Here is a 106,091-nt window from a genome sequence, read left to right on the forward strand (position 1 = left end):
TGTTAAAACATTTCTTCATCTTGAGAGTGTAGGTGTTGGAATTTTTAGAAGAAAAGGGGAAAACGTGATTTACTCAAGAATAAGTACTGGTTGAGTGATCGTGCATTTCTTGTTGACATAACCAATTAACTTAATATTTTAAATCTCAAATTACAAGACAAAGATTGTTTACTTCCGACTATGTGTAGCCAACGAAAATATTGATCTGTTTCCCATACTCAAAGATTTGAAAGAGAAGCTCAATATTGCCACTATAAACTGTACTAAGTACGAAGCTAAAATTAGATGCTTAATTACAGTTGTTTGAAAGCAGATTCCAGGACTTTGAAAGTACAAAACAAAATTTACATTTTTTTCTAAATCCTTTCACAATCAGTGAAATAATTAGTTATACTGCCAATATCAAATTAGAACTCACTGAAATGTAAAATCATTCTGCACTGAAAAACCTTTTTGCAGAAAAAATATTTTCAAGAATTTGGAGATTTCTGGAAATTGGTGCCAAAGGAAGACTGGCGTTTCAATTTTGAAGTAGTTTTGGATCTATGTATGTTTGTGAAAAGTTTTTTCTAATCTTAATTTAGTAAAAAATAAATACCGCACATCTCTAATTGAGCAACATATGACTGATTTGTTGCTACTGTCAACATCTGATCTGACTCCTAACATAGGAGAATTATTAAAACAAAAACAATGTCAGAAATCACATTGGTTGTACCAATTACTTGGATTTAAATTTTTGTTTCATAAAATGTTGTTTCGTTATTTGGCAGTAGATGCTATTTATTTTATTATTTCAATAAACGACAATAAAATTTCAATATGTCTATTTGTTTGTTGCATAAAACAAGACATTAAAAAGCTTAGGTAAGAAAAATAGGAACCTTCAGTAGTCAGTGGCCCGCCACACAGTGGGATGAAAATCGGCTTTCATAGACATAGAGACTTGAATTTTCAAGAGTCTTTTTTTTGGCTAGAAATGGATTCTGCTGATCATTACTATGCTATAAAATTTCGTATGAAGCAATTGCGTGAACAAATGAAGGAGTTATAATTTTTTTAAGAAAAATATGTATGGCACTGACATTAAAAATGAGGCTATCTCTGGAATCATAAGGTTGGCCATTCTATCCTTACACACAGATATACTACTATTTATTTGTATTTTTTTGACGTACTTCGTATTGTGGCGCAACTTGTGATTTTTTTTTTAAATCGTCAAAGTTGAAAAAAAACACTTTTTAATGTTGATGATTCATTTTAATGCTTAAATGCTTTACATATGAGTATGCTTTGTCTAGTTACAATATTTTATTTACACTGCAACCCTAAAAGGTCCTGTCCGGTCGGTGGCCGAGTTGACATCGCGCTTGGGTCCTACTCAGGCGTAGTGTGTTCAATTCCTCGGCTGGCTAAGTCCTCCATCACAACACAAGCAATATTTTCAGCTTACTGTGGTGGTAGTATGAGATTTTCAAATATTGTCAGGTTATTCGTAACCCTTTGTCTTTCTTTAAAAAAAAAAATAATAAATAAATAAATAAAAAATTAACTGTTGATATTTTATGTGTGCTTTTTTAGTGTTTTTTAAAATACTGTTCATATTTCAAAACTTTATGGTTTAAAAAAGAACAAAAAATGTTTAGTTATAAAATTTTACAACTTCTACAATAATTCTATTACCTACATACTAATATTTGGACTTCACAACATTTAGACATAACGGACGAAAATCTGCAAGACGTTTATCTTCCTTAACATTGTTCATTGTTCACTGTTCATTGAACATTTTAAAACCTTTATAATTAATATTGTTTTGTGTTGCCCATGAATTTATCATGGGAGGCCTAAAATTGTTGCAGCTTCTCGTAATGCTACGTATACATACGCGAGCCGAACTGCCGAACTGAACCTAAAGTTATGGGAAAGGAACGAAGCAACCGCAAATGGTGCCTAACACCGCTTGCAGTTGTTTCAGTCATTTCCCGTAATTCGTGGCTCGGTTCGCGTTTTGTTTCATAAATGTATACGTACGATAAGATAGCCATGGACTGTACTATTAATTTAACACCCTTTGACGTATAATCTTGTAACATTTTATATTTTAACTTATTGGGTATTATAGACTAAAGGTTGCCACACATTTAGACGATAATATTTTTTTTTTTGCTTGATATAAATAACATAACATGTTATCCTAGTCACCGTGTACCCACGTCATATTACAGAATTAAGTTCATAATACATAATTAAGTTCTAACGGAATTTATGCATTACCGTACCAACTTTAATTCCCAATGGCCAATTCAAACTGTAAGTTAAGTAGGGTAAAGTTCTGACTTCCTAAGTGCATGATTTGTTAGTTTGGTAGGTATTTAATATCAAGAAACGTGCGCAAGTTTTTTTAACAATATTTATTTCTGCTGAAATTTTCAACCGGAAAGCGGAACGCTGTTATGCATTTTGCTTAAAACAAAGCGTTCTTTTCCTATTGTATTTGTTATTTTTTATACAAAAAAACATAATTACATGCAATGGCGGACATTTTTTGTTAAATAAGTATTGCGATAACTTTTAATTTTTGTTTTCAACGGATGATGCCTCTAAGCTAATAAGACCTGCTCATAAATGAACAAAATTAATCCCGTGGCGTAGAATTGACGTAGTATTAATGAATGCGCCCCAAGGCCGGCCCTGAGAAAAACGGCGACTGGCGCGAGTAAAGTTTTGGCGCCCTTTGTCAAAACCAGTAGACGTCTGGGTCACTGAAATCAATAATATTCTTACTATGATCTTACTATTTTAACAACCTCACCAAATGCCCATCGGGTAGGACTGACATTTATTCCATATATTAACTGCTGTAATGTCGTACGATTTAATAAAGCATAAAGCCGGCCCAAAATGTGACGTGGATGCGTATGCGTATGCCCTATACGTATGTGACTATACCTAACGTATAAACAAGATATAGCCGTCTTTGAGCTAAAATAGTTTTGTTTATATATCTTTTATTATTACATCTTGAGAGCAATGTATAGAGCAGGAAACCACAGTGACTGTAGACCTCATAAACTGCGATGGGCCGACTAATTGGCAATAATGTCAAATGACAAATCACCGAAAATCAATCAATCAATCGATCAACCAACCAACCAACCAACCAACCAACCAACCAATCAATCAATCAATCAATCAATCAATCAATCAATCAATCAATCAATCAATCAATCAATCAATCAATCAATCAATCAATCAATCAATCAATCAATCAATCAATCAATCAATCAATCAATCAATCAATCAATCAATCAATCAATCAATCAATCAATCAATCAATCAATCAATCAATCAATCAATCAATCAATCAATCAATCAATCAATCAATCAATCAATCAATCAATCAACCAATCAATCAATCAATCAATCAATCAATCAATCAAACAAACAATAAATCAATTTCATAAATCAGTGGGGATGCTGTGTGGAGGGTCTTTTTTTGGAAAGGAAGGAAAGAAAGTTCTGTGAAGGAAAAACGTTTGGGGGATCCAAAGATATTAAAAGAACGAGATGTGCTATGAGCAGTTCATACTGTGTGGAATTGTTTTGCCCAGTGTCGCCGGTTTTGTTCACCAATACTACTGCACACCTTCGCTTACGCTAAGGTATCCGCACTAATACATAGAACAGATTTCTGTGCGTACACGTCCCGATAGTATTCAAAGTACCCTAATTAGGTAGTACTCCGCCTACGGTCCGGCGGCCAACATAGCATATCTCGTTCTTCTAATATCTTTGGGGGGATCTAAGGATCAGTATGTCCAGGAATGACCGATGAGGGATTTTTTTTTCTTAAGCCTATTATAAAAGTAAGTAGAAGTAAGTAGAAGTAGGAGTAAGTAGAAGATGCAAAAGAACAGGAAACCATGGGACTGTTAATAAAAAAAAGAAATATTTAAAAATAATAATATTATTGATAAACTAAGTATAAAAAAATAATTCTGCTCGTTATTTTTGGGTTTTATTACTCATACCAGAATGATATTTTAATTATACGGTCGCTTATTGACAGGAATACAATAACGGATGTAAATAATCGTAGGCAATACGTTTTTCACGAGTTTTCTCTTTGACGAGTGGTGGCAAGGACATCGAATGTTCACAGTACAAAGGAAATAACTTGCAAATCATGCTAAATAAACAATACTTGACGAATACACGGAAATTAATTTCACTTCTAGGAAATTAAACTTTAGGGCTTTTCAAGCAGAATTGATTATTTGAAGAGTTTTCGTACATATTATAATAATACTAATAGTTCTGTGAACAGTAGACCTCGTGTCCAAAAAATTATGTTTCTATTTTATATTATTTAATAAATCAAAACCAAAATTTCTCCTGAAGTCATAAGATATGTAAGTATGTACTTAAACCATAAGTTTTATGCAACATTTTTTAAAATTTCAAATAAAGAATTATACAAGTTGTCCAAAGAAAGGTAACGTATATCAATGACAATTCTTTTTTCAAATTTTCTTAAGGCAGGTAGATAGTCACGAAGGTTCGTAGAAAATGTATAATGTTACATTCTACGAATCTTGGGTAGGTACCATCATATTGGAAAAATGCGAATAAGAAAGTCCGAATAATCATAACGATTTCAAAAAAGAATTTTTACTGAACCATAAACCGGAAATGAAACGTACAAACATATTTTAGGTCAGATGAAGTGCTAAACGGTCGAGTTAAATAAAGACTTCTATGCTCATTCAATAATAATATTTTGATGATTTGTAGAGTGCCGTTTTTGTGAAAAATCACATAAGAGGAAGCTAAAACCCAAAAATGTGAATATTCTTGGTATTCCATATACTGTAGGTAATGGGCATTAAAATCGCTTGACAAACGAAGTCTAGAAACGTTCGTTTTCAAGCACAAAACTGGTTTTTATTTATTTTGTAAATAATTTTATAAGAAAGCAAAAAAGTTTATCATCTGAAATTGTCACAGATAATCTTAGCTATCATACAGTATTTTTTTTAATTGTTTCCTTTACGCGTTCATACATTTCTATTGAAAAAAAAATTGTAGTTTTTTTATTGAGTAATTTTTATTTGTATTCTATTCAAGCGAAACGATAGAAAAAATTTCAATTTATCTTAATCATATTTTTGGTATTCATTCAAAGATTAATCAAAATAGTGATTTAACTTTAAGCTTCGCCTTAAAGGGCGCTGTGGTACGCTTCACCGCGGATAGCGATTATGCAATACTACACTTTTCCCAAGTGCTTCATTCATAGTCATACATTTTCTTGGTTGATTCACTTATGCTTAACTGAAAAATAAAGTCCCTTCCATTAATTTGTAAAACTTAACCCCTCAGGCCTCTGGCACATTCGGTCAGAAGGTCAGAGTATTTCCGCTTTGCGGTAAATCTAAATAAATGGAATATTTCTGAACACATTTTTTATAAGAAATAAACGTATAATTTTAGAAATATTAAATTTTGAATGCAAACGTAAAAAAGTTTTAAAAATGACAAACATTACGATTTTTCTAATTAAAATTGCTGGTAACGAAAAAATCATGGTTTCATATAGGTGCAAACTTTTAATTCTTCTGCGTGGATAACTTCTAGATTTAAATATGAAGCGTTGCATTTTCTCTTTCTAACACCACCACAGATAATATAATTTACCATGACAGTAAAGGAGACACGACGATTTCTATAATACCTATGAGAGCTGTTCCCAAAAGCGAACAAATTCGCCTAAGGGGTTGAATATGATCTTTTGAATCCATCCCTTCGTTAATTCGTTTAAGCAGTTAAACTATCTAAAGTTTCATTCGTATTTAGTAATTTTGTTGATACATAACGTGGGTACATACGCGTAGTGCGGTGCATACATTGCGTACCCATAGATAAAAATACGGTGTTTATTTTATACTCGAAAGATATGTAGATCTTACACTTGGGTAAGTGTTGACACTTACACATTTTCTTTAACTACATATCTGCCCTGATGATGGAAACGTTGGATAAATAAGGAGGTAGTGCAACACGTCGTAAATCCCTAAAAATAAATCAGGATATTATCTATAAGTAGGTACCCATGTAGCTTTAAAAAAATTGTTGATTTATGGAAATTTTTGAGAGCGGAGATTTTAGGAAATGTTTTAAAAAGTTTTCGAAATATTATTTCTTATTTTAGGGCAATTAATTAATCTTACTTACAATTAAGTACCTACATATAATGTTCATAAAAAATTTCATCTCCCTCTCCCCCACTCCACTCATTTTTGGGGATGTAATAGTATTCCCTTGTATAGATTCAAACAAAACTAAACACGTACTAAATTTCATCATAATAATAAGACATACGAGTAATATTGAGGTTATGTTTACCTTCTATATTGTATCTTCGGGTTCACAAGTAAACAATACTTGATATCACAAAACAAACAAACGTTGGCGTAAATTCACTTCCACATAAATATAATTGTTCACATTTTGCATAGCCAACAGTACTGTAAAATGCAGAATGAATTTTAACGATAGGTTTTAATATTCCAGAGCGTTCAACGGCTTCAAATTCAATTGAAAACTGATTCTAACGCCAGGAAAATGTTGGAAAAACTAAAGTTTATATCGTCGCTAGGAAAACTTGTCCCCTAATTCAGCTGCCTTAGTCAGTTTACGTCTAACCTCAAGCTTTTAAATGAAACGAAAAGCAACATGGTTCTTTATAAAAGTGGATCGACCAATTATAAAATACATAAAAAGGGCTTTAGACGTAGGATATCTTCTGTAACATATTGTCCTTGTTTTATTTGTATCAATGTGGGTTGATAGAAGCATGGGGACCAAACATTATAGGCTTACTAATTTCAATAGGTCGTAAAATTATCTGTTTGTAATAAAATATCATAAAATATAAAGCAACAAAACACGAACGATAGGGGTGGAAAATTACAACTGGAATGATATGGCAACTTTTAGGAATACACGAAAAACATAACAAATCTACAATTTAGTATTTCTTTGTTTATCTGTTTATCAATGGTGTGGATGTTTTATTTTCAATTTTCCTTACGACAGCCATAAAGCTATTTTTGTAAGATCAATCACACTTAATAATCGACACCAGCACGCAGACTGGCAGCGCCTATACCTAAATAAATAACGAGAAAGTACCTATCTACGAGTCAATGCATTTTTACATGCATAGGGTCTCCCGCGCATATTTTTTTAAAACGAAAACACATTTTTACCCAAAAAATCAAATCGTCTTATATTCACGCTTTCCCCTTTTCAATAACAATTCTTAAATGTGCAACATTTAAAAAAAAATCGAACTGTTAAGATGTATTTCTCGCGAGTATAAGCCAACGATACAATTATTTTAAATAGTCTCAGGTTCCTATTATATTTTTATATTTATATTTTTGTAATTACTTGCTTTTACTAGCTCTGTACCGTTTAGGTTAAGTATGTTAGGTTATGTTTATTTATCTTACGTTATGTTATGTTTAATCTGTATATTTATATTCTGTAATTTGCTGTATTTGTTTATAAGAAAAATGTTAATTGTGCATGGCCAAGATCACCCTTGTTGGATGAAAGCCAAAATAAACAATAATATATTAAATAGTGTATCTACAGAGAAAAATAATAATATACATAATATTTTCCAAAAACTATATTTAAAATATACATTCTCAGCATATATTTCAATGCATTATTCCCACACATTCACCATAGAATGTCTAATGAGAATATATCTTAAAGAAATTGAAAACCATATGAAATACAACTTTTTCTTCTACAACGTGCATTGATACACTGCTTGGAATTTTCACTTTTTTTTTCTTTCATTTCTTAAGGTTTATCTAATCACGTTTTAAACATAACTGTATGTCTAAAACATTAACTTTTTCCACATACATTTTTACTTTAAATCTTATTTTTTCTTCTTCACAAACTAAAATAAAACATTATCTAATTATAATCTGTCAACAGCATTGCACGGAAATGTTTAGTAAACATTTCTGTCACCTACCTAAGAACAGATTACACATAGTTAGGTAGGTAATGTAAAACATACGATTAAATTATGTAGCATGGTACTTAACCTGTGTTAAAACTGAAAATGTAGAATTGCTACATTTCAAAAAGAAACGGCCTCAAAAGCCGAAACAGCTGTCACATTAAAAAACTGTAAAAATAACAGAAATACTTGCAGAACTTAATAATTATAATAACATTATTAAATTTGATTTATTTTAAATTTATTTTTAAAAAAATCAAAAAGAAGTTAAATAGACGAAAATAATTTCGGTAAGTGTTGAAATAAAAGTTTTTACTTTAATGTGTTCAATTCGTTGAATTCCTTTTAAAAACATGATTTTTAATTTTTTTAATGGGAAATACGGCTTTTTTTTAAAATGATCTTGTACCTACTTAAATTGTCAGAGATAAGAATTTTCACCGAATTGGTATTTCTACATAATTTTAATGCTGCATTTGATAGTCAAGAATCGCTTGCATTGACAAGCTTTCAGATTCGATTCGTAGAATCGGGATTTATTTCAGTGAAAAATTCTGGCAGTAACTACCATATAATGTACTCTTCTTTACCCTGAATACTAATGGAGGGTAATAATTTTATTAAATTATAGCACATTGTCAAATTTATTAGTAAATAAATACAAAATATTGTTGCTGTGGCAGTTCAGTTACCAGTACGTATAGAAAGAAAGAAAAAAAAACTGTATAATTTTTACTATTCCTTAGTAAAAACCCCTTAAAAGCGAGTTAGTTATTAAATAAATCGATAAATATTTTCCTCATAATTTTCAACATAAAGTATGTGATTGAAGTGAAGTTGAGTGAAATATTTAAAATTTGTCTAGTTTGACGCGGAGAAAAGTGTGACTTGGTTAGTAGCAGTAATTTACAACATTGCAATTCACAATTTGTAACCTTCCAAAAACATTTGTTTATTACTCACATTATCGTCAGTCTTTATTTTAGTCGACAATTCTCCTAAATTGGTTGTATGACAAAATTAAAATAAAAATCCCAGATCTTTATGTAAGCGCACATAAAATCCTTTTACGAATTTACTACAACGAATTTTCTTTTTGAGACTAGTTCATAGATGCACACAGTAAGAAAGTAAAACGTTAAAAGTTATTTATTGATTACACGTTTCTTTATCCTCAGATAAATTCATATTTCGCTGTCTTTAGATAGTGCATTCCCATGAAATTTGAACTTTTGTTGGTATTAATTATTATTAATGAGTATATATCAATCCACAACATGAAAACGTTTGAGTAACACTGATTTAAAATGCACTGTTTCAGTTGTTTAAGTAATTTGGCTTAATATAAAACTTAAGTGGGGAAACTTTACAGGGTTATAACCATTAGTAATATCCGACAATTTACTCGGAAAATAACTAGGGCATTGGTAATAAAAATAATAGCAATTTTTGAAAAGATTTTCATTAAAGCACTTGTGTAGAAATAATATAAATATATCGTTTGCAAGTGGCTTCACCACAAATTAATAATACATGGAGAAAACTTACTGATAATTTATTAAATATCTGGTGAAATCACTATTTTTCCTGTTAAAAACGGGACTGCAGGCCTTTAACGAAAAAATTGATAGAGTTCCTAACGATGTATCAGTTAAAAGCGAATATTTTATGAGAACGGTGGAATACGTTCATACAAATACTGATATTGTAGCATTCCGTCATGGTATTTATTAGGAAAAGACGATATATTCTGAATAATTAATATTTTATCAGGAAATTGGCATGCAGTCTCTTTTTCAAAGTGATCGTTTTTGTTTGTGTACCTGGGGAAGGCAAAACACCTAGCTGCTACGTAAAAAATAATTCCACAGCAGAACTTGTTCGTTAAAAACCGTTTTTATAAATTGAATGATAATAATTTTACTATACAGGGTGTTTAGGGAAGTACTTCCCTTGCTTTAACCAGTGATTCCTGAACATATTTGGAGTAAAAAAAGCAAAAGAAATTTTGTTTTCCGGTGAATTTTTAGATACATGTTTTTTTCAAAAGATTAAAAAATGACATCACTGGTCACTCAGATTAATAACCGCCCAATCCCTCCCATAGACCCTAGTTTTCCAATATTTACTCTTCTTCTATGTGTTTAGTTGAAGGAAAAAAACATCAAAAATCAAATATGTCAAGTATGTTCCTTAACCCCCTGTATAATTTTTAAAAATTAAAATGGAATTCTACAAATCAACAAATAATTTGGCTCAGTTGATGTCTTCAATTGGGATACGTACAATGGTGTATTTAGGTATGACAAAAACATGTGAAGTACTTACCTATATCAGATCTAATAAAACAGTTGTGACATTTAAGTTGGCAGCCATCATTTAAAATAACAGTCATGTCATGTTAACAAGATTATTCTTTCATAATATTTTTTCAAATTAAATAACTTTTATGTAGGTACAACGTAAAGCCAGACTTACTTGCATGAAGCAGCGAATACCATTGCATGCGGTTATGCCGTAATAACTCATATTTCCAATTCTTCGTATCGTCGGATCATTTTTTAGCCGCAAATCGAGTAAAATTTCACTGAAGGCAAATGATTTTATGCAGGTAAAAGTTACTCGTACGAAGTTTTATCTAAGTATGCATTTATGAGAAGATATCCGACCGCAGTGGAAAATTATATCACGGACGTAATATTTTCAGGAACAACTTTTTCTTTTTAACTTATTTTTAGGTTATACCCATCAATGCAATTTACCGAATTTGACGAAGAAGATAATACTAAAAATCTAAATGAAACATGAAACAGAACAAGACACAGACAAATAAAAAGACCACAATAGGAATTGTACCCAGTATCTCATGTTTTAAACCAGGCGTTTTAAACCACTCCACCATTGTGACCTATTTATTAAATGTCATATTTGTTGATATCACATTTCAAATTCAGAATTAAAAATATCATCTTGGAACTGATTTTTCCCATATTTTAGTCATCTACCTTTTTAAATGGAAACAAGTTTCTATTTTTATTTTTTTTTTATTTGAGACAGAAGCAGGACATTTAAAGTACATTCTTGAACAGTATAAAATAAACTTACATACAAATATAAATGTCCCTAGACTAATGTGTCTGCAGCAATCATATTTGCACATTCACTATCACAACAATATCAGTATTTTTTTATATACAAAGCTTAAAATTACAAAAATTACAAGACATGATAATTTTAAAAATATTTTTAAATTAGGTAAATAATAGAAAATATCAAACCATCAAAAATCAACAAACAATTTTTATTTTATTATTTTTTTTTTTTTAGGCACAGAAATCGTGGAGATATCTCTTGAAACAAGTTATATTATTTACGAAAATATCTATGCAAGCATGTGTTTTAGCAATATCGTTGTACGATCAAGACATTCTAGACATAGGATTAAAATAACCAGTGTTATTTATTTTATTTTATTTATTTATTAATCTTAAGTTAGCTCACATCTTCGTGTGTGCTAATAGTTTTATAAACATATAAACATGTACATTGTTTGGCAAACATAATCTTTCTTTAAATATTTCACTAAAGTCACAAAAAAAAGAAACATTAATAATTGAGATAGACATATTTTCTTAATTCATTTTTGAACTTATTAATATTTTCTATCACAGCAATTTCCTTCGGGATTTTGTTATAGAGTTGAACGGCCTGGTACATCAGAGATTTTTGGGTGCTTGTTTTTTTTCTTGTTGGCAATCTAATTTGCTTAGAATTTCTCGTCCCGTGTCCGTGTATCTCGTTATTGTAATTTATTTTTCTTTTCAGTTCCTTAGACATCATCCCTAAGTGAATTTTATGTATAAAAATAAGTACATTCAAATACACAGTTTGCTTCACCGTCAAAATATTCAGCTCCTTTAACATGTCTCTTATCCGTGTGTATATGTTGCGCTTAAGCATTATTCGCATTGCTTTATTTTGCAGTATTTGCATTTTTTTCATTTTCTCTTTATTGCAGAGAAAAAGAATACTTGAACGGTAATTAAAGTGTGGTGATATAATTATTGGTAAAATTTTCGGTCAAAAATACCTATGTTTCTAGTGAATTTGGGCCTGGCGTTTAACTTGATTTGATGGACTATGTTAATATCTACTTGATTAATCACAATTTCGTAAAGCATTAAGAGGTCATTTAATGAAATTGGTTTGTAACTTAATCGTTCAATTTTCAATTAGCAAGTTCCGTTTCTGGTTTCGAAAATCTGCTGCATTCACTTCTTTGTTCAAGCAAGCCTTACTTTGACTAGATGGCTAACTTTATACAAGGTTTTCAAAATAGGTACCTACCTACCTGCTCGACGAAAGTTTGAAAAAGAATTGTCATTGAGTTAATGACAGTCCTTTGGAGAAATTGTATAAATACCTTATATACAATTTCAGAGGAAATTTTAGTGTTGCTTTTTTTTAATAAGACTAATTTTGAAACATACGTTTTTGAACACGAGGTCTACGGTTCACAGAACTACTATTAATTATTAAGACGATGCACTACGTCGTACAATATTTTAAATTGAGCCGCTATCAATAATAACCCTTACGTAGATGGCGATAAGGTTTAAATTCCCACTTAACACCATCCGCCTGTTTTGATTTATGCAAGAAAAAAACATGGCCAAAAAGTGCCTTTTATTTTATTTTGTGGATGTTCAGGCATAAATATTTAATTTTTTTTCGATCATTTTATAAATAACTTAATTTGCCACATTATACAACAAAATCATAACCGAAAATGGTTTCGTAAGTAGGGAATTTTGAACTTTAAAGCAGTTTTCATAGGCCTTATACATTATTTATTTCTGGACTTATAAAAAGACTTATCTAAAAAATACTCGATTTTTTCAAAGGCCAAGATGTATTCTACTCGCAGTATTTAATTAGAGCATCTGAAACATTTCTAGGCGACCAAATTTTCAAACCAAAAACACATGATTTTGCATTACTACGTATGGCATCGCCTTAATTAGAAAATTTCTCATTCTTCATCTAGACAAGATATAAGATTCATCTATAGATATTGTGATTTTTCACGAGTGACTAACCGTAATTAGAGATTTAAAAAAATATATGCATACTAGTTGAATGCAAACATTATTGATAAAACGAATTCTTCAATATTTTTACTGAGGGGTGAGAGATGAGTCATGAACTTCCCCCATTTTCCAACAATCAACGTATATTTGATTCACCCCAAACGAATACATTTGTATACAAGGATTTATATACCTGTCCTTACTGCCAACTTGGGTTGCTAGGTAATCATGTTACATCATTTAATGTTAGTACACACTGAAAACGAAACCTGCATTATCAATTGGGAACTGATTTGAAGATTCGAATTTGACTCCCTCTTTATTTCCGGTGATTCAGTTTCGTGTTTTGATTAAAGACGCGGAAGTAACTTGTTCTCGTGAAAAAATGTTGTGTACCATAGAACTCAAGAAGGGATTGTATTAAAAATATATCCTTTCGATATGATTATTTATTTTTATAATAACTTATGACATCTTCAATTACCTCCAGAAAAAACTCAAAAAATATATGCATTTCATACTTATCATAAGCGATTTTTTGTTTTACATTTATTTTAAAAGTTTCATAAATTTTTAAAGTTACAAGGCGGAAACCCATAACTGGTATTCTTTTTGTTATGTATATCACATGAACCAAATGATTAACTATAGTCTGTCGATTTTCCAAAAATGAATAATTAAATATTATTTAGGAACAACTTTTTCATTTTAACTCATTTTGAAGATTATACTCATCCATTAAATATTTCATTGAAGAAGAAGATAATACTAACAAATCTAAACGAAACATGAAACAGAACAAGACACAGAAAATAAAGATAACGGTCACAACTAGGAATCGAACTTAAAATTTCTTGTTTATTTTTCGGAATAACTTTATTGAGTAAAACCTCAAATTGTAATATTTAAATATTGTCTTCAATATTTAAATATTACAATTTGAGGTTTTACTCAATAAAGTTATTCCGAAAAATAAATATTCATTCTAGACTTGCAGAAAAGTCAACAGATGTCGCACATTAAAAATAAAAAAAATAAGATAGGTTTATCTAAAAAGACGCTGTCTGGATTGCATTTAGTTCGGGTTGAATCTTGCGATCATACATAAAGATAGTTGCCAATAAAAATGTGCGGTGAAAAAATGAAGACAATGTTAGTGGTTCTTATTCGAAGTATGATACAGTTAAAAGTGACCGAGGGGAATAGGGTCCCATTAGCTCAGTCGGTAGAGCACTGTCCCGGAAAGACAAGGGTCCTGGGTTCGAGTCCCAGATGTGACCGTTTCCTTTTCTGATTTTTCTGTTTCAGATTTTCGTTTAGAAATCACTAATATTGTCTTCAATATTTAAAATTTCTTGTGTTGTAAAGAAAAGAAAAATGAAAATTCTCTTGTGGCGTCATTTAATTTAAATAAAATAAATCAATGTGTATAGGCCACTATTTAATCAAAATTTTCGAAACCGACGGTTTTCTCAATTAAAATCTCGACAAAGAAACAATTGCTTTCGGAACAGGATGATTATTTTGATTAAATAGTGGTGTAAACAAAGAGTTTTTTTTAAAATTATCACGACAAAAATACTAATAATTTTTATTACAATTATTTAATGTATTGCGTCTAATTCCATGCTTAGGAAGTAAGTCAAGTAAGCTTAAATTAAGCAATACCTTGGATAAAGAAGAACATTCCGTTCGTCTGAAAATGCACAACAAGTTGAAGACTTTGAATTCTGAATAAATGATATTTTAATTAAATTTGGGCATAATTTAATTAAAATATCTATGGTCAATTTCCGCAAAGAGCCTTGAAATTTTCATTTAACTGTTAAAAAATATAAGCTACAAATATAAAACTTTATTATAATAATATTTTATAATACTATAAATAAGAGATTTAATTTAAATTTAATAAAAATAATATAATCGCAAGCATAATTTTATCAGCGCTTTTCAGTAACATATTAGCTTTCCATGTAAACTAATAGAAAAGTAGCATTGTAAACAAATTGATTAAAAGATTGAAGATGTCTCTAAAAGGTTGGAAAGTCCGGAACGAAATAATTTACCGCGATGATCAACGTTTTAGTTTACGCCGCGCACGGCATTTGGTTACATCACGCGATGTCTCCAACTTGCCCTGGCTCTGTTCGTCTCGTACTTTAATTCCCTATTTACCCTTTTAATTTATTGAGAATTGATCCATGCGAAATACAATGGTCCAATCTAACCCCAAACTGGCTTTTTCCAGCAATATTAGGCACGAGGCTTTGTTGTGAATCCTTAGACAAAGCGGAACTATATCCTATCACCCAATTAACACGCACAGATATCATTTTTGCTCCAATTAATTTATAGTTAAAGCTTAAATCTAATTGTATTGTAGAAACTTTCCGTATTTGTAGAAACTTTTCGTATATGGCACGAGAGATTCTGAAAAATATATAACTTTCAATCTTCAATGTATCTACTTACATTTGTCATTCGTACAATTTACAAATATGTAGAATTAGAAAAATGATTAAATAACCAATGTGGACAATACATATTAAAACGGCCCGGCACACAGTGGGCTGAAAATCACCTTTCATAGAAAGAGACTTGAATTTTCAAGGTATTTTCTTGGCTAGAAATGGATTCTGCGTGTAAGGATATAATGGCCAACCTTATGATTCCAGAGATAGCCTCATTTTTAATGTCAGTGCCATACATTTTCTTAAAAAAATTATAACTCCTTCATTTGTACACGCAATAAGGAAGTTGAGTGAAAAATATTTTGACTTATAAAAAATATGTTCATGTAGATAAAAAAATATCGATTCTAAAAATATAAATATATTTCTATATTATTATTCTTAGAATTAGTTAAACGTTCTTGAAAAAGCATTCAATAGCAATAGACTGTATACGCTCCACGATTGGTCGAAAGAATTCTGACGTCACATGTGTCGTGACTTGTACGTTCAACGGATCACCTATGGTGCATCTCTTTCTATTACATGAGAGATGGTCGGTTTAGATGAGAGAGGTGTATAGGCCAAAGGTTTATTTGGGTTTGTCAAATATATGTACGTATTTGTTGTTATTATTATATGAAATGGATTTCTAAAGATACATATTCGTATAGTGCTTTATAATAATATGTTGTTTATTGCATAACTTAGAAGTTTTTATTATTATACATGTCACATAGCATGTGATACACTTCAGGCCGCCGGCCGCCCAGAAAGGTCTCACAGTGAACTGGGCTGTAAACCGTTATTTTACTTTTGGTCTTTACTTTTCTGCGCGGTGGTCCTGAATGAGCGCGTGGAACGTCAACAAGTAGCGACGGCAATACCGTACAAGTACCGTACCGGGCGGGAAAAGCAAATATTCTAACTTAAAATATTAATTTAACTATGAAATCTTAATCAATTTTCTTTTTTTTTTAATAACATCAATTCTAATAGACGGTTAACATTGGTAAAAAAATTACTGGAATTCCTTGTTGAAGAATTAATTTTTTTTCCATACAAAATGCTTGAGCGTCGTGGTTTTCACAGTTCTAATGACGTCACACCACACCCCGCCTCTTACCGCTCGGATTCCGCTCGTTTTGGCGGACTTAATAAAATTTAAACTTTGAGAATTAATTTAATTATGAAAACAAACTTTAAAAAAAAAAAAAAATACCAGTATTTAAGTTTGAATGCGAACATTGATAAAAAAAATTAAAAAAATGGACTCAACTTCCTTATTGCTTCATACGAAATTTTATAGCATAGTATAATGATCAGCAGAATCCATTTCTTGCCAAAAAATACCCTTGAAAATTCAAGTCTCTATGTCTATGAAAGGCGATTTTCAGCCCACTGTGCGGCAGGTCATCGGACAAGGAGATTGAGGTAATGTAACGCTAAAAGACACTCACGAATTCAAATTGGGCGGTATTGGGTTTAAAATTGACGCAACTCCTAATTGCACTGTCTTTTTCATAGATTTTTGTATGATAAATTTTTTTTTATAATCTGTTGTCTTTACTTTCAGATCTTTTAAAAATATTAGTCAACATACGTTGTACAGTGGCGTGCCAAAACTTGCTTACGATTTGCGACATTTTCCGGAGAAAACAAGTTTCCGCTTAGAGTTTTATTGCAAAAAAGGTAACAAACTTCACATTTTTTGTGAGCAAAAAGCTATGTGCAAATATTCGTTGTATATTTCATTGGCTATAAAATACCAACAGACAAATGTTTTTACTACGACAAACTCGTAAAAAAGTCACGGTAAAAATGATTGACGTTTTGTCAGTTTGACGTATTGATTTAATTTGACACTTCTGTGGGATAGAATTTTCGTTTCCAACTTGATGAGATATTTTTTGCAAGAATATAGATTCTTTTTAAATTTTTCCATATCTAATAGCTATGTTTTCTATGGCTAAGGTGGAATTCGTAAACTCTCATTGTTTGTTCTTTGTGCATAACATTAACCATGTTATTTGTTACATTTGTTTTAATGTGTAGATGCATAAGTTATTACCTTGTTCCCGGTGAAACAAAGAACTTGGCGACCTTGATCAATATTGACTAATGAAACCAGAAATATTGTTAAGTGAACACGCATTTTTGTCACTACCATAAATTCTTTGATGCAAATAAACTTTGTTATTATTACAAAACTTTGATAACTCAACTCTTCGCCAGTCATAAATTTTAAAGAACAACAGTCTAAAGTCAAATCATTAGAATGTTTTCGCTTATGACATGCCACTTCTGCATTTTAATACTGTTTTTAAACAATAACAGGAAGGACTTCATTCTCCTGGAACAACAAGGTTCCATTTGATATTTGCTTGAAATTTAAATATTGAGGTTCAACGTTAATATTAATATTAAAACTTGACATTAATGAAAAGGTGAATATGAAGAACGAATTGTGATTGAAGTTTTTTTGAGTTTAAAAATATAAAATTAAAAAACAAATGGAATTTAAAAAAAAACTAACTTAAAAAAGCAGATAGAACTTTGTTGATCTTCAAATCGGCTAAACTCAGAGCAACAGGGTTCTATCTTATTGTTTTAACTTTTTTTTTTGCTAAATTCCATGTTTTCGCAAATGTTTTTAAGCATATAATTCAATTACGACACGTTCAGCATATTCAGCTTTCCGTAAATGTTCTGCTGCCTCAAGGGAATGAGCTCGTAAGTACAAAGCAAACGAGAACATGTTGCTACAAAAATATTTTATATACGGCACTTAGAACTAAGTAGCCAATTCATTTTCAAATGAAACCCCCTCTTTTGTAGAATAACCATCATACTAATTAGATTCTTACACGCCCGTTTAATGTTGGTATGGTAAAGCTGGCCTTGAGCCTGGTTAATCAAACAAACGCCATGGTAATAAGTCAAGTGTTTCACTGTTCTGACCTTATTATTTACACCACGTTTTTCAGTAAGGGTGTAAATATAATTTTTTTTAAAATAGAAACAAGTTGTTTATAAATTGCCACTGAATCCTTGTTGTTTTAAAAAAGTTATTTAGTGGCTAACTATTTTTTTTTTCTATTGGTGCCCTTTTTAACTCATTTAAAGTACGCTCTAGCGTGTTTAAATCGCACTTTATGGAACGCGCGTTTTTTAAAGTTACCATGGCAACATCAACAAATCAACAAAATGTGAAGTCTAAGGACGGGTTGTTTCGGAGAATTTGAACAATTCATCAAATTTCAACTTTCATTTTTGGTTTCTGTGAAAGACTTATTCAAGTTCTGTTATTATATCATTGTAGGCTAGTTGCTTGACAAAACTGAAATAAAAACAGAACTTGAAAAAATCATTCACAGAACTTGAAAATGAACGTTGAAATTTGATGAATTGTTCAAATTCTCCGAAACAACCCGTCCTAAATGTCAACTTTTAACTATAAATCTGACAGGAATAATTCTGACAGATTGCAAATTAATGTTTGTGTTTTTCATTTCCATGACAACAAGATATTGTGATGTCACATCACGAATTCATTAATATTTATATTTCCACATTTTTAATAATAATATCAATATTTATGTTTTCAAAGTGTAACAATAAAAAAAAATAGCGTAAAGTATTCGTGGATAACTGGTCTTTAAAATACTTGCTTTATTTCGAGCACTCGGCTACGCCGTCGTGCTCGAAAAATCGCGCGTGTTTTAAAGGCCTGTTTATCCACTTATAATTTAATATACTATTATTCCATATTGAGTTTTTATTAATCAAATTTTTTTCATGTAAATGACACTTAATATTAAATTTTTCATTTTGCCATTTTTTTCACGGCCGATGAAATATAAGGGTTTGAAATAGAACTTTTAATGTTGCATAATTATTTGTGAACTTATATATAAGTATAGTTAAGATAGGCATTTTACGAGACAAAATCTTGATGCAAAATGTCAGATGGAACCTTGTTGTTCCAAAGGAACGATTTATAGTCTATGATTCCATCAATGGCGTGTAGAGAATGGCGTCTCTGAGAAATTGATCAGCTTTTGCATCATGAAATCTTATTGCATTCAAAGGGAACAAAGCCGATACAGTGCTTTGTGGTTTAACATTTACTTGTAGTGAAAATATCTAATATAATCCACAAATTACAATTCCAAACCACATAAAGGTCTACACAGGAAAATATTTTTAAGAGGGTTGTTTTCTTATTTAGTTTTTGGTTTGTATGTTTACATTAAATGATTTTAGGTGTTTTTTTTCTTTTTTTAAATACATCTATTGAAATTCTGATTTTGTTTTGTTGATTGAATTAATTAGTGAATGAGTGAATGAAAAGGAATCGTGGAACTGGAAATTAACCCACTTCCCGACATCGAAATTGGATTATATTGTAAAAATTCACAACAGAAAATATACGAAATAAACCTCGGTACCATCCAATTAGGATTTAGCTTTGATAGCTTGATTTACTCATTTTAATCCATCCATGAGAGGAAAGTACAATCCTCAGTTAAACCATTATTATTTTTTGTAAGTTTTAAAAAAGACATTTTAAAATATCAAAACAGTTAAGAGCCAGTTCCTGTGAATGAAGGTTCAATCCTCAGTCAACCAAAAAAATATGTGTACACCTATAAAAATAAATGTAATATAGCGAAAAACTTTTTTTACAGGTTGATTTTTACTATTTTAGATGTACCTTATTAACCTAGGTTCAATGTTAACCTTATCTACAGCAACTGACCACATTTAGAATCTTGAGTCACCACTTTTTACTAACTTTACTTTTTTTATTAACACTTCACCTAACCTAATATTGTTTTATCGAAAAACTCTTGTCATATCTGAAATTGCATTTTTTTCAATTTGACTTTCAAAACAACTTCGGTTTCTTACAATGTTTACTGTATCGGACATCAGGTGGATGTACCTAAATAATTAACTAAATTATTATTTATCTTTTTTCACACATTTTAAGACCCCGAATCCTTTATGAAGTTTATCACCGAACACATATCATGTGTCAAATGGGATTGAATCGTAGGAATTAAAGTTCGGTTATTTTTCTTGGTTCCTTAATGCTCTCATTATTCCTGTTTAGAGATAAGAATAATTTCTGCACATTAACACGTGTAGAAACTGTTGAATTTGAACTCAATAAATATGCAAACAACTAACTGGCCCAATCAGTCAGTTGTCCGACGGCTTTCGTGAAGTTGTGTTTCAATTGCAAATTCTTCCTTAAGGTTCCCCCGAGAGGAAACCGGCATTTTACGGTCGATGTCACTGGCGTAGGTGTCTAGTACACTTACTATCCCGGGATCATGTACATTCGTACACTACCACATCTTATGGTCATTTTATGGTCTTACCATTGGGAAAACGCTCAAGGGCAGCTTATGTATTTGTGGGATTAAAATATAGTAGGTAGGTTAATATCAAAATAATTTATCTTATAGGCATGGGTAAAAGTGGACTTCAGATATGGGAAGGTAGCAGAGATGTGCAAAATGGGTACCCAAAACCATTTGAAATGCAAAATGGAAATGGGTCAAAACTTTTCCATTTGAAAATGCAAAATGCAAAATGGTTTTTAGAAAAGCATTTCAAATGCAAAATACCTATTTTCAAAATGCATTGAAAATGCAAAATGGTTTCTCAGGTCAAACAATTAAAATAATTATAGAATTTTTAAACAATTTTGTCATTTAATAATGGACATCAATGTAGAACAAACATATTACATGATGGTAAATCCAAAAACACCACGACCATAAATATACCACTCTCACCACGACTACAGATTATGAAACCACAAAAAATTTGCGCGGGACTAATGTTGCCGACGTAAAAACATAGAAACTGCTATCTAACATTTAATATTACAGCGTCATGGCCCCATGTTCAGTATTTAAATCACTATTTTTTGTAATGGTATCACTCAATTGCCAGGGCTCCTACCAGAGAACAACTTCACAAATGTAAATTATCTCTCATAGCGAGGTTGAGGACCGACTGACATTTGGGGCGTATGAAAAAAAGATGAGTTGAGATAGTAGGAAGAATATTGCAAAAAAGCATTTAAAATGGAATATGCATTGAGAAAAGCATTTAAAATGCAAAATGGTTTTTAGAAAAGCATTTAAAATGCAAAATGGAAAATACCCATTTTGCATTTTGCATTTCCATTTGAAATGGATTTATTTGAAATAAAGCACATCTCTGGAAGGTAGGTAGTTGAAGCAATTTATCGCACTTGAGAAACTTACATACCCGTTATTGCTGAGATTAATGTAAATTTTATAATAAATACCGTCTTCTATTAAACATAAGATCTGCAAAATAAAACAGAAAGGTTTTTGTGTCACGTAGGAATGAAGAAAACATAAGTTATTTTTTGTATAATTTTAGCAATACAACGAGTTATTAGCCGAAATCTATCGAATCAACACAATATTCAAATTTATACAAAACTAGCTGACGTGAACCCGGCATTGCTCGACTTTTCTTTACTTTAAGTAAATATAATATACATGTATTATATATCTAAACCTTCCCAAAAAAGTTTTCTAAATTATAATGAAAACCCTATCGAATTCCGTTTCATAGTTTAGAAGAAATAAGCACACAAACAGACAGACGCGAATAGTGACTTTGTTTTATACTATGTAGAGACTAGCTGACGTGCACCCATTATTGCTAGGGGTCATGAAAGTTTTGAAGTAAAGTTTTTAGGAGTAAAATTGTAAAATGAGGGCCTAAGGATGAAAATACATAATATTATTTTATCCATGACAAAAAAGAAGCAAAGCGTTCTCTTTTAATCAGCACAATATTTGCAAGATTTTGATGTATTTAACAATTGATGGTCACAAATACATTACTTGAAGATGTACAAATACATATTAGAAAAAATAAAAATGGAAAAAACGGAATTTTCTTAATAACTCCTTGAATACAGAATGGACTGACCCAATTTTTACTATACTATAAGCACGTGTAATCCTTGTTAACGATATGCTTCCTTAGAGGGTTTTTTTTAATTAAAAATTAACGTAATACCTTAAAGGCCTCTGTGGTCGAGCGATGAGGTTCTCGAATTCTAAATCGGAGGTCGCGGGTTCAAATCCGGCGTGCGCAAGTAAATTTTATTTGATTGATTTATGTTATTTCAGTATTTAATCACTTAAAATAATGTATACAGTATTTGCGGTGCGTTCCAGTGTGGAAAATACTTTCAGTATCGCCCTGGTAAAAGACCACCATTCAGAATTTAAACATTGCTTGAAATGGCTTTTCGAGAAGCTAAAAAACATTGGTATTAATGGAGTAGAATTTGAATTAATGAAAAGTTTCATGTCTGACAGAACACAACAAGTTAAAATTGACAACAAGATAAGTGAACCACTTTTAATCACGTACGGAGTCCCACAGGGGTGTGTATTTGGCCCACTAATATTCCTCATATACATACACGACATTATGTGACATTGAAATTGATGGTAAAATCGTGACCTTCGCTGATGATACAGTTCTTCTGTGTCAAGCATCCACATGAAAAGATTTATTCATAACAGCTGAAAAAAGTTTGTTAATATTCATAAAATGGCTAAACAGAAATACTCTTACCGTTAACACAGTCAAAACAAAATACATCACACATAGTATTACACAAAGAGGTCAACTTCCTTCTAACTTGAACTTGTTTTTGCATGACTGTAAACAAACATCATCCTATTGCCAATGCGAACACATTGAAAGGGTAAAACAAATAAAATACCTAGGAGTTATTATTGATACACACTTAAAATGGACTGAACACATTAATTTAATCACTAATAAACTAAAACGAGTCTTGCACCTAATAAAATCCATTAAAAACATTTTTCCACTAACAATATTCAGATCAATATATTTTGCACTGTGTCAATCCATTGCCACTTATGGAATATTAGCTTGGGGAAGCGCTACAAACACAAAAATTGACCCAATTCAAAAAGTTCAAAAGGCAATAATAAAACTCATACTGCAACTACCATTCTACACAGACTCAAACAAAATCTTCAAAACACTAGACGCCATGTCAATAAGACTACTTTATGCCAAAACTGCTCTCCTACATCTCATCCATAATAATCTTCATATTACAAATCAACCAAAAGCCATAATGAAAACCAGGTCATCAACAAATAAAACAATGAACATTCCGATAGCACACACCACACACGTACAAAGACACTTTCAATACTACGCAACCAAACTTTTTAACAGTATGCCCATTACTTTGAAACAATTAATGACTATAAATACATCTACAAACTTTCTCAAAAAACATATCGTAGCATGGATAAAAAATCAAAATATTCACTTTATTCAAAAGATTATAATTCCAAACCAAAAATAACCAAAATATAATAAGTAACATTAAACATTATACACGTTCTTCATAAATTATTCTAAAATTCATACACTCACATATAAATGTGTGTTTTCATGTTTCAATATATGTCTGTGAAAAAAAAAAAAACTTTCTACTACAACACATAAATACCTGTCACACTTAATCACGAACACGTTAACACCTCAGCACAGGTTCTCCTAGTGAGGTGTTCACGTAACATACAATATCACCCACACACAGTTTTACCTATATCAACCTATGTTCTTTATTTTTTATACTTTTTTCTCTGTACTACAATATAAACCACTGTAATCATTTGTAAAATGTGTATTCAAGAATAGACATAAATAAATAAATAAAAAATGGCTTTAGCCGTTTTTGGTGACCAGATCTCAATAGCCAGGTACTTCTCCATATCATTCCCCTCCCCACTACCTTCACCCTCACAATCCGATTGGGGATGCCATAGTCTCACTGGCTTCAGACGGTTAGAAATAGTTGGGACTCTTGCACGGTATTCACAAAAAATATATAAAAAAATAGAATTCTGTGTTATTTATTTATTTATTTATTTAATATCAACGGTATAAATATACCATAAACAATGATAACATGTCACAGTTAAAATATTTAAAAAAAAGAATTACAAATATATGTGGCATTTGATTGTGAAATGACATTAGAGAGTAAGTAGGTAAGTAAGTAAACAAGAGATACAAGTACATAAGTTTGTATAGTGCAAATAAGGTAGAATTAGATTAAATTAATATTGATTGAAAAGATTTGATAGCATAGCCCTCTTGTACCTACCTTGCGTGCAGTTAAATAGATCTGCCACATCTGCGTATCTATTACTAACTTCATGCAACCTAGGTACAAGCGAGTGTTTGGAATACTCAGTCCTGATATTGTTGCATTTAAACAAAATTTTAGAACGAGTAGCTCTCGTGGGTATATGAAATTCAATGAGGTTAATTAAATCAGGACTGTCTATACTACCATTTACAATTTTGAACATAAATATTAAGTCGGATATAATTCTTCGATCTGAGAGTTTTAATAAATTTAGATTTTTCATCAAGTAATTATAATTTATATTTTCAATGGGAAAACCGAGTTTAAAATTAATGTGTCTTAGGAATTTATGTTGAATTTTTTCGATTGAATCTGAATGTAATTTGTAGTGGGGGGACCAGATCGAGGAGTTATATTCGACTTGACTACGAACCAGGGATCTATACAAAATTTTTAATGTTGAAATATTCTTGAAACCTCTGGAATTTCGAAGAATGAAGCCTAGCATTTTCATTCCTTTATTATTAATATTATTTATATGCGATATGAAGTTTAATTTAGAGTCGAAAGTTATCCCCAGGTCATTAATTTCTTCGACAGAGGTAAGGATTGAGTTATTGAGTTTATATGAATGAATAATTGGTTGATTTATTCTGTAAAATTTAATTGAATAACACTTATTTATGTTCAGATGAAGTTTGTTAAGAGGACACCAATTAATTAACCTGTTCAAATTATTTTGTAGACAGATACAATCTTCAGCACTTTTGATTATTTTAAATATTTTTAAAATGCCCTTTGAACCATCTTCATGCTTTGACTTATTATTATCTCCCATTCTTACTTTTATATTATTATTGTCATTGTTATTGTCTTCGCTCCTCATTTATATATGCTCTCCTTTCACTGTCATCTCTGTTTATAAAACTTATTCGTGTAATTAATATGTTGTTAATGGACTATTTGTCCGTAAATAAATAAAAATAAAATAAAATAAAATAAAATAAAATCATCTGCGAAAAGTAACGTATTAATATCTTCATCAAATATATTTACAATATCATTTATGAACAGTAAAATTGAGTGTTATCTGAATATTTGCGATTTTGGAAATAGTCAGTTTTGTCATAGAACCCCACAATTAGTATTTTGATGATTAAATAGGAGAGACTCATTTTTCGGGTGTTCCTATACAAAACCACTGTAATTGTTGTAACATCTGAAAATACTTTTGTTATTAAAAATTATCACAATAGTCATATAAATGGCGAGCTAGTTGGTTTGAAAACATCAAATTTTCCAAAAATATGCGTCGAAAAACATAAAATAATGGATCAAAAGTATTATTTTGTTATCAATAAAAAATCTTTTTACCCATAACACATCGCTTCCCCTGAAGAATTTACTCAAGCAGAGGTCAATTAATTAATTTACTCGAACGTTTTAAGCCGGTAAATAAGGGATATCATAAATAAATAATGATCATCTCGGACCAGCTTATGTGATACTTACCCAGGCTAGCCAGTGGCGGGCGGGCGCCGCTTTGGGCTGGTAGTGAACTCTCAAGGAAGACGAGGTATGCATCTAGATCCGAAGCGTATCAAGGCCCAGCGCGCGGTATGGCATTCTTGCGACACAAGCATGCCGACTAAAACCATTGGTTAATGAAACTGATAAAAAACTTAATTAATATGATTACATGCAACAACAACAACAAAAGTCATGGAATTTTTCATTTTATTATTAATATTTTTTTTATTATTAAGACAAAGATTCTCGGGTTACGAATAACCTGACAATACTAAGTCGCCTACTACCACCACAGTAACTAAACGGAAAATTTTGCTTTTGTATACAATTAGCCAGCCGAGGACTTGAACTCACGACGCCTGGGAGGAAAATAAACGCGATGCCGACTTAGCTACTGACCGGTTAATAAAACACAGTTTTGTATAAGAAATTTAAGTCTCAATTGGCCAGACTTTTGGATCACAAAACGCGCCCATATCACATTTATTGTGGTCTTCTTTATTCTGTGTGGAGCCATTACAAAGATAAACCGATATAAGTGTGTTGAAGTAAGCTCATTTTGTCCTTAAACATTTTGAAACATTTAAAATCTTTCCTAAACAGATTATCCACATTGCCCTGTCTTGGAATCGAATGATCTTATCATATAATGATTACAATTGACGACAACCATTGTCTTTCAAGTCGGTGCAGATCTCAGTCAGGATTACCTATTCAATAAGTGCAGCACATTGTTTCTAAATCACACGTAAGAAATCTTATAATTTTTAAGTGATTAAAACTTTATTAACCTGATTACTTGGCATACGCAATGTTGCTCGCCCCTAACCAATCTGCAGCAGATCCTTCGCGAATGCATCACGCAAGTTGATGATAGCGGTGCGGAGAGGTGCAGTAAGTAACCTGTTTGCTGTTTTATTCGTATAAAAGTAGACCAGGAAGGCAACAATACACAGCGCAGTCACCACTCTACAAACACGTAGCACCATGAATAAAATTGTAAGTCTCGCATCGCATCTTCTTGTACTAGCTAGTTTTTTAGCTTTTCAATAGCTTTTTGTTCGGCATGGAAAAAAGTATAGTAATCGTTATTTTAAACTCGTTGAATATATCAGTATTTTCTGTGTTTTTTCGCGTTCCAATAAATTCCGTGACGTTTTTAAAAATATGTTGTGTTGTGTGGAAACAAATAGATTTTTGAGATAAAATCATGGTTTCCTGCAGAGGAATTGTTGAGTGTTATAGATATTTTTCGTAAAAACTATCTTTAATATTTTTAATTCGCTCTTAACTTCTTTAAAAATAGATTATCAAGGCATACCAAAGTTTGAATATCATTCTGTACTTGCTTTTCAGGTAGCCATTCATTAAATAAGTTGTATTTTCGAAGGTTAAGTTAGGGTAGGTTATTCAACCGGGCGGTTTTTATGTACTGGCGCTTCATTTTCAATCAATTTAAACTAGAAAATAATTGAGGTTCATAACGTTTATCATTTCTAATTTCAGAAGCATTTAAGAGTTTCGGAGTTAGATGGATGGTATTACAATCGCCAGTTGTTTACTGTTGAGGAAGCTACAAGCCAAAAAGGTGTAAATTCTTGGTATACCTTATATTGAAGGTAATAGGCATTAAAATCGCTTGACAAACAGAGTCTAGAAACGTTCGATTTCAAGCCAAAAACTGTTTTTTATTTATTTTGGTAATAATTTTATAAGAAAGCAAAAAAGTTAATCAAGTGAAACTGTAACAAATAATCTTATCTATAATACTGTATTTTTTTTAATTGTTTCCTTCACGCGTTCATACATTTCTATTTATTTTTTTTATTTTACGCCTATTAAGGCTTTTACATACATATATAATAATATTTAAGAAATTATACTCGTAAATAGTGCAGGAAATGACTGTTTAAAACACATACATAAAAAATATTGTTGAATTTGATCCACACAGTATGTAGGTACAAAATATAAATATAAAATACCCAAAATAATTTTTTTGTTTCAGCCGACAAAATACTGTTAACGGGCAAAATACTTTTTGAAAAAATGAATATACTATTGAAAAAATGTTTTTTTTGTAGTTTACATTTGTACTTTTTATTGAGTAATTTATTTTATTATTTGTATTCTACTCAAGCGAAGCGATAGTATAACCCTCAATTTATCTAAAGAATATTTTTTGGTATTCGTAATGTACACCAATTCCTTATAAAGATTAATCAAAATAATGATTTAGCATTAAGCTTCGCCTTAATGGTGTCCTCTAACTTCTCTAACAGCGGGATTCCAACAAACAAAAACCCTTCAAACATACCTACTGTAGTTACAAAACAATATAATATTATCAAAGCAGCAGATGCCATATTACACATCACCGACAATATGTACAATATAATAAATGAAAAAAAAACATATTTTTTTACTATTTTTAATAAAACACATCAACATGTATCAAGAGCAAAGGTTCCGGAAACCTGTTTAAAACACTTTCCTATTCCAGGTGCTTTTGCTGGTCGCTTCCCTGTCCCTGGCGACGTGCTTGCCGCTGGACCAGGAGCGCGAAGAAGTGCTCCGACGACAGAGACAGGAGCGCGAAGAGGCGGCTGCAGCGCAATATCACTTCGCATCCAACGTACAGGACGGGATCAGCGACCTGACACAGGTGCGGGAGGAAATCCGTGATGGCCTTAACGTGAAGGGTTATTACTCCTACAGCGATGGACACTACAAGAGGAAAGTGTCTTACGAGGCTGATGAGAAAGGATACAGGATTGTTGGGTGAGTCCAATCATCTTTTTTCTTCTCCTTTTGGTGATCTCTTATGTCTTGTGGAGGTTGAATATCAAAAGGGCAAGCTGCAAAGGAGCTTGGAGTAAATCAGTGGTACTGAAAACTTTTTAAGAATCGTTATTTTTCTCTTTGGTTTTCTTGACCGATGTCAAATGTTCAACATCAATATTTTCAATGGTCGAAAGTGTTAACACAGTCTTTGAATGCAAACAATATTATTTTATCTTAGAATAAATACCGATTTGATAAGTTTAAGAGAAATTTCTCTTTAATCACTGGAAATATAATATTACGGAGTATCTTTTTTCCAGCAAATATTGCGGTACATAGATTTAATTTAGATTTTCCTGCGCATTATATAATTTAATTAGCACTGTTTTTCGGGTATAACAAATGAAATTTCCGCTTCCCTCTGATGTACCTACGGTATGTATATGACATTTGATATTTATTGAAACAATCATGTACTTTTGAATTTCGGAATCGTGAATTATTTATATGAGGAAAAAAAAAAACTACAAAAAACGAAATATTCGTTATTATTTTGGAGACCATACACATAAAGAAGTAGATAGATATCAATTAAATCATAATATAGGCAGGTTACTAGGTACCTATATATAATTTTCAGAAAAGCCCGGGAGTCATACGCTTTTTAAATAATTACCTTTATTCATAAAATCGGTGCAAGCAAATACCCAATAATATTGATAATACCTCCAACTTCTGACATATCCCATACATTCCGATGGCAACATGAGACACTAGCGCCTCCTAGCGGCAATATTTGTGCGCCTTTGTTTTCTTTCATACATTTTAATGGATTTTATTCGAAACATATTATTTATAATATATAAATAAATTATAGAAACGGAAAAAAATAGATAACTCACACACGACCTTATTGTTTTTTTTGCTCATACATAAAAAAATATACTTTTAAGTAATCAATAAATTTTTATTTGCTAGGATTTAACCAACTCATTTTATATTTCACCTAATCTGTCACGTTTTTTCTGTTCCTGAAAAATGACTGATGTATTTTTGCTGTTCAATTACATCCGCAAACTGCATACACAGAACCAACTTTTTGGAACATGTTTACATATATATTTTTTAGCAATATTGATCAAAATAAATTTATCATCACCAAATACTAAATAATATCAATTTGCCGTCATTGAAAGGAATTTCAAAGTCAATTTACTACACTAGCGCCTCTTGCGGCCAGAGTTGTTTATATTGCCACAATTTCAGTTCTGTTAGACTTACTAATATAGTAATATTACAGGGTATTTGGGGTATTAGAGTCATATCTGACATACGTTCGTATAACAATGACGAGACCTAGTTACTCGTTTTTGCATAACTTGCTTTAAATTATACTCTTTGGTCGTAAACAAGAATTTTAATGGTGGGCTGATGACTGTAAAGGTTGACTGGCACTAATTATTCCAGTAGAGCAACTTTATTGGCAGTTTGACCACAAAATCAGAGCATAATTAATAATAATAATTAGCATAATAATCAGATTGTCTATTACAAATATTATTAAATGGAAAATTTTGTAGGATAGCGGGAAAATTAGACACTAAAACAAGGAAATTGGTCTACAGAACATCATCTAAATAGAATCCCAACTGAATTACTGCACAAATGTAATTTTTCTGAGCAATATAAAACAATTTAAAAGAATGGAAAAAATAGAACAGAGGCTTGAGGTCTATATTATGCTATAGCCATTGTTGTAGCAGATACACTAGGATAAAACTATGTAAAGCCAACTCAAGATTGTCTTTTAAGTGTGTGGCAATGTTTAGCCTATAATACCCTAGTATTTATGTACAAGTTAAAAGTAAAATGATACCGGATTATATGTTAAAAAGTGTTAGTATTAATAGTACAGTCCATGGTTATCCTACGAGAAGCTGATTCGATTTTAGGCTTCCTAAGACACATTTATCGGTAACACAAAACAATATTTATTATAAAGGTTTTAAAATGTTCAATGAACTCTCTGTAAATGTGAAGACGACATACGACATAACAGGGGTTTGCTCGACGCTCACATTTTAATTATTTCTAATGAACGAATTACTAAAATCTCAAATGTTTCTGTAGGGATCCTGACGAAGAAGCCATTGGCTTTGAAATATGTAGATTATAATTGATTAAAAAGCGGTGTGAACAAAGTATTTAATTTAGTAAGTCCGCTGTTTCCGCTGACCTCCGTACCTTTAAGGTTGTTAAATGAAAATAATTTAGAATAACCCAATCATCATATAAAAAATCTCAATATGTTTAAAACTTTAACGAAGACTGGTTGAGTCTGCCATTGAGAAATCGCCTGAAGGTTTATTAATTTCTATTTACATAAGTAACGGTGCCCTTCTTGTCATGTCCATATTATAATATGGTGACATTATATCAATAGTAATGATGATAAACAACCTACATAGCCAATTTAAACTAGTTTTATAATTGCACTCCATAACATTAACGCGGATTGAATGATACTATGAAACATACAATAATTTAGTACAGACCTTAATCGCGACATCATTTAAAATAATTTAAATATTTTTATTTGCTTTGATCACCTGAATATATGGCATTTTTGTTAGCACTACAACCGTTTTAGCCGTTAAAATCTAGTTTTAAAAGTTCACTCCAAATGAATGACGTGAATTGAATAATGTATAAATAATGAATTTACCTACATATTGCATATTAATGTCTTTCATTGCGGCATCATTTAACGGCATCTTCTTTTATTTTAAAAATAACTTAAATCTTTACGTTTGCTTTTATCACGCTGAAGTTTACGGCATTGTTTGTGCTAGTTTTACAAATATTTACATATAATTTATTTAAATTTCATATTTTTCTTCGTTCATCCTGAAATAGTTAAATATGTGGCATTTGCTGTACATCCATGGTTTATGGACATATTTCTCGTGGACAATTATTAAATCAATTGATTTATTTACTGTTTATTGTGAAAACCAGTGATTCTAATAACATTTCACAACACGTCCGAGTAAATTAATCACATACATGTATTATTTCAGTTGCGATGCACTCTCATGTTAAAAACATACTTATTCTCATCTTGAATTCACTGAGGTTTGACTGAAAAATATCTCTCAGAAGAAAAGTGGTTTGATAGCGTAGTCATTCTCCCCACAGGCATGATCATTGGTAGGTTGGTCCTTCCTCCTGAAAAAAATAAAAATTCCTGTGCTGTCTAGCTTTGCTTAAGTTATCAGGGATATAAAAAGTAATATGTTCCAGAACATCGGGATTGCAAATGTGTCCTTTGGGCAGGTTATGCGCTACTAACTCCAATGCAATTAATCTATTGGTATTTATGATAATTAATTGTTGAGAAATTAAAAGCGAAGCTAGCAGTCCACAATGGAGTGCTGGTACCTACCCTGATGTACGTAATTGAGGCATGCAACTGTCAGAGAAAGGACGAAAGTAGACTGAATGCTGAAGAAATGAGATCCCTGAGGCGTATGTGTGGTAAAACCATCTATGATCGTGTGAGAAATGTGGAGATTCGCAAAGAGTGCAAAGCTAATGTAAGCTTAATGAGTAAGATCAAGAAAGGGCGCTTAGATGGTTTGGGCATGTAGAGCGAATGAGCGAAGAAAATATATTTATGTTGTTATATACTATTTGTAATTTCCCTTGTTTCAGTGAGGAGGTCCAGCCCCTGAAGGGTCCCCAGGTGAACCCTGAGGGCAAGGCCTCTGTTCACACGATGGCCCATGGTAACGAGGTGGTGTACTCTGTGGTAGGAGACGATAACACGAGACACAGGCGGCTGCACGAAAAGCAGGAGGAGCAACGAGCCCTGCAGCCTCTAAGGAATTAACACATACTAAACCAATGATCCCACTCCGAGGATTAAATATCAATCCACCTTATCTACAAAAAACATGCAAAAAATTCTCGTGCTTAAAATCAAACAATGTTATCTACACAAACGTACCAATAATAATGATATATTTTTGTAGATAATGTTGTTTGACTGTAAGCCTTAGAATTATTAATTTGTATGTTTTTTGTAGATAACGTTGTTTGACATTAAGCCCTCGACTCGTAGTATTACTAATCAAAAAGACCAAAAATAAATCACTTTTAAATAACGCTATTCCATAGTTTTTTTATTCACCAACAAATATTATGCAACGACAAATATTACATAAATACAGGTTGTATCAGCATGAACTCGAAAGATTTTAACCAGAGCATATTTGAAGTAAAAAATGTATATGTCGTCATGTTGTCAGATAACTTGTATTTCATCAAATTAAAAATATATTTTTCCATCACATGTCGCCACTGGGTACAGTCTAACGTATCACGTGATATGCACGCCGTTTCGTTCCAGCAGCACCGTGTAGACGAGACAGAACACATGTCACGTGATCCATTGCAATGTATCAGTGTTTTTGTTTTTAATTGAAAAAAATATCACCGAACAGGAAATTGACTTCTACATTTTTAACATTTAAAGAATGTAAGCAATGTAAGTCTATGAATAAGGTTAAATATATGATGAAAAATTGGCTATCGGAAAAAAAAATTACTTTAATATGTATGAAAAAATGTTGATTCTGTAGATATAAGATGTAAATTATAACTCATAAAAATGTATATGTATCTAAACTTTAAGCACCTGTTGACAAGCCAATTCAATTGGCTTAGCAGGACTTGTTTGTTGATATGTATTAACTATTTTTTTCAATAAAAAAACTCTAAATACGCTCAGGGAACGATGGTTTCGGTTACGTGCTGATATATTTTGTACAAATGATTCCATTACTCCGACGATTCACCAAAAGTCTCAGGTTCGTCAGGTATAGCATTATCAATACTGACTCGAAAATTCCACTCCTAAAACATATAAGTAATAGATTTGCACACAACTTTTTACTCCAAATTAGAATCAAACCCCAATCCTTCTATATACTATCTCGGCTTTTTCTTCTGAGCCAATAGCCCAGTCAATGAAGGTTTTGTGTCGGAACTAATTCCCCGGAAGCTGAATTTTTCACAGATGTTAGAAGACCTTTAGACATGTATTTTTACAAAAGTCCCCGACTTTCCCCCTTGTGCTTCCTTCCCCACCCCCTCTTGAATATATTTTTCAAAGCCTTTCGGAATACGCTAATATCTCCTTAATGGTTTTATAAAATCATATTATTTTTTTTTTTTTTAGTTTCTAATTAGTTATTTTAAAAAATTGTACTCCTTCATTTTTGCGAGAAAAGTTATACAATCTCTACAATTTATTAGTAAAAGAAAAATATCAGTTTTTAAAATAGTATTTCAGAATATATTTGCACATAACTTTTTTCTGAGCCTCTTAACGAAAAAAAATAAATCAACAAAACTTGTAGACAATATTTTTAGCTATAAAATAATGTATATAATGATGGGTTTTAATTTATAATAAGGCACGTAGGCTGTTAATAAGGAGCACGGCGCGCGGCGGCTCGAATACGCAGCGGTTCGCGGCGCAGCGAGAAATTACAAAAACCTAAGGAAAGTAATGACTAATTCATGGGTTTGCTTTTTTTATAACAAATTCATTTAACGTTGAAGAGTTTTATTGTTATTTACCAGTTTTAGTTCGGAGGGGAGGGGGGTAATATAAATATTTTCCCCTGCCCAATGAAGCGCTTTCATTATCCACCAACCGCCGTGCCCCGGTCTGGCTAAACAGTCTTATTATTTTGTATGATTGTTTGTTACTTATTATTTAAATAAAGGTTTGTGGGAAATTTATGGGAATCAGTTAACGCGTCCTCAACTGTAACCCACATGCTCCAGGGACATGAATATTCTCGGGCAAACAGAGTGTAACGGACGTACTGCTCCAATATCAGCCGACGCCCCATATTATTAATTTGCTATTTGCCCTGTTATTATTGTCGCCCCATATTATTAATTTGCTATTTGCCCTGTTATTAAAGTAAAATATACTGCCGAAAAATGTAAAATTGTTATGTAAAATGTAAAATTGTTACAATAAACGAAACGTCGGAGCTTGGCTAGAGGTATACGGGCAGAGAAGTATTGTGAGAGCTGGTAAAATCATATTCATATTTTAATTCGGGCACGATTGTTAGAACCGTGCCAAAACGTAGTGGGAAGCCGTGCCGTGCGCCATGCGCCGTCATAGCGTCACAAATGACCGGTGGTACGCCGTCATTACGTCCCACGGGCACGGTTCTGAGGATCGTGCGAAACTACCGGCCGAGCGGCGGTAGACGTCCCGGCGGGGCGCCGCGATAGCGTTGCAAATACAGCTCACGGATTCCAGGAATCAAAGAGAAAGTGGGCCCGTGTGCGCGTCGCGCGCCCGCTGGCGGCTATAAAACGGGCAACAGGCCCTCAAAACGTGAGATAGCCAGCAACCACCACCAGCTCAACACCTCTCTCTCTGCTCTGCCTTCTACCTCGCTCCGACTTCTGCTTCTACTCGCCTTCTTTCACTCTGACCCCCGCTTCACCCTGGACCACGGACTTGCCTACCCCTTCGGACCAGACCCGGACTCAGCATCAAGGACGCGAAAACAGCATTCGGACCAGCTACAACGGCATCAGAGACGGCCCCGTTCTACCCCTCCACGCCACTGAAGGAAGACATCTTACGCCTCCACAGATTGGGATCACCGGCCCTATCTACAGTCTTGTGTGTCACGATTACGTCTGATACACAGAGCCTACACTTTAACAGCAGCGTCTCTTGTCCACGTAATGAGATAAGAATACCAAGATATTGATGGTAAATTAAGACAAATAGAAAAAATGTATCAAGATTTAGTTACGTGGAAAAAAGATATGGAGGAGGTTAATAATAATGACAATCTAAAAGAGACGATTTCATATACTGAAGCAAGTGAAGACAGGATTAAGGAATCATCGAGTAGGACTGCCAAGTTATGGCTTTACCTTCTACATTGCATCGACCTCATGCTTAGATTTATATTTGCAGAGAAGTCCGGGAATCGGAAAATGCACCTAAATACTATTGTTGATATGCTTCCATTTTTCCACCCGGTAGGACATTTACCATACGGAAAATCAGCACATATGTACGTTCAAAGTATGTTGCAACTCGAATCAAGAATAACTAAAGAAGAATATTTACTATTCACTGAAAATGGGTACTTTACAATAAGAAGAAGCGACAGATATTGGTCCGGTACGTGGACGGACATGATCATCGAGCAGTGTCTCATGCGACCAATGAAATCAGTAGGAGGTTTGACACTTTGGCGCGGAATCACTGACAGCGCTTTGTCAAAGTGGAAACTTGGAATCACTTACTGCGTGAAAGTGCAAGAGAGCATTGAAGAATTCATCGGTATAGAATTTAATTTTACTGAACAGCATGTTGAGCTGCGCGAATCACGGAAGAAAAGGGATGAGCTAGATATAGAAAAATATACATCATGGCTAAGACAGCACAGCCCGTTCACCAAGCTCTCGGGGGAGCTGGTGTATTTATCTTCAGGGTTTATTTCAGATAATAGTGTCAATTGTGATAACGCTTATGAGGTGAGCCTGGCAGCTATGCAAAAAATGAAAGGATGTAATTTTGGAGATATACGACTGAAAAGGAAAGACATGGTGACTACCCAGCAAGATTCAAATCCGCAACTGTTAGGACGAGACAATCTTCAGTAAACTCCCAGCAGCTATTTAACAGAATACTGTGCATTAGTGATAGTCCTAGCAAGCTTTAGACCTACTTAGGATATGAATTGGCTTCATGAACCCTTCTATTTTTGATGAAGTCTCCCTTTGTAAAGGAACAAAATCATGTATGGCGAAAGTATTTAGCGAAAGTATTCATGACGAAGTTGATTTGGAAAATGCTGCAATAGTCATCGATGGGGGATACCTACTACACTCCGTTGTTTGGCAAACTGAAACTGCTTACGGAGACATCATTAAATCATACTCACGTTTCGTCCATACAAAATTTGGCAAACATTCTATTGTCGTTTTCGATGGATACCCTGAAGAACCAACTGTAAAATATGAAGAGCAAAAACGAAGGTCGGCTAACAACTCATCGTGCGATATTCAATTAAACTTCACTACACGTTGTTTGACTAAGAAGGAAGCTTTCTTATCTAATAAGAAAAACAACAAAAATAATGATTGAAGCACTGTGTCATGAATTTAGTGAGTCTGGTTTGAAAACAGTCACGGCCGCAGGTGATGCCGATATTGACATTGTACTAACCGGCATTGAACAATTCAACATCTTCTCAAAAGTGATTGTTGTTGGCACGGATAGTAACCTTTTGGTATTACTTGTAAGTCTTGCTCCTGAAGGAAAATCTATTTTTTTCTGTATAGATGTTGGTGGAAAGGCCTATTCAAGAACTTTCTACATCATAGAGAAACCTATAATGTTACATAAAGAGATTCTAAAACACGTGCTATTTACCCATGCCATTACGGGCTGTGATACTACCCCATCTTTATATGGGTTAGGAAAGATAAAAGCTGTTGACATGATGAAAAACAATCCCGAAGCAAAACGCGCAGCTGAGGCATTTCTGGAAAAAGATGCAACTGAAGAGAACTTGTTGCAAAATGGAGGAAAATTCGCTCTCGCCATGTATGGTCTTACTAATGTAGTAAGACTGGTAGCTACTCTAATTGAAACGAAGCTCGATACTATAAGTTTACCAGACTAACGACAAAATCAGCTTTTAAATCTAAATTTGACTTAGCAAAACTACCACCGACTTCAGAATCGTGTCATCAACATTTGTTGAGAGTTTATTTGCAAGTACAGTTTTGGTTAGGAAACAAACTAAACCCTATAAACTGGGGATGGAGGTATTAAAATGGTGGAAAGAAGAAATTTTTAAAATCATTTGCTCCTGATGACCTTACTGTGGCTGCAGAAAATCTGGATTTACCTGATCTGCCATGTGCTACAACCGTAACGGATTATCATGTCTGAACACACCCCAGTATGATGAATAAATGGAAGACTCTCTTGACTAGAAAATTATTTGAATATTTGCCTAATTTTGTCATAGATAATATTGATAAGTATATAATATAATTTACAAACCGTTTTGTCATTATAATTTTTTTTAGGTGTATTTTAAGAAGCTTTTTTGAAAGTAAACCATTTTAGATCTATGCACTATTTTTAGTGATTTGTTGTGTCGGTATTTTATTGTTGATAGGTGCACATAATAAAACAAGTGAGAATTTCCACAAAAGATTTTTTAGAACTTCGCCATAACATAAGGTCTGCAATATTTTAATGTTGTTAAAGGGTAGTCCCACGCTGTTGTAGGTATTTTTGGCTTATTTCACATAACTTTATTTAAATAATAAGTAACAAACAATCATACAACATAATATGACTGTTTAGCCAGACCGGGGCACGGCGGTTGGTGGATAATGAAAGCGCTTCATTGGGCAGGGGGAAATATTTATATTACCCCCCTCCCCTCCGAACTAAAACTGATAAATAACAATAAAACTCTTCAACGTTAAATGAATTTGTTATAAAAAAAGCAAACCCATGAATTAGTCATTACTTTCCTTAGGTTTTTGTAATTTGTCGCTGCGCCGCGAACCGCTGCGTATTCGAGCCGCCGCGCGCCGTGCTCCTTATTAACAGCCTACGTGCCTTATTATAAATTAAAACCCATCATTATATACATTATTTTATAGCTAAAAATATTGTCTACAAGTTTTGTTGATTTATTTTTTTTCGTTAAGAGGCTCAGAAAAAAGTTATGTGCAAATATATTCTGAAATACTATTTTAAAAACTGATATTTTTCCTTTACTAATAAATTGTAGAGATTGTATAACTTTTCTCGCAAAAATAAAAAAATACAATTTTTTAGAATAACTAATCAGAAACTAAACAAAAAATAAATAATATGATTTTATAAAACCATTAAGGAGATATTAGCGTATTCCGAAAGGCTTTGGAAAATATATTCAAGAGGGGGTGGGGAAGGAAGCACAAGGGGGAAAGTCGGGGACTTTTGTAAAAATACATGTCTAAAGGTCTTCTAATATCTGTGAAAAATTCAGCTTCCGGGGAATTAGTTCCGACATTGGGTCTTTTTTTCCCTTCATTGACTGGGCTACAAAGGGAAGTAAATCGTTCTGCAGATTGAGGTGATGTTACAAAATGAAGATATTATAATAAACATGAATACATAACGAAATAATATTATTTTTTCTTGTTCCAAATAAAAATATGCACAGTTGAATTTTTTTTTCATGCCAAAACTTGGAATATAGACATAGCGTGGTTAATTCTGGAACAGATTCCGTACAAAACCAAATAGTCGTATAAGTCATAACCATAGAATAAACAAGAAAAGTCCTTCAGATAAATTTGAATGGAAACTAATTTATTTATTTATTATATATAATTTGTACATTTATTTATAACAATTACAGGTAATATAGCCTAAGACGTTATAATTGTACCATTTATGCAGTGTATATGCAATGCCAAAATCTCGCAAATACGCAATAGGACACAAAAAATAAATCTATTTTTTATCTACCGCATTCAAAAAGCACGTAGCTCTCTCCACAGGTGAGTTCATAAAGAAATTAGTGCGACTTGCTCTACTATATAGAAGATTGTGATGACGTCCTCGAGAGTGAGACTCTGGTACAAAAAAAAATAATTGGGCCAGTATCTCATTATTAGATAAGTGACCATGTATTAGTTGAAAAAAATATTTAAGCAAAGCAATACCTCTTCGTGTTTCTAGGGAGTGGTAATTGGTCATGCCTAATATATAAATCGATGGGTAAAGCCAAGGGTAACGTCCATAGAGCCGCGAGAATAAAAACCTTAAAAAAAATTATGGACTCTTTCAATGCGTAAAGTGTATGTTAATTAATGTGGAGCCCAGATGATCGAGTTTGATTCAAGTACACTTAGGACTAGTGTGTTATATAATAACTTCAGTGTTTTTGTGTTGCGAAACGGATATGAGTTTCTAATTACGAAGCCGAGAAGCCTGTATGCTCTGCTTATTAAATCATCGATGTGTTGGTGAAAAGTTAGTTTGCCGTCGTAAATAACTCCTAGATCTTTGATTTGGTTTAGGTGTTGGAGAATAATTTCATTGGTAGTATATTCAAATACATGCGGTTTCTTTGATCTTGTATACGAGACGATATTGCACTTGAGTGTACTGAAGTTTAAGCCATTTATTTTGGCCCAGTTTGAGACGCAGTCAATGTCACGTTGAAGGAGAATACAGTAAAGATGATTTTTTATTGAGCCATATAGTTTTAAGTCATCTGCAAATAGTAAATACAGCGAATGTGTGATGACTGTACAAATATATAATACATTTCTACAATGATCTATGCTATTACTAACTATATATGGAGATAGTATACGGTACCATACTTACCCGGTATGTCACTTAAGATTAACACTTAATTAACATTAACTAATTGTTTATTAGCGAAATTTAGATACCAGATTTAGGACATAATTGGAAAATTGGATATAATTTGACTTTCTCTCAGGAATGGTATATTTAATTTAAGGGTATGATAGCTTAAAAAGGTAAGTTTTTAGTTAAACCTGAATTCTGTTGGACTTGTTATGGATCTTAGTTTCTGAGGAAGTTTATTCCAAGCCTTCGGCCCAGATGCTCCAAAAGCGCGATCACAAAACTTAGTTATTTTTTTAATGATAAACTAATGTTCATAAGACAAGGTTTTATGCATAGCATAAAGGATAAAAAGTAATTATAAGCAATAATTAGTCGCCTGGTCACATTTGGCGGGTTGGAAATAAGCCGACATAGCTCAGTGGTTTCAGAGCACCTGACCGGACATCAGAAGGCACGGGTTCAATTCCCGTTGGCGGCATTTATTTTTACTCCGGAGATATTTTCAATTTGTACTGATATTTCAGGCGACTAATTATTGCTTATAATTATTTGTTGCCAAACTTAATATTTGGTTTGCGCTTAGGTTCCATCAGTCTGCCTACAGCTGCTGATGTTGCTGATCTAAGAACTCAAATCGACAAAAAAAGAAATTAATTGTATTATTTTAAACTTTTGCCTATTTTGAATTGAAATATAGTTTTTATACCGCTTGAAGATCTTATCCCAGAGATTGAGAAAATGAAATAAACTGAAATGTCATTTTTTTTACTTATCCTCCTACCTAGCATGATTGGAAAAAAATGGAAAACCTTGACACGTTTTCTTTAGTTATAGAATTATTTCAAGTTATTCGGGAGCCTCTATGGTAGACTTTTAAGCAAAAGGAGAAAGCCTGGTATTCACTCTTCGTATTATATGTGTGACTTATAGAAATGAAGATATAACGAGTTTTATGAGGACGTGTCATTCGGTGACAGATATAGCACTATGTGACCCGAATGGATTTTTATGACAGAAAAAAGGATGATTTCACTCGATTGACAATATTAGCTTACCAACTAAGGGATAGAAGTGGCGTAGGGTTAGGCCACTCGTGGCATATCTAACATTTCTTTTAATGATAGTTAAAATTTGAGTCAATAAACTGGGATCAATCGTTGGGAATAATTATTAATGTCTTCGACTTCCACCTAGCGAATACCTTTGAAGACATGAACAATTAATTTGGCAGTTTCAATTAAAATTACCAAACGATGCCCATTTTGCAATCATTTTCAGCTATAATATTTTAATTAATAATAATTCATGGCCAAGGTGCGAACAAAATTACCTAACGAGTTGAAGAACAATCAATAATAATTAGTTAAATCAAAACCTGTTACAAATACAGGTATTTTCCAAATAAATCAGCCAGCCCATATAAGGTGCATCAATCGTTGATCAATCGTCAGTTTCGATTGTTTAGCTAATCAATAACTTAATATGAAGTTTATAGCGTGTTTCGTGGCCTGCATAGTAGTGTGCAGTGCCATCCCTCCACCCCTTGTCTACAAGGCAGCCCCTACTCTTCCTGAATACCACATCGGGAATGTAAAGCTCGTTGAGCATGTCGGGAAGAAAACCAACTCTGAGGTAAGATCATTTTTGAATAAGGTTTATTTCAGAGGTCTTGTGTTCGTACCTTGAGGTATTCCATTGATTGTTGGAAAGTATTTTCATAAGTCTTCGAACATAACCTCACTCTTCTCTTGGTTGATTTGTGAACACTTTAAATTAAAATTGACAAATTTGTATTGTTTTTAGATCGAAGAAGCCTCCCTGTTCAAGAAGCAGGCCGAGGGCGCGCACTACGCCTTCGAGAGCTCCGTGGACGATGGGATCATGGACCACGCGCACTACCGCTCAGAGAAGCGCGATGGGCTCAATGTGGAGGGCTCCTACTCGTACAGCGACGGCTTCTTCCGTCGCACCGTACACTACCTGGCTGACGATAAGGGCTTCCGAATTGTCAAGTGAGTCAAACTACTTATCGTATTAATTTTCTTTTCAATTGTCTTCTCCATTTTCTTCATACACTTATTTTCCTTACGCTTCTTTTTCATGAACCTTCTACTTCTTCATAAACTTATTTTTCATATTCATCTACTTCACAAGATCCTAATTGATAAATATATTCTTCATACACTTCTTCTACACATTCTTCTTCTTCGTATTCTTTTTCTTCATAAACATATTCTACTCTTTCACATAATTCTTCTTCAAATTATTCTTCCCACTCGATCGATTTTAGTTATTTAATTATTTTTGTTTATTATGGCAAGTTTGCAAACACGTTTTGAGCGATCGCTTATCATAATGTGCCAAATTTATAGAAATATTGGATAGTCGGCCAAATCCAGGTGGATTCATTGACTTTAAAGTTCATACGTGTCAATATTAATATTTTGAGGAATTATATGAACTAAATAATATGGTATTGGTTGTTTATACATATATAATCGCTCGAGTGACACATTCTTCTTTTTCATATTATTTTTCTCCATAAACTTATTCTAGATATTATTCTTCTCTGTACACTTATTCATCGTATACTTCTTTATCACATTACTTATAATCTTTCAACAGCTCTCTGTACATAATCCTACTTTATACATAAGCCCGTTTCAAATGTCTTGCCGATTCTTGTCTCCATACGTCAGTTTTCCAAAGGTGCTGTAGTGACAAGACTGAATTTGGTTTAAAAAACATTCAAAACGGTTTTGTTTTGCCACTGATAAATATATACTCCGTCTTCTAATCTTCTCATTCCATACTTTACTTCCTAAATAAATCCCTAAATATTATCATCACAATCCAACTGACTTCTGGTAGTAGAATATCCACATAAAATAAAAGATAATTTGGTGATGTATATTCTAGGGAAGAACAAGAGCCCATTGGTGATGGTCCAGTGGTAGATGTCAATGGAAAGGCTGTCGTGAAGTCGTCTCTCGGCTCCGAGTACACCATCACCGCCGAGGACTACAAGCAGCAGACGGTGGACAGCTTGCACAATAACAAAAAGAACTAGAATAATTAAAATTTAAGCAGTCACTATCAATTATGCCAATACCAAATGTTGCAATAAATTACAAACAGCTTCAACAACGTTTTCTCTTTTTATGGTGTTATCATCCCCTAGTATATTATTTGATGTAACACAGTTTTCTGTGGCGTGTACCACAATTATAATAAATCTTGTGATCCCACATTTCTCACAATCTATGCTTCCGCTATAAGCTTAGTGAGATGGCCTTTTCATTTCTAAAGAAATTACTAAGTGCAGTTTTTTCTTCAGACATAGTATTTTCTTTCTGAACATTGTAATGTGAAGATTGAGCATTGTGAAAATATCGTTATTGTTAAAATTTAAATAAAAAATATTTGTAAACTGGTTAGTTAAAAGCACAACGATATTTTATTTTGTAATCTAAATGTTTTCAAACTAAATAGTAAGGTTGAATTATCAATTTAACCAAATTAAAAACTACATTAAATCAACATCCATAAAATTATTTAAAACCTTTTTTTACATTAGCTCCACGCAGGAGACCCTGGGGAAATTCCCTCAGGGTCTTTGTCATCTTTGGGGATGCTATGTGGAGGGTCATTTTAGGAAGAGAAGGGGAGGATATTTTGGGAAGAAAAAGGGTGTGAAGGGAGGGTAGGAATCTGGAGGTCATTGTGTCTAGGAGTGACGGACAGACAGAAGTGACGAATCCATTCTCCTACTGCGGTGCAAGACGATGTTCCGAGAGAGTCCTGCTCCAGAGGTCAAAAGATCTCCCTCAACCAGTCTCTTCCGATCCGGGCTGCCACGCAGCTGGTGGGCAGACGCATTTGTCGCCAAGACCTGAACAAACGTCACCCTGTAAACCCGGGCATCCCTGCTAAGTCACCAAACGTAACGAACCACCTGCGGTGACCTGTGGCAGAGGTGTTGGTTATCCAATAAATGGTTTCCAGGGCGGAGGTACCCACACACACCTCCCAAAATTAAAAACATCTAATGGGTGCATTTAACCCTTAAGAACGCATCAAGGTTTTTTTAAATAATACGAATGATTATTCACATTAATCTTTATTAAACATTCAAAAATGTAGGTATATATGTATATAGGTTATAACGCTACATCGATATAATATTCAAGTACATAAGTATGTTTTCAGTACATTTATAATTTAACATTTATCATCAAATCCTACAGACAGACAGACAGACAGACAGAATAACAAGTACACGTAAATGAAACAATTCAATTTTGAAAACTGATTGAAATATTTTTACAAAAAATATTAGTTTTAATATTTATATAAGATACATTCATCACAGTTTACAGTTTGAATTTTACCGTCAAATTGACATAAATATGTGTATACCTATTCCAGTCTTTCACTTGCTACATTCGAAAACAAATTGTAACTTCATGAATTATTCATGTTGATATTTTTGGAAAACAAACAGTCGGTGAAATTACCAAGCGTGGAAATGCCTTATTTTTCTGTCCAAAAGTTAGTACCTCCATCGTAATGTATACAGTGGTCAGCATAATCGAATAAATGTTTGTTTCCCGTTAGCAAATTCTCGAATCTTTATAGTTTGACTGATTTGTAGTAAAATTTATGCGTGCAGTTTATATCAAGGTTATTTAAAAAAATCCCTACAAATTAGTCGGATGTATAACTGTTTTCTATTTATTATGGCAAATTTCGTTCATTTCATTAAAAGTTATATAGTACAAATATCTCAATATTTCAATAATTCGTCCATACCATATCTGTCAATCCGTATAAATTACATTTATTTTTAAAATCATGTGACAATGACTACCAGATTGATAAAACTGCGTGTTAATCACTATATACATGCTGAATAGTTAATTACCAAATTAATATAGTGATTAAGTAATTTGAACCATTACGAAAATTGAAGAAATCGCCCAATGAATTGTATTTGTGGTGTCTCCTTTTCGGCACAGAGACCAATAGATCAACTTCAAAACAATCAAAACCCGATCTTTCAAAATATTTCAACACTTTTGTAATCGTTAATTTCACCTTGAACACGTTCATCGCCAATACAAAATATATGAAATCAACAATTAAGCCCTTGTCCGGAATAACATTATTTCCAAAAAGATTATTATTTTGGAAAGTTGGAAAAAACTAAACCACGCATTTTTCATTAAATTTAATATTTAAATTACAATAAACATACCATTCTCAAAAGTTTTAAGTAAAAGTTGAGAAGAAAGGTTTTTAAATTAGATTTCCATCACTTACTCAACATTGATAGTTTTGTCAAATACAACATTATTCCAGGCAAGTGCTTAAGTCATAAAACAATTTTTAGAAGTGTGTTTACTTTAAAAAACTACGGTGTATACTGGAATAAGAGTAACATATTAAAATATTTAACAAACTACGATGTTTTCGTGGAAGAAAGACCCAGCTTTCGAACGACAAACTTATCAACCCACAAAATCCTATTCTTACAAAACTTTTTTCAAATTTTCCATGAAAACCCTGGCTATCCATCATATTTTGAAGAATTGGAAATTGGCATACATCTATAAAATATGCGATTTAACTGTCAGAATGTCCTTACATGGAAAGTATTAAAAAATGAGAAGGATGTTTATAAGAAAAAACAATCAGTTGAAAAATTCAGCAATACATAATAACATTATTTTACAACATAGAAGAATAATTTTAGGCGACAGTTTGATACAAGCCCATTACATAGAGAAAGCTATTTAGCATTGTTATTACAATATTTGACTATACTAATATAATTAACCATCTATTGAATAACTTCATCGACATTTTTAACAACGATTTGGTCCTGCCAAAGTTTCCTTACAAAACGTTTTACATTATTTAACATTTTCTATTCAGTACAGGCTTCCTCAGTATGAAGATTTAACATATTCAGTAAAACACACATCAAAGTCATCAAAAATCCATCACACAATATTTTGTGACTAACTACCCCATCTCAGACTCATAATTTAAAATGAACAAGTACGTTCACCTCTCACCTATTCATATGGAATGTTTTTGCTTCTTCCAAATCGTCGATTTTTTTTTACACCTACCAAATCGCTACTTTTGTTTGTGGTCAATTTTAAAAACACCTATTTGAATAATAAATACGGATAAACGACATTGATATGCTGATAAAGTTTTGTTAGTTAGTTGGTAGAACATTTAATACTGTATTTAATACATTTTTTCATAAAATATAATAGATAGTAATGGATTATTTTTCAATCATGCAAATATGATTCTTGCATTCATAATGTGAAATAGCATCTTATAAATTTTATTAGTTAATTAAAATGTACTTTATTTAGTCAATTTACCACCAATAAGCATGCATTTATTGTACAATTGTAATTTATTTTTATTGTAAGTAGATATAACTGAGACGTTATTCATTAATATATTAAGTACGTATGTAATTTTATCATTATTGGCCAGTTGTTTCACAAAACTGAAATAATAAAAGAACTTGAATAGAACCTTCATAAAACCTGAAAATCAACTGTGATATTTGATGAATTGTTTAAGTTCTGTGAAACAACCCGTCCTAAGGGTACAAATATATTATTTATATTGAAAAAGTATATTAGTGTACACACAGAGGTTAGATTATGCTTGTATATTTATACATTAGGATACTTTTGAAGGTAGACAAATTGTATAGTTGATTGAAATTATTTTAGCTTGTGACTATTATTTATTATTAATACTCTTATGTATGAGATCTCTTAGCTTGCTACATAAAATATTGTAATTCTGCTTAACGCGAGAGTTTAAATGTCTACGTTATCATAAAAAAAACAACTTGAGACACCGAACTAAAATAACATTGGTAAGTACTTTTAATGTTAGGACAGCAAGGTGTGAGTTGAATCTGTAATGGTATGGAAGTCCTCTCTTTAAACATCTTCAGCTTTATTTATTCCTCTTTTTTTGTGCAACAATTGGAGTTCCTCTGAAGACTCGGTTCCGAGGCGCTGTTCCTCATTTTGTAGATATTGGTGCAGGTCCCGGAGAAGGCGTCGCAGCCGGGTGCCTTCTTCCCGCGGCGGCCCTTGGGCAGGGTCTTGCGGCGCTGCTGGTCTTCGCACGTGCAGCCCTCCTGGGGCTTTGGGGGCGCTGGCCGGGGCACGGAGGGTTGCTGTTGCTTTTGTTGCTTCATTGAATTCTTCTTGTTGCAGCGCTTGGAGCCAAGACGCAGCAGCTGGCCAGCGCCGGATTCTTCGGGCAGGGCCTAAAATAAATAAGATTATAAAAATGTTAATTTTTCTACTGAAACTCGGTGTATGCAAACAGAAGGAGATGGTACAATGTCGAATGAAGAAAAAAAGTCATAACAAAACAGTTCAAAGAATTTACTTGGTTTATAATTGATGTTATAAATGTTATAATTAAATTCATTTACATTTGAATTATTTTTATTGTTAGTTTATTTATTTCACTGTCTTGACGTTCTTGGAGTATTATTATGATACCGTGTGTTATTTAGGTGTATAGAACTTGTATCCAGAACAAATCAACATATTATTAACTAGATTACTAATCATTTTGAAAACCATGATCAAATCAATTAATTAATAATCTTCTATTGTGTAGGTTTTCAAATTCAAAACATTCTTTGCTGATAACCACTGTAAAAAAGAATAAAAAAAATAAAATTAAAAAATAAATCAAATGTAGACGGAGAACTCCCGATCGATATAACATGATTCGTAAACATTTCTTCTGAACCGATTCTATTATATTTATATGTGTCGTGTAATCTTATTTCAGATAACGAAGCTTCTTAAAGGCAGTGTCAATTTTGATTAATTTTATATTTAATATTTAACAAAAATTGCCGACGAACGTTCACTTATCTTGTACATTTTATATTTAATAAGATTCCACCAATTCCAGCGATTCCAACGTTCACTTATCTTGTACATTTTATATTTAATAAGATTCCAATGGATGTAAAAAGCGAATCAACCTGCATCAGTGAACTAAAAAAGCTTAAAAAATGGTTAATTCTTCAAGATTTTTTATATCGATATCGTTTATAAATACATCAGTTTCCATTGATTCAGGGTCGGCCTTGAGTCAAACGGCGCCTGGGGCAAGTAAAACTTTGGCGCCACTTGTCAAAACCAGTAGACGCCTAGACCCCAGGTAGTTAGGTAGTTACGTAATTAGGTAATTAGGTAGTTACGTAATTAGGTAGTTAGGTAATGAGTTAGTTAGGTAGAGTTAGGTGGTTATGTAGTTAGGTAGTTAGGTAGCTGTAATCAATAATATTTGGATGATTTGTGTTTTCTTGTAGCGCTGTTTTGTGAAAAAAAATCTCAAGGGGCGATGTGTTAGGTGAGGTATTAGATTTGGCGCCCGGAGGGGTCTGCTTCAATTGCGCCCGAATAGGGCCGGCCCGGCATTGATTGTGTGCATGTAATTGTATAAATATGCATATAAGTGTGTTTAAGTATGTTACTGCCTTTGAGTGTGTTAATGCCTAAGAGTATGTTAAGGCGATGCCATACGTAGTAATGCAAAATCATGTGTTTTTGGTTTGAAAATTTGGTCGCCTAGAAATGTTTCAGAGCCTTAATTAAATACTGCGAGTAGAATACATCTTGGCCTTTGAAATAATCGAGTATTTTTTAGATAAGTCTTTTTATAAGCCCAGAAAAATATAATGTATAAGGCCTATGAAAACTGCTTTAAAGTTCAAAATCTCCTACTTACGAACCAATTTTCGGTTATGACTTTATTGTATAATGTGGCAAATTAAGTTCTTTATAAAATAAATAATCCACAAAATAAAATAAAAGGCACTTTTTGGCCATGTTTTTTTCTTGCATAAATCAAAACAGGCGGATGGTGTTAAGCGGGAATTTAAACCTTATCGCCATCTACGTAAGGCTTGTTATTGATAGCGGCTCAATTTAAAATATTACACGACGTAGTGCATCGCCTTAACTATGTTCTATCTTATATTTATGCTATATTCTATATATTTTATGTCTATGTAGTCACTTGACATGTTATTCTTATACCTATATCTATTTTCTATATTGTGGCTTCTAGTTATATGAGTGCTTTTGTGTTATAGTTAAATTAATATTGTGAAATTGACCTGCTGACAAACTATCTGCTTTGGCAGATTAGTTTTAAAGCAAATGTTTTAGTTTTAATGAAAAATACTTAAATAAATATACATGGTGACTAAAATAATGTTGACCTCCAGTACAGCTTGCAATAGCCTCGGTTCCTTGACCGGAGTCCTTGGGTTGCCTATGATGATATCTGGTTCTGGCGACCTCTTCCTGGTGGCGTTCTTTTTCATCAGATTATTGGCCTTTTTCCGCAGAATCTCCTGAGCTTCGGGATGGTAGACCAGGGCAGAATTCAAATCCGCCTTGTTTAGCACGAAAAGATTGGAATATCCATTAGACCTGGAAAAAAATCATTCAAACCAACATTACAACCATTGAATACTTTATTTTGGTTAGTAGTCAAACAAATTTTCAAAGAGCTCACCTGACATCCGCCGTCCTACGGTTTGCGCCATTGATGGCAAGCAAACTGATCTCTCCAAAAACAGAACCTTCAGATAAAGTGGCAAGTACTTCGGTGTCCTTTTCACCTCCCATGACCTGAACATCAATTGAAAATACCATTAACCTCACAGAATTAACATAATCAGAGAATTTATGCACAAAATAACTAGAATATACTTATGCTTCTGTCGCGTATCATCAAAAATACTAATTTCGGTTGTCGGTGCGTGAAGTGAAATATTACTGCGTGAAATTATTCACGTTCAATGAACTTAAATTTGCTTTGAATTGTTCAAAATTGGAACTAATTGTGTGAATTAGGACAAGCGATAAAGTAGGTACTACCTACCTACCTAAAATAAAAAAAATCATTAGTCATAATCCTGTATTTGAAGTGTGTGTTTAATTTTTTGACAGATCTCCAAATCACCAAATTTTTCAGGTTTACTAACGTCATTTGAAAGGCAAATTTTTCAAAATTTACAAAAAAGTATATTGTGAAGAAAATCTACTATTTTTATCAAGGTTGTTTATGTTTAAATGCAAATGAACTAACGTGAACTTGTCCCATCCTCACAATGTACATTTCTTTTCCAACTTCGCCCTTGCGGCAAATGATATCTCCGGGTAGAAAGATGACAGGGCGTAGCTTCAGAACCAAATCTCTCAAGAGGGCCTCATCGCAATCCGTGAACAGTTGAACCTTACTGAGCGTCTGGATGTGCACGTTGATGGCCACGTCTGTCTTCATGTTGATGGGCAGTGAGTTGATTATATGGGATTCGTCTGAAATCATACGATGGAGATTACAATGAAGCTAGAAGCTGTGAAGATAGAATTAGTTTATCGTCTAAAATGAGCGTTGTGGATTTAAGGTTAGCGTGTGGATAAAATTACTGTACCTACACATATGTTTCTTAAACACCTTACTGAATAGGTTTGGAGAGTTATACTATAACTTTTGAGCCGATCTGTATGTAGTTGTTACATATGTTTGATGTGGTATTATTGTATTTTTGATCATTTTTACATCTTGTTTCGTGATATTGTTGATATGTTTATATGTAGAGTAGATGTATTCTCTGTAAGGTGTTTTTGGAGATTCATAAAGATTAAGAAAGAGACATTTAGATGGTTTGGACATATAGAACTAATTAACGAAGAAAGGAGTGCTAGGAGAATATATGATGCGAATGTGAATGGTACAAGAAGTCGTGGAAGACATGGTGAACCGAATGAACCAAATGCTTGAGTAGAGCCATGTCAAAAGTCAGGATAACAGAAGGGTGTGTAAGAGACGATGTATAAATATAAATGATGTGATGGTTAATTAGTGTTTTTAGTATTTTGAGCATGAAGTTACATTTTCTTGCCGCCTAGATCGTAAAATTTGTAAAATATGTTCCTACCCAAAGTATTCTGCTGGTCGTAGGTAAACTTGAACCAAGAACATACACGACGTTGAATATCATTTGGCAGGTTTTGGCGCCTCATGTATTCCATAGTTTCATCAACAAGCCTTTTGTACTCGGTCTGAAATGATAATTATATAATAGTTGTTAGAAATGACCCTGATAGGAAATAAGAGTAATTGGATTTAAAGTTTCAGCTTTTGTTACCTGAGATCTAGTGGCCGTGGCTATGATATCTCTGATCTGACTGATCAGCAACGCGAATACGAAGACTCCCATCAGCCAAGCGAAGGTCATAAAAATATACTCCATTTCGTTTTCCGGTTTTGGATTCTTCCCAATGGAGGTGGCTGTTTTGGTCGCGAAGTAGAAGCATCTGATGTACGCGTTACCTATTCCACTGAACACCCAGCCATTGGACCCGATCCCTTCCCAGGTGCTGACTTTGTAGTAGGCACAAGCGTTCAGGTGGATTAGATAGAAGATGTAAGCTAAAGTACGTCCAACGCGAACCTAAAACATATCAACATTTTTATATCGGAATCATCAATTTGTATTATTATTGCTTTCTTCTTATTCTTTCCATTAACCCCTCGAGCTAGTTTATTTGCATTTGAGAACAGCTAATAGAAATCTTTGTGTCTCACTATCATGGTGAGAAATATGATCTAAACGGTGTTAGAAAGAGACAAAACCACGCTTTATATTCAAATCTAGATGTTAACCACATAAGAATTAATATATACGCGTCTATAAAGCCAAAGGTTCTACCGCAATTTGAAAAATATTTATGGAATTTGTGTGAATTTTTTATTAATTATTTTTATATGAAACGAAAAAAAAGTGAGGCAACGGTTACGTTTTTTAATACATTTATCTAACAATTTTTTACAAAGCAAAACACGTAAGGTGAGCCATTATTATAATTTTTGCTCAAAATTTTAATATTTATTTATAATATTAAAAAAAAGTGGGTGTGTTAAGCCTACGCAAGACAGAAGTGAAACTTCTAGTATTCCTCTCTCTCTATTTTCATTTCATCATCTCTATTTTCTCTCTTAGGTTAGTTTGAAAATTAGAGGTTAAATAATTCAACGACGAAGCATGGATTTGCTTTTTCTAATATTTTCTTATAGATGAATGACGTTCGATTAATGTATAGTTCCAAAAATTTTCAATTTATTCACAAGTATACAATATTACATAAATAACAATATTACAATTAAAAATTACAAAGAAATTACAATGACAATTTACCAATCATGTGCCATTTTCATTGTCAATTTCATGAATATCATTTCCTAATGTCGTGATAATTGGGTTATGGTAACTAAAGTGCGAGATATATACATGAGCACTTAAATCCTTAATGAATCGTGCAAAAACTGCATCGATTGTTGTCCCGTGTCGGGAGAGAACGTTCGTGAGCGGCTCCCCCACCTCAACAAGCGCATATGGTGAGAGAGGGACAGTGAACGGTGAGCGGTGGTGGGGGTACCCGCATTTTCGTGTCGATCCTGACTCGGTTTTACTCCGTCCCCGAAAATTCATTACGCGCCTAAAGAAGTTTCACTTCAATATAAAAGCTTATTTCATCACCTTTCAAAAAGAGTTTTTAGTTTTCGGATACGTTCAGAAATATTCCATTTATCTGAATTTTATTGAAATGCGGAAATACTCTTAAATTAACAGAATATGCCAAAGGCCTGAAGAGTTAGTTAGAAAATTTAGTTAAACATTTTTAAGTACTCGACGATCACGGAACGAGACGCGCCCATGTCGTCTTGGTTAAATTAAATTATTTATTCTTAAAATCACAAAGTTTTACAATTTTAGTATTTTTTTAAGTAGTGCAAAAATCTAGTTTTATAGACAAGATTGAGAAAAATAAGTAAAAATAAAATAGACATAAAATGCAGGTTTTGTACAAGCAGCAACATGATGCTAAGTCAATATCCGAAGTGATTCTCTTTAACAACATAGCAGCTCTCTCCATTGGCATGACCAGTGACAAGTTAGTCTAATAAATTTTTCATTAAACATTCTTAACTTGATAAACCTAAATATGTTTTTTTTCCGCTGGTTCAGAAGAAGTATGTGTAACTAATGTAATACTCTTATTTATATTTTCAACACTCATTACAAAATTAATGTTAAATTTCTGTACTATTTTAGTTGTATCATCTTCAACTCAATCGGGAAAGCGAACTTCCTTAATGTTTTCTTTCTGTTAACCGCTTAAAATTTCTTTAAGTATAGTCCAAACTTTTCTTGAATCACTTTCGAATCGACCGGTCGGTGGCCGAGTTGACATCGCGCTTGGGTCCCACTCAGGCGTAGTGTGTTCAATTCCTCGGCTGGCTAAGTCCTCCATCACAACTCAAGCAACATTTTCAGCTTACTGTGGTGGTAGTAGGAGATATTCAAATATTGTCAGGTTATTCGTAACCTGAGAATGTTTGTCTTTCTTTTAAAAGAAAAAAAAAAAGTTTTTGCCTAATATAATATTTTTAGGAATATGTCATTTCTGTACTATGCATGTTTCTAAGTTTCTTATAGGTTTCTCTAAATAGTATTTCACAGGCGGTACCTCTTTGTTTATTTAGTAGATTTACGGATTTCGTATACCATTTATTTGTTTCTTTTAATGTAGTATTAGTTATTGGAATTAGTTCATTTACTACTGTTTTCAGATGTCCTACTAGTTCATCGGTTTTTCCGTCTAAATTTCCTTGGTTATCACAGATCAAATTTTTGTTTTGTAATTCCTTTCACAATATATCCTTATAATAGTTATTTTATTCCTGTATATTATTTTTCATATTTTATGGAGCTTCGTATTAGTATATCTAATTTTTAACGATGTTTCAATATTTTTAACTCACCTGCTTACCGAAGGTAAGCTATCGTAATATATATACTCTCTCTTCGTAAATAAAAAAATATATAGTGATTCAGTGCTACGTACATTGAGATTATTATTCAAACTATTTTTCACAAGCATCACGACGTTGAGTGAGAGCACTTGAAAACGAGTTTGAGTGAGGAACCCTCTCTAACGCCACTTTCAGGAAAAACTAAAGAGGCACTTGCTGTTTTCACCAGTTTAAAAATTAGGACACACTGGGCTTACGTACATAAAATATGCATTACTACGTGCCAGGCCGACGTGCACACTTGTCCCACACACTCAACAAAATTTGAACCGGAATATCGAGAAATTCAATGGTTTTTACGTTTTACAAAATCACTTCATAACATTTTACGAAATCTATTAGTTTTTTATCTCCCATTTTAACAACTGAAACTTGAAAATCCCAAAACAAACGTAAAATCAACTCGTTTGAAGACCTTGCACTACCGCCATGTTTTTTCTAGCTTGAGGAGCGTAGGCTTGTGATGCGCTACGTATGACAAGTGTGTTTCAGAAGCATCTGTTTTCAAAGAAAATGTAAGGTTGTAAGTTGTCCAGATATCTTTCTGCAATGCGTATATTGCGTACGTGGACCCATTGAGTCTTTACCATGCTTCGCTTCCACTACATTAATAAACATCCCCACTAACATATATATTTTCACATACAAATCCAAAAATAATAATTTAACGGACAAATTATGATTACTGAAGATGGTGAAAAATTTAAGACATCGAACATGATTTAGGTACTTACGATGAATGGAGAAGCTAGAAGTCTGTCCAAAGAAATATAGAACTCCGAAAATGTTTGCACCTTGAACAAACGAGGGATACGAAGGAGAACGACGTCAGACCCAAACTGCGTGTAAAGGATTTCCAGAGGCAACAAGGAAACCAAGTCCATCTGAAAATATATCATTTCTAAATTATCAACTGATGACGTTAAGGGCTGATCAATGTATTTGATGGTTTCGTTGAGCGGGAAACAAATCCTAAATGCACCGACACAATGTCAAATGCGTCGATCATTACGTTAGGCACACTACAAACGACGTTAAAAATGTGTAAGTGTGTTGGCCATGTCCCAATGTCTCAATGTTTCAGCAAACACGAAACATTTGCTTTCATTTTCTTCACGCCCCAATGTTTCATGTTTGCTCAGACATTCCAGCTTAATGTTACCTTGAACTGTGTCTTCCTCGTATAGTTGGTGCGCGTTTCGAGAGGATCACTGACCCAGAAGCCTTCACTGAGATAGCGCACGCGCGGCTTGATGACCGCCACGTCGATCAGGTAGATGAGGTCACAGAAGGCGTCGATCAACAGCCACACCGGCGTGTTGTCCGGCGTCTGGTAGGGGAAGGACCAGCGCATGGGGATCACCCAGCTGTTGTAGCAGTAGGACAGGGTCACGGTCAGAAGCCATATTAAGTAGAACACCCCTAAAATAACAGATACATGTTTAATAGGTTCTCTGCCAGCCTTGGACAGTGTTGGCTTGGAAACCTCCTACTAGCAAACTTAGAAAACTCTATCTTTAACTTAAAAACTAGAGTAGGTAATCAAAAACCGCGTTAGATCAATTTTTATGCACTGGGCCAGTATAAAAACAGCACGTCGCGATTGTTGCCAGATTTAAACTGAGCACTGAAAGTTGTACCGAAACACATGCCAATTGGCGGGTGCTTAGTTCCTCCGCCTAATGGCGGAGTTGGCAGTGAACGTGTTAACAGGCAGAAATTACAAACAAAAAGGTCTAATAAAAATGTTTTAAATGTTGCATAATTGAAAACAACCATTAATGTAGGCTAAATGGTCGTTTATCAGTTGTGTAAAATATTTTTATTAGTGGGGGGGTATATGTTTAAAGTCTACAGCAACATCGATAAAGATTAAAACTTTCGAAGCAACATTAAAGGCCACACCACGTCGTGTAACATTAGGAATCGGGCCACCAACAATAACACTTCTTATGGAGATGACAATAAGGTTGAAAATCGTGCTTAACATCAGACGCCTGTTTTGATTCATGCAAAAACAACAACGCCAAAAAGTGTCTTTTATTTTACTTTGTGAAGTTCAAGCAGAAATATAAAAAAAAATTTCGATCATTTTCCACAGAAATTAATTTTTAAACACTATACAATAAAACAATAACTGAAAAGAGGTTCGTAAGTAGGAGATTTTGCACTTTTTTTTACTTTTTATAGGTCTAATTCTTTATATTTTCTGAGCTCATAAAAATACTCGATTAATTCAAAGGGGAATATTAGTTCTACTCGCAGTATTTAATTAAAGCATGTACGATTATATTACTTAATTCAAAGCGATCAAATTTTCATTAAAATTACATGATTATGGGTTAATTAGCAGTGCTTCCCTAAAACCCGACTTGATTAGAATTACCTGTTACTGACATGCCGGGCAATAATCATAACATGATATTTTAAATGTAAATATGTTTGTTAGTTGTAAGTGTAAGTCACATGGCAGAGTAGTCTGTATTAATTCCCTTTAGTTCATTAGTATGAATGTACTAGTTTAAGTCACTGAGGTTTAAGTCTTAGTTGTAAGTTACTAGCTATAAGCCTTAGACGTAAGTCACTAGTTAATCTAAGTCTCAGTACTTACTTGTTAACTACAAGTCTTAGTTATAAGTCGCTAGTTAAAAAGTATATTCCACCAACCTATAACTAAAACGACTTTTGGACAAAGAAATATTTTATATTTCTCTATAAAATTATTTCAATTCCTCCCTTTTGCAATAAAAAAAAATTCAAAAGAAGTATTAAGATATGAATTATGGACTCGGGAAGGAAGAATATAGATAAAATGTTGCAACATAACAAAGATTAATTATTTTCCTCTTGTAATATTTTAACGTACTCACAAAAACTTACTTTAAAAAGAGAACATACTTACAAAAAAAACTTGTCCTAATTTTTTACGACATTTGAAAAAAACATTAAAAAAATATATGCATATTATATATAAATTTTAAAAATTAAGTAAAGCGCCTTTGAGGTGATTTTTCCAATTCATAAATAATCATATTCATTTTTCTTCTGAATTTTAGTTAAAACGGTGAAAACTAACCATGTTGTAAATCAATAAAGTAGTAATGTTGACCTGTCTTTGATTGAGTAGGTACCCATTGCCGTTTATTGGAAATCAAATGAATTTTTACTAGAGCAAAAGAAATGATTCTATTAAATTCTTACCATGGGGATCGAAGGTAATCTTGCACTTTTCGTAGTCCCAAAACTTGAGACAAGGAAATCGTCTGCGGCGCGGAGGCGGAGTGTGGATACGCACGTTCACCGGCTTCACAACCTCCTCGCGATCACTAAATAAACCAAATTAATAAATGTATCATTGAAGAAGAAGATAATGCTAATAAATCTAAAGGAAACATGAAACCGAACAAGACACAGGAAAATAAAACGGCAACGGTCTCAACTGGGAATCGAACCCAGGATCTAATGACGATATAATTGTTGGATATAACCTTCAAAATTATTAAAATAAAATTGAAAAAAAAGTTTATTCATTTTATCCTGTAATACACAAACTAATCACCAATATAATCATTATCATTCCTTATGATTGACTCCCGACCTTCGGACAACTTTCCATTGACATCAGAAGCAATTTCTTGATTGGGCAACTCAAGAATCCGGTGGTTTGGACTAGTCTTTTGTTAGTCTGGCAATCACAATGGCATGGTACCAAAATCGTGAATTAAACCATTAGTAAAATTAATTCTCGATGAAAGACAATTATACATAAGAAGGATTATATTAAACACACAAAACCAACGCCTGGAGGAGGGCGTGAGAGGCATTTCCTTGCGGGCTTGAGTCCCCTACAATCATCACATCACCAGCCACTTGTAAGTAATGTGAAATGTGTACCGTCGTCTCATCATGGTGGGAGAGGGGCTGCTCTCGGAGGAGGGCGTAAGAGGCATCTCCATGCGGGCTTGAGAGGCCGCGGCGCGCTCGGCAAATCTCCGCAGCAGCTCGCTCATGCGGTCCCTAGCCGCGGGATCCCTACAGTCATCACATCGTCAGTCATTTATATTCATTTGCACTTGTTTCAGTACAAAATTATATTAAAAAAGCCAAAAACCACCAATAAAAAAATAAGATTTTTGGCGTTATGCCATTTTCGGTCAACAATTGTCGGTCATGATGAAATCAAATAGGCGTGAATTTTCCGCCTCTACCAATAGTGATTAATGATTCACGATTCAAAATATATTATAAGGGGGATGAGAACAGGTTAGTAGAAAACTATTAATATAAATTATTATTACTACGACAGCATTAGTGGTCGACAGATGTTTAAACCGCCCGACCGTACAGAAACGTATTACAATCGTAGTAATACGGAGATCGCGGATTTGAAGATTCACGATCGGTCGCGCAATGAAAATGTAAAAAAGCAGTAATATCCATTTGCAGCACTATCTGAGGAATATTTTTAATCGAAATATCGATTAACGAAAGGATTTTTTTAAACTTTAGTACTTACTGGTTTTGTCTGTCCAACTAGGAGAAAATTCCGTTTTAGGACAGGCAAAATTTAAATAAACCGACATTCATAATATATTTCGCACAACTAAAGATAAAAAAGAGAAGATTTATTTCAAACTCTATTAAAAATCTAATTTTTTACGGGTATGGTTTCAGTTCGTGTAATTTAAGAAGGTGTTATTATCTATATGTGTGCTTCCGTGCAAGTGTAATTCAGTCCGTATGTAATTAGGTATTTCTGGCCGTGTAATATTTTAACGTGAAATTTATATTTGTGTAATTTCGTTCCGTCCCCGCCATTTTCCTCACCCTAAATTTTAATGGAATATAACAGGAGTTTAAAAATGTTAAAAAAACTCTGGAGGTGTAAAGTTGTGGTAAAATTAGCCAGTACTGAGCGTGTAGCTATTTCCAGGTTAAAAATTGACTATACACAATTATTATACTTAACCATATATTAAAGAAGAAAATATCATATAATAATATTATGAACTAGTCCCAGCTAGAGTTCGTACTGACGTCATCGACGTTCTTCCTCTTCCGCCTCACGCGTCTCAGTTGAAAACTAAAAAGACAGAAGATACAAGAACGATGACGTCACGTACAATCTCTCGCTGTGACTAGTATACAGACAAATCCCATAAATTTCTAAAAGCTACGTAATAATATTTCATTCCAGAAGGTATGCGGGATAGTGCAATGCAACACCTTCTACAAATTTATACCAACATCGTGCAAAGCGTTCGAGCTTCATAGAATTTTGGATCAGGTTGACAACCCTAAATACTACTGATTTTTCGATTCTCGTTTTGAAAAAAATCAGGTTTCTTTAATCAAATTTTGATTAGACATATATTTAAAATGTTATTCTATTTTTTTCTCACTGAAACAACCGAACCTAATGCGAAATAACTTAATTAACACGTAATTCTACAATCTTGATTTGAAATACTGTATTATGTATAGAATTCTACAAAACACACACGAAATCAATAATAATTCATGTCATTAAAAACAATAACATTGTAGATATACCTGTAAGGAAACATTTATAAATAATTTGATAGCCAGATAATAATTTTATGATTACGCAGCTGTTCACAATGAAATGTGGATTAATAAAAATAATAAGTAGCCAAAAAAAATATAAAATGCAAATAAAATACATAAAAATCAATATCTATGGGGAACAAAAGAGAATGCAGGATTCAACTCAGTCGACAACGAAATCATTACAAACAATGGTTACTTAAACAACTTACTCGTACGTTAGAAGCAGTCAAAATAAACACATAGCTAATGGACATTTTCGACAAAGTTTGTACACTTGCTTTTATGCATTCCGTTCCGTTACGTTTAAGTTTGCACCAACAGGTACCAGATTACTAAATGTGGGGATTTTTTTAGAGCAGAAATTCAGTGACTAACTGGGTCTGCACTTAATAAAATCAGACTCCAGCTGTTTTGCAGATGATACAAAATTCTTTGCCAACCCACATGTACATCACGACCAACTGGAAAACGACTTAAATGAAATACATCAATGGATAAAGGATTTATGTTCTAAAACTCAATGTTGATGGATGCACAAGAATACCTATTGCAAAAACTAACACTAAGCTTGCATACAAACTTAGTGGATCACCTCTAAAAGCAGTGGCGTTACAAGAAGATTTGGGAGTTAGAAATGGGAACCGCAAATAGCTGGGATTGTCAAAAAACACTGGACAGTTGTTAAGAATTTAAAAAAAAAACATATTTGCGTACTCTCCTGAAATATATTTTGCAATTATAGTGTCCATATTTTGTGAAAGATGTATAGATCTAATAGAGATAGTACAGAGTACTGACTTTCAAAATAAGAGGAAGGTCACGCTGGTAATCTTACATTTTGAAAAACAAATAAACAGTAAAAACACACAACCTTTTGATCTAAATAATTGATTAAATATATATGCATGTATACTGTCTAAATAAAGTAAATTTACTTACAAATATTTTATAATTCCTAAGTCACTATGAAAACCAATCAAAATCGTGAGACATGACAAAAACGCAATGTACAAACTTTGGCGAAAATGCCCTAATGATAGTATGATATTGAACAGGCTAGGGAAGAGATCGGAAGAGATAGAACGCTGCACTATAGAGGGAGAGTTACCTTGACGACCTGAACAAGGGGGACCTGCTACCGCCGCAGTTGCAACCAGTACAAATGCTCAGTAACCTGAAACCCCGTAGATATTACATTATCTCCCATTCTTTACGTGAGAAAATAATGCAAATATTTGAGTAATTATTTCTTTGTGAGACAAAAATGGGTTCTACACCTCACGCAATTCAACTATCGAGCTTTTGGTCTTAGGTCTTCTTGGAATGATGGGTAAATCGTCTCGCAAATAAGGTAATCCGAAATGTGGGTTTACATCCATAAGTGTTTTTTTAATATCTCTCTCCTGAATGTTTGCCGAAGAAAGTAATTAGAAATTATTGTGAAGACCGTATGAATGAAAAAGACGTCATGCGATTTCCAGTCTTATCTCGATCGGTATACCCATCTTGCATAACATGCCCAACGACGTGTAATATTTACATCGTCTTTATTAATTAAGGGGTATTTTTTTTAACTAATGGTTAATTAACAGAGATAGCTCTGTTACGATTTCTGACTCTCAGTTTCTTCTTCCACAGGGATATGCAAGTATGCGAAACTCATGTCGCAAACAACTTTTCGTGTACAGTACGCATAGTAGACATCACTACTGAAAAAACGTCAGAACTTGAATGCTTTCATAACTTCACTTACAACCAAACAGTTTCTGAAGCTTTCATTTTTAAATCATGACATTATTTATTGACTGTTTTGTTAACAGCACACGCATTGGTATAAAATTCCTGACACCAAGTAACGCTATGTTTAAAGCATCGACGGCGTGAATGGCGACAACTTCGTCCGAAAGGTCGCGGGAGACTGGCATCGCTGACGAGTGCACAAAGTGTCAAAAATGTGTGCCCGTGTGGCGTGTATGAAGGTCCGCGCAGATGTACGGTGGTAGTCGCCAAGATACTTGAATCGTCAAGTATCGGATACTTGCGTATCACCGTGGAAGAAAGATCTAACCCAAATCGCATGCTATCTCCACCATTTATACAGTCGCAGTCATCACATAAATGTACATATTTACAATAACATTAGTATTTTCTCTTCCAATATTGGTGTGACCATCATTGATTAGAAGGTTCTACTTACAGGTGAGGCTCTTGTCCAGCATCCCTGGATGTAGCTCCAGCTTCAGTCAGCTGAGGAATCTCCGTAGCCGGACTACCGGTTTGACGAAACATCGTCAGCCTGGCCTGATTATTCTTCCGAAAACTGGCTGCCATCTGCATCCTAAATGGCGATCAAAATAAGATCATTATTCCCGATAACAGGAAAATAATACTTAATTTGTGGTCTCTCGGCAGACATAATCTGAAAGTGTCTCTTCACATACAACGAATTGCTATGATATATATAATATAAAGTACTGGATAACTGGTTGGGGGTCTGCCTTGAGCACTCACACAGACTGGCTCAACTTAGCCCAAAAAGTAGAACTAAAGACAATTTTAAAAGTTCCGGTTAGAACTCCGACAGAAGAGATATTTAAAAACTTCCAAGTCTACAACAATGCACAAAAACTTTGTACTAAATAATTTATTTAAAAAAAAAACAAAATATCTGAAATGAATATATTTTAAACAAAAGTAAAAACATGGGTGAAAGAACAAAATAATATTCAACTTACAGACATTATGAACACGATGTAAAGACAACTTAAACCTTAATACAAAAGTTTTTTAAGAAATTATTATAAGCAATAATTAGTCGTCTGAAGTATCCATACAAATTGAAAATATCTCCCGAGTAAAAATAAATGCCACCGACGGGAATTGAACGGAATTGAGGTGCTCTGGACCACTGAGCTACGTCGGCTTATTTCCAACATGCCAAATAATTAAAAATGTACTAGTAGTTCAATCAACAATTACTGATTATTATATTTTTTCCACCTGTATACAAACAACTTTATTTTGTAGTAAAGGCTTTGTTAGTGCTAAATTTCTCACTAGATGTCGTCGAAACATATTATATCTACATTTGTTATTTTTTATTTATTTATTTATAGAATACATGATAATACAATAATACATTTTCTTACATGTGATACATTAAATCACCACACTAGGCGACTGCCTGTCTCGTGGCGACCAATGGTATATAGTTAGTATGTGAGGTCTAGTGTTAACATATGAATTAAATATTTATACATGTTTAAAGTATGAAAGATTATATTAGAATGAATTATAATGGAAATAGAAAATATAAAAATGTTAAAGTAGAAAGCAGAAGACAAAAAAAAAGAAAAATAAAAAGAATAAAGAAGAAATAAAAATAAAAGAAAAACAAAAAAAATAAAATTTAGAAGTCTAAGACATGCTATTATACAGGAAAAGATCAAATACATAACTCTCTTTTCTGGTTGTGTAAGTGTACATGCATGTACGAGCGCGTAAATACGCGTGTACACGCATACATCCACACACACACTTATTCATATTTATAGATGCATACATATTCATACAAAGATATACAAATATATATGTATACATACATACATACACATATATACATGTATGCATACATACATACACACATATACACATGCCTACTTGTATATAGTTGTTTATCCACTATCTGAGAATGAGAAACAAGTGATTAACACTGTCACAATCATTAATCAAAAAGTCATCAAGCGCCTTTTTGAAAGTGAGATATTTGGTTATTGACTTTATTTCAATTGATAAATTGTTAAATATTTTAGGGGCAAGAAAGTTAAACTGGGACTGTGCCATTGAAGTTTTTGTTGCCGGAATAATATAGTTGTATTGGTTCGAGTATCTTGTGTTATAATTTGAATCGGATATATATTTTTTTGTAAATTTGAATTTAAAATAAGAGGTAACATTTTTTACATATAAGGATTTTAAATTAAGAACTTTAAAGTCTTTAAATAAGTCCTTCGTGGGTTGTATATAATGTGCTTTGTAGATAGTCCGTATTATCAATTTTTGGGCTTTTATTAGTGGATCTAGTACAGTTTTAGAGCATCCTCCCCAGACAATTATACCGTACGATAAAATTGATTGACACGGGGAAAAGTATACTGTTTTTAGTGTGTTTTTGTTTAGTATATTTCGTAATGCTCTGAAAATATATGCCAGTTTCCTTATACGGCTCGTGGCATTAATTACATGATCCTCCCATCGAAGTTTATTGTCGATTATTACGCCCAAGTATCTAATTGAATCTACTCGTTCCAGTGCGTTGCATAGACAGCTAGATATATCCCTACAGGAATGTATTTTTAGTACATGATTAATTGAGGGTTGATTTGGATTATTTGTGCTAAATGTTAAATATTTTGTTTTACTTATATTTAATGTGAGTAAATTATTATCCAGCCATTGTTTAATAATTTTCATGATTAGTTCTGCTCTATGAAAAATTTCTTCCCATGTTTTACTTTTTATTACTAAGGCAGTATCATCGGCAAAAGTGATTATATTGCCATCAATTTGGTGAAATATTTTGACTTTTTAAATATTATTATTTTTTAATGAACACTTTGGCATATATTAGTTTTTTTTCTGTATTTTTTCCAGCATATTTATGTATTAAGTTTGGTACGGGGTCTATACACCACTCAACCCCTATTATTGTGCCAATAAATCCACCGTGGATTTGCTAGTAGCTCGCCGCGCTTGTCTCGATTTTATGGTATATCAAACCTTAAAAAGTGCTCCTAGCATACTAACATATGTTTTATTCGCTTGACAAAGAAATATTTTATCTTAATATTGTCTAGCTTTTCGTTTTGTCATTTACAAATATGTTTATTTTATCTGTGAAAAAGCGCATCGCGAAATTCCGTGTAAAATGTCATAATTCCAAATATCAATCAGTAATTTATTTTTTTACAGGAAATCTTCATCTTCATCGAAATCATTTATGTATTTGGAAAATATAATAAAAACTAAAAATATTTTCAAGTTTTCATTATTATATTAGATCGATAAAAACATTTCTCTGAATGTAAGTAGTTATTCCGGAGTTACTACAAAGGAAAGATGTATGTATATAATCTGTATAAACATATAAACACATTATCTGGTTAGATGGTACAATTTATAAAAATATTAATTTGCAAAGAACAAGTAAGTTATTACGAAAATAATGTCATTTTTCCGCGGGCATTCCAGGATGAACCCTTACCAGGTGCTACTCTTGGGGGTGACGATATCGGGGTCGTCCCAGGCAGAGCGGGGCGCGTGGCCCCAGGAATCCTCCGTGTTGGTGGGGCGCCAGGATCCCTCGCCCCCAGCAGCTCGGGGGCCCCGCATCATGGCGGCCAGCTCCAGACGCTCGGGGTGCACCAGATTCTAAAGAAAAAGTAATTACTTTAAAATATTTTTTAATTACTCGAAAATCGTAGCAATAACCACGACATACTTTTGTCCAAAACCTTTTTTATGTGAATACACCAACTGCTCCCAACCTTCTCGAGTCTGTGAGAATATGGCATCCCCAATTGGGGCAAGTTGTGAGGCTGGAATTAGTAGAGGAAAAGGAAATAGGGGAAGTGGGAGGTAGGGAAATACCTGGCTTTTCAGATCTAGCAACCAAACATGGTCACATACACCTACATTTAGATCAGATCACTTTACTTCTTATCCCACCCGTAGGTAAACTTACAAAAGTACCTATGTAGGTACATCTATAGTTTGGTCACCAACGTGTTATTTATGAACCCTTCGAATTACACTCTTGGATACTGTCTAGAGGACAACACAAATTATTTGTGTTTAAAACCATTATAACATTGTTAAACGTATTTTCGGCATGCGCACACTTTGTTCCCCTTGATTACTTATTTATAGCACAGTTATATAAGCAGAACAAAGTTATTTTAATCAAGTAATTTTACTCAAGTGTAATTCTACCACTGATCGAGTTTGAAAAGATATTATGTATATTATGAAGGAATTAAATAATTCATCCTAAAAGACATCAAAGCCAAGAAGCTGAAGGAAGCAGAAAGAAGTTCAGAAAAAATATTATTAAGCGTGCGGGTAATAAACCCGTCGAAACACGTTTGTGGAATAATGTTGGAAGTTTATCAAATGACAATATCTCGAATGTAAATCGTTTGACTTATTCATAAGTCAAGACTGCGCAAATTGTGCTATATATTTCTCTCTCTCAGATCAATCCTGAACCTTCAAACAATGAGATGCATATATTTTGCACTTTTCCAATCAATAGCTACATACGGTATCGTGGGATGGGGAGGCTGTGCAGCTTCAATTATTAATCCCATGATCTTAATTCAAAAACTGCTACTATGGGTGACATTTTAAAATTAAAATGTCACCCATCTCACCCTTCAGACCCACTTTTTAAAAAATTCGCAATCCTAGACATTAGACAATTATACTTTAAGACAATTCTTATACACATAAGGAAAAATGATTTAACCCTCAAAACTCAACACAATATTTGCACCCGCTACTCATCACACCAAAAATGTAAAATTCCTCCAACAAAAACAGCCTTCGCCCAGCGACAGTTCTCTTATTAGCGCCAAAAATGTTCAACTTACTGAGTATGAAAACTGATGATCTTTATGCCATTAGTGTACAAAACTGGTTATTTGCTCAAGGAAGGAAATATTATAAAGAATGCCTTACAACTTAATAGTGTTCTTTTTTTTCGAGCAAAAATTTTATCTCTAAATTAACTTTCAACAAAAACTTTATATTACGCTGATGCGATTATTTTTATTTTTATTTCTATTATCCCTAGCATTATCTATTATTTTTATTTGTATCCTACCTTATTTTTATTTATCTTTATGTTTACAAGATTCACCTACTCCAATTCCTTTCCTGTATGTGATCATGTACATAATATTATATATTCAGTATTGGTTATTTATGAAGGGAAAGAACTATTTTAAAGAATACCTGACATCATTAAATAAGTTCATTTGCTTTATTATTCTTTTTTTTCATTTCAATTCTGTTTAAAATTTCTTTTTAAAATATATATTTAATTTATCTTTATTTTCATCGCTTTCTTATTTTCAGTTAAACCTATTTAACCTATACCTATTTAACAACTGAATGAATCATGTATTACATTTATATAATTATACACAAATTTCGACTACAATAATACGGACATGTGTCTAGTGTGGTAGTCGAATAGCATGTAAAAAACCTGTATCCAAATATATTTTTATGAATAAAGAAAAAAAAAAAAAATATATATATATAACCAATACTGAATATATATATATTGTTATTTTCTGCTAAGCTCAAATACCTCAATGATATTTGTGAATATTTATGTTAGTTGAACAGATGTTGCTTTCTATAAGGCACTATTGAGTGACTGATTGAAAAAAAAGTTTAATTGAATAATGGTTGTGCGCCAAATATTCAAATACTCTCAATATTTATTCAACTATTTCATCATAAATTCTTGTATCAAATTCCACTTAAATTACTTTTCTTCGCCACTTTTAATTTAAAACTTAATTGGATGTTATTTTTTTATATAAAATGTAATGAAACACAACTGGTTTCGTGTTTTTTAAATATAAAATGTAATGAAACACAACTGGTTTCGTGTTTATTTAAATATAAAATGTAACGAAGCATTACTGGTTTCGTGTTTTTTAAATATAAAATGTAATGAAACATAACTGGTTTCGTGTTTTTTTAAATATCAAAAGTAATGAAACATAACTGGTTTCGTGTTTTTTAAATATAAAATGTAACGAAACACAACTGGTTTCGTGTTTATTTAAATATAAAATGTAACGAAGAATTACTGGTTTCGTGTTTTTTTAAATATAAAATGTAATGAAACATAACTGGTTTAGTGTTTTTTTTTTAATATCAAAAGTAATGAAACATAACTGGTTTCGTGTTTTTTAAATATAAAATGTAACGAAACACAACTGGTTTCGTGTTTTTTTAAAATATAAATTGCAATGAAACATTTTTCACACTTTTCTCAAAACAAGAATTGTTAGACACAATGCTATACCGGGCAAGGGCTCAATTATTATTGAAAAAACATTTTAGTACAACACATTGAAACAAGGCTTAATATAGCCCAGCTTGATAAAATTGGAATACAAAAATGATGTCTTTGCTTATTCAGATTATGAAATTTACTCAAAATGGAAAATTTCCGTGCATTCTTCTAAGAAAAACAAAATTATGTATTCCAGGAAATTATTAATTCTGCATAATTCCACCAACCAGTTAGATCACCGGTTCACAAACGGCATGTATAAGAAACGACGAAAGGTGAACCAAAGTTCACCTTTTCACACTTATTTATTTTTATTATATTATATTATTTATTATATATTTTATTTTAGGCCCCGAGTAAAATAATTTCCCTCGGAAATATAATCGTCCGTGCTTACAGGCCACCTCTTTTTATCACGTATTTTTTTTTAAATATCGGGAAAGACCGCTATAAATTAAAAGGGAAAGACCGCTATAATTTCAAAACAGCCCAGTACCATTTTTAGCCCAGTGACACTACTTAAGTGTGATTTTTCCGACCGATGAAATAGATTCTAAAATGGAAATAATGTACGTGCATTATTTGTCTCGGGCAAAAAAAAAATTATGTATTCGAGGAAAATTATTTTCCAGTGTTTTTATTCCAGCACAACAGTATTATAAAAATAGAACTTCCACTACGTGATAATTCGATCACGCACATCATGAGAAGTCTTTGGAAAACTCAATGGATTCGATTATAAAGCAGATTTTTTAAAAACTTACTAATGTTTAATTTAATGTACGTACTTAGATTTAATACCTGTGTTTTATGATTGAAACATCATAAACATTACAAATTATATATATTTTCATTTTTTTAGATTATATACATGTGCCTCGACATTAACAATACCACGGAATCTGACCTGCAAATTTGTCTTGAACTATGTTATAATATTTGATTATCACGAATACACATGTGAAATAATTAATTTAATATAGGTTCGTAGGTACGGAGATTTTTCAGAAAGGAATCTTAAACGCTAACTTACCTGGTATCAAAAACTACGAGCCATCTCAGTGAATTAACTTTGGTTGTGTACACACAATCGATTATCACAAAGATTATTTTCAGAAATTATTCTTTTTAATTCACGCAGAGTATTTATCAAGTGTTTTATGAATTACACATCTTCAGAAAACTATATTTATCTCAAGATATTAGCCAACAATAAGGAAACTGAACTGATCTCTGGTATGTTGTATCTGTGGTACATGAACTTAATGAATTCGATCGATTAAAAACAACAATAACACAATGACAAGAGGCTGGAACCGCTTTCGTGTCTGGTATCACAATCTATGAGCCTTACCGTCTTGGCAGGACACTGGACACTGGTTACATAAGCACCTGTTCAATTAGGGTCTTGGCCAGGTAGGTACGTAACGAGGTACTGGGCTAATCAAGATGCTCCTCACGGCACCTGTCTGTTGTTGCCTGATGGCATCGTTGGTATTCGGGCGCATGCGCCACAAACCAATTAAACTTTGCCATCAGCAGACAATAATTACATTAATTTTCCTGGGAGACTATTTAACCCTAAGATCCTATAGGATGGTTCACATTTACCAAGTACCTAGGTTTTTATTTAAATCGTTGAAGAAGAAAAATCGAAACGAAACAAGAAACAGAGAAGTCACAGAAAACAAAGTAACGGTCACAATGGGGGATCGAACCTAGGACATACTAATAGCATATTAGTTCAGTGGTTAGATTGTTGTCCCGGTAAGAGAGAGGTCCCGGGTTCAATTCCCACTTGCGACCATTATCTTTTTACCCTTTGTATCTTGTTTTGTTTCATGTTTCGTTAAGATATATTAATATTATCTTCTTTTTCACTGATTGAATATTTTATTAATGTGAACCTACTATATAAACTTCAAAAGTTATTCCAATGCATTTAAAAGTGTTTTAAATCTAGAAAAACAGTCAATTATTAATTATGAATAACAATTCATAATTATTATAAGCAATAATTCTTCATGTAAGTTTTTAGATTTTCACGGCCAAAAGCATTTTTGTTGTTTGTTTTTGGGGTGTTATGCCGTGTTGCGCTAACTCCTTCTTTAGCCGACGTTTCGGACAGCGTTGCAGTGTCCATCATCAGGGCAGATCCGGTCCATCACACATCTTCGGATCTACCGGATCTGCCCTGATGATGGACACTGCAACGCTGTCCGAAACGTCGGCTAAAGAAGGAGTTAGCGCAACACGGCATAACACCCCAAAAACAAACAACAAAAATAATTCTTCATTATTATTTTTTTGGTAGACTAATGTTTTAAGACAAGATTTTTTATGCATAGCACAAAGGGTAACAATTATTTTAAAAGCAATAATTATTAGCTTGAAACACTCATCCACATTGAAAAATCTCCTGATAAAAGATAAATGACGCCAACGGGACTTGAATCCGTGTCCTTTCAAGGACACGGGTGTAAAATATGCATAAAAAATCTTGTCTTAAAACATTAGTTTACCAAAAAAATAATAATTTATATTTGACAAGTTCTAGTATCTTCACCAAAAAATGTAGACAATTTGTCTCGACGCCATCTAGTGAGAGAGTTAGCACTTACAATGCCTTTCTCATATAAAATAAAGTTGGTTGTTTTCAGGTGAAAAAATGTAACAAGCAGTAATTGTTGAATGAAACACTAGTATATATTGAATTATTTCGCGGATAAGAGATAAGCCGCCATAGCTCGAAAGGACACGGGTTCAAGTCCCGTTGGCATCATGTATCTTTTATCAGGAGATTTTTCAATGTGGATGAGTGTTTCAGGCTAATAATTATTGCTTATAAAATAAATAATTCTTCACCTTAAATACCCATACAAGTAAATACCGCTTGCATAATTTAATATGTACTAGTATTTTTCGTTCAGCAATTACTGCTTATTATTGGTTAGTGCAGCTGACTTGCAATCAGAAGGTTGCGGGTTCTATTCTCGATTAGTCCAAAATTATGTTTTTTTATATATTATGGTACGCATATTGTAATCTCGTAAATAGTACAAAAAACCATACCACCCCTATCTTCATGATTTAAATTACTTTGCAAACACCCTATACTTTGTATCCAATTTAGTCGGTCGACTGATCGTGTGCCTCCTAAGAAAACCATCACCATCAGGTTTTCAGGCAAGGGCTACGTAAATAATAATAATTTAAAATATTTACTTAAGGCTTCGTATTAAGTGTTCGGAAGAAGAAGAAGATGGTTTGATAGAGAGATATAAGTAAATACGAATGTTAGAGGGAGCGCGCCAAGCGAAAATTGTGAAAATATTTAATAAAACAGGGAAAAAATCTCTCGGAAAATGACTAAGTTGCATTCAAAGACACACAGTATTTTTTTCTTACGTTGAATGACATAACAAAATGTGTTTTTAATAATTTTCGAGATAACAATCAATGGGATATCGTATAATTACCTGCTCGGCTCTAAAAATGTGTAGATATTATCATTAAATTAAAAAAAAATAATAATAATTTAGCTACTTAAAACTTAAAGTGTTCGAGAGAAATATGTTATAAATCGTTAGAAATATGTTATAAATCGGTAGACATATGTTATACATTGGTAGAAATATGTTATAAATCGGTAGAAATATGTTCTAAATCGTTAGAAATATGTTATAAATCGTTAGAAATATGTTATAAATCGGTAGAAATATGTTATTAATCGGTAGAAATATGTTGTAAAACGGAAGCAGCATTTGCGTGAAGCATCACCTTTTCTTTACCAAGCTAAAATAATTCATAGGTATCTTAAATCTGTGTAAATAAAAATACCTTAAATATAAATACAAGCTTTAGGACATTTGCGCCGAAAGAGCAAACCCAGAACTTCGTTGCGTAAATTCACGCACGGATCCGCTTTTGACGGACAGACGGACAGCGGCCGATGGACCGAGCCGATAATATCGTATTATGTCCGTAGCAGGAATGTACGAGCGGATCCGTACGTGAATTTTGCGTATTAGTCTATCACTCTGTTGAAGTGACGCTTTTGTTTCTGTGATACAGTTGAAACACGTTAAAATTATTACATACCAATGAAAATTATACAAATAATGTAAGTACCTACGTACATGTATATTTCTTCGTAGTGCGAGTATTCTATTTCAGGCTGATGACGTTGATCACTAAACGTCTTAAGAATGAATAATTGATACTCGGAAATACTCGAAAGTTATATTAATCTATAATTTTAATGCACGCGATCTTCTAATTAATTAACCTAAACCTATAAATATGAATAACCATATATAGTAGCTACCTATTTCAGAAGCTATTTCTCTATTACGGCTTTCCTGTCACCTGTCCTTTTGGATGTAAGCAATTGATAAGCAAATACAGGAGGCCAGCTGTAACCAGCGAACAATACAGGGTGTAACAGCACGTATCCGAAGGATTTTAACCAGCGATTCCTGGGCATATTTGTAATAATAAATCGCGTATGTCGTTTTGCTGTACGATAATTTTTTTTTTCAATTAAAATTATCAGTTGGATAGCCCTGGTAATATATTAATGATGATTCACTTTCATGTTCCTACCATTAGATCGTGGATTCCTAGTATGTATTATTGTGACAATTCTACGGTTGCAGGCTTAAATTATATTGCAAATAATTACACGCCATTGGTAACTCTTATGCTATGTTAGTTGATGTTTTAATATGCCTCTATTGAAGTTGATTCACTTTTATGTTCCTACCATTAGATCAAGCATTCCTAGTATGTTTTATTGTGACAATTATTCTACGGTTTCAGGCTAAGATTCGGTTGTAAATGAATAAACACCATTGGTAACTTTTGTGCTACGTTAGCTGATGTTTTAATATGCCTGTACTAATAAAACATTTAAGCAGTGTATATACAGGGTGCGGCAGAGAGGACGGACGGTTTAAAAAAAATCATAAAATAGTTAATTTTTACTCAAAAACAAATTTATTGATTTTCAGGAGTTCGAACTGTTCGCGGAGCTCCTCTTGGTCTTCTGTTGATCAGTTCACCACGCCTGCGAAGTGATTCAACCCAACGAAGGATGGTGTTTCGAGAGGGAACCGCTCTATTCCGATGAATGTTGAAGTGGCGACGAAATCTTCTAATTTTTCTTTTCTTCTTTATTGACTGTCAATAACCATCAGTATGTAAATGGCACTCGTGCCGTTAATTCTAAATATACCTTTGTATAATATGTCCAAAAGTTCATGTCGTGTCATTTATAGGAGCGATTCATAGTTAACTTCCTTATTCGGGTAAAACTCATTTAGGACTATATTGCAGATTACAGCCATGGGCGTAATGAACATCCACACGGAGACAAACGAGTATTGCTCATTTATTAAGAATCTCTTCAAATTATTCGTAATCTAATTAAATCTAATTAAAGGGGATTGCAGGCCCTTGACGAATGAATTGATAGGTTTCTTGGTAAACTTTTAGTAAAATTTGAATGTATTATCAGAATTTCCTCATTATACAAGGCAAATGCAGGTACATGAAGACGTGTTCTGATGTATTAGGAATTTACTAAAATTTTATGAAAATAAAACACTTTAGTATGTTTAATTATTTAGTGGCTACCTCGGATACATACATAAAAAGACCAAAGAAGAAAAGGAGAAGGCAATAAACCTGACTTTCCAACATGTCGTATACCACCCACACATTCATATTATTCAATGATCTATTAGGTTTGGATACCGCCGCCCCGGAAACCATTCGTTGTCTAACCATCACCTCTGCCATAACTCATCCCAAGTGATTCGCTCGTTTTGTGACTTAGCAGGGGTGCCAGGGTTCATATTGTGAGGTTTGTACAGGTCTTGGTGGAGGAGGTGTCTACCCACCAACTGCGTAGTGTACGGATCGGGAGAGAACTCTCCAGCCGAACTCTCTCGACCCAGTGCCTTACACCGCAGTTTGAAGATGAATTCATACGTAAAACACATTGAACACATTGACCCTCAGATTCCTACCACCCTTCATAACATTTCCCTTCCCTTAACTTCCTCTCATGACCTGACAAGACCCTCCACATCTCATCCCCAAAGATGACCTTAGGCTTAAGAGAAATTATTTTCCCCTGGGTCTCCTGAGTGGAATTAATGATTAAAACAGTTTCGATGTATAAAACCTAAATAGAAACCTAAAATGAAAATTAATATGTACTTGAACAATGTGTAATTTTCCCAGTTAACGTGCTAGTCCAGGGAACTGTAAAAATTCTTATAGCGCCACTGACGTATTGCCCATTAGTGCTGTCCTCCATTAAAACAAATAGCTCCCGAGGCAATGCTATCATCAGGTACATTGTATTACAGAAGTTTGGCCTTCGGGAGTTTCCTTTAGTTTTCCAATGCGGGCTTAATGAAGGGAATTAATACTAGGGTGGCATTCAAAATTATTACCTTTATTATTGATGTAAAACACTCGAAACGAAGAATTAACTATTAATATTATAGAATTAATATGTACGAATTTCATGCAATGTAGATTGCCTATATTAATTATTACTGTTGTGAATAGATTTTGTTAAATAATAACGCCTTGTACACAATAAAATAATTTGTCATTATTTAGACTACAAACGCCTTTGTTTTGGAACCAGTGTGTAAGACGGCCTGGAGGCCAACGTGAAACGTTTTCTCTATTTTACCCTAAAAACCTAACTGCTTGGTCACCTCGTTTCTGAACTGGAGGGGCGAACCTATATACTAGAGACATCTCTTGGAGAAATTTATAAACTTGACCTATTAGCATTAGAGCCACCCATGTATCTCGAAATATCAAAATTACCCACCTCACATAAATAAAAGTCCAGCTTTGTGTCTAATGCTTCTGTTATTGATGAATTTGATGGAGGAAACATTTTTGAATGGTTTATTGTTTCTTCTCTAGGTAAATAGATGGTTTATATTTAATTTTTTTACCTCACTAGGACTAAAAATGTATTGAAAATTTTATAAAAATAACAAAAATCTTTTTTACTAATGTGTATTAAATCTATTAAACATGTAGGTTGACTATTCTGATCTGGTCAATACAGCTAACGCTATTTCAAACAACGTTTCAATTCTGAATGATGTCTTTCATAAAGGCGATACTGAAAGTATCTACCACTCTGGAACGTGCTGCAAATGTGCTATAATTATTTTAATTTAATAAATTATAGCAAAACAAAATTAATCAAATTAAATTGACTTGCGTACCGTAAAACGTTCCTACTTTGCTCCTGCGAGGTAACTGTGCTCCAGTAAAATAAAAAGATTTGACTTTTTCTAGATGGAAGCACTCGCGTATTTTAGTCATTTAAAAGTGAAATCGGTAAATACTATTCTTCCTTTGGCAAAACTAATATGACAGATTGCCGGAAGTCGAACTTTTTTTGACATTCTCTGTCATGACCTCTGAGTGTGAGCTTGCTGTGGTTTACGTTCTCCGTCAAAATCCATTTGCATCTGAGAATTTTTTGAACGAATAGAGGTGAGTGTTATCTCATTTTATAAGGAATTTCATAAACTAATTGTGGACAAAATATTTTTTTAATTTGGTGTATATTTTTGGAAAAATAGGATATTTTCGAGATTGGGTATTCTTTGCACATACTTTTGGGGATACAATGCTCCTGGAGCAATGTACCCCAATGGAGGAATTTATCCCCTAAATATGCAACCTCTCTTAGATCGACTTCCCTGTACTGGTCCTATAGATAAAGAGGCCATAAACAGTTCTTTCTTAGAGAACCTTCAAAACAAAAGAGTCGAATGGACTAACGGCATCAGCCAGAAAGGACGTAAAAAGCTAAAGTTAGTGCCAGGAATGAGCGTTGCGGAGCAATTACTAACAGAACCAGAAGAAAATATTGTGCAACAGATTTTATCGGAAACGACTGGGGAAATGGTAAACATCATGCCCAGCACGAGTTCCAGAAAAACTCGTAGCAATCATAGCTGTAGTGAGGCTAGTGATAAAATGTCATTTAGAGATTCGTCTGAAGGACTTTCTGATTTGGAAAATGAACCACCTAATGCTTTCGAAGGCCAAAATCAACTAGATTTGCAACCGTTAGTGAGAGAGGTGGGCCGGTATGTCGTGTTTTTTATACGAAGGAGAAATGTTTCCAGGGGTAATAACAAAATTCGATGGGAATGGTCCCACTATTTCGGCAATGGCCCATTCATTAACAAATTGGAAGTGGCCAAAAGCTAAAGACGAAATTATATATAAATGGAGCGACATCCTGGGATGCATAAATCCACCAAAAAAAAATGGGAAGACGCGAGTTTTACTCTGTACCCGAGTTAAACCACTTATGGGGGGTTAACTCATAAATTTGCAATGTTAAATGTTATTTTTTGGAAATTTTATTGCGTTTTCTACTTGATTACCAAAGGACCATGTCTTGCTTTGTTGAAAATTACATTGAAAGTTATTTTTAAATTTAACCAAGCATTTTTTTTACTATGAACCAAAGTTATGTTGATGAATCTCTCAAAAATATATGTGATTTTCATTTATAATTGCATTTTTCTTAATCCTGGGTCATCTTCCGATAGCGCAAAGTAAAAAAAGTAACGTATTTTATTGCTCCATAGCATAAATAAACGTAAAACTTAAGGAAAGACAAAGTGGAGCAAAGTTACCCTTATCAAAGGAACTACTTTGCTCCAAAAACAAAGTTTTAAAAAATCAAAACAAACCATTAAACTTAAAAAAATTTCCTGTCTTGCTAAAGCTTAAATGTGCTTCTGATCGGTCAAACCAATAGAAGAGATGTACAATACGCCTTTCTCAATTTACAATAAAATTTATGAAAGTGGAGCCAAAATTGGTGCAAAGTAGGAACGGTTTACGGTACGCCATTATTTAAAACTGCGACTTCCGGATTCAAAAAATTTGTAACCAGCTCAGATCCTTAGCTTGTAACTTTTACAATTTAAAATTTATTTTACCTCATTGCACTCTTAAACTCTTATATTTTTCTATGGTCGAATCCATCCTAAGATACGGAATTCGAACTTGGGGACACGCAAGCACTATTTACATTAAATATATTCAAAATTTACAAACTGCCATAGTAAAAAACATTGTCACATCTAATACATACAATCAGAGACATAACTTAAAAGGACTATATGGATCAAAGAGCCTGCTTATAATAAAAGGTCTTTTATGGTTCACTATTATTATGGATAACATGGGGGAAAGCTCATACAAACACCCACTGGTACACAAACATACCACAAGATTTAAAGAAGGAAAGAGTCTAATAACTCCTCGAATATTAAATAAATATGGAAGCCGTACTCTTCAATATGTAATTCCAGTGATTTTCAATAAAATCAATAAAAATCTTAAATTTGAAAAAAATGAGAGACTATGTCCAAAAATGGTAAAGCTGTGGCTAATGTATGAAAATTTCATGTATCCTTGAATTTTTTTTTGATGTATCTACCAATCTACCTATATGTATAACTTGTTTTTAGTAGAATGTATAATTGGTAAAACCTACAGACAAGCTGCCATATGACAGCTTTGTGGGACTACCTTAATTTTGTACAAAAATTGTTTCTATTTACTCAATAAATAAAAAAAATAAAAATAAAAAAAGTGGCCAAGAATCGTAACCACACAACCATGGAGGCAGTCTGATGATTTTTTTCAAATGTGAAACCGCACAAGAGTCCGAACTGCTCCCAACCGTCTGGAGAAAGTGCGACTAAAGCATCCCCAATCGGGGTATGTTTGAGGCTAAAGGTAGTGGGGAGAGTTAGGACTTAGGAGGGGAAGGTGGGGAAGTCCCTCACTATTCAGATCTGGTCACCAATCACGGCCAAAGACATTTCAAGTAACATTTCAATTCTGAATGGTGGTCTTACACCAGGGCGATACTGAGAGTATCTTCCACTGAAATAAGATAAATTAATGAAATAAAATTTACTTGCGCGCTCCGGGATTCGAACCCTCGACCTACGACTTGCTACTCGAGAGCCTTACCGCTCGACCACGGGGGCCGTTAAATGATGTTCTATAGTACAATTATACTAGCTAAATATAAGAATCCAATTCAATTCCAACAGAAGCTTTTGAGAGATGTGATTAAATTGCAGTTCAATCGGAAAAACGGAACGTTCCGTGCATTTCATTTATTCTCTCTGATTATTCCCTTTTCAGGGAAAAGCTCGACGGCTGGTTCGGAAAACTTCATTCACTGGCGGATATTCGAACCAATGGAATCTATGTTAATTGAAATAGAGTGCAGTTGGCGATTTCATTTAATACTTATACCATATTTTATGGTATCGTTTACCTAAATGTAATACAATTTTTAACGTAATACGGCAAAAGCTCTCCAAGGAAAAGACGGGTGAAAATAGAGTTTGGGAAGGCGAACGACGTATACATATTTTTTGGATACACAGGGATTCTTATATTACATTAATTATTACATTTTATAACACATTAATTCAGTGCTCTGCAAAAATGCAGATGGTTACGAATATTTTGGAATGTTGTACTAATATTTTTGCAGTGAATCGGCAATTTTGGCGGGAATCGATCACGTAACCTCCCGAAACTCAAGTCATATAACTACATAAAAAATGCAAGTTACTTTTCAAGATATTATCAACAATTTTACTGTAAATTTATTTTATTCAACCTTTTTATTCATGTAATACCTACTATCGAAAAACAATCACATTCAAACACATTCATATTACAAATTACAAATTAGAGTAGCGTTGGTAAATAAGTTTTAATGATTTGTCTTATATGTAGTGTTGTTGTAATTTCTTTTTTACTTTATGTTACTCTTACGTTTTACTAATATTGCTTCATATTTAGTTTTTTTAATTTTTTAATTTAGTTTTTTTTTTAAATTATTTCTTAATATTTTTATACTTGTAATCATTATACTTGTAATTATACTTGTAATCACAATTTTACAATTGTGTATTTTGTACCTTCTTTACAATGGATTACATCTATTTATTGTCAGTATCTCCTGTATAACACAGATATTCTCCTATGTACACTGCATCATGTATCACTTCTATGTAAAATCCTTTTTAGGCGTATACATAAATAAATTTAAAATATAAATATATATATATTGTTCCTATAAGTCGGTAAAAAATCGTCCACGTTAGCAGTGTCTGCCAAACTGTGTGTCCCAAGAAATCTCAGGTGTGCCATAAAAGATAAGCCTCAAACCTGATCATTTTAAATCATTTCTACTCATTTAAAATTCGTTCAACTTAAAATAAATAAAATACCTATATCAGCGTAATGATGTAATGTCTGAATGAGTGAGCACGCACACTCGCTCTGTGGCGATACGAGGCCAGAATTGAGTAGTTCGACTTAGTTTTAGTAACGTGATTGACTACAACAGCAATTAAATCTCTGTTGCCGTTTGGATCATTGTATATTTTTCAGCGCTCGTGGAAATTAAATACAAAAACGAGAGCAGTTACGGAAGTTAAATGAGGAGTTACGTATTTATTTTTTCACTTGTAGCAAACACTTTGTGGGTATACATAATAATAATTATTTTATCAGGAGATTTTTCAATGTGGATGAGTGTTTCAGGCTAATAATTATTGCTTATAAAAATAATTGTTACCCTTTGCGCTATGCATAAAAAGTCTTCTTAAAAGTCTTAAAACATTAGTTTACAAAAAAAATAATAATTAAAATAAAATAACTTCGTTGGAATAACACTTTATTTTATATATTTCTAACCAACCGGTTTCAGTTCGACCCGAACATTCATCAGGGTTTATATGTTTTAATAAGTTATTTTATTTTAATTATTGTAGTTACGTATTTGTTTGTATAATTTACGAGAATACGTTTTAAAAATAATTGAATCCTTCTCACTTAATGACCTGGGGATAACTTTCGACTCTAAATTAAACTTTATATCGCATATAAATAATATTAATAATAAAGGAATGAAAATGCTAGGCTTCATTCTTCGAAATTCCAGAGGTTTCAAGAATATTTCAACACTAAAAATTTTGTATACATCCCTGGTTCGTAGTCAAGTCGAATATAACTCCTCGATCTGGTCCCCCCACTACACATTACATTCAGATTCAATCGAAAAAATTCAACATAAATTCCTAAGACACATTAATTTTAAACTCGGTATTCCCATTGAAAATATAAACTATAATTACTTGATGAAAAATCTAAATTTATTAAAACTCTCAGATCGAAGAATTATATCCGACTTAATATTTATGTTCAAAATTGTAAATGGTAGTATAGACAGTCCTGATTTAATTAACCTCATTGAATTTCATATACCCACGAGAGCTACTCGTTCTAAAATTTTGTTTAAATGCAACAATATCAGGACTGAGTATTCCAAACACTCGCTTGTACCTAGGTTGCATGAAGTTAGTAATAGATACGCAGATGTGGCAGATCTATTTAACTGCACGCAAGGTAGGTACAAGAGGGCTATGCTATCAAATCTTTTCAATCAATATTAATTTAAATTAATTCTACCTTATTTGCACTATAGAAACTTATGTACTTGTATCTCTTGTTTACTTACTCTCTAATGTCATTTCACAATCAAATGCCACATATATTCGTAATTCTTTTTTTTTAAATATTTCTACGTTTTTAACTGTGACATGTTATCATTGTTTATGGTATATTTATACCGTTGATATTAAATAAACTTATAAAATTAGTACCACCTATGTACTTAAATCTTGTTAAATTAATTAAAATATATTTTTTAAATGTTACCTACACTATGATTTCCTTTAATTATTAACATCCACCATTTTCCACCACAAGTCATTTTAATTCCGTGTGCCGCGGATCAAATCCCATTCACCAGTATGCCGTAAAGTGAAAATGTTTGGCAACCACTGACTAGAGGCTTTCATTCCAATTTATATTTTATCCTAGCCGCCCGGACATTTTATACGCCCTAGCTTATTCATATCTTGTAAAAGGAGAGAGCTGTATTTCTCCCGCAGTTTTGCAATTATTCCTTGACGTAATAATATTCCAGAATTCATAGCTAGGTAAAATTTTAAGGGCTTTGCGTTGTTCGGGGGGATGTAAAATAAATTACAAAACAAAGCCAACCACGAGTTGGGGCGCCATGGAATGGGATGTTGGTTAAAATGTTATTGAATTATGTTATTATTCATTTACAGCCTTACTAAAACCGTGGTGTAAATATTAGGTGGGGCGTAAAGTCAGAACAGTGAAAAACTTCACTTAGTACCACGGCATTTGTTTCGTTAAAACGGTCTTAAACCAGGCTCAAGGCCGGCTTTACCACACCAACTTTGAACGGGCGTGTCAGAATCAAATCAGTAAGGCGGTTAATGTTTGCATGAAAATTACGTATCTATTATAGCAAAAAAAATCTGACTCTAAAAATTGAACAAAAAAGAAACTGTTTGGCAATTTATATTTTGTTTAATTCTTTAATTGCATATTTTTCAGGTTGTAAAGATTTTGAAGAAATTGTTTTTTCGTTATATTATTGATGCACGATAGAAGTATACAAATGTATATGGGGTAAACTAGACTATGATTGCCCGCGACTAATAATTGCCCACTCTTACTTTGACTCTCCTTCTCTCAATAACGTATGAAAATATTTCACAGAAATCTTAACAAATGTCTCTATTCGTTTAATTTGAATCGACAAAGTGCCATATCGAAATATACAGCCACGTTGTTGAAAAGTGATATCAGATTTAGTGAAACGCGTCGAAATTTAATCAATTTTACAGTTTTTTTATTTTTTTATATTTGTATTTGTTTATTATTTGTGTTTTTTACAATAAATATACGATGTTTACAAGTCATACTGTTTTAATTTATATTACACTTCCATTAAGAGCATTTTCTTATGGATGGAAGAGGAGTGTACATTTGCGAAAAAATAATATAACTAGGTTACAAAGTTTAAAAAATTACAAAATTAAAATCTATACAAATTATTGTATTTGTTAGGAAGAAAAAAATATATAATGGAGGATAAATAGAGTATAGTGGGATAATTTGTGAGATTTTCAAGTGAAACTAGGGGAATCAGTTTTTTTGTTAACGATTTCCATAAAATATATTTTTTATATAGTTCAATATTTTTTTTTATCATTAATGCTTCTAATTTCTTCTGGCAATTTATTAAAGAAATGTTTTCCTTGGTGGGTATAGTGGTGCTGGGCAAAAGAAGTGTGTAGTTTACGGCATGTAAATATATATTTAAGTCTGGTTCGATTTTCAGCTATTAATGAGTATTTATCTTTTTCTTTAATAATTTGAAATTTTCATAAATAAGTGTTTATATGTAGGAACTTTGAATTCTCCGAATACGCGTTCATTTTTCTATGTTATATTTATTTTTACCTATTATTATTGATAGTAAAACAAAGAAAATTGGTGTGTTCTATCTTCAGTTTGCTTCACTAATGATTTTTATGGAATTACTAAAGTGTGCAATCACTGTCATTATTGTAGGAATCACCATGAACAAGTGGATAATCACTGCTATTTTTGTAGGAATCACTCTGAAAAAGTAGGCAATCACTGTCACTATTGTAGGAATCACTCTGAACAAGTGGGCAATCACTGTCATTATTGTAGGAATCACTTTGAACGAGTGGGCAATCACTGTGCGTTTTGCTATATTTTTTGTTCATTGAAAAAAATATATTAAGTTATAAATAAATTAAACAATACATATGCAAATATTTATTTTTTGTAATATGGCGGGTAGAACAAAACCTACACCCGTTCAAAGTCAAAATTTTCTTTCGTGCGACCATTTCATATTTTACCACAAATTTAAAAGAATTCTAATTATACGTCATCACATAGGTAAAAAATACATAACTGCCATCCCAGGCAACGTAACCCTGACCCCAGGCCGTTGTAAAAATTGAGTGCAATAGAGTACCAGCTGTTTCTCTTATCACGTATATAATAATACGTTTTATTACGCTGACTGTTTTTTGGAGTGGTACCTATTTGTTTGCTGACCACGTATTTATGAGCAAGCGCCTTTGTTTGTCATATACAATAATACTATGATAAAGTAATTGATTAATTCTATTATTAATTTGAAACATTATTGAAATCAGTGAAAACGATTGACTAAAATAATGTTTAATTAAAAAATCAGTTGTTGTTTCTGAACCAGCAAGAACTATTGAACCGTAAGCTGTAGTATTATGAAATTGATTGATTGATTTTCTTTATTTTTGGGGTACTATGCCGTGTCGTGCTTCCTCCTTCTTTAGTAAATTTTTAGGATAGCGTTACAGTGTCCATCATCAGGGCAGATGTCAACATCTCAAATAATCAATCACAATCACCCCCCCCCCCCTCACCTTCCCCGATCAACAAATTTGTAACTGAGAAATTCATTTATAATATTATCGCTGTTTGGTTTTGAAATGAGAATATGCATAGTTCCTACCGGGGTGTCATTTATCCAGTTCCTACCTACCCCTAACCATCTTACTGGAAAAGTTTTTGAAATTAAGAACACAGTGCAAATTCGAGGGTATTTGTTTGAAAAAACAAAAGAAGGATTGAACTACTGGAACATACAAGAAGCAAGTTGTTGGTGATTTTTTGAAGAAAGTAGACTATATGGAAAATGCTTAGTACCGTTTAAGTACATCTTCGTTTTGTTGTGGCGATAATTACCTAGGTAATAGATAATTATCGCGGTGGAACTCAATTTATTGTGAATGTGTTGTGTGATCCTTTGCAGCCATACAGTGGTAAGTGAATAGTCTTTTGTACCTAATTCTATACCTTTTTCAATCCTTCATAAACTATCATAGAATTCCAATAAACATCATTAATTTTGCCTCATTGTAAAAGTATTTACAGTCCACATTCATATTCATGGGAAGCTGTAATTCGTAAGCAGGTTCGGATGCAACAGTCACATTAATACAAAAGTAATGGTATACATTAGCATCAAAAAATTTATACTGTGTTTAAATTTTCATAATTTGTGTGGTAAAAGATTTACTGTTAATTTTCCGAATAAATGAAAAATCCGCTTCCAAAATGAGAAAGAAAATGAAATAAAAATTTATTTTTCTTCATATTTTTACCATAAGATACTATCCCAGATGGCAAGATTAAAAATGAAAAAAATTGAAAAGTTTATTTTTTTATCGGTTAAAAGCTTTATAACAAGTCAAAAATGTTTCAAACATAAGGTTTAATATGCCGGAACTAGATCGGGTACCCCTATTTAATTAAATGCTTATCAAGATGGAGGTTCGTTTTAATTAAAGCATGCACATATTATCAAATTGATACACTTACTTTTCTCAACAAGTTGATTCTCTCCATAACTGCGCAGTATTCCTCCCGTCACCAACAAAACACAAATGGAAGCGAATTAAAGAGGCATTAAACGCCCGGCGAAAGCTCAAACCGGAAAGCCCTCCCTCCGTTGTTATCAGCGACGTAAAAATAATAATACTGACTTGACGTAAACAGAAATGAATGTATTTTAGGCTGTCAAAAGCGCAAACGTCAAACTCGCCGATTTGGTGGTTATAAACGCGATATTTCCACGATTTGGCGGTGATTTGGTAGTATTTTACGGGGGTTTTAGTCTGAATTGCTAACTTTGTGTAAGCGTGACATATTAGTGCGAGCGATTCGCCGCGACTTGCATTTTGTTGAACCTGTTGTTGTGGAATTGATTATCCGGAGCCGCGCATGCGCGCCCCAGCCGCTTTCCACATTTCCACGGTTCTGTTCGAGAAATGCATTTTCCGGGCTCGAGTGCATTTGGGCCTGCGCGTTCATTATACTGTTGAAATTTTCTTGTCAGATAATCGATGACAATATAAAGGTTTTTTTCATAATCGATTTAGGAGGGTAGTTTTATGTTCAAGTGGAATAACTTAATGAGTAAAACCTCAACTTTAAGAAAATATTTACGACTCTCAAACGAAAAATGCGAAAAGAGTCAGCCCTGAGAGGAATTATTTTTTCGCAGAGATTCCTAGGAATGTTGGGGTTTTGAAGCCAGTCGAAGGTTTCTTTCTTTTTATGCTGGAGAAAAGTTGAAAATAAAACAAATAAAGCGCATAAAACACATGCTTTTTTCATTATCATAACCATATAATAAATAATAACACAAGAAATGCCTTGTGAAATATTTTCCCAGTCGAGGCTTAAATTTCCCACGAAACCTGTGTTTGATTTATTTATCATAGTGATTTATTTTTGGGATATCATGCCTTGTAGAGCTACATCCTTCTTTAGCCAATGCTTCGGGCAGTGTTAAATAATATAATTTATTAATAAGTAATTACAAATATGTGAGATTACATACCTGGCCTTTTTTTTTATAGTGAATACCTCACAAGAGTCCCAACTGCTCCCGTCTGGAGCCAGTGAGACTATGGCATCCCCAATTGGGGGATGTTGGGAGGCTGAAGGTAAGTGGGGAAGGGAAAGAGGAAGGTGGGGAAGTACCTGGCTATTCAGATCTAGTCACTAAACCCGGCTAAAGCTATTTGGAGCAACGTTTCAATTCTGAATGGTGGTCTTACACCAGGGCGATACTGGTAGTATCTTCCACTCTGGAACGTGCCGCAAATATACTATATATTATTTTAATTAATTAATTGTGAAATAACACAAATTAATCAAATAAAATTTATTTGCGCACGCCGGGTTCGAACCCGCGACCTTCGGAATGGCAGTCCAATGCGTTACCACTGGACTATGCCGGCCGTCATATGGCCTGATGATGGACACTGTCATACTGTCCGAAACGTTGGCTAAAGAAAGGAGTGGCGCAACACGGCCTAATAATACCCCAAAATAAATCACCATAATACATTTGGGCGAGAAAATCTCAAATTATATACAAATGTGTTTACGAAGTCTAAATTAAATGGCGATATACGATGGCGAGTGTAAGTGAGACAGAGCGCTGCTATTGGGCTAAATGGAACGTTTGTTTCCATTCAAATTTTGTAAATAATGCACTTCTAGTTTTCTTCTTTTTTCTATGATCATGCATAGATCTACAATTAGAGGCGCCCGATATCTCGTCGAAACTTGTTCCATTATTAGAACGCGATAAGCGGTGCATGAAGACTGGAATCGGTAGTTTTAGTTAGAGCGTTGGGAGAGTTGGAGGTCAGTTGGAGGTCAAAAAGCATAAAATATAATACATCAATGCGATCACGACAGTTTTTTAGTAAAAGTAAATAAAAAATTATCACATGTGATTAATAAATATATTTCACAAATAACAATAATTAATAGTAAAATAAATAATCTCCCATCACTTTATTCGCGTCAGTTCAGAAAGTGTATAGAGATAGTGATAGTCAGAAGGTGGGATTGAAGCACGACGGGAAGGATTGAGATCCTTGCGCCGTGATGAGGATGCCAGGTCAGTCGTGAGTGGCCTCAGTCGTGCGGTTCCTCCCTGAGTGGCTCGTTGCTGATGAAGGCCTCGAGCAGCTGGAGGGAGCGCACGGGCTGGTCGGTGGGCACCATGTGGCCCGCGTTCCTCACCATCACCTCCTGCAGATTACCGGCCTTTTTGACGTACCTGACAAATGTTATTTAATACTCATTTATAATGATTCAGAAAGGACCAACTTATTATGTTTACACAGCCTATAAGAGCCTGTAAGACATCAGGCATTAAAAAAAAACTGACACAAAATTTTATTAGAATTTAACGATGCTGCAAATTAATGTTCAAGTGTCGAGTTTCTTTATTGAAATTTATGGTGTTTCTGTTTTTGTTGTTTGTTGTGTTTATTTTTTTGCTGTGAGTTATGCCAAAAAAGGCAAAATACCTACATATGTAGATATATTTTCACTATCTGATGCCGATGATTAATATAAAAAGTATTTTATTCTTAACAAGTGTTCACAATGTTTATTTTACAATTTCAATTAATGTTTAAGGTTTATTGGTATCGTGATTGAGAATCTTAATATGCAATGGAAGTATAGTTTAAAAAGATATTACTTTTATTTTTTTATTTTTTAAAAAGACAAACATTCCCGGGTACGGATAACCTGACAATATTTGAAAATCTCCTACTACCACCACACTAAGCGGAAAATGTTGCTTGTGTTGTGATGGAGGACTTAGCCAGCCGAGGAATTGAACACACTACGCCTGAGTGGGACCCAAACGATTATGATTAGACCCTGCTTCCAAAATGCGTTGGTCTGATCATAGCAACCCTTTGGTGAAAGTGGTTAAATTTTGTCCATTTTTATTGTGTATATGTTAAGTTCTAAAATTCTATGACTGATTCTTTTACTATATGAATATACCGTGGTTATAATTAATCAATTACTTTTATTAAAATTACCAAGACTAATACGTGTACAAAGTTGTGTAGTCCGGTCAACGCAACCTTCCCCTACTTGAAGAGTTGGTATTATTCTGTCAATAAACACGCGCAGACGGGCTAGCCAGGTAGCTACTGATGTCAGCATAATTTCACATTTTTAATTACCCAGCAAGAGTCTTCTGAAGGTACCAGGGTTTCCTTTGAGCGTCCTGGTACTCCGAGGAGCCGCTCCACCGCAGGTTGCGGAAAGTCCTCGCAGAAAGAGGATATGCGCAAATAATATCCATCTGCCCACTGAAATAAAAAAAAGATCAATGTATTCATGGTGTTATTGTAATTTAGACCTTTCCTCCACAGGGATACACAATTATCCGCAACTCGACAATGTAAGTATCTTGGCGCCATCACAAATCTGCGCGGAGGTTCATATAAAGGCACACTTGTAAACTCACAAGTTCGCAATTCCGAAGCGAATCTGTCAATTTGAAGAATATAAAAATTCCGAAGGCTACGCGCCGGCTTTATGATAAATTCACTTCTCACCATCGACACATAAACCGCTGGAGGAACCCTTGCCAAAAATCAGTGTAGGTACCCTACTCATTGAAAATTATTTCAGTGATTATATTTAAAACCATCTTTAGCACTGCTGTTTTGTTTCCACATATAGCGCATATCAGCGCATATTTAATGCTCGATAACGGCAAACCCTCAGTCTTCCGCGTAGATAGCCGCCCCTTTGAATCACGAAAAGATAAAATAAAATGTCCGCTCAGTTATCACCGTATCACGTAACCTGTGTCGAGTCGACTGTGAAATTTCGGAAGGGAGTAAACCTTGCATTTTTAGAATATTAATGACAAAATAGGTTCCATGACAACATAGGATGAGTCGAAATAACTTCGGCCGGCTGGGTCACGGAAGAGCATAAATAAAGTGAGTTCAGTTGAGTTCAATTCATAAATAAGGCAAAGTTATGTCGACTCACGTCTTCGAGACGTCACTCGTGTCAGACATTTTATAACAATGCATGCTAGGAACTATATAGTCAACAAAGATGACAAAATATAAAAATGAGAGCAACTGTTTGGTTGTGAGTCAGGCTATGAAAGCGTTCTAATTTTAACGTGGGAGAACACAAACTAGTGATTTCAGTAGCCACGTGTATGGACTGTGGTCGAGAAATTGTTTCCGACGTGAGTATACAACATGAGTATCGGATATTTGCCTATCCCTGCGGAATAAGGACCTGTTCCTTGCCACGAAAATATCAAACTCACCTGTAAGACATGATCCTGTAATGCTCCAGTAATTCCTCCACCCACGGCTTGGCGCTTGTCATGAAGTCCCCGATGAGTTTGGAGTAGACGGTTCTCAGGTCCCCGAAGTTATTGTTGCCCACGTGCAGTGCCTTCTTCACCTCCGGCCGCTGGATGAATTTGGTGAAGGGCCCGTACAGACTGGAGCCGCTATCCTCGTACGCGTAGTTGTACACGGAGATGGCCTCGGCCTCCTGGATGAAGGTGCCCAGCGTGGCGCCAAAGAACTGCAAACATTTAATAGTTATTATTGATTTCATGATATATTGATTGTCATAATTATGTTAAATTACGCAATGCCTCATACCTTAAGGAAAAATAAATTTAAAAAACACTTAATTGATTGTTAAACTTTACAAGGTGAGTAAAATAAATAATAGCTTTGTCCAATGAAAAAAACAATACATTTCTGAAGGTTAGTGAAATATGCAATAAAACAGAACAAATAATATAATGAACATTTTATTTTCATTGAAGAATATGTATTGTTTATGACACCAATAACAAACCAGCATGACCAAATTCACCCTCAGATTCACTCACTGGCCAGATTAAGAGAAGATTTGACAAAAATACAACCACTCTCTTACAAAAGATGCTGCCATGTTGGATTTACTACTTGAATTATTTTAGCTCGTGGTTAGATTGCGCCACTAGGTCCACTTTACAGACAGTTAAGCCTTAGACACGTTACGCTATATTATGCGCTCATAATTTTGGCGTGGCATATACGTATATTTTTTGGGGTGACACACTACTAATCTAACTCAGGGGTCAAATCAATAGGGGAACTGCCGCGGAATATCATTTTTTTTATATAGGATCTGTCACTTTCACAGATGACAGCCGCCTAATTCCTTGTGACAGGTCTGTATGGGATTGTATTTATTTATTAATTGAGATATACACGATTTATTGTACATAACTGCATTGCTTCTTTAACAACATTTTATATTTATTTAAATATAAATTGAAGACGTCCACTGACTTGGTAAAATTGTTTCGCTCCATTAGTATTCTGGGCAAAGAGGAATACATATGGTAGTTAGTCCCAGAATTTCTGCACTGAAATAAATCCTGACCTCTAAGATTACGTTGTGGAATCCGGAAGCTTATCAATTCTAGCAATACCGGACTATCAACTAAATCATTTAGAATTTTATATTGAAATTTCAAGTTAGTGAAAATTCTTCTATCTGACAATTTGAGCATATTCATATAATTTAACAGAGTGTTGTACTCGTAGTTCAACATAATTGCTGGAATTCCCATTTTTAAATTTGTTTTGTATTCTTTCAACAGCTTGTACATGTATATTATAATGTGGGTTCCAGACAGGAGAATTGTACTCAAGTTGACTTCTTACATAGGTAAAATATAACAATTTAATAAACTTTATTTATACCTACTGTTAAAATTTCTGGTTAGCCTAGTTATAAATCCCAAGATTTCTGTTATGTGGTTAAAAAATGAAAGATTTGACTGAAAAGTGATGCACAAGTCTTTGATTTGTGTTAATGTCTCAAGAGCATTGTTATCAATGTTGTAATCAAAAATCCAGTGAACAATATGGAGTTATAGCGTAATCTATCACCCCATTTTATGTTGTATTATGTATTCCGTTTACTAGACGGATTTTATTGATTACGTGTCAGTTATTGGAATTCTGCCAGATTTTTGGTTCTTCTACATACTACATTAAATATTTATCACCCTACATAATATAACAATCTTCCAAACATGCCTTCCATTGATATGCTTGGTGTATCTCCATCGAAGCCAGAGTCAAGTTAACCTCTCAAAATAAATGGAAGATTCTTCGATGAACTAGCTTCATTGTTCCCTTCGGCACCGGTGCATAGTCAGGAAACACGCAAAGCGCGCGCTGAATTTTTGTACACGATTGACATTAATTTGTCACATTAGAACGGGTCGTTTAACGACTCATTCTTCAGTTGCTTCATCTCGGCTGTGGAATGACTTGCCGACCTCTGTGTTTCAAGAGCCATGTCCGCTCCTACCTCTCCTCAAAAAGAAAATGTATGTGTGAACCAACCCTGAAAGCAAGCTCCCAGTCGTTAGCCGCGAGCGCTGCATCGCAGCTCACCTCGAACACCTTCATCCTGGAGGCCACTTTGCTGTCCACCAGACCTGCCTGGTACACGAAGCTGCTGTAGTCCATCATGGAGGCGGGGTCGATAAAGCCGTTGCCGATGGCCAGACCCTAAAAGAAAAACATTACAATTAGGAATTTCAGGCAATTTTTATTTATTTTTTATTATTAATGTTCACCTTCTAACTTGAATATCAGTATTTTTTTTACAAAATTCATTCAAATTTTTTACAGTTAACATAATTTTCAAAAGTTGGCATTTTCCAAAGACCGCCAAAACGATCGAATTCTGACGGGGTACGCATGACGTCATTCGTACTTCGGTTTTATCGGTTAACAGTGAAGTCAATCCCTGTCGGGTCGGTGTGTAAACCAAAAAACCCAAATTAATACATCGCGAGAATTAAAAAAAACATAACACGAATTCTTTTGAAATAATTTGTAAGCCACTGTGGAGATTCGTGTGCAAGGATGCGCAGCGCAACTTGGCACAAAATTGCGTGCGTGCGGTAATTGCGTTAAGTAAGGTAGCGGTTTAACTGCTGTCAGAACCCGCCGACCAATCAAAGGGCATTTGAGTGTCATACGGCTTTAATCGTTTTTAAATGACGATTAACAAATCAATTAATAAATTAATTAATAAATTAATAAACTAATAAGTTCCTAAAATAATAAACTTATATATTCAGAATCAGCATTTGATGTCCTATATGAATATATGTGTTTGAGCCATAATATTTTTCAGTCAAATACCTTAATATCATCCAGTTGTTTGATATTATGAACAATTTTTGGGGATTTAAGTGGTATATATACTATATATGTAGGTGGTAAATGGTGTTATGATGATAAATTAATTATAAAAGTCTAAAGCCGCTGAAGAAGCGAAGGAAAGGGACGCCAGGAGGCGCCTTGTCAAGGTGAATTTAGGAAAACGGGTAGAAAACTAATGAACGAATAATAAATAACAGTTTTGATACCTGCAAGTTGATCTTGAGTGGTGCAGTGGGGTTGTTCTTGTGTATCTGGTAAGCCAGCGAAGGTATATGCTTCCCGGCATAAGACTCTCCGGAGATGAAGAAGGGCACCTGCTGTAGCTCGGGGAATAGGGTCAGGAATTGCGTCATGAAGGAGTACATCTGCATGCCAATCTGGAACATCAAATTAGTTTAGTTAACCCCAATTCAAAATCGGCCTAAAAAATACCAAACCAAAAATAATGATATTATGCTTCAAAATGTTTAAAGATTACAACCGATGATACAACCGTCCCCTCGGGCCTAGACAAAAATAAATCATGTGATCAAATATTTCTGTTTGATATTCAATTTCAAATAGATTCGTTGTTTTTTTAACGCAGTCCAAAATTAAATACTGTTTTTGAAAGCAGATGAAACTATTTCACATTTTAATATTATAAACACACACGAAAACAAAAAAAAATTAACTTAAAGAACTTAATGTACTTATTTTTAAAACTTTTAGCTAAAGTTTTAAAAATCTCATAATTACTGATTGTTTTTTCTTGTTATCTTTATTTGCCATTTTATAGAAAATTAAAACAAATTTAGTTAACTTAAATTTACAAAAGTATTATGCGGTTTTCTTTCGTTTTTCGTAAAAAAATAGCAAACCTTGACCGGTTTGGCGGTTTTCTGCTTAGTAAAAGTATTTCAAATTCACAAAAGAGTTGCATTAAGCTTTTAAATTAAAGGAATTCTCTCTTTCTAAATCCAGTTTCCATTTCATCTTTATATGTCTAACCTTGATAGATATAACAATTTTTATGAGGATGTCCTTTGGTGACATATTCAGCACTAGGTGATCGGACAGAATCTTTGGTATATATTTTGATCCCTTCTGATAAAGAACAACTAAAATGGAAAAAAAAACTTCACGTGAATTTGCCCTTGGAATGTCAACCTCCAGCGAACTAGTACCGCTTGAGTATGCCAGGGGTAAAATGCAAATCGCCCGTCTTACTCCGGCTGACACTATTTTCTTAATAACTTACTTGTTTTTGCAAAATGATATGTTTTGTAAATAGTAGCTTCTTAACAGATATATTTTATATTAAGTTATTAAAAAAATATGTATTTATCTTATGTATTTTCCCCAGGATAGCTACTCATGTTCAGAGATTTATAATGTTTTCCAGCTAAATAAGCGTTATTTATATTAAAAATAAGTCATATGAGGCTTTTGTTTAAATAAATACAGTACTGGCTTTGAAAATCGAAAATACTTTCGATTCTTACTATTAAAATTCAAAGATAAAAGTAATATACCTATGTGCAAGTAACAAAACAAGAGTCTAATTGTATTATAGTTTATTTATTTGCCAGGCGAATAGAAAATATTTTAGTATGCCATTATGTTAAAAAATACAATAAAACCGGGGCAAATGCATGTTTATCCTGCTTAAGACACCACTGATTTGGAAACATGTCGGCCTTTTTGTTTAAACAGTGGTGTTTGCAAAGTATTTTACTTTCATATAATTTGAAAAGTGTTTTTAAAACAAGGGAAATTTCTCTGTTCTAGGGGAAAAGATTGCGATATAGAACTTACTTGAGTTTGATTCGTGGCATAGCCTTCGGGATCTGTGAAACTGTACCCAGTTCCAACAGGATTGTCGATGAAGAGGAGATTATATTTCTTATGCCATGAATGTGGATTCACTGAAAATTTAAATTAATCAAAGTGAAACTCAACAAAAAATTAAATAAATATTTGTAGAATTGTAGACGTAAAAAACTATTGTTTTGAACCAACATTACGATATTCATGTACAAGCTATTGAAAGAATTACAAATATTTGTTTTTCGTTTTCTAAGTTTTAAAATGGGTATTCCAGCAATTTTGTTGAACTCCGACTCTTCTTAATTTGTCGCGCAGAAGGATTTTCACGGACAATTTCCTTTTTGGTATTTCTGCATAAATTTCTAAATGAAGCATTTGATAGTCCAGAATAGCTTCCATTGATAAGCTTTTTGATTCCACTATTCGGGATTTATTTCATTGCACAAATTCTGGGAATGACTACCATGTGTATTTCTCATTGCCCAGAATACTTATGGAAGAATTATACCCGAAAAAGGCGTTAATTAATAAACAAATAGGTAAGTATTGAAAAACCCGCGAAGCCATGAAATAGTACTAATTTTTCATTCGTCACAGAGTTTGCACATGAATTTATCCCAAGGTGGCAAATGTAGCACTATTTTTAGCATAGGTATAGCCATTGCGGGACTTTGGCATGGAACGTGTGGATATATTGAACACACGCGAGTGCAATATTCCGGTTTTATTAGTTTTGTCATCTCAAAGGTAAGCACTTGGCTACTTGCACAGGCGACTTATTTCAAGAAGCTGCTGATGGATGTGTGTGCAACCAGTTTACTTTAAAATTCCGTAAGTATACAAAAAAAATAAAGTTTAATATTTATTTATAATCCAACAAAAAGTTTACCGTTGAAAATTATTGTTTTTATACTTCTTGTGATAAATCCATGTTTATAAGGTTCAGTCAGTATCCATTGTAAAAACCATGACCTCTTCACACAAAGTAAAATGCGTATACCATTAACATACGGAGGTCTTACTCAACTTAACTACCAATTAAAATGAATTCTTATCTAATAAGGATTGGGATTACATTGGAAACAAACTGTTGATGTTTTTCGTGTACACAATTTTGGTGAAAAGTAAAACAAACTAATATTAACTACCTTGGGACCTTAGGAGTGCATAATAATAATATTTGGCTTATTTATATAGCGCCGTTTTCGTGAAAAATCACCTCAAGGGCGCTGTGTCATTCGTTTAAGTACTCATTCGTTTTGTTGTGTCGATAATTACCTTAAGGTATCGCGGTAGAATTCACTATATTGTGATTGTGTTGTGCGCTCCTTTGCAGAGATATAGTAAGTGATTGGTCATCCTATGTTCCCTCCATCCTCCATCCATACATTATTCATGCCTACACATACTGTCACCAAAATTCCAGCAAATATCATTTCTTTTCGTCTCGTTTAAATTATTTACAGTCCACATTCATGTTCATCTGACGCAGTAATCCGTAAGCAGTTTCGGATTCAACTTTTTGATTTAAATTAAGGTCTTACTCAAAGTAATGTTGTGTACATTTTAGTGGGGTTAAGTTTCTTGAACACTCCCGCAATCGAAAATTTTCCTAGGGAGATCACGAATCTGCTAACAATCGAAAAAAATTTGCCAAAGAAAACCGCCAATGCGTTGATTATATTAAATCCTTTTGTTAATGCGATTTTCAATAAATTTTAATACGTACGCCCCGGTACCTAGTATCTACCTATTCCCTTGGGATGTTATAATGAATCAAACGCGTAACGAATTAGTATCAGTCGCTAATTAGGTACTATGGAATTAATTACATTGTAAGCCAAAGGTATTACAAAGGCAGTACCTACCCACCGCAGTAGAACACACGATCACGTAACTCATATACTAGTAGTTCTGTAAACAGTAGACCGAGGTCCAAAAAAGCATGTTTTAATTTTCTCTTATTTAACGAACTAACTAACTAGCCATCACGCCGTTTCCCTGTAGGCAAAGAGGACGGACTGCCAAACAACTCGGTCTTGGCACACACTTCTTGCCTCATTCACATTCATTCATCATACATCGTCTCATACATACTATTTTATTATTCTGACTCTTGACGTGGCCCGACTCGAGTATGTGATTTACCTGATCGTGCCATGTCTTCCTCGGGCGACCCCGACTTCTGCTACCATTCGCATTTGCATCATATATCCTCCTTACACTCCTTTCTTCGCTCATTCGCTCTACATGCCCAAACCATCTAAGCGTCCCTTTCGTAATCTTAATCATTACGCTTACATCAGCCTTGCACTCTTTGCGGATCTCCACATTCCTGCACGATCATACATGGTGTTACCGCACATACGCCTCAGGGATCATTCAATCTACTTTCATCCTTTCTCTGCCAGTTCCATGCCTCACTTCCATACATCAGGGTAGGTACCAGAACTTATAAGATTTTTAAATGGGCACTTAAATTCCTACCTACTTAAATAAAGCCGAATATTTTGTGACGTTTTAAGATTTTAATTATGTAATTATACAATTTGTCTAATGAAAAAAACTCAATAAAATTTTTTCGGACTTTCTTCTGGCACCATAATATTGAAAAAAAATGCGAATATGAAAGTTCAAATAAACAGAATGATTTCATGTTTGAAAAAGAATCTTTACTGAACGATTAAAACGGTCAACATCAGAATAGATTATAGGTACAGATGAAATGCAAAACGGTCGAAGTTAAAATAGAACCAATTAATTGAATTGTTGCATACCAATCAAGTGTTCTCCATCTGGATCGACGCTGAAGGGGCCCAGCTCTTCAAAGAGGCCAAAGAGGGAAGAAGCTCCTGGTCCTCCCTGCAGCCACAGCACCAGAGGAGTCTCACTCTCCTCAAGACCCTCCACGGGGAAGTACCAGAACCAGGTGTTGGAGTTATAGGTTTCATCCACAGTGATGTAGCCGGCGTGGCTGCGGATGCCGTCGATCATGTGTTCCGTGTCCACTGACGAGTCGTTCCTCGCATTGGAGGTTCTCCCGTCCTTGATGTAAGTGGAGAGAAAAAGAGGTTGTCCGGGATCGGAGCGCTGCGGGGGAGGTGGGGAAACGGTAAATCTCTCGTTGACTTTGTCTTGCCAAGCATTCAATAGACTTTCGGGGATTTCTTGGGCTTTGCTATGGATGCTGAAAACAAAGTTTTATTAAGTCTATTTAATTCTATTTTTTTTTTAAATAAGTACTCATTTTTGCCAAAAATTATGTTTTTAGTCATTACAAAATGACTGTACTAAATTACTTCAATCAATCAATATCCGTGTTCCCAAAATTTCTTGCCGAAATTTATTACCATTTTACTTTAACATAAGGACATTCGCTCATCAAAATTCCGATACTTATTTTTCTTTAGTCTCTGTTCACATTTTTATCAATGTATTTCCTTTTTGTTTACTTTTTTTTCTTTTCTTAAACTGTTTTAATTTCTAAGTATTTAAAAGCTTTGTAGTAAATATGAATGTAATAAATAAATAAAAATGTAAATAAAATGAAGGGTTGTGGGTTACACATCCAACACAACGAATAAAACCCTTATTATCAACTTAGATAATATAAAAGGACTCACCAAAGACTTAAAAGAATCACAGTAGACACACGGACATACGATTTGAATGACATTTTAGTTTTAGTATTATTTCCCACAATAGTCTTTACATTCAACACGTTGATCTAATGTGAACTTTCGCGATGGACTAAAGTATGAAGTGTATTCGCACAGAGGAAGACCTCTCCCTGTTCCTCAGACATCAGGTTATTGTATCGAATTCAATCGAAACTACAGCTATGTTAGGTCAAGTTTGTTAAAGAAGCAGCAGGCAGTATGTACCTATTCTGCTGTGGTAGCTTAAAACACAGTGAGTTCCTTGAGAGTCTCGAGGAAGACACTTTGTTTTTAGTTACCACGGTAGTATTTCCTGATAGTGTATCAAAATACTGTTATTTACCCACAAGCGGTATTATCTAGCGGTGTTGCGAGTGATGAGAGGCGTAGCGACAAGTTTGCGGACCCTCGGGCAAGTCTATTAAAAGCAGCCCACTCAAAACAAACACGATTGGTAGATCCGGGTTCGGCCCTGTTGCAGTCCGATCCCAGCGCCGACTTGCCAAGGCGCCAAGGAGCCAAGGCGCCAAGGAGCCAAGTTTCTGAAAATAACTAATCTAACTCAGCGTCCTTGAGGTTTTTACTAACGCCAGGCACCGTTTGGCTCAGGGTTGGCCCTGGCTAGGTTTCTCGAAGCATTTTCCATTGTAATACCTTTAGAACAAGGATAGAATTCTTACCCGACGTCTTTACTTTAAGACTGCAATCCGCCGGTTAAGATAGGAGAATCTATATGTAATAATAAAGACATTACAATAGTTAGGACATTCTTCCGTGTATTATTTATTTATTCAAATGCCATAAAATGGCTTTTACAATACAGTGATAATCGAATTACAAGCGTACAGTGGTAAACAGAATAATAATACCAATAAATTAAAGAACACTTAATGTGTACACAAAAACACTATTGCAAGTGATGCAGTTATTAAGTGCAGTAAGATAATGCATAATTCAAAAGAAATATATACCAGTGTAACAATAGTTGAACTAATTTATTCTAGGTTTGTATAAGACCTGTCATAAGTCGAAGTATGAAGTGTCTATGATAATAGTCAGTAGTGAGTTTTTTGTTATCCACAAAATTAATTGTACTTGGAATAGCTGAGTAGGCATCGCAACTTGGCATTAACAATTGGGCTGTCAGCGATTAAATGATACTTACGGATAAGAAATAATAATTTCTAATAAAATAATACATATGTAATAAAATAAACATGTATTTTTATATGGATAGGATAGATATGGTGTGACCCATATCCCATTTCTGAAATCAAAGACTGTTTTAATGAGAGGAAATAAAACTCATACTTAATCATATTTAGAAGTATTTTAGTAGGCACGAACTGAAGGTGGATAGTCCGATACAATTTTTCATACAAATTTTGACGGTGGTAGAAAAGATAAAATTCCATTATTAGTATTTTACTAAATATAAAAACTAACTAACAAGTGGCGAATACCCAGTTTTGTTATAAAAATGTTTTGTTATAAGAAAGTAACACAAACTATTATTATTTTATTCAGCTAGATTCCGTCGTAATTTTGTAGATATAATTTGTCTGCCGTCGCCCCTCTAGATTTCCTAAACGCCCCTTAATTTTCTTTGAGCCTTCTACCGCCCCCCTGAAAGACTCCAAAGCCAACAAGGGGGCGTTATCGCCCACTTTGAGAAAGACTGGTTTATAGCATTAATAATGATTATAGACAATATTTGTCATTTAGAACATGTAGATAATACACACATCGTGGGATCGCCATATCTTTTTATCGTCATGATATCTGTTGTTATAAACAATACGGTAACACACGAACCGCCCGTTTCTGCAGAGTAAAAGTAATGCGTTTCTGGTACTTTGTGGCTCCAGATCGGAGATTACAGCCAAATTTGACAATGTGGTGCACTAGCGATGTTTACAGCCCTGTATACAGTGTACTTTACAGTACGACCTGCAATTTGTACACTTGTATTTATAGTTTGATGGAGCGGTATCTGGCAATATTTCAACCTTAGGTACTTATCAAAATAATAAAATCTATAATTATTTTTACTTTGAATATGCTGGCGCCAGAGCCGACCCTGAGCTAAACGGCAACTGGCGCTAATAAAAACCTCAATGGCGCTGTGTTAGGTTTATTAGGGCCTTGGCAAGTCGACGCCAGGAGCGAACTGCTCCAATTGCTCCTGCATAGGGCCGGCCCTGCCTGGCGCGAGCCCCTTTGAGTTCCGATGCCCCGCGGTTGCTCCATCACTAGTGGTAGGTAGCTACCTACCAATAAAATTTTATATTTATTCCTGTAGCATCGTAAAAAGCCATAGATTAATGCCACCATGATCGGTAACAACTAAAATTCTTCATCATTTGGCTTCATTTCAATTTTTTTCTGTATTTAGTTGGGTGCGCTGCTGTTGGGCACGTGTCCGGGGGTTATTTTTCTAATCGCTCAAACATATTCACATGAGCTCTTGTATCATTCGAACCAGTGATTCTCCTTTTTTGTAATTTACCCACTTCCATAATTCATCTCCAGCCCAAACTCCAGGAGATAGGGTGAGCAGTGTGAGAACTTAATTTAATAACCTGGTCAGGGTAACGTAAAATTGAATTTTCCGGGAATTGAACACGCAGCCCCGGACTCCACATCGGATTCTAACCCCTGTTCTATATCTATAGTGCATCCACCACAACTACCCACCACACAAATCATTAGATATTGATTGAACAAAAACTCACGCAGAAAACTAACCGAAGTAAAAAGAATCGACGGCGACGTCGAGATTTGTAACGCTTTTGCTACAAATATACGAGTAGGTACATATTATATGTACAAGCACAATTATTGTTTCAGTTAGCGTTTTTTAAAGTACCACAATGTTCTTAATCCACATTGGTTTACTTTTAAACTAAAAGAGTTTTAAATAATAAATTATTGACCAACGTTGGATTTTGAAAATGACAGTCTATAGCAGTCTGGAGCAACATTCAGCACACATCCACCTATCTATGCAAAAACCGATAAAGAAAATCGTTGAATTACAAGCTCCCAGTAGATTTCATTAAAAACCTGATTTGCGAAAATCGCACCGCGCTAAAAGACTCGTATTCTGAATCAGGCTTTACATTGTACCTACTCATTTGACTGGAAAACTCACTAGACTGCTCAATTATTTGACTATTACACTGACCCCTTACTAATAAACGTGTTTTTAATGTTATTCAAATGATAAACAAACATTTTGAATGGTTAGCGCTCCGCAACGCTTTTCCGCCTTTGTTGATTGGTGTGCATATTTCTTTGACAACCACTGATTTACGCCATGCACTGAAGGTATCTTGCATATAGGAACTGAATGATTGAAGGTACACAGTACCTATGTAGGAACACAAGCAATTACCTAAAGAATTCGCCACTTCTTTGAGAACGTGACTTGAATCAACATTATTCGTTTAACCTGCATTTTTATGCAGGAAGATAGTACGTGCTTATCTACATATTATTATAATCTAACGTTTGTGTTAGATAAAACCTAGCTGATGAGAAAGAAAAAGCCCGTTGGAAATATCGATAAATATACAAAAGTAGGGACGCGCGCCACGCCATTTTGTTTTAAAAACATTTTGTATCAGTTAGATAATAATGAGAAGTAAGTATTACAGTTTCCGGAAATGGAAAATAATGCAGCTAGCTATTTCGTTAAATAACGGCTAATTTGACGTATTTTCTTTACGCTATATTGACAGTTTTTTAGGTTGGTTTTAAAAAATATATTTATTTTCATTTGCTAAGAACCCAACAACCTATTTTTGGATCATAGGTTCATATTTTGGTCTAAATAAGATAAGAAATACTAACTTTGACCTTAAAATGGCCGCCAAGCGAACAATCGATACTAATTTTAACGAAATAACTATTAAAATGCATTATTTTCCATTTACAGTAACTGAAGTAATTATTTCTCTTCTAACTAGTACAAAGTGTTTTTAAGCGTCTCTCTATTTTCGGTATATTTACCGAAATATCAATGGAGTCTGGATAATTGTTTCAAAGTTACGCGAGGACCAATAACTAGGTAAGTAGGTACCTACCTATACAAAATAAACAAAAAATAAAAGCATGACGTTTACAATATGGTCCGGAAAAGCTATATTATTTTTAGTTGTTCTTTACAGGATTACGTCATAAATATGAAAGGCCATTTTTGTTGTTGTAAAAACATATTTGTATTTATTTTAACGATTTAGTAAGTATTTCAATTAAACCAATTATCATAAATCCGGAGATTTAAGATAACAAAATTAGTTGGAATAAAAAGAAAACAGAAAAAAACTTTTTAAACAGAAACAAAAAATAATATTTACTATCCGAATATCTCTTTTGTTATGTTTTCCAAAAATCAATCAATGCTTGTGTTATATTACAAAATCAGAGTCACGAATAAATTTATTGATGTTAGTATTGTTAAAATAGATCTATTTGAATTTTACTTTTGTTTTCTCGGAAATGAATGAGTGCAAATCTTGGAAGCGAAAATTTGACATCCGATCCAATCTATGAAATTATTAATAAATATACGAAATAAATGTCGGTCTTACCCGATCAGTATTTGGCAAGGTCGGTAGGGCAGTTGACTCCAGTCCGTGGGAAGTAAGGCCCGCCGTACACTGGCTGACACTATTTTCGTAGTAACTTACTTGTTTTTTTGCAAAATTATGTTTTTTTTTAATTGTAACTTCTTAAGAGGAAGCTACAAGCCAAAAATATGTATAATTTTGGTATACCTTACATTGTAGGTAATAGGCATTAAAATCGCTTGACAAACAGAATCTAGAAATGTTCAATTTCAAGCACAAAACTGGTTTTTATTTATTTTGTAAATAATTTAATAAGAAAGCAAAAAAATTAATCAAGTGAAACTGTCACAGATAATCTTAGCTATTGTCTTTACGCGTTCATACATTTCTATTGATAAAATATATTTTTTAATAGTTTACATTTATATTTTTTATTGAGTAATTTACTTTTTTATTTGTATTCTACTCAAGCGAAACGATAGGAAAACCTTCAATATATATAAAGCATGTTTTTTGGTATTCATAATGTACACAAATTCGTTATAAAGATTAATTAAAATAGTGATTTAGCATTAAGCTTCGCCTTAAGCAGTTAATATGTTTATATATTTATAAAAAAATGTATGTAGATTCCCTTGGAAGTTACCTACTTAAATTCAGAGAAATGTATTTTTGTTCTCTCTAAGGTTATAAAAAAAATTATGTGCATGAAAATATTCTCAAGACCGGTCGGTAGCTGAGTTGGCATCGCATTTGGGTCCACCCATGCGTAGTGTGTTCAATTCCTCGACTGGCTAAGTCCTCCATTACAATACAAGCAACATTTTCCATTTGGGTGGTAGTAGGAGATTTTCAAATATTGTCAGGTTATTCGTAACCCGGTATGTTTGTCATTCTTTTTAAAAAATAAAAAAAGATATAATATATTTTTATTTTCAGTTTAATAAGCATTCTTTACATCAAGAAAGAAAATCAAAGGCTTTCCTGTAAATAAATACAGTACCATGACTTTTAAAATGAAAAATATGAAATTTGATGAATTTTCTCAGATAAAATAAACATGTTTACAAGTGACAAAATGACAAGCTAGAATAATGAATACATTATTTCCTTGCCAAGCGAATAATAAAATAATTTATGCTTGAAGCATTTTTTAAGGCTAAAAACAAAATAAAATCAAGGCAAGTGGGGTTGGGCTACTAGGAAATCTACGGTAGACATATTGGCACACTAAGGGTTAAAGGTTTACCTGCGATTTTTTTTTTGTTAAGTGAAAGATAGGCGTATCAAAAAAATGTAGAACAAAAATTAATAACACATTCATCCATGCAGAACAACATTATAGAAAAAACTGTGAATCCATTTATCCACTTATATCTTCAAATAATATGTATCAAAATTTATGGAGATAATCCGATATTCCAGAAATCAGGTAATACAGAGTTGATAAATCTTTGTAAAGGATTGACATAATCGGGGATAGGTTTGCAAATTTCAGAATCTTCATCAAAAGAATTTCCGCTCGGGCACTTTATAGGTATCTTAGTAAATCCGGGGCCACTCTTCGTGCAACGGTAGTACTTGGTGTTGTCATACTCGTGAGGGATATTGCCCGCCATCACGCAGACGGCAATACAAGCAAACTTATTGTAATCAAAGAAATGAGACGCTTTCTCACATTCCTCGTAAGAGCCGGGAATCATCTTTCCATTATCACACAACGCGTACATTTCTCGGTAGACAGTGTGGTAGGAGAAAGGTTTGTCCGCAGAGCAGTCGATGAACCCGCAGGCTCCGCCTTTAATGCATTTATTTTGGTACATTTCGAAGACAGAGCCACTGGGGCACGAGTAGGACCGTATGACTCCGTGGCCAGAGCAGTAGTTGTAAAGCGTGCAGTCGGTAGGATCTGAAATACATAAGAATCTCTTACCCCATGTTTTTTTCTACCAGACATAATATAAAAGCCCATTATTATTTTCATCATTCACAAACACAATTTTCAATTTTCAAGTCATCACCTCAAGGGCGCTTTCATGTGTTTGGAATAGAAATCAATATCTATCTGTATAAATAATGAAGAGTGTCTGTAGTGGTCTGACTTTTAATACGAATTTAAGGAAGGTGACTGTCTAAACGAGATTTTTTAAAAACCACCCCTGTCCCCATTTCCCACCCCTTGAATTTTGATAGTTCTTGATGAAGTTTTGCACACTTGACATCCAAAATTAAAAGAAAATTACTGTGTTCATCAGCGTAATGCCCGGACAATGCCATGGACTTCAGCTAGTTCATATATAAATTAAGATCTAAAGGCCAATAGTGTGACTGTAATAATATTACGGTTAACCAAACTTACGAGGAAAATATCCTTTAGCGGATGGACAAAGAAAAGAATCCTTCCCGATACATCCTTGAACTGGCCCAGTGACGCAGCTTCCAGTAACGGGGTCACAATTGGGCAGATTATTAGGACACAGTGTAGTCCCCAGTACTTCAGCCCCACTGCAGAACAGGAGCGTGCGGCAGTCCAATGAGCATTGCTTCTTTCCCTTCAGGGGATCACACACAGCTGAATATTGCTGTTCTGAATCTGGTTGTTGGATATTGAGATCCAAGGGGTCATTATCAGTGGTTGAATTCAATGATTGTTGAAAACTTAAAGCTGTGTTTAACTTGGTACTGATTATCTGGAATGTGGGGTTAAATATACATAGGTATGTACTTTTTGATTGACTAACCATTTTCCTATCACATTGTTTTCCTATGTTTATAAAACATAATATCATATAATAACATCCAGATATGCATTAGATGGAAACTTAGTTGGGAGACAGTGGAATCTCATAAAGGATGTCTGTGTTTTTTAGATATCTGATATTTTCACTGTCATTATTATCTGATATTCTAATCAAGAGTTTCTTAAAGTGGTCTATATGGACCCACAGGCGTTGATTTCGACTTGGTGTGGTCCATGTGGTTAAAGTTAATTTAAATGTACTTCAGACAGTAATTCAAAACTAGGTTTGAAGATGTTTTTACAATGGAAATACTACACTGGATTATCAATCAAAACAGTGACATTGAAGAATCGACAATCGTATGGAAGAACTAGTCGGAATAAGCACTAGCGAAGAACTTAAAGGGAAGTTCAGAAAAGGGTATCAGCAATTTTACCTTCAGAAAGAAATACATATTGCTTATTCTGTATAATGGACTATTGCAAGAATTTTTTTCGCAGCTTTCCATCATCTTACCTTATTGAAAGGGGTTTTAGTGCGATAACCAATATTTTTATAAAAAAATAATTAAAAACTAATTTGACATGAATAGGTTTAGTAAAATTCAGTATTTGGCAGGCAGGGAGGCAAAAAAAAATTGGGAACCTCTGTGCTAATCAATGTTATCCAATTTTCATTTTATTTTTGTTACAATAATCATTTTAGGAACAAATTTGAAGTAAATTCATACTTACTAGAATAATAACAATTAACGATAAATGACCAGGTTTGAAAGTCTGCTCCATTTTATAAGTAAATCAACACTGATTGTGGAGCTGCTGTAGTATTGTCCAGTTTTGTTATGTTATTATGATTTCAAAGCGTGTGATAATAAAATCAGTGAATCGAATTCTATTTATATCATAAAGTTTTTGATAGTATTATAACTTTAAAATGTGGCGAATTACCCCGATTTGGTTAATTGGAAACAATCGACTTAACCTTTCCGTAATGGTGTTAAATTGTATTTCTGAACTTAACCTTTACGGCTCTGGCCCTTTCACTGCAATCTATCCTGTCACCTGTCACACGGGACGTTTTCACACATTACACTTAGTATGTATTTTAGTGAAACCTCATGGATCACATATGTGACACTTGTGTGTGGGGGTAGCAGCAGATGGATCATTTGTGCGAATACCATGAAAATCGTATTAATTGATGAGTTTTTGCAATCGTTATAACGCTGAGACATCTAACGCTTACATATAAGGTGGCACAAAAGTCATCAGCCTATCGGAAGATGTTCTCATTTTTGCAGAAAAATGGCATCACGATTTTGAAATTGCTACATTCCTCAAGAATGGGCGCTCGTGTCATGGCAATATGCCGTATCTATAGATACATAATTTTGGCTTTACAGTGCTCCATAAATTAACCAGTCACCAGTGCTCAATCAATATTGTTGTATATAGTCATATGAACATATTTTTAATTGTTT

General features: G+C 33.6%; 4 protein-coding genes across 4 annotated transcripts; 1 reads left to right on the plus strand and 3 right to left on the minus strand.

Moving 5' to 3' along the window:
- The first annotated feature begins 27,321 nt into the window (after positions 1 to 27,321).
- On the plus strand, positions 27,322 to 33,010 carry LOC149424689 (uncharacterized). The gene is made up of 3 exons (XM_089631093.1): positions 27,322 to 27,333; positions 28,838 to 29,115; positions 32,833 to 33,010. The coding sequence occupies exons 1-3, from the start codon at positions 27,322 to 27,324 to the stop codon at positions 33,008 to 33,010; spliced, it is 468 nt and encodes a 155-aa protein (XP_089487219.1).
- Positions 33,011 to 47,576: 14,566 nt separating this feature from the next.
- On the minus strand, positions 47,577 to 84,895 carry CngB (Cyclic nucleotide-gated ion channel subunit B). The gene is made up of 13 exons (XM_089631094.1): positions 84,600 to 84,895; positions 65,376 to 65,542; positions 62,310 to 62,450; positions 58,436 to 58,573; positions 57,743 to 57,867; positions 55,704 to 55,963; positions 55,276 to 55,425; positions 51,813 to 52,118; positions 51,603 to 51,726; positions 50,750 to 50,979; positions 50,174 to 50,289; positions 49,875 to 50,088; positions 47,577 to 47,891 (listed from the first exon to the last, which is right to left on the minus strand). The coding sequence occupies exons 1-13, from the start codon at positions 84,624 to 84,626 to the stop codon at positions 47,577 to 47,579; spliced, it is 2,313 nt and encodes a 770-aa protein (XP_089487220.1). The 5' UTR covers positions 84,627 to 84,895.
- A 1,741-nt stretch (positions 84,896 to 86,636) lies between these two features.
- LOC149424691 (venom serine carboxypeptidase-like) lies at positions 86,637 to 96,631 on the minus strand. Its single transcript, XM_089631466.1, has 7 exons — positions 96,415 to 96,631; positions 93,626 to 93,735; positions 92,035 to 92,205; positions 90,998 to 91,165; positions 88,903 to 89,168; positions 87,788 to 87,916; positions 86,637 to 86,859 (listed from the first exon to the last, which is right to left on the minus strand). The coding sequence occupies exons 1-7, from the start codon at positions 96,629 to 96,631 to the stop codon at positions 86,715 to 86,717; spliced, it is 1,206 nt and encodes a 401-aa protein (XP_089487592.1). The 3' UTR covers positions 86,637 to 86,714.
- A 6,639-nt stretch (positions 96,632 to 103,270) lies between these two features.
- Positions 103,271 to 105,065, minus strand: LOC149424692 (uncharacterized). Its single transcript, XM_089631095.1, has 3 exons — positions 105,048 to 105,065; positions 104,281 to 104,560; positions 103,271 to 103,779 (listed from the first exon to the last, which is right to left on the minus strand). Exons 1-3 carry the CDS (start codon positions 105,063 to 105,065, stop codon positions 103,271 to 103,273), a joined length of 807 nt encoding a protein of 268 aa, XP_089487221.1.
- Positions 105,066 to 106,091: the final 1,026 nt, after the last annotated feature.

This window comes from Hesperophylax consimilis, chromosome 4, assembly GCF_061612785.1.
Source record: "Hesperophylax consimilis isolate HC1 chromosome 4, BYU_Hcon_1.0, whole genome shotgun sequence".
Lineage (NCBI taxonomy): Eukaryota > Metazoa > Arthropoda > Insecta > Trichoptera > Limnephilidae > Hesperophylax > Hesperophylax consimilis.

Bases quoted from the DNA above. Each gene is read 5' to 3' on its own strand.
- LOC149424689 (XM_089631093.1), top strand. The intron at 29,116-32,832 runs GTGAGTCCAATC...CCCTTGTTTCAG, and splicing joins AAAGGATACAGGATTGTTGG to TGAGGAGGTCCAGCCCCTGA.
- CngB (XM_089631094.1), bottom strand. From the start codon at position 84,626: ATGGAGAGAATCAACTTGTTGAGAAAA. The intron at 65,543-84,599 runs GTAAGTGTATCA...CTTTTTCTTTAG, and splicing joins GAATCAACTTGTTGAGAAAA to AATCTGGTGCACCCCGAGCG. The intron at 47,892-49,874 runs GTCAACATTATT...TATTTATTTTAG, and splicing joins TATTGCAAGCTGTACTGGAG to GCCCTGCCCGAAGAATCCGG.
- LOC149424691 (XM_089631466.1), bottom strand. From the start codon at position 96,631: ATGATCGACGGCATCCGCAGCCACGCCGGCTACATCACTGTGGATGAA. The intron at 92,206-93,625 runs GTAAGTTCTATA...TTGATGTTCCAG, and splicing joins ATGCCACGAATCAAACTCAA to ATTGGCATGCAGATGTACTC. The intron at 89,169-90,997 runs GTTGGTTCACAC...AAATGTTTGCAG, and splicing joins ACTGGGAGCTTGCTTTCAGG to TTCTTTGGCGCCACGCTGGG.
- LOC149424692 (XM_089631095.1), bottom strand. The intron at 103,780-104,280 runs GTATCGGGAAGG...TATGTATTTCAG, and splicing joins CACTGGGCCAGTTCAAGGAT to ATCCTACCGACTGCACGCTT.